The 144,179-nt window shown below is 32.4% G+C and overlaps 2 protein-coding genes across 3 annotated transcripts; one reads left to right on the top strand and one right to left on the bottom strand.

Moving 5' to 3' along the window:
* Positions 1–64,128: 64,128 nt before the first annotated feature.
* On the top strand, positions 64,129–131,471 carry LOC132951457 (mucin-17-like). Of its 2 annotated transcripts, none has more exons than XM_061023280.1 (12): positions 64,129–64,623; positions 89,154–89,188; positions 111,728–111,840; positions 118,919–118,978; positions 119,835–120,038; positions 120,116–120,237; positions 120,329–120,476; positions 120,584–120,862; positions 120,970–126,969; positions 127,096–129,238; positions 129,806–130,165; positions 130,603–131,471. In XM_061023280.1, the coding sequence occupies exons 3-12, from the start codon at positions 111,732–111,734 to the stop codon at positions 130,703–130,705; spliced, it is 9,528 nt and encodes a 3,175-aa protein (XP_060879263.1). In that variant the 5' UTR covers positions 64,129–64,623; positions 89,154–89,188; positions 111,728–111,731; the 3' UTR covers positions 130,706–131,471. The 2 variants fall into 2 exon arrangements, with proteins under 2 accessions (XP_060879263.1, XP_060879262.1); XM_061023279.1 differs by having other exon boundaries at positions 120,098–120,237.
* Positions 131,472–134,907: 3,436 nt separating this feature from the next.
* On the bottom strand, positions 134,908–138,405 carry LOC132950280 (mitochondrial Rho GTPase). Its single transcript, XM_061021639.1, has 14 exons — positions 138,230–138,405; positions 137,897–138,156; positions 137,613–137,824; positions 137,457–137,507; positions 137,288–137,389; positions 137,186–137,227; positions 136,955–137,123; positions 136,671–136,791; positions 136,420–136,609; positions 136,219–136,351; positions 136,010–136,143; positions 135,751–135,951; positions 135,502–135,695; positions 134,908–135,406 (listed from the first exon to the last, which is right to left on the bottom strand). Exons 2-14 carry the CDS (start codon positions 138,099–138,101, stop codon positions 135,250–135,252), a joined length of 1,911 nt encoding a protein of 636 aa, XP_060877622.1. The 5' UTR covers positions 138,102–138,156; positions 138,230–138,405; the 3' UTR covers positions 134,908–135,249.
* Positions 138,406–144,179: the final 5,774 nt, after the last annotated feature.

Raw genomic sequence — 144,179 nt, 5'->3', positions numbered from 1 at the left:
AATATTTTCTTCTCAGCTCTGAATTTGTTCTTCGTTCATACGTATTCTTCTACTCGTTTCTTTTGGGCCCATAGATTTTACGTAGGATTTCCCTTTCAAATGCCATTAGTCTTTTATTAATAAGTAATATAATACTTTTTCTTCTCCTTCTTCTTCATTTTCTCGAGCATTTACAGTCCTTGAAGGACTTTTGCCGCCTCTACTACATTCCTCCATCTATCTCCATCGTGTGCTATTGTTACTCTCTGCAGTGTGCACTTGTTTAAATCATCGTATGCTCTGTCTGCCTATCGCTGTCTAGGACTTTTCTCTTCCACAGCTTCCTTCGAAATTCCATTTGACCACCATTTTAATATAATACTAACACAAATAAGTAACCAGTCCTAATATAAAAAATGTCTTTGAAAAACATGTTATTATTTTTTCTTAAACCCACCCTCCCCCCACAATTCTTTCAAAGAAAATGTCGAAAACCCGCCATTGATACGGTCACCGATACGCGTATTATGTACCTACATCTTATAGATGATCGCGGAAAATTACTAGGTAGTTTGCCCGGCGATGACTAATGCGGCGCGTGCGACGGATTCAACGACTGATAATAATATAAAGTTCCGTCCGATTCGCGTTTCGTTCAACATAGAAATATCGAAACGACGTATTTTTATTATGTTTCCATCACCATTTTTCATTACAGCACCTATACCGCGGTATTAAAATACTATAATAATTGATATACCTATACCATACGCGGATTTAGATACCGTGAGTCACCTAGGTCGCCCCGCAGTGCACGTATTGTGCGAATCAGAATATTATGCGAAGACATCTTAGATGCGATGTGTTTATGTGGTGAGCAAACCTTGAACTCTGCGGCTGGATATCTGCGCGGTGTGCTCTTCGGGATTAACCTTATTCCCCGCTCACCCGTGCGGACACGCGTTATTGATAGTGTATATTATATGCTGTAATAATAATAATTATTATAATATTATATAGGCGTGCGTAAAACCCACCGCCGCCGCCGCCCGTAATGACGGATGTTTGTACTCGGAATACGCGCGAAGGATAATAACATTATAATATACGAAATGTGCACGTATGCATATAGTGTAATTAATATAATAATAATAATATATGATTATCGTATATTTTTTACGATCTCGGCCGCCAATATTCGTCTGAAATGACGCAATGGTAATATATACGTATACATTTGTGTGTTTATTCTCGTTATTATATATATATTATAATTAATATTATATTTTCCCAGATCGATTTGATTTCGCTGAAAAAATCGCACCGGCATTCCGCACCCGTGAATGGTATTCTCGTACGTCTCTCATAGTAGACACCTGTTAACCGAGATTAGAGGCGAACGTCATTATAGAAATTCCGGTTCGCGCGCTTTTCCGCTGCAGACTCACGTTCGATTTACCAGAATATTACAGATCGTCCCGATTAAAATAATACATGCCATGACCAAAGTGTTGGCATTACTCGGTATACATTTCACAGTTTCTTCAACGCCAATGAATGTCGCCAACGCAATCATTATAGGACAATGGTAACATACTAACATATTTTGCTGTAGAAACACCCTGTGCGTTATACACGACCTGAAGTCCACATCACTTATTCACGGAATGCGTCGATTAAAATATTATGCTGATCAAGGTTTAGGGGAGTCTGGAGAGGTCTCAGCGCATTTGCTTTATTTTGTTTTAGCTACCGCAGAATTAATTAATACAACCCACGTTTTATAAAATATTTTCAAAATGGATGGCAGTAAATACCCGATAAATACCCAACACATTTAACTACTAATCTAAGCACATTAGGTACTATATAAAAGTATAGGTACTATACTAACTTGTGATATAATATATTAAACGTCGCGGTCGTTATATAACATGGTATAATATCGTCGAAACGCTTCAATAAACAGCTATAAACTGCTAAAACCTCTAACTACGGCACATTAAATTTTTTTACATTTATTGATATTCGTTTGAGCTTCAGTTTGAATGCACAAAAATCGAAATCAAAATACAGTTTAAAAAATAAGAGTTTAAAAACATAAGATCGTAACTACAGGACCTCATACTGATGGGTCGCAATTTTTAATGAAAAATTAAATATTGTCTTATAAACGTGCGACACTGCTGCATTCTGCGGGTCACTGACGATGACGCAACGTTGTGTACGAAATTAAGTCTAATTAGTCTTAATTATATACAAAAATCTACAAACATAATATTTTTACAATATTATAACAATACGATGAACCCGTCACGACAAAAAACTCATAATGACAAGTTTTTACTATAACGAGTCATTAATTTCGGCGGTGCAAGCTCAAGCCGCATTATACCTAACCAACGGTAACCACGTTGGTACATAACCAAGGTATTGTGCGCATGTATTATGACCGTACACGCGCCTAATTAGTCGAAGGGAGTTCACAATAATAGTTCACATAGCGATTCGCACAAACGATATAAAAAATATGACCACGTGTAAAATGTGTAAAACATAAATAATAAACGCACGCGGCGTGTCCAATAAAATTTCAACTAAAGCGGAGTTGGGGGGGGGGGAGGCGATCTTTGTACCGAAATATATTATCACGAATCCTTATCATAAAATATTATATTTTTTATGTTAACGCGCAGCGTTTATTAACTACTAATTTTTGGTTTGTTTTATTTATATAGGTATGTTTTAAGATTTTGATGCAAATCTCTAAGTTTAATAATCATTATGTATTATTATTCCGTTTCGTCGAGTGGTTTTTGAACTTTTTTTTACATGTAAATTGCTCAATATTATACTAATATATGTGTAATATACCTATATAATATAATACGTAAATAGGTAAAGAGGAGTGATGTGTTAATATCCGACGAAATAATATATTAATAAGTTCAAAACTAAAAATCACATATCGAGTACCCAATATCATCAAATATTATTATCATACCATAGATATTATATTTGTATTAAAACGTAGAAGATTATAGTTGCTAATTTTAATTAAAAATCTCTTGACTGAATAATTACTAATTATTGTGAAATAGGTACTGAATGATATTATAAACAAACATTTTACTTACTCTCCTATATAGACAATATAGTTAACTTTTATATGGATAATAAACTTTATTATCGAGAAGACAATAGGATCATTAATTGAACGACGATAATACTGCTGGAAAAAAATAACAAGAGTTTAGCGTCTACACAGATAATGTAATTCATTCGAATAGCTGGTATAATATATGACTCAGGACTCAAAATCACCTATATATTAATAATCAATATGTATAGGTATAAAAATTCTGCACGACATTATTATTCTATTATAATATAGCCGTAACGCTTGTACCTACATTAATACAGTAATACTCTGTGTATTTGACTACGCCGCTGGTTCATTAACCTTTTTCAGGCGACGTGAACAAAAAAATTAGCACGGTGAATCATTTTTTTTCTGACAAATTTCACAAAAAAAAAAAACTATAGGGCATACAGATTAAGCGTACCTATACGTTTTGATATTTTGTACAGACGTGTTGGAATTTTTTAATGAATTTGTTATTCAAAATATTGTATTTGCGCTCGAAAATCACGTTCGACCGCTTCCTCAAATATGCCCACGTGAAAATAAATAATGCATATTAAAAAATAATACGAATCGTTCTATATATATATTTGTTTTATGTATAAACTTAGAAAAATCATAATCGTTGAGCACGCGCCCAGTGCTGCTGAGCGCTGAGTCGTTTTAAAAATACGATTTGTTTGCTCGTCAAGGAGATGTGGTTGAAATACAAATTCAACAAAAACAACGATAGTATTTTTAATTATACATTTATACATTATATAAAGATATATATATATATTGTATAAACTTACTACTTACAGCTGCAATCTGCATACTACTTATTTCAAACCGATAATACATAAATATCTAAATGAGGCGTATTAAATATTAATATAATAATATTATGCACAAGGCTTTACAACTAAGTAGTTAATAATTTCAAGTTATAAGTTAATTTAATTTTTTTTTATTTATCAACAGAACTTATAGTAGGTAGTTAGTTTTGTAATTATATACCTAACTTTTTAATTTATAACCACTAAGTACTTGGTAATATTTAATTAAATCTCAGTCATGTTGTAATAGTTACCCGTAAGTATAGATAACTCATGGAACTATAAGATTCATAATAACATGTCAAACTCTGACATATTTCTCATCCATGCAGACATGCAGTTAAGACATAGAAGACATTTAGTTATAACTTATAACACTCCAGACCTGAGACATTAGGGGCAAACGTTTTGAGTCTTCCCATTCCTTACACTAAGTCCCCAGCGTATATGTTGTATAGTTACGTCAAAAGTAATACATAAATAGCTCCACGATAATTTTATTTACATACACATCAGTACCTAACCTTGCGGTTTAAATCAATAGATTGCGATAATCGCGAGTTCCGCAAAATTTCGCATGCACGCGTGAAGGATTTAAAAACGAAAACAAATTAATGTTGTACGATGTTAATATAATATAAGATTCCTACATAATATATAATATAATATGTAAACCTAGAAATAATATTATATTATATTATTATAAGGCATGGACACGCGAAACGATGCACCGACCGTCGTTGATGTTTTCCTTGATCGGCATGCTGCGTTTTAAAAAATAAATAAAAAATACTCAAATAATAGGTTACGTGGTGGTGTATACACACACACATATATATATATATATGTTACAGCTTACAGGCAGCAGCTGCCTATATTATAGATACAAGTAACAACGATTAAAATATTATTATTTTTTAGTTCCACGCGCCGCGATCGTTGTGGATGAAAATAGAAGCACCGTACATAATAACATTGATTATAAATACTATAGTAGATACTAGTATTTTTTTATAATCAATGGTTCTATGTAATGATTTGTTATACCTATAGTACCTATATATTTTGTATTATATATTTTAATATATGCGTACGCGTGCCTATAATGACTCGGCTTGCCCCAGGTCTTATCGTCGTTTTTATTATTTGCTGTGATTTCTGAGTGGATCACCAAGCATGCTCACCCCCTTTTTTTCTTCAATAATAATGCAGTTATTCAAAATCAGATTTTTTGGAATATTTAAATACAGGTAACCTACTTTAAGACCATATTTTCAAATTCTTGAGATTTTTTGTACTACTTAAGGAATGTCCTGTGGGGATACAAACTTCTGTTTTTCAAATGAGATCGCTCCTTTTCAATTGTAAATTATACAGTGGATAATTTTTCTGAAAATGTTGAAGACTTGTAGTATCAGAAATCAATTCAAACAAGTAGTTTTTGAGTTATTTAACTTTGTGTTCTAAGGATAAAAGGTCCGTGGCAATGGGTTTATAAGATATGGGAACTATGGTGATATAACAATTTTTTTCATTAATTCTATCAATATTAATAAGTTATAAGATGGACGGAGTGGCCGAGTGGACTAAGGCGTCTGTTGCAATGCGCACCGTCGCCGGTTCGAACCTCGATCACGGGTGGCACTTCTCTCCGGGCAGACATCCGTCTGGAGAGAGAGGCCGCCATCCCACCGACCAGGCATGGCAGATACATACAGGTGCCAAAACCAAAAATGAGTAAACAAATCTACAGTACCCTCCCCCACAGTACCACAGTCAAAAATATAATTTTAATGAAAATGTAACATCAATTGTCCACTATACAGGGCGATTCACCAAGCATGTTCACGCAAATTTTTTCCTTTAACAATGAATTTATTCAAATTCTGATTTTTGGAATTCTTAGATATATTCAGACAATTTTTTCAATCTCTTGAATTAGTTTGTACTACTTTAGGAGTGTCCCGTGGCGATAAGATCTTCGTTTTCAAATGAGAATTTTTTTTACCGTAAATTTTTAGTGGATAATTTTTTTGAAAATGTTGATGTACCTAAATTCAAAATTCGAATGTGCAGTTTCTTAGTTATTGAAATGTTTGTACTTATGATAATAGTCCTTAAAGATAGTTTTATAAAAATATAAAATAGACGTAAAATTGGATTTAGAATTTATTATATTTGGGCCATTTTTTTTTTTTAATTTTTTTTTTTTTTAGGGTTTACGCTTCAACTACTAAGTTCATTATGATTGGTGAATCTCCCTGTATAGTGGACAATTTATGTTACATTTTCATTAAAATTATATTTTTGAAACATGATTTTGGATAACGTTAGTTTCAATTGATACAAATAGACACGTACTATATTACAGACATATACAGTATTTGATAACCGTAAGTTGTAAAACCGTTTCAATTTTTTTTTTTTGTATTGAACTAAAATTTTAGTATAGATATTTAAATTTGTTTAACTAATTTATTAAATAATGAAATATCAAAATTATTTATGATATAATAGGTAGGTATTAACCTACTCATACGTTAAATATTTTTTAAGGTAGGTATTAAATAAAATATCTATTTTTAAGGTTGTCAAATGTTTTAAGGTTATCATTAACAGTAGATGAGAATGTAGTCCCATTAAAATTCATTCATGAATAGCTAAATATGTAGACCTAACCAAATTGAATAAGTGTTGGTATAAGCAAACAATCGACCTTCAACGATATTTTACAACATATTGATACCTAATACTTAATAATTAGTAGATGTATTGAATAAATTTAACTTTAGAGTAATTACTAGGTAGCATTTAGTATTGAAACAAATAGAAAAACAATTATGAATGATTGATACAGGGTGGGGAAAATATGATATAGCTCCAGTTTCCTATACATCGTTCAATAAGATTATTTTTTTATTAAAAATCGACGCTCTTTGATTAGAATTAAACAGGTTTTGATAAGTATCTACAAATTACTATTACCAAAAAATTGTAATAAAATTTAAATATAAAATGATATGCAACACCATTTTAGCATCTTTATAATTAAAATATCAACAAAATCTTATGAGGTGCCTCAAATAATAGTAAGAATATTCTTACTCCTACGTTCAATTGTCAATGACTCTAATATTAAAATACATATAACAACACAAAATTGGATCTGCTGAACGCAAATTGGCTTTGTTGCGTGTGGATCGGAGAGAGAGAAAGAGAGATACAAATGACCCGATTACAACCTCTTTAGATATAATTTTTAAACAACAGATCAGGACCATCGATAAGATTATTTGTAAATCGATCTAATCACATTATACGTCGAACGTTTGGTTTAATAAAATATAATATAATATAATAACTTGTAGGTATTTTAGATATAAAAGCGGTATCGCACAATGTGGGTAACACTATATATAGGTATTAACATTATCATATTTGTAAAGTCATAATTTGTCTGAATAATAAAACAGAAGTATATTACATAATACGAAATAAATGTGTGGCACCTTCGCGTTATCAATCATAAAATAATATCCGAACGATGCACTCGCACACTATACTGCAGCTGTATGCAACGATGCACATTGCACACGGACACAATTATTATACGCGTCCGATGATCAGCGACCCATTGTCCCGCGTAGGCGCTATAATATTACTGTGCCTATTACATACAGGTAGGTGTACCGTGTGCGGTATTGTATAAAACACAATATCTGTGAACCGGTACGTGTATATAGGTACGCATAATATAATTGTATATATAATTATATCGTTTTTATTATTATTTTTTCCATCGTGCCCCGCGTGGTTTCTGATGACTCCCGGGCGCGAAGATCGCGGCTCGTCCGCTTCCAGTAATAATATATAATAATAATAATAATAATATTATATTATACGTGTGCGGCCGTTTCGCGCGGCCGACGCGAGATAGAAAAAAAAAATCGTCTAATATTACAATAATATAAATATTTCACGCGTAGGTATATACGAACGGCAAAACACGTTTACCGCGAGACTAACGACGTGTGCCGTGTAGGTATATATAATATAATATTATATACGAGCGTGGTTTGTATCTGCGTAAAATGAATTCGGTGTATGTAATATGTACGTCGGGGACGATGGCAGATTAGAGGTATACGCACGGAATTCGGCAAGGTCGTTTTGTATAATAATAATAATATTATATAGACAGTTATTATCATGCCATCGTGTGTGTAACTCTTTTCTAACACCGAACATCGTATCTACCTATATATAATATATATATATATGCTATTATAGTATATGCCCGTGGATCAATGCTGCAACGATCCAGAGTCGCCTGTAAGATTAATACATATATATACGTTGTAAGATGTACGCACGTATAATATATTACACGGGTACGAGAATTTCGTGAAAAAAAAATTCACGAAAATAATCAACGAAGCGCAGCAATCACGAACGGGACGTATAATATAATATTATAATATACACTCATGCTGCATCAGTGCATCAGAGACTGCACTTCGCGAGAATGCAAGTTTTGATTTTTGGAGTGGCCTTAGTAGTCTGCGTTGTTCTCAGTGTTTTTTCTGTATGATGTTCGGAGTGTTCAGATATAATAATATTATTATCACAATGGCCCACGGGGTTTTATTGTGTATATTCGAGTGTCGGATCACTTATGAACGAGCTTATTTACACTGCAAATCTATAAAAAAATAAAAGTACAGCGAAATCTATGCGGACAGCTACGACTAAAATCTGATCAGCAGGGCTAATTCACATATTATTAAATTGGAATCTGTGGGGAAGACTTAAATATTTCGAAAGATGCTAATACCTCTGTGTGTAACAAAATATACATAATATTATGATATTATTATTATTATCCTTCAGTAGTGTACAGTTTTCTTATTCTGAGATTGCACCCCACGAGAATGCAAGTTTGGATTTTTGGAGGGGGTTTGGTTGTTGTTTTTAGTGTTCTCGTACTATGCTCAGATATAATTATTATTATCGCACAATGTCCCGCGGGGTTTTATTGTGTACTCGTATGTTCTATAGTATCGCTGACTTCACAACGAGCTTCTTGACACTGCAAGTCTGTAAAAAAAAGCACAGTGAAATCTATACAGAAAACGACTATAAATTGATCAGCAGGTCTAATTATTCACATTGGAACCGGCGAGAAAGACTTAAATATTTTTAAGGATACTATAATACCTCTGTGTAGCTTACAAATTATTATTCCTTTAGCGTACAGTTTTCCTATAGTCGGCAGTGTCCGCGATGATGATAATCCACGTTACCATTTTACCGAAATAAACAGCAATACTATCGCCGTACTTGTGGGTATTAGAAAATATTGTAAAATAAAGTGGGTATACTCGTAATCAGCGTAAAAATTTGATATAATAAATATTATATAAATGAAAATGTATGAGTAAATGTGTGGTGATTTAAACTTTGAATCGAGCGTGAGGTTCTTTTATTACTGTCGTGCGATGTTTCTGATAACATAAAAATTACGTAATGTTATTATTAATTTACGTGCAAAATACAAATTACATCAATATCGATAAATTTCAACTAAAAATTCACCTTGAGTGTACATATTGAGGTAATCAACGCGTCAGTTTTGAGGAAGCTATTAATTTATATTCACATTGTCAGTCTACGTAAATTTCAAAAGTATCTGCACCGGGCACGATTATAGACATACACACACACACACAATATTATTGTATACCTACTAAATCTTACGTTATGTTTATTAATTTATTATACAACGCGCATCTCAATACTAATAACTACTTCTGTATAATATGTACATAATACATATTATATCTATATGTTAATTATACTATTAATGACTCTAAATTATGATTTGAGCGATACAATACGTCAATACTCATTGCATATTATGATTATATATACACATTGATGTGGGTATAATTGTTTGCTATTGTTTGCGAAATGAAAGTGACTTTAAGATTCAAAGTCGAGTCCTTCGGTTAAACAATTTTACTCTTGAATATGAAAAAAAAAACATATAATGTTTTATTGCGATTTTAGTACTGGCAATCATCTTCTCAACCATCATAAGCGCCCTGTCGATGCACACGTGTATTTTATATATCATATAGTTTATACGTATACAGAAACGGAAGTATAAATTAAATGTGCGACCAATGGATTATTATAAATAAATCATGTTTTTAGGAAATTTGCCTCGCGCGTATTTCTAGTGATACGAGTAAATGCCATCGCGTATTATAATTTATAATAATATATGCATAAACAACTACTATCCCTAGTTAGTCACCTTCGATTTCGATCTTAAATCATATGATGATCGGTAATTGGTAAACGAATAGGTGAACCCGTTAATATCGTACATCATGATGATGATATCGTATGAATGTACAGGTATAATACAGCTTATAATAATAATATATACTATGTCTATAAACATTATAATATATTACGTGTGAGAACTTATGCGGATGTATTTAAAAAAGGTTTAATTTAAAACTGGTTAAATTATAAAATGATTTATGGCAGTAAACAATATAATAATATTATAATACGAAATATACGATTCTAGGACGTTTAGTTTTGGTCGAAGCCATTTGGTCCTCGGAAAATAGGCAAATCTATAGTACCTATCTACCTAACCAAGCCAGTATAGTAGGTACCTGTATATATTTTGGTCCCCGATAAATACCGAGTACTGGAGTATTTATTTTCATATTTTATAATAGGAAAACATTTGTTATTTTATATATTATATTTTCAAATTTGTAAGGTTTACAACTATACACAATATCGTAATAAATCTATTAGTAAAAAAAAAATTAAAATGAAATACGAGAACATAGACAATGTATAATAATAAAATAGATGGAGTAGTAATAATTCACTAACTTATATATGCAATTATAGGTGCATAGAATGTCATCATTATCACTAATTCGTCACAAGTCTGTACGAGGGGATCCACCCCCCCCCCCCGTGCAGTGGACGTCCTTGTAGCATTCATAAATACCAAATGATCTCTTTTGCCGGGCGCAACATGCAGTATTTATAATCATACTTCAGCAGACATAGATCATTTCCGTGTGGGTTCAAAAATCTGCGATGACAAACGTGGGTGGCATCGAATTAGAGATAGGTATGTGGGACAGGAGTGTGTTGTAGTGGTAGGTTGAACACGAAAATACATTAAGTCACAATAGTGTCACATGCACGCATGTCGTAATTGAGATAGGTATCCTATATAACAGGGGTCACCAATGATGGCGGCCCGCGGTCCGCATCCGGACCGCAGACACGATTTTTACGGACCCTAATGGCTGCGTAATGATAAAATATATAATATAGTTTTTACATTACGTTTTTATAATAAAATGATGAATAAAAACATTATCCGATATTGTGAGTATGGTTATAATTAAAGACCGGATTTAATTGCATTAAAAACACTCAAAAATTGCATGATAAAATTGTATAATTGCACCAAAAATCCCATAAAAATTGCAAAATAAATTGCACTATAAAAATGCAAGTTGTATTTATATATGCATTAATTAATATTACATTAATTACATTTAATATTAATTTTACATTTTTGAATTAAAATTGATGATTAAATACATTTCTAAATTATTTTCATTAAAATTAAATCTTCTATTAGTTAAAATATGTTTGTACAACGAGAAACTACGTTCTACGTCAACACTCGTTATTGGTGCATATTTAAAACAATTTAATAAAGTAGGCGTTATATCTAAATTAACATTTGCTTTACCTGACATGACTTCATAGTAACACTTTAAAGTTTTATACCCTTCATTTTTTTCAATTACATACATACATTTTTCCTTAATTTTTTCCCCTTCTGGACCAGGAATATTTGTTAAAATATCTTCAATTTTTCTAAAAATATCCATACTTTTCAGTAGTTCACTATTAGATTCTTCCAAATTTTTGAGATTCGTGCATAACTCAGATAAGTGTAATTTTATGAATGCTAAACCACATTTGACTGCATTATCTTGTACAAGCAGTTTCAGCTTTTCGACACTTAAAGCATCATCTTTTAAACTTTCAATCACGTTTTTAAACTTTTCAAAATTATTTGCATAGAAAAGTTCAGCGTTTAACCATGTTCCCCATCTTGTAATAATAGGTTCGGGTGGTAAAGGTATACCCGGCATTTCTTTTCTGTATTTATTTATTCTCGATGGTGCTTTTAGGAAAGCTTTTTTTCCTAAAATAAACAAAATAAGTTACAAATGTATTTATAAAATTAGTTAAGAAATATTGATTTGTACATTTGATTACGTGAAATATACAAAATTGAAAAAAATTGCAAAAACATTAAAAATTGCAATAAATTGCAACATAAAATTAAACAGAAAGACAGTAATTAATACAAATCGTGTACATATTTGATCAGATTTGATTTATCTTAACTACAAAAAAAGTTGCAATATCAATTAAATCCGGTCTTTAGTTATAATATATATCATTTACGTGTCTCCTTCACCGAGCGTTACGTTGAAAGCCCATAGGTGCAAAAAATAATTCAGAGAAGTTGACTGATAGGTACGTTAGTAACGTTAGACGCTCGTTCCAAGTAGGTACGTTTTATTGCAATTTAGTAGTTATTAATTGTTAATGTATGAAAAAAATCATTGGGTATTTAAATGTGTTCTAGACCGTGGGAAGTTTGGTAAGTTTAAAAACGGACCCCTGTAGAAACTAGTTGGTGACCCCTGCTATATAACATGTCTATATGTGTATAATCTACCTAACTCGTATCAAGTAACGATGGTTCGAAAATAAAATAAGAGATACACACACGTACACTGCAGCACTAATACTCCAATATCAATAATTTATAACAATATATTTTGCAAGGGACACAATTTTTTTCAAAAATAATATAATATTAACATTATAATACATAAACAGAGTGTAACAGAAATATCTGATGAATAAAATATATTTTGTAATTGATACGCCAAATTAAAAAAAATATTATGAAAATTATATGAATAATAAATAAAATTAATATTTACTTATGTCTGAAAATTCCCAAAACTAATATAATGAAAAGAGTTAATGAGAATAAAATTAATTAACTCAATTAAACAATTTTTTTAAACTACTCAACTTACATAACCGTTTTAACATAAACATTTTTTTTTTTTAAATTGTAAAGTTCTATGAAAATATTTTAGGAACCTAAAATTCAATTTATTCTTAAATTAAAGGTTTACGTTCATCAGATACAAATTTTAATCTACGAAACCAAGGATCCAACGCACTCGAAATCGATTTGTAAACATATAATTTATTAATATTTAATATAATGCTGTATGTAATCGACTTAGATGATGATACCGAAATACGAATATATATTTTTAATTTAACTATACGGTTTGTTAATGATTGAATAGATAGTTTTGATTTCTAAACACATATTATTATTTTTCCTAGGTATAATGTAGGTAATGTATAAATGGTATATGCCGAGAGTCACTTTCGATAATACTATACACAGCAGTAACCCAGACGCTAAATTATTTATGTAAATACGCCCCGGTCACTGTGGTCTTGCCAGTTTCCGGAGCCGCTTTTCGCGAATTTTCAAGGTTGATTGTATATTATCCTACCGTGTATCTCTGATATATGTCTAATGAACGCAAACCGTTTAGATAGGTACTTCAATTATTGTATAATATGATTATTGATGCTCAACCGTCAGCAGTTGTACAGGTAGTACGACTAAATAGATGTTTTTCAAACATGAAAATATATCGAATATATCAAATTTATAATAATAATCTCTCTGCATATGGGTATTAAAAGTGATATCATAGTTTACCACCAAAAAAATCATCATCATAATATTATTATGTTTAAGTTCAATTTTTAATTTAAGGGGTTTTAAATAGGCATTTTTATTATAAAATAAGAATTTGACTGTAGTGCCTATTCCATATTTAAAATGTATGTGTTTAATGCGTTGTCAATGTCTTATATCGATACCAATTATTAATAGTGCGCGAGGAAGGGTATACATTATTATTTTTTAATACGACGTTTCGATTATATTAAATCCAATCAGAGTTAATTATCAGATTTGTTTTGTTTTTAAAAATGAAAATATTAGACACAGATTTTTGCATTTAATTATCTGAACATTTATTTTAATTTTGAGGGAAATAATTAAATTTAACTTTGGACGCATTCATAATATTCATTGCACTTTTGGCAATTGACACTGTTATCGGTCTCAACAAAATATTTTGAATTACCACGGTCGTCTGGAATGGCTCGACTGGGTTTTTTCTTGTTTAAATTACGACCTGCACTGAATAACAATAATAATATTATACTCTGATAATTTAACTTTCGTGTTCTGTTTTAGCGCAGACGTTCAAATGCATAATATTAATAATATTATATCAATATATACATTATACACTATACGCAATAATGAAGAATAAGTTGGTGTTAAATACAAAAAAATCTGTCTGTATAATATAATATGCGCAAAGGTACACGTCGTGTGAAATAATTCGTGTCGAAGACTGAAGTGATCGTAAAATATATAAATAAAACCGTCGCCGTACACGATAATACTATGTAAGCCACGCAATTGTATTGTAATAATAATAATATATGCGTTAGTTGTGAAAATAAAGTATAAGCTCATATTATATGAATTTCGCCATACGGAATAATGATAATTGATAACTGATAAGGGTGCGATATGGCGCTCGCACAATGAAATTTCACCAGGAAAATAGTCGACGAACTAATAGAATAATAAACTGAATATTATTTTCTAATATATTTTATATATCTTTCAGATTCCGTGTACAAAATTAATATTGATATTCGATAGTATAGGTATAATATTATGTATACCTACATAGTTTTCATAAATTTAGTCAAAAAATCCAATAAGTTGCTATACTTTATTTCAAATATTCAACATATGTATATAAGATATTATAGTGTCTATGTAGGAATAAATACCTTTTATTATAACATTTTTGTATCTATAGATCAGTGATTCCCAACCAACATATTATGGCCCACGCAGGTATTCGATATTACATGTGGCCCGTTACAAATTTCTACCTTAAAACGAAATATTCAAAAAAAAGTAAAATTATTACAAAATACAGTTTTTATTAATTTATGAATTCTTTTAAATATTCCAACAATACGATAATAATATTATTAGATTAAGATAGAGATTATTCGTACTTTTATACATTTTGGTGGACCAGCTCGAAGATAATTATTTATCAAAGTGGCGCTCCGAGAAAAAAGGTTAGACATTACTGCAGTATAGATGCTGAATCATAATTTGTAGACATGTACTATAGTGCGTTTGTACGTTTATCCAGTTGGTGTAAGTACCAATAATAACGTCATAAAAACTAGTTATTATGATGAAAACGGTGATTTGCTTAAAAATAAATAAATTCCTATTTTTTGATTTTTACGTAAATTAACGAAAAATTACGAAAAACCAGTCGGGTGGCACATGGCACTAATAAATCACAGTAATAATTGTGTTCACTTTGTGCGTGTATAATGTTGTTTTGCGATGGTGTCTAATGGTTATAATACCACATAAACACTATATATATTTACTTGTGCGATATATTATATCCGCAATACGTGGTTTTTCTTAATATAATTACCTACATGTATAAACAATAATATGTATGGATATACATTATACATTATATTTTACGTATAATATATAAGACGGTTAAGTAAACACGCCAAGATAATAGATATATATATATATAATATATTTATAAAGATATTATACGAAGCATCATATCCCACTGCAGCTGCAGTTATCTCCTTCCAGTAGGATACGTCGTCGTACATAATGCATATGATATGTACATAAGCGCTGTAGTAAAATCAACCATCACGACCGTCCCGGCTCTTGTTTATATACATAATATATAATAATATATTATACGTGGTCTGTGAAAGGTCGTCGAAAAAGAGGGAACAGATAGAGTGCCTTAGAATATATCTACCTATATACCTATATATAATATGCGTGTGTATACGCGTATATGCATCCCTCGCGGATGTTATTTTAAGTATAATATTACTTATGCCCTGCGCACGGCCTTTTATCTCCGCAGCAGAGTATATTATTATAATAATATAATGATAACATATATTTAAGTTTGACGTTTTAACGACGTACGCGTGCTATATACAAGTTACAACCATTATAATATTACACTGATGCAGTTATGTACGGTTGGTATATATCCGATACGGGCAATTTAGAAAACTGGACATTTTATAAAATGGCCGGACAATGTATGCGGAATGCCCGATGAAGAAATTATAATCTGTACAGTGTACACAAGTCACATGGCCAGGACATTTTATACAATGACCAAGACCATATATTATACCTGCAATACTCAGCAACAATGTAAACAGTTTTAAGTTATATTTCAATTAAAAAAAAAAAAAGATTAGTATTTAATATACTACCTATTTTTTAAATTAAATTATTATTGTTCACGGTTATCGTGAAAGGTCGTCGAAAAAGATTGAAGAGTCTAAGTCTTAGACCATCTATACTACCCCATACTAATATGAATAATATGCGTATTTGACGATGTACGAGTGCTATACAAGTTACAACCATTGTATTATACGCTACACGCCGCTGCAGTTATGTGCAGGTAGGTATCTATATATCAGTTACGGACAAAGTAGAGAACTGGACATTTTATTAAGTGGCCGGACTTAATAAATTAATATGTATTATACAGTGTCCGATGAAGAAGTTATCTGCACGTCATATGACCTGGTCATTTTATACAACGACCAAGACCTTATAGACAGTGGCAATAATTATAGTATAACAATCCATAAAATGCGTTCTCGGCTACTATATACTAATTACTATAGCAGCTACACCATAATTTAGGACTGAAGGTAAATCTCGATATGAATGGGGAGGTGTGTGAGGGTAAAATCTAACATACCGCCCATATATTTACATATTATAATAATATATACTTATTGTTTAACAATAATGCGAAATCATCGCCTAACAGACTTTTTAATTACACATCAATATAATATAATGAACGAACTTGTGCCTCTTTGACGACGAGTGCCCCTCCTCCTTCTGGATCTGCCACTGTTTTTGAAACATTAAATATATTATACTCTGTCGAGTGTTTGGAAGAAAAAATTGAAACGATTGTGCGCGTGCGTGTTAAATGAGCGAATAAAAGCGTGACTTGGTGAGTATATATTTTATGTGATATAAATTATTTCCGAGTCGCTGCGGTGGACAATAATTACTGAAAAACAAAACGAACTGTATATTCATTTTAACGTACATGTGTTATGACATCACAGTATAATATTATGTAAAGGGTTCGGGAGTCTGCAGTGCATTTGCCTTTATGTGCGTGTCGTTTTCGCGGATGACTGGAAACTCGGGACTCGTATGATGAAAGGGTCGACGACGGCTCGCTTGCGTGCATTACATTATTATTTATGATATTATACACGCCAGTGAAACACTATTTTTCAACGTCACATCGTGATGTGGCGATGCGAGGAAGATGTAATTATATTATTTTCCGTGCATACAGATGTGATATTATGTTTCTTACGACGCAAGGCTGTAATTAGAACAAATTTTCGGAGCCTCCCCCCACGGGGGGGGGGGGGGGGTGTATTGAGTAATATCATAGTACCTAGTGTATGAAAGAATTAAAAAAATTTTATATGCTTTAAAGCAGTTAAATAAATATATTTTTAAGCACCCATGCATATACAAAAAAGGTCACCTACATAAAAAAAACTAATTCCAACGATGAGGGTTCAGCTGGTTAGTTCTAGTTTCAACTGTTTTGACGAAAGGGGGTTGTGAAAACTAGTTTTAACGAATTTCGGGTTTTAACTGTAACATTATATATACAATAATATACATTTAAGATTTAACAAGTGTCAAGTTGACTGCCATGAGCATCATAAGAGGTGCTCACATGACTTTCCACTGTTGCCACAACAAAATATAAATTATATTTTTGGTTGCCACACTGATTTTGAGCAAGTTATTGGTTTATTTTATCACTGAGCATCAAGCAGAATGGTCAATCTATTAATTTAGAAATTAGTTGAGCATCAATGTGTGAGTCTCGTGGCCCGTGGAAACAATTTTTGTGAACTAAATATGATGCTCGCGGCAATGATGGTTAAAAGCCTGCTAAATTTCTTGTGGCAGTTAACTTGTTAACTGCGTACAATTTTATATTAGGTAGCTAAAGTTTGTCGTTTAAATTATGCTAACGAAATGATTATATGTTGTATGTTTTACAGAAATTATCAGGTTGCACTTGTGTAATAAATAATAATAATGTCTGTAAGATTTATCCGTGGGGGGGCCAACCTTGAAAAAAAGCTCACACTCCCCCGACCTCAAATAAAATCCCAACCACTTGATCGGAACTCAGACGGAACTATAATATGTAGGAAGTAGGTACACGAATACATCTTGTGTAGAAGGCTTTATATAATAGCATCATAATATTGTAGGTAGGTACCTACTACAACCGTACTGTTTTCTTCTATAATGTATGGGGCTACAATGTATGTGGATGCGTCCCGCCGTCACATACATTCAGAGATTTTCTATTTTCTCGGTAGTTTCGACATATAGGTTAAACGCTAAACATCAGTGGAATAGTAGAAACTGTGAAGCTCGAGTCACTCTATACATACTTATTAATTATTATAATATAAAATATTATAAATGGCATATAATAAGAACACCTGACAAATAAAAAAAAAATCGATACCAGTAAACATATGACTAAAATAATTATGAAAATTATATGGTAAGTTAAGTCTGAAAAAAAAAAAATTCAAAAAGTTATTGCGTTTCAATTTTCTACCAAAACTGTAGATATTTAAAAAATAAAATGGTTGACTTAAATAAACGTTTTTACCACCAACATTTTTCTTAAGATTAGATTTACGAATTTCAGGTTAATTTGAATTTTTTCAAAAAAAATTTAAGATAACTCAAAATCTTTGAAATAAAAACTGTTCTACTGTACTTGTAGCACAAGCGTCTATAGATTATTGAAAAATAAAAATGTCTAAATATTGATTAGAACAAAAGTATAATTTCATTAATTGTCAGGCCTTTCTGTTACACTTTGTAAGTACTCGCCTTAAAATATAGCAGGTACGGCGGTGAATGCATTATATTATATTATCGCGGAGCTAATATAATATAAACGAAATGTGCTTATTAAATTACAAAAACTATATTTTATTTTTCTTTAAAGCGTCGTGTCGTCGTCGTCGTCGTCAGTACAATGACGCAACGTGCGACCGATTGTCGTAGGACGGCGAGTCGGTATCATCGTCGTCGCAGTGTTTTATGGCCGAACCTCACATGCATAATATTAACAATATACATAATAATAATATAATAATATATGGGAGTTATATACATATAGTGTAATATATATTGTCGTCGCAATGCGTTTTTGGGCTCGTAATGCTCGCGTATACCGTTTGTTATTATTATTATTATTATTAATACACGTACACACATTACGCACTCTAAAAAATGTCACCCACGCCAGGTCATTTGCATATATCGTATAATATATTGTACATTTTGTACAGCACCTCCACCGCGCCCGACGAGAACGATCGCATTATCGTTTAAAAAAAAAAAAGTGTTATATATATATTATATTACTATGCAATAATAATATTATCATTGTGCTATATTATATACGTGTATAATACGCGCACTGATAGGCGGCCGGCCTTGCAGTCTGAGTCAAAGTCATTCGTTTTGTACTATTTTTTTTCGACTTTTCTTTTCGGATGACGTACCGTTTCACTTTTGCTCTCGTGCGAACGCGTGGCGTATTTTTTAATTTACGATTTTATTCTAAGCGTGTCTTATCTATTATAGGCCGTTATAATATAATAATAATATATTATGTGTAGGTATCGCGGTCAGTCTTGTAAAGTACTCGAGTAAAAGTATTTGAGGAAGAGTATTCAAGTATACTTTTTAAGTATACTCAAATACGTATATTAAATACCATTGGCAAAATGACTTGGACAAAGCATAATGTTTTAAATACTTTCCAAATTATCTGTATTTTAATTTTTAAATCGAATACCAATTTTAAAATACTTATTCTCTTAAGTTTATATATTTTTTATTTTTATTTTTATCGCGTAAAATAAAAATAAAAACTGAGAGTTTATAAAAATATATTTTTGTACTGTGAATTAAAACCAATTATAACCAATCGAAAATTCAAATACGTCCATAAAGAAAAGATATGAGTTACACCAAATGAATCGATGCAATTTAAAAGTGCTCTTATGGAATTAACGTTAAACATGCAATTCGGTTCAGTTGATTTATAAGGTAAAAAATGTATATGTGAAAAATTTAAAAGTATTTAGAAGTATCTATAAATAATATTTTAATTAAGGTATTTGTATTCAAATACATTTAAAAATAATTGTCTGTATCTATACTTGAATACTTAAATATCTATATTTAAAAAGTAAAGAATATAGATACAGATAATTACTTTTAAAATTATTTGAATACAAATACCTAATTTAAAACATTATTTATAGATACTTCTAAATACTTATAGATGTTTTACATATACATATTTTGTTTACGTTATATATCAACTGAACCGATTTGCATGTCTTACGTTAATTCCATAAGTGCACTTCTAAATTACATTGATTCAATTGGTGTAACTCATTTCTTTTCTTTAGCGACGTATTCGAATTTTCAATTGGTTATAACCAACGTATAATATTTACCTGTTTATAATAATTTGAGTATTTGAGTAGTTTATTTTTATATAACTTTTTATTCAACCAAAATAAAGTTATATTGTAATAATCAATACTAATCATGAAACATTATAAATATAATAGAGTTAATGACGTTATTATACGTGTAAAAACTTAATTTCGGAAAAAAATTACCAAGTATTTTGAATTTTAATTGTACGCCCACGGCATACAGGGTGTCCTCCATGATTGTCCTCGCGTACATACCCCGATACCCACCTACTACGTATATTTATATTATACTCCTCTACTATCGTCTCCTCCAACCTATAATTTAAACGTACACGAGTAATACTCTTTATAAGGACAATAATAATTCAATACGTTTAAAATGTTTTCAGCATATATAGGTATATATAAATTGGCTGTATCTCAGATATTATATCAATATGTCATGTAAGGCAAACAGTTTTTTATTTTTATACTTCAGTTAACCAAAATCAATTATTTAAAATGGCGTATCTATATCGATTTAGTTAACATCTGTTAAGATGATGATGATTTAAAAAAAAACATATTTTAAAAATATTATTATGGAAATAAATAACAGTACCTATATTATTAAGATTTAAATACAACCGCTGCACAGTGCACAGGCTGTATATTAAATTATTTTTTATATTTTTTTATCTCTATTCGGACTCTGCGTGACTATAATAATATTGTAACACCACTAGGTAGGTATATCTGCAAATGTCGTTTGGTATAATATAATAATGTTACCACTTACCGAATACCTATATGCAGTGATATTTCCAGGACATTATCGCGTTTGATACGTTTCACCACCGCCAATAAAATATTTTCGGCGGAAACTCGTTTTACGTTTTATACGTATACAACGTCATTAATATAATTTAAATAATATATAATATACCTAATTTTATAGTACGCGTGTGCACCCTTCAACTCGTTTCGATGAAACTCGCGCCTTTCCCCGTGCAGAGAAACGCAATTTAAAAATCGTTCGTTTAATATCGTTCTCAAATATTATAAAAATGTACACCGTGCGCGTATTATTCGTTTTATTTTTAATATTATTTTTAGTCGTCCGCTGTTACCCCAATATAAAACCGTATGGATATTATATTATACCTCTATTATAAGGTCGAGTAACGGAATATTTGTTTCTTTCTGTTTTATAATGTCTCAGTCACATTGCAGAATACCTCTCGTACACGGTTTATTGCCTAACACGGGTTTTTTTATCCTCTAGGACAATTATTTCGAACGACAACCGGTGGAATCTCGTCCTCGCAGTCTGCGCGTAATATCCTCGAAGTTTGTATTAGTTTTGACGACCCCTCGACCATCAGAACTCGAAGCCGCAGAACGGCCAAATCGTTAACCCAAATTACTAATTTCAAACGCGATGATATTCCAAAGCAAAAATATTTTATATTTATACCATTATAAAATCATATTTGAATATTATATCACACATATTATTATTATACGTGTAAACTGTATTCATAGAAATCGTGACAAAACGACGTTTGCGTTTTTTTAGTTGAATATGTTATTGTTTCCAGACGATATTTTATTTTGTAAATATGCATTCAAATGGTTTACGATTAATTTTATTATGATGGTGAAACATTTGCTTCTATTTGCGTACGTTATTTTAGTTATTACCATGATGGTCCATGATAAGGCTGGGATTTTACTTAACTATATGTAATTCCATGTCTTATTTTTGTTGTTTTTAAATCCAACTCTGTTGAAAGAAAATGTGTTTCGGTCTTCAGACCGAAGTTTGACCAAGTTTGGACAATTCTTATTTGAAATACTGTAATAAATTGTAGGATTACCTAAAAACTTAAATTCTAGTCATCATCGAATCAGTTTTTTTCTTGTAGATTCATGAATATTAGAAATGTTGTTTACTTTGCACTATATAGTTGACGCTGTAAAAAAAATCCATTTATATAGTTTTATTCAGAATATAGTTAAAACTATGCTACTAAAAATGTCCTTAAAAATAATTTATCGATAGCAACCGATATACTTATCCAATATATCTATGAAGTCTAAGGTCTAAAAAATACTTACAATTTCAGTACCTAGGTATAATGTTTATTGTACAGTCGAGTTTCGATAACTCAAACCGGGTCATAGAAAACCTTGATAACTCGAACAAGCACTTGAAAACCTTGGAGATAACTCGAATATTTTGTCTATCCTTTCAAGTGCTTATAAGTTAAGTGTGCTTATAAGCAAGTTAAGTGCTAAGTTATAATTGAGGAATATAAGTCAAAAAATACATAAATTGAATTTATTTTTATCGCCTTTGAGATTAACCTAAATGCCTAAACCATTAACACTTGTCTATACCAATAAGAAATTAAAAAAAAATTAAAATAATATTCATCAAAATTTTGGGTAGACGAAAAAAATCTTGGGTAACCTAAACTAACCTGATAAATACCCAAAATATTTACCTACCCATCAAGTAGTCACTTACTGAATTACCCATGGCATATAACTAGAATATAATATGTATTATAATTTATAACTTGTGCTCACTGGAATCTGAATATGTCTAAAAATTTAAATCTTAAATTAACCAAAATTAATATATTAATTTCATTTAAAGCTTTATTTTCATGGATATAATACAATGTATTTTACCATATTATTAATTTACTTGATTATACAATAATGAATTGAAATACTGCATATTTTGTCTACTTGTATAGTTATTATTATACACATTAAGTTGAAAGTTGTTGTGGTTTATTGTTATCCTTTTTGCGTTTTGTATTTTGTTATGCAAACTTTTATAATATTATAATAGAAAATAAAAATTACGATATAATTATTTATTGTATTAACTACTTATATAAGTAATAAAATTTTGGAAATTGTTCGCATTTTTAAAATGTTGCTATTAGTACTAGTACAATTATATTACTAGCTAAACAATGAACTGTTTTATTTTATCTTTTCTTTTTTCTCTTTCTTGAATTTATCATGCATTTTGTTTATTATATATACATACATTTTAGCGAAGATTGTATTACCCTCTATCTCTAACACAAGCTATTAGCTTAAAACAGATAAATAATCATGTAGAATATTTAAAATTAATTTTTTGCAAGTTATGGTGGTTAAAAAAATTAAAATAAATAAATTTATATCAAACAATTTATAATTAAAATATTAATATGTACGTACCAAATTTAAATAAAATTGTATAATATACTGGATATTTACCCATCCGGGTATTTATAAAAAGATTAGTCATAATACCTTGTGACAACCATATAATATTATGATTTATGTGTAATGTGTATAACATGATGTATTATCGTGATTTACCGTCGTAAACTCGTAACGCGTCGTTTTGAGAATTCAATTAATATCGCGGGGGGGAGCGTACCTATAAAAACTGTGTCCAAACAATCCGAACCGCATTTCAGTTGAAAATTTTTTTATTGTGCCTGCCTACTTGTATTTTAACCGACAAATATTTTAGCCGGCAATATTTTAGACAACAGCTAAAACACGTTTTGGCCAAGTTATTTTCCATTACATTTTTTATCGGTTAAAATATTTCCAGATAAAATATTGCCATCCAAGATATCAGCTGAAATATTTTCTGGTAAAATATTATTCGGTCTAAATATGTGTCAGTTAAAATACTGTCAGTGACATTTCAGTGGTAGTCAGCATAAAGTAACGCGTCTCGCATTAATATCAATATTATTAGGAATACCTATGTATTTTAATTATATCGATTCATAATATTCACGGGCACACACAGTGAAATTATTACAAAAATATTGAAGATCTGGTCACATTTAGGAAGATTATATGAATTATAGGTTATAAGTCAATAAAAACAGAAAATTTAAATCTCGCAAAGTATATAATATATAATAATATAGTATGTGTTATATTATATTTATATACTTACACCGATTAAATTGATTATTATATTATCCATGCGAATCGAAATAATTACAGAAATCGAGTTCTAAAATAAAGTGATCGTTATCCTACCAGACGACGAAGGTTGGTCTCCTATATCTCCAATTTTCATTATTATTATTATTATTATTATTATTATTATTATTAAACTCCATAAAAATGTAAGTACATACAATTAGTTTTTATAATTCGCAGATTGCCTTACACCTATCCGTTGGGTGCAACTGTATTATAATAGTCATATTATATACAGTTAAGCCGAGTCTGCAACATGTGTTCCTTCAATAAATAAGTCGTCGGAAAACGTGTTTGTGAATAATTTTCGTCCGTCCAATGTCCACATCGGTTTACGGGAACTCAAGTCATTTCTTCAGGTCCATTTCAATGACCCCCCACTTTCAAAATTTGAACGTGAAAAGAAAATTTCCCGCCAAATTAATTTTAATTAAAACTAACCTAACAAATTTTTGAATTTATCATGTATTAAAAAACAAAAAAACCCAAACAACTGTACCAACATTCCCAACTAATTATACGAATGGCGAAACCAATATAAAAATTAATTTATGTAGGTATTCTATGAAAAATATCTATTTCCATATTCAAATATTATTGAATAATTCAAAAAAGCTTCAAAATCAATATTTAATATTCAATATTTATAAAGGCAACTGCCTTTTAGAAAACCAAAAAAAATTTTGACAAAATTTAACTGTAGAAATACACATTACAAAGTACAAACTAAAATGCCCAGAATCTTAAACAAAAAAAAACCATTTAAAATATTTAGTTCATTAAAGAATGATTATTCATAGGGCACCAGGTTATCAATTTTCAAGTCAATACAAAATATTCAACTAGAGTTACATTACTAAATAAAAAAATTGAAGGAGGGTGTTGGCGCCTGCAGGCAAATGCATTTTAGAAAACAATTTGGATAAAATTTTACAGAAGAAAAATACATTTCAAAGTACAAACTAAAATAACCAGAATCTTAAACAGAAAAAACTATTTAAAATATTTAGTTCATTAAAGATAAGGATTATTCAAGGGTACCAGATTGTCAATATTTAAAATATTTGGCTAGAGGTTAAATAATAAAAAGAAAATTGAAGGAGGGTGTTGGCGCCCGCAGTCAAATGCATTTTTGGAAACCAAAAAAAAATTTTGAAAAAAATTAACTGTGAAATACACATTACAAAGTACAAACTAAAGTGCCCAGAATCTTAAACAGAAAAAACTATTTAAAATATTTAGTTCATTAAAGATAAGGATTATTCAAGAGGTACTAGATTGTCAATGTTTCAAATATTTGGCTAGAGGTTGAATCCTAAAAAAAAATTGAAGGAGGGTGTTGGCGCCCACAGGCAAATGCATTTTAGGAAACCAAAAAAAAATTTTGAAAAAATTTTATAGAAGAAAAATACATTTCAAAGTTCAAACTAAAATGCCCAGAATATGAAACAGAAAAAACTATTTAATATATTTATTTCATAAAACAAGGATTATTCAAGAGGTACCAGATTGTCAATGTTTAAAAAATTTGGCTAGAGTTTAAATCATAAAAAAAAATTGAAGGAGGGTGTTGGCGCCCGCAGGCAAATGCATTTTAGGAAACCAAAAACAAATTTTGAAAAAATTTAACCGTAGGAATACACATTACAAAGTACAAACTAAAATGCCCAGAATATGAAACAGAAAAAACTATTTAATATATTTATTTCATAAAACAAGGATTATTCAAGAGGTACCAGATTGTCAATGTTTAAAAAATTTGGCTAGAGTTTAAATCATAAAAAAAAATTGAAGGAGGGTGTTGGCGCCCGCAGGCAAATGCATTTTAGGAAACCAAAAAAAAATTTTGAAAAAATTTTATAGAAGAAAAATACATTTTAAAGTTCAAACTAAAATGCCCAGAATATGAAACAGGAAAAACTATTTAATATATTTATTTAATAAAACAAGGATTATTCAAGAGGTACCAGATTGTCAATGTTTAAAAAATTTGGCTAGAGTTTAAATCATAAAAAAAAATTGAAGGAGGGTGTTGGCGCCCGCAGGCAAATGCATTTTAGGAAACCAAAAACAAATTTTGAAAAAAATTAACTGTGTGAATACACATTACAAAGTACAAACTAAAATGCCCAGAATATGAAACAGAAAAAACTATTTAATATATTTATTTCATAAAACAAGGATTATTCAAAAGGTACCAGATTGTCAATGTTTAAAAAATTTGGCTAGAGTTTAAATCATAAAAAAAAATTGAAGGAGGGTGTTGGCGCCCGCAGGCAAATGCATTTTAGGAAACCAAAAAAAAATTTTGAAAAAATTTTATAGAAGAAAAATACATTTCAAAGTTCAAACTAAAATGCCCAGAATATGAAACAGAAAAAACTATTTAATATATTTATTTCATAAAACAAGGATTATTCAAGAGGTACCAGATTGTCAATGTTTAAAAAATTTGGCTAGAGTTTAAATCATAAAAAAAAATTGAAGGAGGGTGTTGGCGCCCGCAGGCAAATGCATTTTAGGAAACCAAAAACAAATTTTGAAAAAATTTAACCGTAGGAATACACATTACAAAGTACAAACTAAAATGCCCAGAATCTTAAACAGAAAAAACTATTTTAAATATTTATTTCATTAAACAAGGAATATTCAAGAGGTACTAGATTGTCAATGTTTAAAATATTTGGCTAGAGGTTGAATCCTAAAAAGAAAATTGAAGGGGGGTGTTGGCGCCCGCAGTCAAATGCATTTTAGGAAACCAAAAAAAAATTTTGAAAAAATTTAACTTTAGGAATACACATTACAAAGTACAAACTAGAATGCCCTGAATCTTAAACAAAAAATAAACTATTTAAAATATTTATTTCATTAAACAAGGATTATTCAAGAGGTACTAGATTGTCAATGTTTCAAATATTTGGCTAGAGGTTGAATCCTAAAAAAAAAATTGAAGGAGGGTGTTGGCGCCCACAGGCAAATGCATTTTAGGAAACCAAAAAAAAATTTTGAAAAAATTTTATAGAAGAAAAATACATTTCAAAGTTCAAACTAAAATGCCCAGAATATGAAACAGAAAAAACTATTTAAAATATTTATTTCATTAAACAAGGATTATTCAAGAGGTACTAGATTGTCAATGTTTAAAATATTTGGCTAGAGGTTGAATCCTAAAAAGAAAATTGAAGGGGGGTTGTGGCGCCCGCAGGCAAATGCATTTTAGGATACCAAAAACAAATTTTGAAAAAATTTTATACAAGAAAAATACATTTTAAAGTTCATACTAAAATGCCCAGAATATTAAACAGAAAAAACTATTTAAAATTTTTATTACATAAAACAAGGATTATTCAAAAGGTACTAGATTGTCAATGTTTAAAAAATTTGGATTAAATTATAATAATGCGAACAGTTATTATGATCAGAGGTGTATCACGGTAATATATGTATTAGAAAATGTATAAAAATGAATGTAAATTCTAAAGGACTCTACTATGTGATTGTAATTTATAAAGGACATAAAATGTTTAATTTAAAATAATATTGTGTTTGGTGGGTGTACAGTCAATATTAAATTACAAACTATAAAGTCTAAATGCAAATAAAAACATAGTCAGATATCTGTTTTAGTCTTTGTAAATATCTGCGGAAAAAAATTAGATTTAGTTCAATGTAAAAAAATGTGGAAAGGAAACGCTGAGAATTCTTTGACAATAGGATATTAAAAAACAAAACCATATATTAAATTAAAACTATTGATTTTATACATTTTCTATTTTTAAAAACTCATAAGTATTGAAAACCTTATAAAACCCTAATAAAATAATATTTTGTTATATTTTAAAATACATTATCTAATTTGTTGTGGTAAAAAAAATCATTATTTAATGTTGGCTGTATTTAAGTTTTTAATAACTATACTGGTACAACTCTTGCTGACAGTCATTAAGACCGTGTTAAAAACTATGATAATTAGTTAACATCTCTTTTCCTGCCCTATCCTAACCTAACCTAACCAAATTAATAATATTTAAATATTTTCTTTCATTGTTATGTTTACAATATCGAATACCTTGATAGTTAGTAGGAAAAGATCATCGCAAAGCTCACGACCAGTGATGATAATCGTCTATCATCACCATAGCTTCAACTAACCATAGGTTTACCTAACTAACTTTTTTACGACTTATTAGGACACGTTGAATAAAAATATCCTGATTTGCAGGTTGCTGAACTTAAGTGTTTGATTATCAAGTCGATCCTTTAACTGTTGACACCTTAATCCATGCTATGGATGAAGCCCATAGATAATGAATATATGGATAGTCCACGCCTATGTTAAATACATTTGAGGCCGCGTTCCCGCAGAAGGAAATTGAGGCTCCTTTATATTGATAGTCGATACTCGATATAGGTATACTTTATTTGGCCTCAATTGTTCCCCTCGAAGACCGCTGATAAGACCATTATGTTATATCTTTATTATCTATGATGGAGCTATACCCAGCTCACTCGTGTAAACAATTTGAAGCATATAAAAGCGATTTATCAGCATCTAGCCTCTCACAACACACACTTGGAGAGAACACATGCACATGAAAGGTTTTTTTTAAAACAACATTTTTAATGATTTTTTTAAAAATACCAGGATAATGTCGAGCATGGGAGCAACTTTATAACGTATTCAACTAATTTTATTTTGGACTTATTGAAACATGCTATGGAGGATGGTTCTTTTGGTCGTCCAGTGTCCACAAATGCATAATATGAATTTAAGACAAATTTGTAAATCAATGCACAGTCTCTCTATTGTACTAATATTTGTGATTTCATTAATTTTCAGTATTTTGTATTATTAGATTGGGAAAACATAAGACAATATAATTTACACAAGACTGTGGCTAACACAATCATACTTTGATAAAAGTATATGATATAAGTACCTTCTATATTTGAATTAATCGTTTTTTTTTCGGGTACTTTATTGGTGGACGGCACTTTAACTACCATACTTACTAACGACTAACTGAGGCAACCTTGAGGCATTTCCTTATAGGAAATTAATTAAATCCTCAAACATAACTCTTAATTCAAGAGTTTGTAACTAATACAATCATAATATAATATGAGTATAGTACATTTCGTTAAATTATTTTTTAATATTTACTGTTAGTGAAATATTAAGTTTGTATTTCTAATATAATATATATTATGATATTTATGGACGACGCTTGCACCATGGCCCCTCGATATAGTAATGTGGCGACCCGGCACATCTCTTTTAGATAAATGAGTAAATACTTAATCAAGTCTTCCTGCAATTTACTAAACATTTATATTTTGTAGATAATTTGAAGAAAAATTTAAAATTGAAGAGAGACTGTGTGAACTAACAAAATTTTTGGTATGAAATGTTTATTTGAACACCTGTTATAATGTATTATATTGAACTTAAGTTAAATTTTTAGAATCTACTATAGTAAACATTTGAACATTTATTACAATATATGTATATTATACATAGATTTCAAGTATGATTTTTTTTAGTTTTTTTTTTTAATGTTACCTACCTACTACAATACAAGACACTTTATTTTTATATTTTGAAGCAATATATGTTTTGGATTATTTAGATCTATATAAACTAAATTTCAGACCCATAGTTTAGTATTTAAAGTTTGTATGATCAAAGTCGTGGAACCAAATTTTATCAGACTCTACTAGAATGTTGTAGTTAAATTAAACTATAATAAGTATGTGGAATAACAGTACCTAACCTTCTATGATAATTTGTTATGAATATAATATTTTAAGTAATAGCTCAAATTTAGCACTTTTACGGTACTTAATACATTTTCCTAATATTTTAACAGAAATTATGGAGCTAAAAATATAGAAATACCTATATTATGTCACGGTCCATAGTTTATAGTTTTGTTTCATTTATAATACTAATGATTTTTAATATACTTTTTCATAAATTAATATTTATTACAGTTGGCTTTTATGATTTGTTTGAACTATTAGTACGTATTTTTTTTGGGAGATCTCTATTATTACAACACCGTTACCAATATGCGTTTTTTTTTTTGGTTAGTTAATAAAATTGCATGTTTTCATGATTTCTTCGTATTTATGCTTATTTTCTTAAAATGTTTTTATATTTTCGGTTCATCCGTTACCTACCTACATGCCTACCTACCAAGTGTGTAAATAAAGAATTTTTTTGTAAACCAATTTGAATTATAATTCATTAATTTAAAAAAAATTTAATAAAAACGTTTTCATTCAGTATTTTTTTGAATTTTAAGTGCATACATGCAGGCAAATATTTAACACTTTTTCGTTGCATTAAATTCACAGCCCTGCTAATTACTTTTACTTCCAATCATAATACCTACCACAGTTAATGTTAAATGTCAAATTGTCAACAATCAACTGCTTCTTCAACTCGATAACACTAAGAGGATGTCAGATTTTTAGCGCACCATTTATTTCTCTCTCTGACCCAATCATTTTAGTGTTTTCTTAATCGTACATTTGGTATGCTACGCGTGGGTCAAAGATGGAAAACAAATAGTGCGCTGACATCCCAACCGGCAACAAGTTTACACGAGTGAGCTGGGTATGGCTCCATCATAGATAATAAAGATTTAATTGTATTTAACATAGGCGTGGACTATCCATATCTTTATTATTAGGGCTCGGATTTATATGTAAATACATATTTTCTCTGCGACATGATAAACTAATTTCGGCAAGTGATAAATTTGTTTCACAAGATTTTTGATAAATATGACTATATATTATATCGACGAACTTTTGAATTCGAAAATTTTAAAGTGCATGTTATTATTATAACTGTAATCAAGATAATTAGATAACTAAATAAATAAATAATTTTTATTACATTTTATTTTATTATTAATTATTATAAACATTTTACTACAAAATCGGCGATCTTTTGAAATCGAAAATTTGAAAATGAATGTTATTAATTGTAATCAAAATATTAAGGTAAATATAAATTTTTTATTTCATTCTATTATACCTATAATTAATTATTATTATATTTTTTTTTTTTTTTTATAATACATATCTTGAATTCTTAGCAAATATTTATGTACATATTTTTGTTGTATAAATACATGCTTTGGTTATATAAATACATAAAAATCCGAGCCCTATTTATTATCTATGGGCTTCATCCATAGCATAGATTAAGGTGTCAGCAATCAAAGGATCAACTTGATAATCAAACACTTAAGTTCGGCAACCTGCAACTCAGGATCTTTTTATTCAAAGCGTCCTAATGAGTCATAAGAAGATTAGTTAGGTAAACCTATGGTTAGTTGAAGCCAAAGAGTCAATAGGGCCTTTGCAATTCAAGATATTTTCCTACGTATTCGGCAGTGTTAACATAACTATTCTACCTTTACACTTTTTCTTCCCCCGTCTCTCACAGCTATATACAGGTTCAGCCACTCTCATTCCACACCTCCATATGATCGGTATTCTGTCTATCCATCTTTTCTTCAGTCTTCTCGTCCGTCATTTCTCCCCTAAATTAACTTCTATATCCACTCTCACTATCTCTTATCATAAAGTGACCGAACCACCTAAACCTATTCTCTCTTGTTTTCACTACAATATGTACACTACCCTACACTACCCTTAATTATTTAATTTCTTATTCTATCCTCTTTTGTATCTTAACACCTTACTTATTATTCTCATATCTGCTACTCTCACTCCACTTACCTACCCTAACCTTACATTTCTTTTTCACCTTTCCCTTTCATACACCAAACATTCTGAAATCCTGTTGACCCATTTCTTTATCTTCGCCATATCACACACTTCCTAATTCCTATTCAATCAGTCTCTAGTTACCTACAAGTCATCGTACTTGATTATCGGTGAAAATATTTAAATATTATTGAGCGAATTCCCTACTCGAAAGAATTGCTAAAAAAAATATCATACCTCACCAATTTTCTAATTTTGAACACGACTTTATTGATAGCCCGAATAGTGTTATACCAGTATAGTTACAATACAAATATTGAAAATGTTCGGGCAATATATCCCCTGATCAATTAACTATAATAAAAAAAAAACCTACTGAGAAATAAGAAAATACATACCCCGTGACGGAATCAAAATCTGCTACGAAACTTAGTCTTCGAAACACTGAAACGTTCACACATTTCAATCTGCTTATGATATATTATTCCCAGTTTGAAAATGTTCACTGACGAATACCATTTCTGAAATAACACGCATCTTATGCAGTAAAATGTTCTACAATATTCTAATGGCCTATGCGTTACAGTCTACAGATATTATATAAACCTACCAATAAATACCTAATATTAATTTTTATTACACAGAGTTTGTATTTTTAAATGTTGTATTCAAGGATTTATTAGTTTTATTTTTATACCTAACAAAAATTACATTTATTCACAAGTCAGTTATCAACTAGAACTCGACTACGAGTAAGACAGCGTTTGGATTGTTCGGACTGGCGTATAATTTATTATTATTATACATTGCGCCTTTGGTAGGTTGTAGTAAACGTATATGCCTCTACGTTACATAGTTAACAGATTTTCCGCGACAATAAATATTTAATTCAAGTCTAAAAAGTAAATGTAATACCAAAATAATATAAAAATAAACTTACACATAAACATTGACTCTTCCAGTGAAACCTAGCTGTACTGCAGCACACGCTGTCGTCGAAGAAACAGCTATCTTCATCCGTCTACATCTCGCTAATTGAAACTTATCTAGTAGGTATACAATACTAGTATCTTTATGATCTGTAATATATTCTGGTGTTCGATGAAAAAGATTGAAATAATATAAAAATACATATTTTTTTGGTTTTGAATATGAAAGCTGTGAGATGATCGATATGAATTTTGTGAGAAATCTAGAGGCACTAGAAAACCGAGACGAATGTGTATTCGAATATAATTGAATGAAATATATTAAAAAATTGATTAACACAACAATCGCTTAAAAATTAATTTAATTCAAATAATGAGATGGACCTTATTAGATCATTTAAATTTTCCAGAACAAGCCCCCAGTTGTTGGTCGCATACCAATTTTAACCATATTTTAAACACAAGTTTATAGACATTCTATAATGCATTCTCCTGCCGGTGGCCCTGGACACTGTTGGGGAAATTATATTTCTTTAGTAATTAAATTACGATACGAATTATAAGTTACGTAGGTACTTGTCCAATACTCGACTACCAGAATTTAAATTAAAGAATGTGATATACCTAGGTAACCTATCGATCGATTCTAAAACAGAAACTTAACATAGGTACAAATAATATCACAATATCAAATAGTGAAATGTGAAAATTTGAAGAAAATGTCCTATAGGTATATCCCGTAAAACCCCCAAAATAAAACGTACGTTTGAGGTGTTCTTTTAAAACCCAAATGTTTAATGTCCGTATCCCGTATGCATAGAAAATGTATGTTTCACATTCAACGAAAACTAAAACTATCGTGACGGAACTGAATTACGAAGAACGTATAAAACAAAAATAATCGTCACCAAGTGATAGGTATAATCTGCTATGTACTTACAAATCATATAAAATAACATTAATAATTATGTATTTTCTTATTTTGTTAGGTAGGTATAAAAACCTACCTTCCTACTTATAAAAGCATTACCTAATCATTGATTTAAAATTTTAAAACTTATTCTACTATAACAATAAATTAACAGTTGTAGGCAAAGTATTATAATTTAAGGTATTTTTCATAATATCCTAATTTTTGTACACCTATAACAACTGGATTTTAAAAACTACTCTACGTCTAGCGGGTATATAAGTTTGTCTGACAATAAATATTTACATTAGGTCTACCGCGTCAACAGAGTAGTAGGACAAAACTTACGTAATTATTTATTCTTCCGGCGAAACGTGTTCCCTTCGAGTGTATAATATTGTATTGTGTCAGAGCTGTGCATCTCCGCCAAGGAAAATGCAGCGCACGTCTTCATATCTCCGATCCAAAAGTTCAGTCTGGAAGTATTGAGATTAATGACATTTATAAAAATAGGCACCTAGCTTAATAACCAGAATGGAACGAAATATGTGAGTACGTATTGTAATCGCTGTTCGTCTCAAATGATTGTCATTTGCCATAGATTATTTATAATTATAACCTCATCGTCCTAATCGTAGAAAATATATAGATGGTCCTAACCGTTGGATGATGGATATTTTTACATTATCTTCAATAAAACATATTTTATTTGTTTCTACTAGACGCAAATGCGGTAAATTGAATTCAAATTTATAATATAGATAACGGTTTTTTTACTTGGTAACCATTTATTTATTACTTGGTTTATAAACAAATTCTAATTGATATAAAATAGTAATTATATAAAAATAGTTTTATTGATCCCAATATTTAAAAATAATGTTTCAAATAAAATAATAAAACAAATTTAAGAAATACCTATTAATTAATATGTATTACCCAAATAACAAAATAACTAAATAAATTCGTGTTTTTTTTTAAACATTTTCACGTTTCCCCCCCCCTTACGAAATTGTGTCACTCTTTCTTAGAGTGGTGCGCCCCTTAAGAGCCCTTGAAATAGTTCATGTTAAAAAATCAGCCATATCCTCCCCCCCCCCACCCGTTGACAAAATCATTTGACTCATTTAGCTACTTTATGAATTAAGAACGATACATTGAACGTACAAAACTGTACCTACCTACATAATAGTTATCAACCTATTAACCCATCAATAATATTATATTTTTTATTGTGTACACTAATCGATTGGTACATACAAAAAAACGTTAAGTTATAAATAGGACGTGGATTTAAATGCATTAAAAATAAGAAAAATGCCTTAAAAATACGATTTAATGCACTTATATTACAAAGCTTAATAAAATGGCCAGAAAAATTAAAAGTCCAATTTAAACGAATATAAAATAGAATTTAGATAAGTGTATAGGTAGTGTATTCGTTATATTTTGAGTTTCATTATAGCACATCAGTCGATCAGATGCTATTTAATATTTAAAAATAAAAAAATTCGTCAGTAATTCCACATTGGCAAGTGTTGTTTTCTATAACTGAAGACTGAAATTATAGTATCGAACATAATGGGTACGTAAAAAAATAGAAATATAAGAAAAAAAATTACCTTTATTTAATTGTATTTAATTTTTTTCTAATAAGTTTTTATAAAATTGACTTTATCCCATATAATTAATGTTCTAATTTCATTTTTCAATTCGTTGATAATATATGAAACGAATTCTTTGCTTGGAAAGCAATGTTTTAGAAAATTCAGAAAATACAGTTTATATTTAAATATTATAAATAATAATTTCTGATGCATTGATGCTGAAGAGTGAGGGGGTGGACAATCAGCCGAACCGAAATCTAATGCTATCTTAGATATATCTTTGCTCAGAATCGTTTTTCGTTTGTTCGTTTTGTATTTTAATAATTTATACGTGGATATATTATTATTACTAATAATCATAGCTGTTGAACTTTTAGGGACATAATAGGTAACACATTCTTGTATGTAGTATTACACTATTTATATAGGTATATTTATATAATACGTATTTTATACATTTCTAGTCCGGAACTAAAATATGCGCCTACAACACTTGGATAGCACATTTTTCGTGACATTAAATATTTGTTTTAAGTCTTAAAAGTAAATTTAAGCCCCAAAAGAATATAAAAACAAACTTACTTTAATTATCGACTCCTTCGGCGGAATCCGTGACGTGTGTGAACTGCGACGCCCATGAGGAAACGCTCCAGAATACAGCTGGAACTTAGAATATTATGATTTATGAAAAATAAAATTATACGAAACACAGTAAATTTTTTGCTCATATCTTCTTTGCTTATTGAAATTTTAGAATGTTTAATCAACTGTGTCTTCTCCAACGACTTTGAGATTTGCCATAGAGTAAATAAATAAATGATAGATATTATACTAGGTACGTCAATATGATGAATCCACGGATATAATATAATGCAACTTTTTATATCAAAGAGTTCTGTGTTAAGGACCAATTTGTTCATTGAAATTTGATATGACAATAAACCTAAATAGTTTATAATTTTGAATTTGAATTATAATAATATGATATAGGTATTATTTAAATTATTATTTTCGTTTATCAATTTAATTATTGATTAAGGTGGTGAATAGATATCAGAAGCACAACAATATTTTTATAAGAGCATATTGTATTTTATGAATTATTAAATAAAAATGTGATTACTGGATTTTAGAGTTAACATAAAGCCATAAACGTATACAGTAAATTCATCAAATACTATAATACCAACTATATTTTTACAATGATGTGTGTTTTTTTTTTTTAAATATTTTTAATTATTTTTTCTTGTGGTCTGTATAAACGATAAGTATTCGTAATAAAGATTTAATTTTCATATATAATATTATATTATAGGAACTCAGTATGTAATCATATGTTTATTTTTAGTTTAATTTAATTGTAGGTATTTAGTATAAATTTTGTAAATGATGTACAAATGTATTTTTGGTGTTTTAAGGCTGCTGTAAGATCAATTTATGAGAATCCTTGCATTAAATTGTTAGGATTATTTGATATGAATAATTATTTTATTACATATAGGTTTATTACATATTGGTAAGTCGATCAGAAACTATATTTACACTGAATGTTAATTGTAAAAAGCTATTAAAAAATCTATTATTTGTATTTATTTGTTAATAATAATTAAGACTTAAATATTAGCAGTAATCTTGTTCCTTTCACAAAATGTTTTTTAATTATTTTTAATATAATTTACATTTATCCCAAAGTGATCTCTGAATAATCATTTAATGATGAATTTAATAGTTACATTCTCGGTTACATTAATTGGTTTATAAATTAAAATAAACTACAGTTTCCAGCTTCTACTACAACATTATTTTATGTTTTTAATTTTTTAAACGCAGTCTGCACCTTGTGTTGGTGATTTTACACGTAATATAATAAAATTGATACTAGTGATGAGTAGGTAAGTACCTTATTGTTTAATCAAATTATTTACACGATTATTAACTAAAAAAATATCTAAAATATATTGTATTATATAAAAATATAAAATATAAAGATTAATAACATTATATTGTTTTAAATACTTCGCGCAAACCTAAGGTGATACCCAGCGTATAGTATAACATGCAAAAAGGTGCGTATTAAACTTGGCGTGGTGAAACGAAGACGGTCTCGCGTATTTTATACATTGCGCTATTGGGATTAAACTTATAAATGCTTCTACGTCACCTAGTTAACAGATTGTCCTTGCAATAAATATTTAATTTAAGTCTAAAAAGTAAATGTAAAATAGTAGGTAATAATATGAAAACAGACTTACTCGTAAACATCTACTCTTCCGGTGAAACGTAGCTAGAGTGCCGCCATCGCCGAAGAAACAGCTATCTTCATCCATCTTTATCTAATCATCTCACTCCGATGAGCTGAAACTTGAAAGTATCGAAATATTTTATGAAAATAACCTGATCAAACGAAATTTGCGAATTAATAATAATTTATAATACAATAGTATTGCTGAAATTATTAGAATTGTTAACCGTCGCCGACGAATTTCGACAATTGGCGATTGCCATAGATATCATAAAATATATTATTTACTATGATAAATCAAAAAGAACTTATATAATATTATTATATAAGTACTCAGTATACCTATACGGTATATTCATAAATCGTATTTACAGAAATCTTTGTGATCTGCAATGCACCTATTCTGGTTTTCTATTTCAATTATAGTTCGCATGCTAAATTTAACTATACAAACTGGTCCGCAAGTTTATAGACATTCTGATACATTCTCCCGCCAGTGCCAATAGACACAGTGTTTGAGAAGTTATATTTTTTTGGTTAAAATATATTATCATATACAAATACGATAATAAACAAATAATAATAATTCAACTTAACCGGCTACGGTATTAATAATATTTAATAATATCAATATAAATATAGTATACAATATCGTAGGCTGACAAATCGTCTCCACTTAAAATCGTTTTTCGTATAGTATGATATTATATCATTGAATTCAAATTTAACACTATCCATAACAGTCACCCACTTGTAACCTACTGTTCAGCAGAGTCACTTCCAATTTTTTTTTTTAGATTCTGAGGGAAGCGATGAATGTATTGATTTTACAATGATGTGTGTTTTTTTTAAATTTTTTTTTGTGTCTGTCATCACCTTTTAGGACAGTAAAAGTGCTTGAATTTTCTTTAACAGTAACTTTTCTGATAGGAAAGTGAATCTAGTTGGTACTATGGGGGGTCAAAAGTGAAATTTTCCCAGTAGTTTTCAAAAGCGACGTGAAAAACAAAGGAAAAACGGGATTTTTTTATGCGAAGTCCGTTTTCGAGAAAATCGATTTTGGTTTTTGGTGCAACTCTAAAACAAATGACTGTAGGTACATTAAATTTCGACTGAATGCTTATATTAGCATTTTCTATACACAATAACATTTTCCAAAAATTTTGACTTATTTTGAGCTGTTTACGGACATTTTCAGTTTCCATTTTATTTTAGTTTTTTTTTCTATAAATAGCAATAAAATGTTATTTGTTGGTTAAAAAAGCTTGAAAATTTAATAGAAGGTTCCTAGGTTATTGTTTCAAAGGCAGATGAAAAAAATTAAAAATCTTTAGTCACGGTTTTTATTTATAAGCATTTAAAGTTCAACTATTGACAAAATACGGAAAAATCACGAAAATTATCAAATTATTTTGAGTTGAGAATTCATAAAAATTTTTCTTTTTCAATCTAAGATTCGAAAATGTAATACAAGATTATCCTTAAGTTTATCTACCTATATCAAAAAAAAAATGTCTACAAGAAAGTCAAATTAAATTTTTATGAACGTTTGAAATTCATATTTTTACAACATTTGATATTCACTCGATTTCTCATGTAACGATTTTCTTATTTTGTTGTAATTAAAAAACGTATGACTGTAGATACTTGAAAATTTCACTGAATGTTTATATTAGCATTTACTATACACGATAAAATTTTGAAAATAATTTGATTCTTTTTGAGCTGTTTACGGACATAGTCAGTTTTCAATTATTTTAGTTTTTTTTTCTATAAATATCAATAAAATTTTATTTGTTGGGTAAAAAAGCGTGAAATTTTAATATAAGGCTGCTGATATATTGTTCTAATAGCAGTTAAAAAATATTAAAAATACATAAGCTCAATTTTTATTTATAAGCATTTAAAGTTCAAATTTTGACAACATTTATCAAATTTATAATTTAATAATTATTTTGTAGTTAAAAATTTATAAAATGTTCAACTTTTGTAGCTAAGGATTAAAAATTTAAAACAAGGTTCCTCGTAAATATGTTATATATAAATTACTTTATTCACTATAATATCATCAAATATACTTGGTAATATCATAGGCTGACGGACCGTTTTCGCTCAGAATCGTTTTTCTTATACAATGATATTATATAATTGGATTCAAATTTAACACCATCCATTACAGTGACCCACTTGTAACCTACTGTACAGCAGAGCGACATCTACTTACCCACCTTTTTTTAATTGACCTCCCTTTTTATTTAATTCCTGATAAACGAGTTTTGGATAAGTGCCTACCTACTTAATAGGTACCTGTCCTACCTATATTAATTAAAAACTATTTTTAACACGACGTATTTACTTATTATTTTTGTCTTTTAGTTTATCTAATTTTGTATGATTAAATTATGTTTCCTTTATATCCAAATAATTTTTAAGTACCTACAAATAATGTGCGACGGGTGCTCACCAACGTGTTGACATCCACCAGATAACTTTGGTAAGTTTTCAAACTATACCGCTCATTCTTGCGGAATGCTAAAGAAAATTAATTTATTAGATAAATATTATACTATAACAATTTTTAAATATAGACGTTTTCAACTCTCACAGTTATGCAGATGGATGTCGACCGGTTTGGGAGCGATGTCTGATACGCCATTGTTCTAATGAATTCAAACATAAATAATATATTATTATAATATTTTTATATGTATATAGGTACGGTTAGGTATATTAAATTAATTAAGTAGGTACTATATTAATATAGTCTATTAATTATTTTTTTACTATGCTTTTATTGTATTAAAATATACACAATGACTTATAACTTACACTATTGGACCGGACATACAGCAACGTCGAGTTGAGGTACCTGTCCATAAACACATTTTCATCAGCAAAATATAATATAAAATATAAAGTAAAGAAATGCATATCGTGTTAATACCCCTCACTTTGTTTTTTGGATAGCGCTGGGAGTTTTTGTGCACAAACGATTGGACTTGGTGCACATTTCTGCACAAACGATGCACAAACGTGGTCAGAAGTTCAAATTTCGAAAGTGGGGGGGCCATTGAAATGGACCTGGTATGGAATCGCTGCGGACATTGTCCCAGACGCATTATTATACAATAAATGAATGTTTATAAGTATATACCTATAGGAAGTTGCAGCGATATCGGGGTATCGTGAATAAATTTTAATGTGTACAAATTGTTGGGCGTGTGCGCGTACTGCGGGAATACTACGTTTTTATTCTGTAATATTTATCGGCAATTCGTTCAACAACGATAACAGTAAGTTTTTATGTTATGGATTGGTTCTCGACGTTTACATGTACGAATAATGAATACAGTCCGAGTGTGTGTCTCACGACATTTTCACAACCGCAGTCCACAATATAGCTAACCATAATATATTATATTCATACGACGCCCCTAGATTTTACCGGTGTAGGTCCGAAACGTCTGAATTGATTTCCAGGTTGTTACGAAGGTTATATCCGAATCGGTTGCCAAGTTGTTAAGAAGGGCGAATGTAAGTTCCTACACGAGGGTAGCAGCAGGTACAAAAAATACATAAGTCAGTTCCTACATGATAGAAAAAGGCACATAATATGTTAGTTCCTATACGGCGGAAAAGGTTAAATAATATGTATATACGAATTTAAAAAAATAAATATATGATGATTAAAAAATATAATAAAAATCGTTATAGCGCATTTTCACAAATAAATATAATATAATATGATGATTAAAAAATATAATAAAAATATATACCAATTATAAGATTACCAAACCAAAATCAAGTTCTGTATCATTTTTATCCGTAATGATGATAATTCGTAAATATTGTGTACGTCAAAAAATATAGATAATACGATACTTCATCTTTCTCCCTACGTCGAGTCGGGGTACTACTATCATCTTGTCATATATTCCCGTAATTTCGTATACGTTTTGCTTTAAATTGAAGTATATTTGAATGTACATTAGTTAGCTATACCAGCGTATAAAGTTTCAATAACAAATTGAAATCATTATATATTCATATTATATTAATAATATATATAAATGAATGTAAACAGCTGGACCGATTTTGATGAAATTTGGTACAGAGATTATTATTATTAAAACGATACGCCTGTTGGTGCTGTGGAATAAATGAAAATATTTCAGATTATACAACGAATAAAATTAATTAGGAACTTACATAATAATATGTCCGTGTAGGAACTAACGTATGTAATTTTTTACCTGCTACTCTCGTGTAGGAAGTTACTATTCCCAGTTACGAAGGGTATATCCGAAATGGCGAATTGACCCAAAACGTGATCTGTTTGGGCGAATAAGTATGAGTAGGTTTATAGGTAAATTAATTTATATATTGTATAGTAATGTACATGGACAATTGAAAAGTAAAGCCACATACAAAATACATAATAAATAATTAGATAATAATGAAATCTTACTTTAAAAAAATATTGGTCCTAATAATATGTTTCTTAATTTTTTTTGGAAATTTTATTTTATTAATGTAAAATAGTCTAACAAATATTAATAGTTATAAATTCCATACTATTCATTTAATTTTTTTTAATTTATGTCCATTTCTGTTTTTATATATATATTTCTTTACTTTAAGTCTTATACTCTTATGATTCTGTTGTTTGTCCGTACTTAGTATAGTTTAATAAATATGTTTCAATTCAAAAGTCTTTATCTATTTACTATTTTTTTAGTTTTTAGTTTTTAAGGAAATGTACGTGAGTATTGAACATTTACTGATACCATTATAGTTTTTAATTTAGCCGCAAAAATATTTGCAGGTATGTAACGTGCTTTCATATTTTTTAGAAAATTATTAAAAAATCAATTTGTTGAAATGTTGATACACTTGCCCATCAAACGGTTTAAATCGAATAAATCCCTTGACTTAATATGCAGAACCAATTCGTGTCACAGGGTAAATGTCTATATTTTTGTCGGCACTTAGAGTCAGGACTAGGTCACTTGCTCACTAGAAAGATTATGGCGGTATTGCAAGTTGTCGTATGGTATGGTATGGGCGTAAGTCTTGGAGCTAAACAGTACACCTATAAGGTAAGCGTTTGTCGTTGACGAAAACAAAATGACGGAAATGTAGTATGAAAACCAACTATAGTTTAATGGATGGAAATACTTTTAATGAACCCTGTAACCCTGTAACCCTGTATGATACCGTTTTTATCAAATAAATAATTACTAATGAATGCTTAATAATAATTAATAATATATCATTTTTACGAAATGTACCTAATATAATTTTTTTATTATATGTATAGATTTTTATGACAAAATTATTTTGTTTTAATTTATGGATTTTTGTAGGTCTTTGTATCTAAACATAAGTGTTCAAATATTTTTTATAAGACGTATTTAGAATGCCGGACTTTCTTCTTATGACTTTTGTTCCTCGATTCCAATCCACATAAGTCCGGTGTATAGTAGGTATAATAATAATAATAATAATAATACTATGGTACATTTTCAAAATTTCTGAGCGGTTCATGTCATTATTATGAATTGTTCAGACATCGTGAGTTATAGGGAAGTCACGTACATTTGAGAAAATTTTGCATCGCATAATATAATTTATATTATTAAATTATTATTGTTCCTATCATATAATTAATAATAATTTTAAACGTCCCATAATATAATATATATTACAATTTATAATATCATTATTATATATTCATGTATACTTATATAGGTACTGTATTGTATCGGGACATAGATCGTTATAACAACAATACGATCAAAACAATATTATAAACCTATATATATACGTAGGTACGGTACCTATAAGTTATAACCTATACATTTCATATTATAATATTATTCAAACAAGCGAACGGGTGTATAATATCTTATGTACTACTATGCATACCTATACAGAGCGATTGGGAGTATTATAGTGTACCATAAAATAATTTCACGTTTTAGACGTGTTTAGACACTATCTATACTATATAGTCTACAGTGCCTATATAGACTATTATTATTTATTACTATTTATATTAGACTCTCTGGAAAACCTCAAATCCTCATTGCGCTTACACATAGAAAAAAAATCTATTGGTTGATATTTGTTTTTTTATCGTTGAAAATGTTATAAAAGTATTATTCTGTTTAAAATTACAAAACTAAATACGTAGGTACACGTCTATATTATATACTTGATTTATTTGATTTCTTTAATACGCATGCCCTTTAAAAATGAAAATTTTAACAATGCGTAATATTACGTATTCTTGTATATTATTATCTAAAATGTCAAAATAAATACTAATATATTTTGAGATAAAACTCACTCACTGTCAAACTAATCACTCTATATAATATGCAATTACGAATTACCGGTGTTTGGGATCGTTAAACATATTCTGATATTATAATATTTTTATGCTCATGTGTGTTATAAATAAAGGTTACATACCTATAATATATTATAATTGTCGTTTATAAAGTTTCTTAAATATATATTGTGTCCATTGAAACCATATTTTAAACGTCTGGCAGGATATCCTTGTAAATTTGATTTTTAATATAACATGTACCTATGGATAATTATTATAATATTATTTTCAAGACAATATACAAACTACGAACATCTATAATTAATTGTAAACTGGATAATTTTTATAACAGTTAACACTCATTATCTCGAAAAGTATAAACGTTTTAAAAAAAAATGTTCTTTTACATAACGTCGTTATAAAACTGAATTTTTAATTACAATTATTTTAACTACATTTTTAAAGTTGTTTAGGTACCACATTAATTGATTTAAATTTTATATTCCAAATCAGAATATTTTCTTAAGAATTTTGATACATTGTAAAAATATCAAATTTAATTTATTCATAAATAATTAGTTTTAATGACTTTTATAACTTTTTATAATTTATAAGTTATAAGTAGGTACCGTCTATATTAAGTTTAGATAAGTAGAGTAGTAAATTGACATTTGCGGGGTATTTTTATACATCAAAACGTTCAGAAAAATATTCTGCTTTGGAATATAAAATAAAAAATAGTGAACGTAGGTAAGCACTCTGCTGTATAGTAAGTGTCAAGTGTACCTCATCATTGCAATAATATGTTTTAAATTTGAATTCAAAGATAATTAATATTGCATATAAAAATCGATTCTCAGGTAAGACTATCAGGTCTATTAGTATACTTATTTATGTCACTATTAAAGTAATTTATTTTACTATAAGTAATAGTGGAATAGGTTTAATTAATAGTATTATTAAATTAAAACAAATAATAAGTAAAATCTTTATTCTATGTTTAGAGAAAACAGTAGTTTTAATTAAAACCACCTTATTTAGATTAGACAAGCATAAAGTATACCTACCCTCATTTATACTTTGGAATCGTTAAATTATCTGTTTGAAAATTATTTGTAACGTATATTTTATGATAATATTATGTACGTAGGTACCTCGTCGTTAAAAAAATATCTTGAATAAAATTCCGGCAGTGTACAATAGTATATACATATATCACACGTTTGAATGGTGAATGAAACATGATGGGGTTAATAATAATTAATATTATGATTGATGACTGTGTACTTACCACGCACCTCGGACTAAAATTTATATTATGATAAAGCACAATGAATATAAAATTTAAATTACCGTACGTGATCTGATTTCGTTTAAATTGAAACGCGAGTGTGTATATTGAACGATTCTAGTCTCGAGATTGAATTTCGCATTGAATAATATAATATTAATGATCGTCTACGATACGTCGATAATGAATCGCGCGAGTTTCTCATTATAAAATATGATTGTACATTAAAATATTATTATGTTTTTATACAGTTATTATAATACATAAAATATTATCTCTTTGTACATCGATAATTTCTTATAATAATATGTACATTGAAATGTGGTCAATAACGATTATTGTTGTAAAACGATCGGATGGGAAATTCAATTTTGGTTTTTTTTACTATAATAATAAAACACCTATAAGTACTTTTAGTACTTATTTTGCGTGTAGATTATTGTTAAACTTTAATACTGGTAAAGCAGCCCTGCTTGCATAATAAATGATCTAGAACCTTTGCACACATATTTATTATAATACTTATAAAATGTGTATGTTGTCGTTGTACGTATGGTTATATTTTTCATTAATTAATGATCATATTATATAGGTTGATAATAATAATCTGGAAGTCGAAAAAAACGTAAAAAAAGGTTTATTTCTTACAAAAAATGTTTTTATTGTACCTAACAACAGAAATATCAGCTTGATTTCTTTTTTTAAATAGTATCAATTTTTTTGTCTAGTGGATTATGGTAATAATTTTTTATTGAAAATGTTATTGGTTGAAAAAAATGGTAAATTATTTTATTAAAGTACTGCCCCCCAAATTTCAGTAAACTGATCAATATAGTTTTGTGAAAACAATTGAAAAGTAAAATGCATTCAATTTACTGCTATAGCTATATATATATATTTTAATATTCTTTTAATAGAACGATTTAATTCATATATTTCTATAAACTTGATAGAAAATCTAATGGATCGCACAAAAAAAGAAAAAGTAGAAATGACACTTTTTGAATGAGCGATCGATCTGTAGATGTTCGTCCACCGACCAGCATATAAGTGGAAGGAAATCCAGGAGCTCAAGCCTGAGGGGACTAGGATCCCAACAGTTTTAAATACAGGTCATAGACCCTGTCCATTACAACTATAAAGTCACTAAATATCTAATAATTGGCATAATTATAAAATGTATTTTCAATAACGATCATAATTTTAATATTAACCTTCGACAGTTTTCATCAGCAGTCATCCACGTCAGGCCGTCTCTGCAGTTACGATAAAGATACGTAATATTGTAATACTAATTACTATTTATTATTATTTTCAATAAGACAAATATTTGAGCCGATATTAAATTAGTTCTAAATACTACTAATTATATTACCTAGTTTAATGACTTAATAATTTCTGTTTGGAATAATATTTTTTAAATGTTCAAGAGTATAGGTATATAATATAATATATGGACATATAAATGTTTTTGTACTTTTTCAAATATTGCTTAAACTGCTAAGTGTATAAAACGTTATAAACTTGTCTTGTTGGAATTAACAATTGTAGCGAGCGAAACTAATACCTCTAAGACCTAGGTGCTATGAGCGTTATAAGCTCAGCCCCCCCTCCCACCAATAATTTCGTCAAATTTCCAATATTGTCGCCCAGGTCGACGTGGTTGCCACAGGTTTTAATCCATTTTTACAGGCTATTTATGCCTCGTTCGGTTAGCACGGTCATTTTGGAATAATTAATAAACGCGTTACAGCTGTTGTCATATAAAATATTGTACTCGTATAATGTATAATAATATGAAGGTACGTATATTGGTTCTGCGACTTCTGGTTTATAATTCGATGGTTAGATTACTGTGAAATTATATTAAATTGTAGCTTTAATCGACAAATCGGGATGCCTGAAGTAAAAATCTAAACAATAATATCATTATGACGGCGTGTACAATGTCAATGTGTCAATATGCATGTGCACAGAGGTACCAGCTGGTACCTATACGTATATGTAATAATATAGTAGTATGTAAATATTATATAATAACATATAGGTATGCGTGTCGCAATCGTGATCCGTGACCGATCGTTTACGATCATTCGCTGTTATATTGTCGATCACACCATAGTCCAAACAGATGCACTTAATATGTGCATTCTTCCGTTTTTATTATGTGCGAATACGATACCTATAACCAGCTCACCGCGCGACGGGTTGTGTCGTTTCCAGCCTTCCGCCGGGTCGCACGGATAATAATTAGCCTAAAGCATTCCACAGAACCTGTTTCAATCCTCGTATAATATAAGTATTATATATTTATATATAACGAGGATTATATGGCGAGCGAAAAGTGTTATTAAAAAATACGAAACGGCGCTGGCACGCCTTTTTTATGAGAGTATATAATGCGTAAGACGTATAGTTTTGCGTGGTTTATTGCGACTGCAAGAAAAGGCTGCAGCGATTTAAGCAATTTTTTTTTTTTTTACTATTTCGGTATTTGCGCCAACTCCGAGTGACGCATAATCATACTGCAGTCGTCTATGTGTATAGCTATAGCAGAGGTTTCCAACCTGCAGGGTGTCGCGAACTTGAATTGAGGATGCCATGAAATTATTTCAAATACATATAATACTGTACATATTTTTTCAAAATAAAAAAAAATTGAAATATGAAAGACATATGGTGTGTGTTTATAGTGTACCTAATTATTACTAATTACACAAATTACACTATTGCCCACTCAGTTAAATATCTGAGGGGGAAGTTCCCCCTCCGCCCTCCCACAGATTACACCTATGCCTACGGTGCCTCTGGATTTATAGGAAATACTTTGTGGAGCCGTGAGTAAAAAAAGGTTGGGAACCTCCGAGCTATAAGTAGGGTACCTATAGAATTGGACATTTTATTCTATTAAAGTTTTCTTCGATCTGCGAGTATAATATAATAGGTACCTAGCCATATTACACATAATATATTGGAGGTATGTTTTCCATTCCCGGTATATTATTAGTATGTATAATAAAATTACAGATATTTTATGCGAACGACTATTTGGTGTTGGGCGTTATTCGCGGACATAGTCCACTGCAGCACGATTTAACGCATACAATGTGTGCTCATAATAATATATTATATTATGTACGAGTAAAAGGTGCAGTGTGTGCATCAGAGAAAATACGGGTGAAACGAAATAGCTGCAGCGCTGCAGTGCAATTTGCATTTCGATTCCAACATTTGTCTCCCAGAGACAAACCTCGAGCATATAATATATTATTATAATTTGTGCGTGTATATATAATATATATTTTATAGTTAAATATTCAAATGGTGTGGTTCTATAATATTATGTAAAACCGATAGGTTTATAATATAAAACGTATTCCCCTCACCCTTTCCTCCATGAAGAACAATGCAAGCGTCTTGTGAATGAAATAGTTGTATGTATATAAATAAGCGTATACATACATAATAATATGTTTATTTCATTCGCAAATGTCGTGCCGTATAAAACGGAACTGATAAAATCGACCAAAGAACACAATTTTAAAACGCATAAATATAACAGCAACGGTTTTGAAAAAAAAAACATCAGTATAGCTGGTAACCTGCTGTTGGTATAATATCTATACAATTTGTTTCAAACTTTAGACTGCTAAGTTAATAATTTGCCATAATATGTATTATTATTTATTTGACAATATTATGTCCACCAAAATAGTTTAAGACTGCAACCCGATATTATAATGCCTAAATGATATTATTATATGCTGTGTTGCACAAAACAATTATTAATTTAATGGTACATTAAAATCTAATGGACCAGTCGTGTGCGACTAAATCTTGTTTAAGGGACCATTAGCTGTTCACCATATTGATTCATTAAATTTTTAATGATTGTCTGTGCAACCCGGGATTAGTAGGTATATTGAATGCATAATATTATGACAGCTACGGTATAGGGTGACCTGCTGCTACATTATAATCTCTACTTATATCATTCGTTTCGAGACTGCGAAGCTAATTTGTCATATTATTACCTATATATATTCGTCAACGCATACATACTAAAATAGTTTAAGATTGCAACCCGATATAATATATAGTCAGCAGTTCTTTCATGTATATGTTTTTTGTGTTTACTATTTTATGTATATTATGCATATATCCTTGGTTTGGTTTCAGTATTATAGCGGTATCATATTATTATGTAGGTATTCCATCACTATGTATAATGATCCCACTTCACATAAATCTTTATATAATATGACAAGAGTACAGATTTGTATATATATCTATAAAGTATCACAGTAATACAATATGCAGTAAAAATCGTGAAAATATGCAAAAAATTATTTTTAATACATGTAGTTAATAAATAATTATAGTATTGAAACATCTACATAATTAAATCGTTTATTTGACAATTATTCATTAATTAGGCATACAAATAATTAAAGATACATTTAACAACTTAATTAAATATTTAATGAGAAAAAACATTTTTTAGTAAAAATTGCTTGACAAGATGATTACGAATAAAAAAGTTCACTCTGTGTTAAAAACGATAAATTTATATTATAGTTTACTGAAAACGATGGGTGATTATATCGATCGAGAAATATGTGTATTATTAGAGATTTCTACTAGGCGAGATATTATTTTACACCTTAATTAGATTCTGAAAATAGTTCTTATTTATATCATTTAATTTCACTTCAATATGCAATAAATAGGCATAAAATGTAATTAAAATATTTAAAACAGTTATCGTTAGATTGAAACTGTAACGATTCGGAAAGGTTATTGAGAACAATCCAAAAATATAAATATACGTTTCAATATATAAATCTGTGGTCCAATAATTGTGACCATTGCAGGGACTCATGTGGGTTTATGACGATGGGTTATAATAACAATTAACATGTTTATAAACATAATATAGTGTACTCTCGGTACAAGCTCAGAGGGAAAAAAAATTCTACTTACTAAAAATTTCGAGTTATCAACATCTTAATGGGTTTTTGTTATTTGAAGGGGAATTTTATTTGTTCGAGATGTCGAGAATTTCGAGTTATCAAGGTTCGAGTTACCGAGAGTACACTGTATAATGTACTGTGGTCTGCAGCTTGTGTATAGATCAGGTCTTCACATTATTTTCATATTTTACAATTGTGCATTAATGCATTATTATTAAAATATATCCATCCTCGGCCCTAAAGCAGTCGAGCTGAGGGCTGACTAGATGAGTGCTGTCTAGCTGAGTGCTGACTAAGCTGAGTGCTGACTGTAGCTGAGTGCTGATTCTTTGGGGTGGTCCCGTTTTTCCTCAAAATGGGAAAACACGGTTTGCGTATTATACGCAACTATACGTTTGGAATGGACTTTTATTCACAAATATTATTTCTATAAATGGCATATTTTAATTACCTATATAATATTATTACACAATATTGAATATGAAATATTATATAAATAATATTGTATTATTCTATTTTTCAGTTTCTTGTTTACATTAATTCTCGTTATCAAGTGCTTAAGTTGGTTTTTCTTCTTATTTCTTTTTAAATTATTTGTGTTTTTGTTCTATAATTTATGTAGGTATTATTAGCATAATATACTTCAATATTATAACCATGTGTAATATTTGATGTTTGTTTAATCTAAATAGTGCTGTAAGAACTCCTGGAACCCCACACGAGTTTTCTCAGTGGGGCCCAAGTATTCTTGTATGAAATTAAAGTTAAATAAATAAAAACTATCTCTGTATGGATTACCAATTTACAGAAGATAAATATTATTACGATTCGTCACACTAATTCGACTGCGTAAACCACGTGCGATATTCGATAGAACTTTACGATGGCAGTCGACTTAAACGTTTGTTTATGTATTCACATAATATAAGTATTATGAGTCTAAACGATTAAACTAATATGAGTATTAATATAACTTGCACGTCACAAGCGGATATATAAAACGCAAAACCCAATTAACTTGTCAAATTTAAATGACGACCAATTCATCACGAACACGAGACACATAAGTTATATATTATTATTATACATACGCGGTAACTATAATCCTCGAGCGGTTTATCAGTAACTATATAAAAACGATAAAGGGTTAAGTACGTGGTACTTGGGGTGCAACGTATAATATACCCAATAATATATTATTATATTTTATTGATTTTTGTTGTTTTTTTTCTCTTTAAATACTAAAGTAAATATTATATTTTCCACTATTAATTATAGTAATACAATACAATTTAAATATTAGAATTTAATAAAAACTAACACCCCATATTAACCGAGAAAATGTCTCAAGATTGTGTTTTGGCATATTATAATATAGATACTACCTATACATTGTCTATGAACAATAATACATTTAACAATCAATAATTATTGTGTGTAAACGACTGTACCTGTTTTACAAATGTAAACTGAAAATAATGAACTGTTAGCATAATCTCATAATTTCTACTGAGAAGCAAAAATGCCATGTTTTAATTTTCGTGTGAATCAATTTCATTTTATTGAACAGATTGTAATTGTGATCTATGATGAAAAGATATTGACTGGCCGAACTGTAGGGAGATACCAATCATAAAAACATATTTTGTCATATATTTTGTTGGTATTTTAATTTCACAACATCGAAGATGGGTGGGTATCAAAATTGGTAAAATTAACCGGGTAAACTAAAAAGTGGTGAATTTATCTTTCAGTGTACAAATTAAAATAATTATAATAAATATATAAATATAAATATATATAAAAAATAAATATATTATATTAACAATCGAAATCACACAACATAATTATTTTAAAACTCTTGGTGATAAATTCCAATCATAATTATTATTAATAATTTTTAAATTTTTTTTTTATTTTTTAGACGATTTGTAAACTTTTCATAGTACGATTTTTAAAAACATGAATTCTTATTAATGTTAAATTCATTTTTACGTAATCTGTTCAAATATGCCACGAGTTGTGAGTTGTGACAACGGACTACGTTTTGGGGGAATGGGCGCCAACGGGCCAGGTCAGGTTAACACTTTGTCAACTCGAAGAATGTGTAAATAATATCTACTTAATAGCTGTTATAGTTATGGTACATAATAATAACAATAATAATAATTATTATTATTATTAAACGAAAATGTTTACTAAATAGCGACCGGTATAAACAGGAAACTATTGTGATATAGCTGCAACACATAAAATTCAAAGGTGTTCAGAAATTTAAAATACCTATATTTATAATATTTATTTTATGCATATTATATCGTACTATTTAGTCATTGTTAATTACAAATCAACCTCAAGTATATAATATAGTTACTACAATTATTTATTTTTATATTATTTAACTGTGTCAAACGATCCCGGGATATAAACGGCACTATGAGGACAACTATTAATCTGACACGTGGGTAGTACCTATTTAACATTTTTAAATGCATTTTCAATATTCCAATTTCCTGCAGCTATATTATGTATGCGCTTAGGATTTATTGACAGCGGCTACACAATTTTTTGATTTTTACCTATTATACATTCGTAAGAATTCGCAAAACAAATGGCGTTATTGCACTTATTTACAAACCCATCTCATCGCTCGCTCGGCGACAAGTTAAATATTCATTTCCGTATTTATATTATAATATTATCATACGATACGATACTTGAATATAATACTACACGCGTATTATTACTATATTATGGTTTTGAACATAATATATTTTGGTCGTTCACATATTATTATTATAATACCTATTTGCACGTTACACTCGAGCACAATCACGACAATAATAATATACACAACGGCGCAGCGTACATAGTCTCCCTATATTTTTCCACACCACGCGTTATATTTTATGGGGGACGATTGAGACGAGGCCGTTTTTCGCAAAACTTCGCCTAGAGTGGTATTTTCCTACGCCAATTCGTGTACACAATTCGTTTGCCCCCGGGACGAGGGTTGTTATTGCGCCTGCAATTCGATCGATTTTGTTTTCATAGAGTTTCGTCAAAACGCGTATCCTTCGATGTACCGACGACATGTAATTTAAGAGAGCAAACCAATGCCGCGCGTAGTATATGTACACGGCGACGACGACGACAATCGCGTTCAGTCCCCTTTTATTTTATGTTATTATTATTATTATTTGAACGTAGTGAATATCCGGTCGTCAAAAGCTGATAACCGGTGCAGTGGCGGGGATCAGACGAGATTCGTTTCCAGCAGAATAATAATATTGTCGTTGTCAAAACGGCCGGTTACGATATTATATTGTGTCTGTCGACGTCCTAACCAGTACAATAATTATATTATTTTTACTTACGGTGTGTACAGGGCGGTAAAATACCTACGATTGAGAACGGCATTTTTAGTAATACGATTGCAGAGAACGCTCGATTTTCTTTTTCCGACGTTGCCAAATTCAATAATTGTTATCGAACGATAATTTGAGATTTTTGAGATTAAAATTCTAATTGATACTCAATCAGCAACGATATGAAAACTACCTACGGTTGAACAGATTAAAAAAAAAAGAAACGCCTATAAAACAAAGAGTAAAAATAGTAAATACCAATTATAATTCATAATAATTATATTATGTGGAAAATAAAAATTCCAGTAGTTCATAAAAATATTTTAACTACAGAGTATGACGTTATACCGCCATAACTGATATTTTTGGTAACTCATCACATATTTGATATTTATTACGGTTTTTATATAAATCCATAATTATTATTTGCCTATTATACATGTATTATACATAATATAACCATGGAGATTATTGATTCCAAATTTATGTTGAACTTAATTACAAACTTTGTCTTTATTGATTTGGTTGCATGTTACCCTTATATTTTTATAAGATTATAATAAATTATTAACTTATGAATCTTTTTGAGAATATTAATTGTACTACATACTTTATTTCTATTAAATTATTATTATTTATATTCATTACTGAATCATTCTATAGTCAAATAAATAATATGGCATGTAAATTCGTTCTAAATTGTATTGGTTTTTTGAGTCAGCAGTAAGTATTCTTTGGTAATTTTAAGTGTTCTCAATCGTTCGGTCAAAAAAAGTAAAACTTTCTCAATCGCTCGATAACCGTACAAGGTGCGAACACCATTATTTTCTATTTCCAAAGTGCAGTATGATTATTAATATTTAAACGAAAAAACATTATGGAGCTATTTGCTGTATGAACAGAAATATCCGTACCGTAATACACGCATCATAATATGCATCTATAAAAAATAAACAGGTAATATAGTAATAATTCCGAGAGCTTTTTCTGCTTTTTCGGAAAATTGTTAAGCGCACTGATTCATCGTGTTGTCGATTTAATACTTATCGTTGTAACCAGTCATATGTAATTATATACTGCTGTTGTTGTTGTTGTTAATATGCGAGTATATTACTTAGTACCTACTTACTAGTAATGCGCCGGCAATTAATACATTATTACGGGAGATCAAAGCGATAATATGACAAAATGATGAGTAATAACTGTCCGAGATAAATGACAGTGACGCGTCTAAAATACTAACGTACGATATTGTGTTCAGCGTATATATATATAATAATAATATGATGGGTACAACCAGCCTACAGGCTACAGATAAGTACATAAAAATGCATCAACCATGAGTTTGTATCTATCTATAGAATGAAAAGGTTCTAAATCGTTTTTATGAAATTGTTCATGAGAGTTAATTTAAGGTTTGAGCTCAAATATTTTACTCCTTGTACAGCTGTTGTACTCCTGGAGTTCCAAAGCATAAATCAACTTGTATATTTTAATTCACAAAACTATATAATAATAATTTGGTGTGTTAGTTAGTATAAAAATTAATAAATTATAAATTGTTTAGTACGAAAACCTTTCATCCTACAATAAAATTAAAAGTTTTTAATTAAAACTTTCACATTTTTGGTTATTATTTTTTTTATTTAGTATTTTAGCGTTTCCTCTGCTTGAACCCGTAATAGAAATAAAACTATAATATTATCAATTATTGTGTACCATAATATTACCGTACAATAATATTGTACTTTGGTCGTGACTCGTGATTCATCGAATTAGAACCTTTTCATACTAACGTTTTGTTAGAAATTTGGTTCTATTAACTGAGCGTTTGGAATTTGATTATATTGTGTTTATTATTTATTTTTTGGTGATTTAGAGCCTTTTACTTTTATAACAATTGACAATAATTATCGTACAATCATGAGTGTTATATTATATATCTTAAAAGATGCGCCTTTGCATTCTAATACTATTTTGTTAAAAGGTGGCTTTTGAAAAGTATGCGAGTTAAAACCTTTTCATAATAGACTCACGTTGTAAGATTTTAATAGATAGCTTTTTTAAGGAAATAAAAAATTTTGAAATAAGGAGACTCTATTATACGTCATTTTGAATTTTTACTTTGTGGTGTTTGCTCTCTGCAGTCGCGTGGCTGAACGCCTGTAAGTGACACGTCGGATGATTTATCGTAAAAAAATGTACTAATATCCAACCCCCCCCTCCCTCTGAACTTTAATAGATCCCCTTCGGCCTTCACCGCTGATGTGACGTAGTAATTATACAAAAATAGTGCAGTTAGGGCTATACATAATAAACATTTTACAGATTACTGAATTCTTGTCTAATCCGTGTAAAAAATATATAATATTATAATCTATAGGTTAGGTTAGGTATAAATAACCATATAATAATATAAAGGTAATGTTTTTCCGACATTGTAACAAAATAAAAAATAAAATAGTTCTGAGTCAAGTACACGTTGCGTATACTTTAGATTGTGGACGGGAAACGGTTTGTCACGCTGCGCTTAGGGTTGCGGCTGATTAATGGCTAAGGTGCGCAGGAATTGGCATTCGCTAAAAACGGCGGCTGTGGGAGATCGGTTGGAACGGATTTAATAGGATCAAAGCGGCGAGCCTTAAACCAGGCGAGCGAAGACTTCACCGAAGTACCCTTAAACGGCCAGACGCGAGAGATGCAAATAATATAGAATTATATGCATCAAAGAATCTATCGGCCAAATGCGTCGGAAAAAGACAATAATATTATTATTATTCATAATACCATGTCCGGTTTGTGTGTTTGTGTGTGTGTGTGTGTGTGTGTGTGTGTGTGCGCGCGTACAATATGCTGTCGTGGGAACTTCCATGATAATATAATAATGTGATCATCGAGTGATATTATGTATTATACAGCGAAGAAAATTCAGTTGCCGACAAACGCGCGTATCTGCATATTATTATTATACATCTATATTTAGGTACTATTATATAACTATACACATTGAGCATAATATTTATTATTATTGTGATAAATACGACCACCTCGCGCGGCGTTAATTAAATAGGCACGGGTTTCGGTCCGAATGAATATAATAATATTATATCTACACGCAGCACCACGGAGAGATAATAATCAATAAGTAATGATTAACGATATTGTGAGTATGTATAGACAATTTATTATAGAATGGTTCATCTTTCGGACGTTCCGCGGCCGCAAATACGACAAAAGTTTTCAACTCTGTATTTCTTTCCATTAATTTATGTATTATTACTATTATTATTTTATATTAATATTATGGTTTTAATAATACTGTCATCGCGTATGATACTAATATTAGTATGTTTTATATGGGTAGATTTCGCAATCTGTATTGTTATAAATCCAATTTAGGATATTTTTATACCTATTATAGATATTATAGTCGTACGACGTAAATCCGTAAAACGCTTAAGCTCGATATAATATAAAAACTTTAACGTAAACATAAATTAGGGGTCCTTAATTTGAAATAATTTACTTAAAATTTTTCAATTAAAATATTTCAAAATTTCAAATTTCATTCTTGAAATATTTTAATGAAATTATGAAAAATATTTTTTTCTTTTAATTTATAGGTGTTCGGTTATATATATATATATGATCAGAAATGATTATTGATTACACACAGAAAATATTGATAATGAATGACTTATCAACCAAGGATAACGAATTACTATGTTAATGGTTATAAATTAGATATAGATGGTATTACCTATATTATAACGGTTAATTTATCACTTATCAATATTGGGTCCTTATTGGCTATTATTCAAATTGTTGAAATTCGATACAATAAACCAACTTTTAAAATGTTCTCTTGCTGTAAATTTATAAGTATACACTTTTTTTTCTAACGAACTTTTAAACTTATAAGCTTATAAACTTTAAAAAGGAATTTCATAACATTTAAAAAACCTATATAAATCATAATACGCACAGTGATTTGATTTAATCTGGTTAGAAAAACCGCTGTATAATCGCCACGTGTTTGTATCTATATGCACGCGAGTTTAAGACGGTTTCTGCAAGTAATGTACAAGTAATTAAATAGTATAGAATATCATTATAATTAAATTACGGTCTGTTTTATATTGATTAGTAGCCAGGGACAGTATATTATAACGTCATTCACGTCATGATAATGTACGTCATTCAGGATTTTATGACATAAAATTAATCTGTATGAGACATGAGTGATGCCCCCTTAACGCGATAATTGAATTTTCCATAATATACCTACCTACCTATGACTTATTGGATGTCGTTCATCTATCAATTTTTTCCAACAGAGACGCTGTACATAATACCATATCCTTTGCATACGGGTATTTTATAGTTTGAAATAAAATGTGCCATCATATCAGGCCGACGACGGCTGCGGTTTTCGACCACAGAAACGAATTTACGTGAAAAATTAAACGTCAAGACCGCCCGCGCGTGTACCAGTATTATAATATCTACAAACCATATAACTATTACCTATACAATATAAATATAATGTAATATGAACAAGCGGATTTACGATATTTCTGTTTTTGTATACGCTGCAGCTGCACGCTCGCATAGAAATATTATGATTATTATTGTCAGTCGCAGAATATTGTATATACGTATATCATGGACGTATATATATATAGTGCGTCATCCGACATTCGGAGAAGTAGGTACAAATTGCGTTTTCAAGGCCTAAACCCGTTCTTTTTTAAGTCATCGCTAAATAAATAACAATGTATTATATATTATATTATATTATAAATAATAAACACTGGAGCCGAGAGTCAGAAAAGAAATATAATATAATATATAGGTAGAATTGTTTGACGCGATGTATGAATAATCGTATATTGAATGGAGTCGGAAAAAATATACGAATGTATATTATATTTTATTTTATTATGCAGTCGTCGCATATTACACGGAGTGATCCATATTATGACACAAGTTTTCAAATTACGTTTTTGTAGATTTAAGTGCTTGTATTAAACATTCTAACAAAGAAATATCATTTTTAATCAGTATTGTTTTTAATTTTTTTTAAATAATACCTACATTTTTATCTCATAATCAAAATCATAATAATAATATATGACAATCGAATATTTGATACATTATGTATTCATTTTTATTTACATAAGCATTTAAAATATAGACAGTGATGGAGTAGTGCACCATATAATAGAATACATTTTGGCGAGGGGTATACCTTTCCATTTAATTCTACCCATACCAAAACTTCAAAATGTACCTATATCTGTTTATATATACCTAAATCCTATAAATCTGTAATTTATTATTTATATTACGTAAAATCGTGTCTAATCTCCGTTTTATCTTTTCTAAACAGTTGTAGTCTTGTATTATAATTATGTAAAACATATAAGTACTAAATATATATATTCAAACCATAAACTTTTTTTTTTTTTAAACACAAGAATTCACTTCAAAATAATGTACTGCTAAAAAGTAAAAATCAGTAAAAGTATCACCTGCATATTATCTCATGTATGTTATACACAAACTCATCGTAATAACAAAATCTATTAATGGATTCGACATGGATCGTATAAACCGTATAATTCCATATTAAAAGCAAAATAAATAATAATAATAATATGTAATTCACTAATTACGAAATATTGCCATAATATACTGCTGCAGCAGGTGCTATACTCGTATAATATGTACCACCGTATATTCGTGGGTTTTCTACAGCGGCGAGAGACTATGTAAAATAATAGTTTTTACGGTAAACACTAAACGCGTATATTATAAACGCTAAACGGCATAAGAAAAAATAAGTTTTGAAAAAAAAAAATCGTTTTCCCACAGTACAATATTATATTATTATATAATATTACGATGGCCGCGGCGTGGACGCAAATCCGTTATGGTGCGCGCGAGTTAATTTATTTAAGAGTGTGGTGTGTAAATAAATAGTATAATATGTATATGAAAAGGGTTTACACACTGTCCGGCGGCTATAGTGAGTGTATATTATATTATTTAATAATATTGTGTTTCACACGACGGTGGAAATGTGGAATATAATATAACGCACCTATCGTCTGATGTGTGCGCATCGCCGCGCGTGTATATACCTCTGTGTTGCAGGAAGACCAGCTGACTAATGAAATGGGTAAATTTTCTTCTAATCGATATTTTTGAAAATTTTTTTTTCAAATTCAAAAAGTATAAGCTTTGTTAATTTCTTGTTAAAATCTATATATATCTTAAAAAAGTTATTACTTTTCAAATTAATGAGTCTTACTTCAACAATTTGAACCTATTTAAAAATCACAAAAAACACGACTACACGACTTAAAACAATGTTTTTACAGTAAAAATTTGTCTAAAAACCAGATTTCCAAAATATTTTCAGTATTAAAAAATAAAAATAAAAAATATGTTGTGTAACGCAATTTTAAAATATTGATTAGAACTTGGATATTAGTTACATAATTTATTATAATATTTTATAATTAAAATATAATAAATAATTAAAGTTGTATACTTTATACTTCGGTGTACGCGAGTGATAATTCGGGTGTTTGTGAAATAATAATAATAGTATATTATATTTTTATAAAATTACGAAAAACGCTTCGAGAATATACCGCACGTGAAATACGCGAAATCAAACGATAACGGCGGGATGGTAAATAATTAATGGGACAATCGTGGGGAATTTTTCGACGGCTATCGATTTTTTTATTTCACACGACGGTGGATGAAGGACCTCATCTGTGGGTGCATCGACGCGTGGATATTATACGCAGGCCCGGATAGAACCAGCGAGTTACCGAGCTCAACTCGGAGGGCCGGACTATATTTTAGTAGAGGTTAAGTGTTGAACTTGATGTTGTTCTGATCCATTTTAACGGGTTTTGGGCCAGTAAAAAGGTCTATACAAGAATCGGAGGGCTGATATTTACCATGTACGGCATATGAATATATATCTGCGTATGCTCTATATTATGAATAATACTATGTGTGTATGTGTTACATTATATTATGCGGTCCACGTGAGAGATAAATCGGGTGTTTGTGAAACATATATTACATATTTTGTAAAATTAGGAAAAGGACGTCGAGACTACTGCGCGCAACAATATATAACGGGAAAGCCGCGGGACAACGAATTCAAAAGATTTAGGTATAGTCGGGATTCTGTCGATGGCTATATCAACATTAATTACTATACATTTGAATATATATGAATTTTTTTAATTCAAATGTTAAATTTTTTTTTTACCCTGAACGATTTGCAGGACAAGCTCATTTAACAATAGATTTCTGGAACTTATTGGCCGGTAGATATATTATAATATTTATAAAATGTCGAATAACGCATCGAGAATTATACCGTATGTGAATACGCGAAATCCTGCAACAAAAACGGGAATGGCGGGACAATAAATAGTTAAGGGATAGTCGAGGATTTTGTCGATGGCTATCGATTTGGTTTTGTTTCACACGACGGTGAAAATGTAGAACGTACGCCACGAACGTGCCTTCGCCTGTGTGTGTAGTGCATTGTGTATACTTACCTTTTTTTTATATATTTCCGACAAATTCAAAAGATATAGGTGATCGGGATTTTGTCAATGGTTGTCAATGGTAATTATTATGCACTAAATAAATATGAATTTTTTTAATTCAAGTATAACAAATGAGTTTGTCCAAATCTTGAGTAAAAAAATATTTAACTGCAGATTTTTTAAGGATTCTCGTACTTTTTGCACTTTATGGCCGGTAGGTATACTACAATATTTATATAAAATGTCGAATAACAACGCCACGTACAGTATACCACTGTTTTGTATACAATATATACATATTTATATGATATTATTATTAAGTGTTATTTACCAGGGCCGGTCATCAATTAAAATTTTTGAAGGGCCACATTAGGAATCTGGAGATTTTTCACAGGCCATCAACATTTCTGCAGATGTCGCTCCGGTAAAAAGTAAATATACCAATGAACGAAAATTATAATTTACAACACTAAAACGTATAATATTATCGGTTTTCCTTTTTTTTCTTATCTGCAGGTCGCCCATTTGGCACTATATTATTATACTATACGGTTTACGCGAGTCATAAATTGGGTGATCGTGAAGTACAGTCAAATCCTATATAGGTTAATACCAACTTTTTTAAACTCAAAACCGTGGCTTTCTCTTACTTTTTCCCGGTCCCTAGAATTTACAATTATTGTATTATCCTTGGATAACTCGAATTGTTTGGCCGGTCCCTTCAACTTCGAGTTAACCTAATCGATATTTATAAAATTACGAAGAAATCATCAAGAATACCGTGTGAATTATGCGAAATCAAACAAAAGGCATCGGAACAGTATAACAATATTAAGGGATGGTCGGGATTTTGTAAATGGCTATCAATAATAATTGAAATAATTATTATTTTTCTTTTATTACCTATAAGTAAACATTATCGAATCCGCATACCAAATCTTCAACTAAAAGAGTTGGTTTTCACTAAAATTATTTTGATTGACATTTTATACATAGATAATAATAATTAATATAGAGCGTAATAAAATATAGACAAACTATTAAATGATAATTTCTGTAAAATAATATAATGATACAATATGGTAGGTACTTTTTTTTTCAAACTTGTGAATAATTATAATATATTGCCGTCATTTTAATGAAAAATAATAAAACAGTAATCCACTGCTAATATTATGCTAATTTAATACGTTTTGAACGATTTATTGTTTCGGTACGATAATAATTTTACATCGTGGTACGTCCATGCAAATGAGGAGAGGAACAAAAGCGTCGCGAACGATAGGGAGTCGGACTCGTTGGCATCGAAACAAATAATAGCCATAGGTACACCGCACAAAAGCCTGTAGGCGACTAGCGAATCGTTTCGTCCGTTCGATTTCAAACGTTACAGGTTCTCGACCCACCGATTGTCACGTCCTTCTCGAACAGTAGGTATACCTATATGTATATATTATGAGATAGATACTTCTATTTGATACTTTGATTTTGTTTCATATATCGGACATAATAATAATACATCCATACGCCCGTCCACAACTTACTACAGACCGTCGTCTGCCGCATAAACTTTGAAACGCGCGAGCGTATCATGATATTATGATGACTATAGAATATTATTACGACTACTGCATCGCCGGAAATGCAACTAGCGCGCACACAACGACCGCCGGTGCAGTCGCAGCCGAATCAATACGATGCACCGCCGTCGTCGCTCGTAGTCTATATAATAATAATATGCGTTCGCTATCAGGTGCACGGTATGTATATAATGCACATAATATATATATATATAAAACGTATGTGCACCGTAGATTGCATCCGCTGCACCGTGTACCGTCAAGCAGACGAGAGAGCGCGTGGTGGCGAGGGGTCGTGCTTGCGTGTGGGGGGGAGGAGCGTCGAAAAACGGCACCTCTCGTTCCGCGGCCGCCGCTCCGCGAGCGTACGATATTGCGCAAGCCCCGGCGGCCACCCGTTTGCTACTATCGCTACCGCCGCCGCACGTCCGTCCACCGACCCACCGAAAGACGGACAACGCGCGTTCACCGCCGACACCGCCGCCGCCACCGCCGCCGATCTTGAACTTGAGTACTTCAGACAGAAGACCATCGGCGAAAAGTGTCTCTCTCACGGGGCGCGCGACGTTTCCCCCACCGCAGGCGCGCCGGGCGGTGCGCGCGTACACGTCCGCCACCGTGGCGGTAGGGGAAGAGGCGACGCACGAAGAACTGCTCCACGGCGGCGGCGGTGCCCATCATCATCATCGCCGTCTTCTTCGTCGTCGTCGTCGTAGTGGTCTCGTCGTCACCGTCAGTGGTCGTCGGTTCGTTGTCCCGTAACGCCGCCGCTTGCTGCCGGCTGATCACTGTGGTCCCAACACGCGCGCCGTACGCACACACGATCGTAACAATAATAATAATAATATTATATTATATTACTATTGTCGTCGTCGTCGTCGCGGTGTTATTCTATAATATTTAATATTATATTATATTATTATAATATATTGTTATTTTTTGCGACCAAATAATTACATTGCTGTCATTATTATTATTATTGTTGTTGTGGTCGTCGTTTCGATAACAAAATATCGTAACAAACTGTACAATATTATTGTCGCTGCCACCCGAGCGGCCGCCGTCCATTCGCGGCACTCACTCGCTGCACGGCTTGGGATGCGGCTTAATTGACCGTCGCAGACCATCATATTATATTGTACGCTAGAGACATCAATTATATTGCATACGCGTTGCAATCGCCGGAAAATCGGAAACGGCTGAGAAAAATCGTTTTGTGGAAGGTCAGTAAACAATTTTTTTTTTTTGTTAAATTAAGTTCCAGCTTACCTATACTTATATATTAAAACAAAACCTATCCAGCTATTTTATGCAAAAGTTTTTCCGTGTTTCCTCGAAAAAAATTCTACGCATAAAACATTAAACTAAATGAAATTTATTATAAAATATACTATAGAGAAATAATTATTAATTGTTCATAGGAAGAGATTTATTCTTATAAAAAATATTTATTTGAAAAATTGATTAATTACTAGGTATTCACATAGACAATCTAAGTACCTAAATAACGTTTAATTGAATATATTATTATATGTTTTTCTGATCTATTGATATTATTTGTAATTTATTAACGAATGCATATTTGCGACTTGGAAAGTTCTGTTCAACAAAAAAATCTATCGTCTTATTTTCCATTTTTTTTTTTTAGAAAGGCTTATACTTTAACTACTTAAACTTGTTATATTAAGAATATAGCATATAAAAAAATGTATTAAATTCTATTTGATTTAGTTATTAAACAGATTCCAGTACCTGTATTCTTAAGCCTTAATTCATCAATTATATTCGAAAAAATTCCTCCGAGATAATGTTTATAAAATGCATATCGAATCGTGTAAATAGACGTAAAAACGTTACGCAGCATTAGAATACTTTTTGAACAATGTACCGTTTGACAGATTTCATTTTCAAAAATTATAATAATAATAATAAATACGTTTATTCGTGATAAAAACAAACAAAAATTTATACGTAAAGGAACTTATCAACTGATAAAAAAATAAACGTTTATTATTAGTGCATAATTTTTAAGCCCAAATAGAATCAGCAAATCACTAAAAACTTCAGTAAAAATTAATCCTTAATCTCCCTGTCATGTTATTTATGTATATACAGAAAAACTTAAATACCTACGTGTTCGGATTACTTTATTTTGCAAACGATATAATTACTTATTTTAAACTGATGAAGATTATAACTAAGTACCTCTTTAGCCCTTTACATAATATTAAATATTTTTTCATATATGTATGATGTGCCAGAAAATAGAAAAATGCCTATAAAGTATAACTGTAAATGGCTTTTATAACAAATTGATTAACAATAAAAAAATCTTAAAATATGCATAATATGTTGTGTTATTACAATTATTCATAATATATGTTCAAAAAAACAAAAGAAATTGAAAATTTTACTTAAAATAGAGATTATGTTCTAAAGCTTATAAAACATCATCGAAAGTATACGAAAATTCTTTTTTTTTAGTTTATTGTAAAACATATTTTTCTTAACACAAAATTTTAATTAGGTACCTACCAATGAATTTAATTTTGAATCTTTTATTTTTCATCCTATGAAATTTTTTAATTTTATAAGTATTTTTTAGCCTTAATAATATGTCACTTTTTCATTTTCTGATACTTATTTTTTCGATATTTTTTTAACGACTTCCGTTGATTTAGACTTTTTACAAACATTTATGAACTTTTTTTTTATAAATGAAACTAGATTTTTATACATTTTATACTTTGATTTTTTAATGCATTTTTCAAGGTCTTTTAGTGCATTTTCTGGATTTATGGTGCAATTTTTATATTTTAAATGTATTTTTAAGGTTATTTAATATATTAATAACACTAAATATATAATATATTTTCATAGAATAGCTATACAACGAATTGATATTTTGTTTTAACTGTTTCTCATATTGGTTTAATATAATATGATAACATACCTAGTTAATAGTTTAATACATCTTACACATTTATTTAAATTGTGAATAATAAGAAAATGTAGGCATATAAATATAAAAATAATATATAATAAGATCTACAATATTTCATAATTTTATTGACTTTGTTCAAAGTTATAGGTCAATGAATAATTAATATAATATGTAGGTTCAGTTTTACGATTAATCGTATCTTAATCTATAACTTATCTAACCATATAACAATATATTAACTATATGACTACTGTTATTAAAAAAATTAATATCGTTAAAATTACGTTAAAACAATAATTATACGTAATTAAAATATTGAGAAAAAGTTTTGTGTCTTATACACGATATAAAAAAAACATTTCAATAATAGTTAATAATTAATAATACGGCAGAAATACATTTTACCCAGCTACTTTTACTTTAATTATTATAGACAGAAGGTTTAAGTATGGTTCTACATCAGTTTTAGATCTAAACCCACATCATGTCGCCACTACATAGTCAAAATAAGATGGTATCACATGAAATACAACGCATACAACCAAATTTTTTTCTTTGATGAAGACGATAGTAATTATCTTCGAATTAAATAATATTGCGTTTTACTAACTATTGTATTTTAAAGACCACTTTATTGTAATTATTTCAACAATATGGAATAGGTATATATAGGTACCTTGACACGAATGACGAATGTATCATAAAAATAAATAAAAAAATATACTAAAACACTGAATAAACAATTTTTACGTAGGTATACCGAGTGCACAAATATTTGATAAATTTAACGGTTCATTAAAACGTGATAATATTATAGACCGACCACGCGGATTGCTCTAAATATTATACGATACGTTCTAGGGATTGTATAAATTGTATAAAGATTCGGCGTTGAACCTCTAAAACGAACGACGACTGCAGTTGTAGCTGCAGTGCAACGTACGCGTGCATGGAAACTTTAATAGTTTATAAAATCGATCGATTTATGGGTAAATGAAAAAAAAAAAAAAATTAAAATTCACATGGCGTAGCAATTTGTAAGTGACAATATATAATATAACACACACACGCCAAAGATCGCACAGGAGACGTAATAGAGTCAACAGCCCTAGGCTATAATAATACGCGTGTATACTATCGAGTCTCGAAAGCGTTCACACTTTTGGTCGAATGCAAATAATATGTCTGGGGGGGGGGGAGGAAATGGTACATAATATTTTATAAATAGCGGCCAAGGTGAGACGAGTTTGTTAAGTATCCGGTGTTCAAAACCAGTTCTCATACATAATTTCCGAAGCACTTAATATAATCTTCCGTTATGTTTGGTCGACATTCCACCGACACTTGCAGCACACTACAAACATGTTTTTTTCTCCTCTAATCAATTATATTGATCGCGTCCCTCTCATTTTCCAGTAGCCCAAAAATCTCGGGTGACGCATGGTCGGGGATCAGCAGTCCAAACTCGGTTAATGAGTCGATGCCCCGCGATATAAAAACATATTCAGTAGGTCACTGTCTGAATATTATGAATTGTGACGGCCATCGGTTTAAACTAAGATATATCATTCAGAAATGACAAATCAAAATCACGACGGACAGCATCATATTATATTTGCATAGACCAAACATTCTAAACGCAAACCGATGAGTTTATATTACTGTTTACGACGTGTGTATAGTTGTCGGCGGGCAGACGAGCTGATTGGACATAATAATAATGTTATCGCTGTATCGTATCGTTTAGTTTGTTATTTAACTTTGAAGGGAACAATAAGAGTAGTCGACGCGTATTATAATAGCCGTGTAGGTACCTACGTTATTATTCTATAACATAAATTAAGTGACACGTCGAGAAGACTGGTTTATACTATATGGTGATGATAATTACAGGTCATGCTACTTATTTTATAACGGATGATTATCTCACGGTACAATCGTTATTTTAAGAAGATATTATTAAAATTATACGACGCTGTCATAAAACTTCTAGAAATTATTTACCTTTTAATTAACACTACTTGTCGTAAAATTAATTTAGAAATATCCTTCAAATAATTACACTATGTGGCTGAATCGCATCGTGTGGTCGGTCGATTGTGTACAATATAGCGATATATTGTGTATAGATATCTGCACCATGGCGGTGTTTTGTCGGAGAAAAACTACACGACACGTGTTGAAACTCTAGATTTTCTTGTTCTATAAGTGATTGTCATAAAGCTTGTAACTCTGTGACCCCCGAAATAACTTTATTTTTATTTTTTAATTCCCTTGACAAATTTCACGGACTATATCCACAGATATAATTAATATTGTTTTCAAATCGCTTTCAAGAGTAATAATTAATAATTGTTATCCGAACCTCTCAACAGTCAAATACAATAGGTAGAATACATATTATATAGGAATATTTAATTGTACTCCCAATTATGCAGTCCGAGTTCCGTTTCACCGCTGTTGATTACGAATCGCAACAAGTGGCGTTGATCTCAGGCCTCGCAATTCTGCCATTATTATATTATACAACTGCGGTATAATATATTATAATAATAAATAGGCAATAATATTATGTATTATAATTAATAGCATATGGGTACGAAAAAAAACCACACATCATTGTGTCGCACGATTTGAACGAAAATCTTGTTAATTTTCCGTTTCGTTCGATAATCCGGCAGTCGCTCACACCCCCCGACTGCAGGGGGATCGTTGGTCGTACGACGATACGTTACACGGTATAGCGTGTCCCCTCGAGTCGATGATTAATGGTGATCGCCCTTTGCAGCAGAGTATACCTATATATATATATATATATTGGCGAACTGCCGTCCCCCCATCCGTGACCTTTGGTGCGCTCGTGCGCGGTTAAAGGTCGTCAATATACATCCCCGTTTTAGTAGAATGGGTTCAAAATTGATTTGTCCGCCGGGTACTATTATTTTGTTGTCCCGAAATCTCGCTAATGACCGCGAAAAGGGGGCTTTCGATTTTCGAATCCCAATGCGCCCGTCCGAAATATATAATATATTATATTATTGTTGCACGTGTATAATAATATACGGTTCAACGATGTACATACACACTCGACCTTAACTTTGCAGTAAACGACCGACTACGCAGCGTTGTGCGCCGTGAGAATTGAACGCGCGTGTACAACAATCGTTTCGGTATAGGTGGTATGTGTTATATGTACATCCACCGCCGTATAGTCGTCGACCTGTCAGCTTTTCAAAATCCACTCGTCGTGTACGTATTATTATTATGTTATCGTGAATAAAAAAAAAAAAAAAATCATAATTTCCGCGTGCCTTCTGCCGGTCATTATTTGAATCGGTACATTACGATGCAAATTGATCGTCACTATACACACACACACACTCACAAAAATATACATAAGAAAACCCGAGCAGCGCAAATAATTTAGCAAATATCCGGCTTCATATACCCACATAAAGGTATAGACGTGATGGTTAGACGTGATTCACATTTTGCATTCATTAAACAGCTTAAATGCGTACCACCTATATACGGAGTGTATAGTTATATAGGATAACAATTGCAGTTATAACTTAAAAATGCTCTTTTTATCATCCGAATTTATTACTTCATAATATTATATATAGGTACCTATACGATCGAGTTTGTGAAAAACTTTTATGAAAACGTCATTTAAAAACGTTATTGCCTACGCAGCATTATATCTAACCTGTAGCTGCCCCTTCATCCACAAAGAATATAATTTAGGCCCGAAAAAAGCATCTAGTTTCGGCTCTCTCCGAAATGGATAAACTATGTTCTATTGATAAACTATTGTGCTCACAATTTTCTTAAGACTATGCCTTGTAATAAATGTCATATATTTTATTGATACGTTAATTTAAAAAAAAAAAAAACATCGAATGTAGTTCTATGATAATAAAACTCAAAACAATATGATAACCAGATAACATATAATCTGCTTAGAGGTACCCACATGCGGCTTGATATTTTTATATTCTTTTCTGAGAAAACAGTATCCGCAGTCCGGGCGATCAGTTTAAAATAATTCGTATGCTTAATATCTATATATCCTATAATATGAAAAAACGGCGAGGCCCCCCCACACGGGTTTGTAAACTGTGGTACTTAAATGCCCGACTCGAATTTCTGCCAAGTGGCAACCTGTCATTCGTTTTTATTCGGCGTTCTCCGCGGTGTCCCGGAATCGAACGGGAACACGTGAGATGATGATGACGACAAGTGTCGGTAAATGATAATCGGCCGCCGCCGCCGCCGCCGCCGCGTTCCATTCGAGGGCGAGGGAAACGCAAACACGGTAGGAAAAAAAACGCATATTACCTGCAGCACACGCACGATGGGTGTTATAATAATTATTATTATTATTTGTGTGTGCATATATCGACTGTGTACATATATATATATATATATATGGAAGCGTTCGGCGCGTTTGAAAGCGTATAATATTTGTTTTCGGCCGGGCAGGGCCGGGGAAGGAGAGCGACGATAACGATACACAGGATAGTATATTATACGCGCGAGACTATATTATTATTATTATTATTATTATTATTATTGTTGTTGTTGTTGTAATATACGACACTCTCGACGCGTCGACGGGTTCGTTGTCCATAAAACAAGCAATGATTTTACGATGACAATATTATATATCATATACACACGACCATGGTATATTATTATGCGCGCTGTGTGTTTTTTTCTTCCCGTTTTTATTTTTTTCTTTTTACGATCTCGTCGTGATGCAGTTTTTTCTTCTTATTCCTATAATGTAATATCCTATCCGAAACACCAAAGCGATATCATACTACACTCTGCCTACCACGATCGTTTGTGCCGGTCGGTCGGATCGTGGACTTAGAGACGTAAATTATTATAAGCAGTGTTATACATAGGTACTGTCCATTAAATCCATACGAGTACTGGGTTTTTCCCTAATATTATATAAGCTAACAACGGACCAGGCTTGGCTGAGATTTTTTTAACCTTAAAACGAATTTTTTAAATTCTGAATCGTTATAGGTATTTAAAAAAAATCGGTTTTTTAACAACGTTCTATATTGTATCCAATTAATATTGTCATAAATAAAAACGATTGACTAATTGATTATTTTCATATAATATTTTTTGTTTGGTTAAAAAAATAGTTATTGTCGAATATTGTTCCGAGCAAACGATATAATATAGACACACGCACTATCCCTAATAATTTATTGTGGTGCTGTGGGCCGGACACGCATGGAGCACGACCATCATATTATAATATAGCAATAACGATTCGTCTTAACTGTTATAAATTTATTATAATACATATATATTATAAGTAATATTATTATTATTATTATTATTATCGTCTTTTTCTCGACCGTCATCGACGTTGTTCCGCACCGCATATATATATTCGCACTTGCACTGCAGACGTCTAAAATTTTTCGATCGTGTATTTTATAATATATCTCCAGTGAACACATTGAACAGAACTGTCTGTGTAACTATACTATCGTCGTCCCGTATCTATGCTATAGGAAGCGGATGATGAATAATACGCGACGAGACACGATCAGCCTCGCTCGTTTCGCGCGTACGGTCACGACTTTGGTATACCCAGGTATAAGACTCGCGTCTAAAATACTATAGTACCTGTAATAATAAAATACATATAATATATGCGCGTACATGCGCGTCTCCGAAAATATTAATAATTACACACTGCCATTATTAGTCATTAATGACATTACACCGCGGTGGCCGGGCAGGGCTGACGTAATCCCACGAAAATATAAGTTTTTATCGGCGTTTTATCGTTATCATCGGCATTATTATTATTTATTATTTTACTGCGCAGTGCGGTTTTGAATGTCGTACATTACAGCACCAGCTGCAACCTCGACGGCCATGTAGCGTACTTCACCCCAAAATCGCCAAATTTTCCAAAAAAGACTTAACGGTGGCCCGCAGGCTTTACTGAAGCCGAATGTGTCATCCAGCTCAGCCATATCGTATATAAATGTATGTTATACAGTTCAACATAGTTATATATCACGGTCTGAACGACCGATATTTTACTGCTAGGACAACTAGGGGATTTTTTTTGATCACTCTACTGTGATTTTCTTTCTTTGTATAATTATGTGTTTTTTACAACATTTTTTTTTTTAGAATTTTAAGAATAATTACAATATAAAAGTTTACCTAGGTTATACTGTATGGTTTATACTTTGGTGTATAATATGTTTATAAGTTATAAAATAACAATAAATAATAATTCAAATTATGTAAAAAGAATATTATTTATACCCGCTACCTACGTGTCGTTACAACATATTTATATTTTATACATAATATATTATATCAAAATTCACAAGTTTATCTCGGCCGTCAGAGTGCGGGTATACGAGTTTTTCTTTTTCCCCGTGAAATTATTATTCGAGTCGTGTCTTCGCGAAAACTGTGTGTGCGTATATGCGGTCGGACGGCGAAAATGGCTGACCGAGCGAACGAGTAAAAAACTGGTTGTCTCCACGATGAGCCGTCACCGCGTGGGCAACCGGTCTGCGCGGAACACGCGTGCACCGTTATCGATCGACCGCAGACCCTTCGTCACAGGACCGCTCTGACACTCGCGAATTACGCGAATATTCCGCAAATACAAATAATTATATCATTGTATTATATCGTATCATTACCGTGTCTCAGTCTAACCGGAAACCAATTTCAACGATTTGAACTGCACTGCAGCAGCACGAGCAGAAAAACATTTGGCCGCGGTTCTCCGCGAGATTCGTTTAGGAAAAAATACGATCTTCCGTCCTCGTTTCTCCAAAACCCTATACTACGGTTTCAAGTTTCGTTTCACGTCATCATATCAGTGTTTATAGTATTTACAATAACGGTATAATATATGGTTGGTTTCGCATCGAATTTTGGTCGCGCTGCACTTCGACATTAAATACATCGAAAAAGCATAGTACACGTCTTTATCTGCGAGCGGCGTGCTGGTGCAGAAACCTGCACCGCCGCTAACCACTTATACCTACGCGTTGCAGGATATACCATTACGGCATTACATATATTACACTACACGCGGCCGTGTTGTAGGTATACGAATATCGGCGAAATTGACGAAATCTCGGGCACGCGGCGGCGGCGGCGGCTGCTCATGTATTATATACACGTTGTTGGAAACAATACGAATAATGCATTGTATTGCATTGTACGAGTGTATATTATTATCGACACGTTATTACTGTAGGACGAGATGACGTCTTAGCCGCGGCGATGTGACACCCATACGTCCGTCTGGCCCGGTGCAGTAATCGGATATGGCTATATTATCATCCGAAGCGTATTTATATATTATACATGTACGCGGACACGCCGTCTGTGAACCAGTTTTGACGATATTATTTGGTCGCGGTGCGATGCATTTCAAACGAAAACTCACGCACGCGCGTTTGGTCGTCCCCGTTTCTCGGACAAATTGAAGATTTGCGGACGAAAAAATTTCGTGAAAAAAAAAAATGTCAGCGTGCGCGTCCCGCCGAGAGACGACTATAATATTATATTATATATAGTACGTACGGCCCGTACAACTATTATTATTACGCCGATTGTAGACCGCGGTCTTCTGCTGCAACAGACGATCCGATCGAGGTTTCGCGGATTCCATCTTCACACGATGTCGTCTGATTCGCGACGAATATCATATACCGCGGTATACGTAAAAGGTCCTCCGCGGACCATGTATATTATACCTAATGGTCGTATAGGATATCTTCGCCGTGGTCCTCGTGTAACTATATCGATGATACAATATAATAAAATGCGTGCTCGCGCCACGCGTGGTTCGCGGATGTATAATAATATATTATGATAATAAACAGTATATCGTCGGCACCGATCGCGGCTCATAATATATTATTATTATAATATTAACATAATTGTAATAATTGTGTCGTGTCAGTGGGTCACCGCCGCCGCCGCGATGATGTGGGAACATAATGGATATAATATAATATATTATTCTCATATATATTGGTCTATCTATATAATATAATAATCCGATCACACGGCTGCGGACGATATATATATATATATATATATATATATAATATACACATATGTATACATAGTTGTGGGAGCCCCCGTTGACGTCTACATCGAGGCCCGCCGACCAGACGTGCGGTGGATACGATATATGACTATGATGATGTGCGTATAATGTTTTATTATATAGAGATGTATTGTATGTATATGACTGTGTGCAAAACGTCATTATAATAATATATATAATCGCCGTTGCAGCATGCGCTTGCAGAATATCGATTGACCCGTCGCGCGTAAAAAATATATATACATGTAGGTAGTCATATTACTATAATATACTTACTGGGAAAGTGGGAACTGAGATACTTTATGTTATATTGTATATCGTATAATAATATAATATTATAATGAATAACAACGACTTAGAGACCGTGAATATCAATGCAATGACCCGGCGACGAACGGATATACTGTATCTAACGACCTATATAAACTGCAACGAATTAACTGCAATTAATCAATACTATGCATAATTAATATCAAAAGTCTAAATGCATATAAGTATAAACCGATTAAAATATCGGTCATTCTTATAAACTTAAATTTAGGTACCTATACTTAGAAATATCAGTTAAACGGGTTTAGTATTTTTTCAAGCGATTGATATTATTATGAAGGAGGCGGGAAAAGATAGCTATGAATTATACAATTATTCGTGCTCGCTCATACTTCAAATTATCGATATTACCAATAACTATTGCATTCCCAATATTGAGTGGGGGTAGAATACTCGAAACTTGAGCTTTAATATGCAATAAACTAAATAATATTAAATAGACAAATAGTATAAATAATAATTAATAAATATACCAAGCAACTGTATACAATAGATCATTAAAATAATGTCTTGCAGAAATGGATTAAAAAAATACTAATAGTTTATATGCAACGCGGCATATAGTTAATAATATAATTTTCCATTATTCTATCAACTAACTGGACAGCTCTTATGAGCGCCTTTGAAATTTTATTTCAGGTATTGGAAAGTTTTTCATTTCAAGTTTCATTCAATCGAGTCGATATATATTCAGTTCGAGAATCTTTTCAAATTTACATTAAAAGTTTCAATTGAAAACTGTTGTAACTTTTAAACTTACATAATAATATGTTGTATCTTGCTAGATGATCGATAGAAACTATCTGATGGTGAGATTTTTGTCGAGCTATGTGACTCATGTGCGAATAGGTGCAATTTCGGGGAGGCCTAAATTATCGCGGGAGACGGCGGCGGCGTCGTAAGAATATTATTTATTACGCGAGTGTGCCTGCAAACCAGTAGTAATCCGAGATGGTGCTCGACGAATTTTCCCGTTAGTCCGAGACGCGTACTCCGGTTTCGTCGGTCGTTATCATTTAACTACACGAAACCGCCGTATTATAAATAAATTTAACATTATAATAATAATATGTGCGCTTTTTTACATTAGCTTTTTTCTGTCTCTCTCTTTCTCTCAAACACACAATAAGTCTCACGAGAATCGTAAAATACTCGTTTCCGGTAGCTATACAGGTACATAATAATATATTATAACCAGATTCGCAGTATTTTTCAAGATCAACAATGAAAAATTTAAATATTCTCTACAATATTACGTAGTCCATCATTGTCAGTTTGAGTATTTCATCCCCTCACGTTAAAGAGTTTTTAAAACTTCAAATTGTATAGGTACACAATTTATTACAGTATATAATAGGTAACGGTAAAACATATTATTACGTGCAAAGGTAGGTACTATAATAATATTATATATAGAACGCGTGCTATTAAAAAAACATTGATACTGGTTTTATCTCAACCAATAAAGTAATAAAAATACACTCAAATTATCGTAAATTCAATTTTATTTCAACGTTTTAATTTTGCAAATTTCTTCGAAAAAAACTGAAAAAATAAATGTACGTTATTCTTTGACTTTTATCAAATAACTATTATAGTAATATTACTATCGTTTTATTTTTCTCTTTTTTAATGCATGAAATAATAAAATATTACTACATCACCATCTACTGCTATTTATGTCAAAAAGGAACATTTAAACTACTTCGAAAATTAGAACTATATAGTATACCTATAGGTACGTACTTGAGTACCTACTGCATGCAGGACGTATCGTGCTAAAAACAACTGGTCTCATGATTGAAATTCAGCCAAAAATCGTTATATTTACTACAACCGGTTTAAACATTTTCAACATTTATTTCTTTGAACCGTGTAGGCGCAACTAACATTTCCAACTACACGACTAACTTATGTTTTTTCCCATTATATAATATACACATTTACAACATAAAATATGTATTGGTAGAAAATTTTTAAATCTTTCAATAATTTGCACTGTAACACGCGTTTGCCGTGCAAAGACAACATTGTATTTTAATCGATTTCGATTTATGTGACGGGATTTTAAATCGGTTCCGACCAACGCTAAAATAATAAAATATGGTAATTGAACCGTCTTCGTGTATACGCGAGACATTTGAACCTATTTGACAAATAAACACGATAATACATTTAAATTTGCTACTATATATGGTAGTCTTTTAAGTTTTTTTTTTTTAAATAATTTTTAAACAACAACTTATTAGGTACATTCTTAATTTCATGACCCAAAAAAATTGTTCTAAAGGGATTTTGATGTACAAAAATCTAGTCGTGGTCTAGTAGGTAAAGTTTATTAATAACAAACGAATCAAAGTAACTAAAAATTTAATTAGCCGTTACATTTTAAAATAATTACAGCACGTCATAATATTGTGGTACTCAATGTTGGTGTACATATTTCGTGATTTAATCGTCGGGTTGAGCGCATATTAATGTGTTTTCGAAACTCATAATATTCGTCCTTATAAAATATAAGCGCAGCGGTCTACAGTATATTATTTATAATATTATAATATCTATTATAATTTCGTACATCGCCTTAAGACAGTTGTTGTAGTTGTATCCACTAATAGGACGGAGTACATAATATTATATAGCGTTCGTCTGCGTTCGATTTACATAGAAATAATAACAATAATAATGCAACTTAGGAGGACGTTATATTATTATTATTATAGTAGCCGCGTGTTGTTGGATTGTCATTATCATTAACCATTGCCAAAAGGAAACTATATTATACCACTATACAGGTATATGATATAAACAGGTTTCGTATACACGCCGCCGTCGACTGCAGTGCTTTTCGGTGTGGCTGGTAGCTATTTGATTTTGTTGTTACTCGGCAAGTATACATAATATAATAATTTGCAAAAATATGTGCTCCATCGTATTCCTCAAAACCAGTGTAGACGTGTAGTACACTGTACACCTATTCATTCTGATGAGTTAACGCGGTTATGTAATAATTTTTTAATTTTATTTCTACAAATATCGTACGTATATTAAATGTTGTACAGAAACTCGCGCGTTTTTCGCAATTGGATTGCTACCGTGACGATACGTCATAATTTATACAAAATTTTCCGACGTTATAATATCGAATAATATATTTTATTTCGGTCCTGAAATCTACATAGGTAGGAAATAGGAATACGATTTTAAGTTCTCCTCATTAGCGCTACTTAAATAATATAATATTCAAGGCTGAGTTTTGTCGATTTTATGATGTTATTATAATTTATAATATAATATAATACAAGACGTTTGTCTGTTATTTATAATGACTATAATTGTGCGCATGTAGATTGTCCACAATAATAATTATATTGTACTAACGTTTAGATTTCATATTGTGTGTGCTGTGTAGTATAGAACAATATTTTATAATAATCACATCATATTCACTTTGCCATTATAATTATTATAAAGTTGGAACATTGTTTCCAACACGACCGATAACCGCGTATATAGTAGGTATCCAGTAGGACATTGCTCAACAATTGAATAATTGGTATATACTAACACTATATACACCAATGTTGTGAACGAATATACACTAACTCTGGATAAAGGTTTATGCAATATATTATTATAATAATAAAGTAACAATAAACGCGTTTGCGGTTTCAGTGACGCAGGAAATAAATTTACTATTATAAATTACTGTTATAAGTACTGCACTAAAATCGTTTTTAATTGGAATAAATTCAAATTCAAATTCAATTTTTTTTAATAAATTATTAAACACATTGTGTCGACAAAATCATAATATTATAATATGAATAACATCTTCGGCGAAAACTATCATAAAAAAAATCATTTTTCGGTTTGCGATCAAAATCAATGATCTTTCACCTGAATCCCCAGCTAGTACGCACCCTCCCTCGCGCAGAGCTATATTATATTATACACGATTATACGACGAATGGGCATCGCGGGTTTTAACCGAGATGTAGTTCTAGGGGTCTTATAGAATCCGCACAACGACCGCAAACACAATGTGCGGATGTGTGAGTTCTGCAGAAGTGAGAGAGAGTGGGGGGATGGGGGGGGGGATAGAATGAGAAAAAAAATCGCATACGAATGATAATGGTCGTGTGATATAATTTTAATGAAGAAGACAGCTCGCAATTATATTTGTTGTTATTTGAACCATTGTTGTTCGTGTCTGCGCGCGCGCGCTCGAGTGTTAGTGTGTGTCGGAGACGAAGGCGATGGATAAAAAGAATCCGGCAGTAGTAGGTATAGTGTTTTTTTGTGTGTCTCTCTCGTGCGTGCACGCTGTATGACGAGCGATTCAAATAATATAAATATATTATATATTATATACCGAAAACCCAGGGGTCCCGGAGGCCCTCTCTGGCCGTCTCTCTCTCACTCTTTCGGTTTTTGCGTACATATATACATCTATATTACACGTCGCACAAGGTCAGTGACCATACATTTTATTCGCCACGTCTAGAGACCGGGCGAATATAATAAAATTGTGTGCATCGCCGTCGCACAGGGCGGGAGACGAAACGATACTGCAGATACGATACATAGGTAGTATTGTATACCTACATAATATGAGTTGTATACCTGATTCATCTTAATAATAGATAATAATAACGAAATAAAATTGTTTTACCTTCCCGCACTGCAGAAAAATTTCCTCGTCCAGAGCCGTGCAAAGGGGGTTGCAATATGAGTGTTAAATTGAAAAATGGCCGATTTTTAATAATTTGAGTTTTATGTAATGTAATGATATTATGTAATTTATTTAATGTAATAAATGTTTTAAAGAAAATATATTTTATGCATTTATTTAACATATATCACGACGGTCGACATAAGAGTAGAAAGAAATCATTAATGCTACACTTCTAAAAACTTTTTATGCCCTTTTAAAACTCTTTAGTGTTTAATATATAATATAAATATAGGTGTTAAAGTATTTTCCATTTTTATACGCTCACCCATTATAAGACTTATATCGTGTGGCTATTTAAACTTTCGTGATTTTCTTCAGTATTATATGCCTTTTTTAATTTTTCAATCCGTATAATGTGTAGAACATAAACGTGCCATATTTATATAATATTTTACTTTTTCATCACCACGTTTTATTTATTTATTTTCGTTTTCGTTTTTTCTTTGCTGCAGCTGTCTATTCAATTTCAAACTCTACAATAGCTATTGTAGATTTTGAATGAAACATATATATTGTATTATAGCGGTATATAAAACATTCCTTGATAACATATAATATAATAATATAATGTATTAATTCGATGTCCTAGTATTTATTTTCAGCATTTCAAGAGAAAAATAATTATTTATATGATTGAAAAACGTATTTGATCGATTGACCATAGTAAAATTTGAATACCTACGTTAAACCTGTATATAATATGTGTAGTGCATATATCTAAATCGAAATATTTAGGGTGTTCAAGAATTTAAAATTACCACGGTTACCAACAGAGGATACTTGGTTATTCTAATTTAATATAGGTTAAAACATTTCGTGACCATACAAAATGTCTAAGGGCTTGTTTGGGACGGCATTCGCGATTTCCTTATAAGTTATTCATTTAATGTATATTTGTGAAATTAAATTAAATTAATTATATTATTAATCAAACAGAAAATCACAATCATATTATATTATCATAAAGCTCGCAATATCAATGTAATATACGGGGGCGTATTCGACCATCAGTGATACAACTGGATATAGTTTGAACTACTTTAAAGGCGTATAAGACGTAATAATTTAACTATAGAAATGACATTATCGTCGAAACCCTCAAAATATCACATAACCGCCAACGTATTCGTTCTAGTTCTGTGCTTCGTTCATGGGCAAACTGCTAGGTTATATACAGTATTAATATACAAATATTATGTTAACACATCATAATATTATATAGATACACGTCGAGTGAACCAACAGATTATAATACAAGTATACAACATAATGATAATAATATGTTAATATAAAATATTGATACGTTTTGCGTTTATATTTCGAGAGTAAAAATCAAACGAGAATTAAGAAAATCATTAGATCGCTGCGTCGTATTTAATAATTGTTAAGTACGTTTTTTTATCCTCATTACCCATACACAGGTATATATAGGTAATTGTTTACTATTTTTTTTTTCGCAATCATTTGTACTCGCAGAGTCATCTCCGTAGTATATGTACACAATATAAGCTTACCACGCATTGTAAGCATGCCACTCGCGAGCTGTTACCGTAATTATTATTGCCGCCGCCGACGCCACCAACTGACGATAGTGCGAGATACGAATGAAATAAAAGGGAGATGACTATAAATACGTGTCCGAACACGATTTCACGAACACAGAACGGTTAAGTGCAGGCACATGTGCACAACAAGCCGTTCACACCGAACACCTAACCCGTGATTATATTATTTTATGAACAACGCATATACCTAGGTATATGTGAATCGTCGAGATTTCGTGTACCACACTTTTGCCGAGGCAAAACCGATTATCTCGAAGAAATATTTAAGCGATAAATAGAAACAACGCGCAAATCAAATTATATTTGTTTACCCCGGAAGCGGTCTCGTGCAGCTAATTATGGCATCACACCTTCCGAGCTTGTCGGTCGACATAATATCATTATTGTGATGTTATTATTATATTATTTATTTAATATATTTTATACAATATAATATGTCTAAGATGATAATATTTAATATTTCACTATATCGATCGGTTTCAGAATTTGTATAGTCGATCTTTATAATAATAATATATAGGTACTTCGACCGTCCTGTAACTGCACGTAATGTTCTAAAATAGTCGAACGATTTGTCGATTTCATTAAGTCTTTGTTACAAAATATTTTCTATTCTAAAATATCGTATCGATAAATCTCATGGAGTCATACACCTCTGTGTCATGTATAGTAAGTATATACGAGTATACGACTATGATACGTGCAATAATAAAATATGAAAACCAATTTTCACAGGGAAAAAAACACTTAGACATTAAGGCGGCTGCTTTTGACATCGAAGATCGTTAGTTTGCACAATCCCGCAACAGGTCTCCCGGTTTTTATAGAATATTATTCGTACGAATCGCGTTTGCGTTGCACATGAATTCGTTTTTTGTTCACCGACCAAAAGTCTGTATACGTAATTTTTTTCGTGTAAAATTGATCGTAACTAATCGTTAAACTGCACACAATAATAATAATAATAATATTAATGTGATATATAATATTATATATAAATATGGATCGACAGACGGTTGCGGTGTGAGGTCGAAGGCCTCCGCGAAGACGGCGGCTGCGAAAATCGTACGAGGAGTTTTTTTCGTCCCCGCGATGCAATCCGCACGCGTTATTAAACCATAATACGAGTATTATCATCGTTATTACCTTATAATAAACTGTTGCACCAGAAAACCTTGAATTGGCCACCGGCCTTTGGCGGAATCGTCGGACTCGGCCGAATAGAAAACAATATTATATCGCCACCGATTACGATAATAATAATATATATGTACGATAATATCAACATATTATAATATGATAATATTATCGAGTAAATATTATCGCGAATTGCACGCGTATCGTATGACGTACCTACGTATTTACGAGTGTAGGCACGCGATTTATTTTATTTTCATCAAAATGTCCGGTCAATAACCGGATCGTGATATGATTTGTATTACCTACCCACATCGCGTTTTGGGCCCCCACCGTATATCGTCCGATGGGTGACGCGTGCGTAGTGCAGATGTGAATGGGTACGCGTGTGATCGCGGTAGTGAAACGACTACGACTACGATGACCCGGTCGCCGAGACGGACGGTCGCGCTCAATGGGTCAAGGAGGTTCGAGACGTGAATTCGTAAATCGTCCTAGGAATCCGAACGGCGCGGTGTGGGCTGGCGTGCGCGCTCCCGAAGTCGTGTCGTATCGCGGGTTTCTCATAATATTATCATTATATATATCGTACGTTGTATTATAGATATCCGACGACGACACATCCGTCTATCGTAGGCGAAGAATGACAATTTATTATTGTTTCGTCATATTCACTCGATTTCTATTTTCTCCGCGCGGTCGTGTCGCCCGCGACCTACCGGCTGCGTGTGCACAATTTATATAGGTACCTATATTATACCTACCCATATAATACAATATCGGCGATTTGGCTGGAGACTTTGACGAACTACCTCTATCACCGCGCTTGTTGAAAACAATACAATATAACGATACGATGTACGCCTCATTACGATGATAATAATAATATAACCGACGGCCGCCGTCCCGTCGGGACACCCGCAGCAGCAGACGAGAGAATCCGGGAATTTTATCGGATATACCACCTATATTATAATGTATATTATTCGAAAACAACGAAATGATATGACGCGGCTGCTGCAGTGTCCTATAGAAATCATTGAAACAATAGTCTATTCGCACAAACTTGTCAGATCGGGTCATCTCCGCGGCATCTGACGCCGCAAACAAATGTTATTATATTATTATATATATTAGTTATACCGCAACCGCAGTATGATGCGTGTACAATTATATTGTCGTTCAATGGTTTTTTTAAATTTGAATTATTTTCCAATTAAAAATGAATCATAACATACATTAGCGCCATCGATATAATATAAGCTTCTCGTGATCATAATTTAATGTACCATACAGCGACATGTCTATGCGACACGTATATTATATCGTGGGTAGTCTTAATTTTACTTCTAAACGATAGGAACTAATAAAATCGTAATAAGTAGTAATGTACTGTATACTCGTATACGCAACGGTTAACCAATATATAAATATACCTATTATAATATTTAAGTTGTAGCGAATTCAAAAAACACAAACAAACTTGTTTCTACCATTATCTATAAACACATTATTTTATGTGATATAATATAATTATGTTATTGGTACTTAGTTGGTATAGCGTATGATTTGATTTTTTTGACATAAATGGTAATCGCGTGCTGCAGCAGTTGATGAGATAAGCAGTGCGCCTCTTCTTATTGTGAAACACATCGTAAACAATGGTTCGCCGCCGTATGACCTTAATGCGTCTCCGCGTCAACACTACATACCTAGCCACTTAGGTATAGTATACCTACATAAATGAGGTATATACCGTTTGCTAAATCGCGTGCGTATGGCGTGTAAATATATTTATGATGACGAGCGGATAAGTATAAGTACCTATAATATATATATATAGCTATATATGTATTGAACACCGCACAATCACGGCTGTGTGCCCGCGGGTGTATAGTGCATAGACAGTGGTGAAATTTTTTTTCCATTCAATCCGAAATCACGAGTAATCCAGCTGGACAGACTAGAAACAATTCAAAACCCCGACTGCGAGAGACGACGACGACGTATCTATTAGCAGAGGAGAATGACTGACCGCGGGCGGATAATTATTGTAAAATTCGCATACATACGTCGTGTACTATTTTATTATAATTTTATATACATAATATCACCTGCGGAGCTCACAACCAGAACCGGACACGGTGACATTTGTCTGAAAGGCGGCCAAAAATTCCTGCGCGTTAACAATAATAATATGTGCGTACCGCGACCCGAGCCAATTGACGCGATGGATCGCACGGTGTATGTATATTGTACATTTTGTACCCATTTACGTGAAATACACCTCTTACGGGGTGCGCGGGGTGACGTGCAGTGTCGACGAGCTTTCCAAAAGTGTTGGCCAGAAACGTTCGATTGTGCTGCGTGAAAATATCCCGAAGACTCTGATGCGACACACAATTTTATATCAACAACGCAATGACCACCACCGATCAATGTAGAACGATTTTTGTTCTATATATTATAATATAATATGTTTATTGCTTATGTATACTATAAAAGTACAATCTTTGGGCTTCTTGTGTGAATTCCTGTTACTTTAGCTGCACCTCATTGCTGAAGCTGCAGCTGTTCGTCTTTAAATAGTGCATTTTTATTGTTGTAACGTCGAGTGGATGTAAATACGAAATTCTTGCATCACAAACATTGCATTTTAGTATCACTCAGTATATATGACGAATAACGTGTTGCTACACATATTTGCAAAAGTTTTGGGTAAACCCGTTCGTTGGAGTAAAAGGCGTTGTCCGCATATGTTTGTGATTTCGTATCAGTTCTACCGAAATACTGTAGAATATGTGGCTGATCGAAGTTCTATTCCGATGAAAGTTACAGAAGGCATATTATGTTGTCAATATGGACTAAAAATAGTAGAGGCCATATAGACTACAGGATCCTTGGAAAACTCCGGTCGAGATGTTTCGTAGTGATGATTTAGTGTTAGTTACCTTGACTGTAAAATTGCTATCATTTAGGACGGACTCCACTAATTTGACTATGTGGACTTGTAGTAGTTTTTAAAGTATAATATGCTTTTGTGGCACATACTTTATCAAACGCCTTTTCGAAGTCATGGAGAACGACTGCAGTTATTTCTTTCCTGGTATATTTGTAGGGAAGTAAACATATTGTTTTGACTTTTGGTCGGATTTGAGGAGCAACGTACAATGTGAGTAACAGAATTGCAAATGATTTTGCCGCATTGTATTAACCTGCTCAATCAAACTAACGCTCAGAATATTTATCATTATACCTACAAGCGTGTTTATCGATCGGCAGAGATCGCTGCAGTATAATGAAGAATTATCGAATGATATAGTAGTTCAACTGCTAAACTATTGTCGAAACACTTAACGTGACGTAGGTAACTCTCTATAAACTTGCACTTTGAAATTAATAAAAAACGAACGGGTTTTAATAATAATATTTCGGTCGTCATTACACTCATATTATATCGTTTAATAGGACTCGATGAGGATATAGCGTAGTACGGTAGCCGCGGACTCGTGTAGTGTAATTATTATAAATACATAAGCTGATATAATAATATGTGTGCGTGCGCATAGTCATTGATTGGTGCGCGCAGGTACAAAACATTTAAACATATACCTAAATACTATTAGTTATTGGAACGGTTTGGTATATATTGTCGTCGTCGTCATTATAAAATATAATATTTCTAAAAGTACTTATTTAATATTTCATATTTTTGCTATAATATTATTCGGTTTGGCGTAGGCAACTTACTACTACCTATATATATTATATTATTTTAAACGTTTCTCGGAAACGAAAATAATAAGCGCTGTTGCCTGTTTGGCATATTTACTCGGCGGTACACGCGAATAATACGGGTGTCGCCACGTGTAAGAATCTATGATATTATAACATAATATAAGTTCTTATAGATATAGACACAAACAAATTAAGAAATATGGATAAATTTAATTATTATTATTATTATTTTTTACGATTATAATGAGCACAACTCGAGGCGGCCAGCACGCAACCGAGATAGGTATTATACGCGTGTAAAAACAATAATATTTCAGTATGTTATGTACTTATGTATATTGTATAATGGTATATATTATTATGATATTATATTACGATGACGAATAACTATTATATCGCGGTATAAACACTCCGGTTTACGATCGGCCGCTAAACAGCACTCAGCAGTGACACAAATGAATTTCGTGCCCACAATCTAAATTATAATTATAGTCGGGCGGGATTATTATTCGGTATATAATATAAATATATATATAAACTACATACCGCGGCAGTATATTATAATATAGGCAGGTAGGTAGTATAATATTATAATATTATATTATAAATTGTAAATTTTGATTTGAAAAAGTAAACTACCTAGGTACATGAACAAATCCGATTGTATCATTATTATTATCATCATCGTTTTAGCAACAATAATAATTGTCTGTTGGTACTTCCCGGACACGCGTAAACGGCAGGACGATGGACTCCATTCTCGCGAGATAATAATATAGTGTCTGCGATTCGTGTAATATAATATTTTTGTATTATAATGTATATATAGTGACGACGTTTTGAAGGGCGCTTATGCTGTAAGTACGCAAATCGTAAAACGCTGTCTCGCCGCGATTTCCATCATCGGGTGTGACCCCCCGTACCCGGCGACCTTAACCTCCGCGAACACCATAATCCCATTTCGACGATGGGTAATAATAATACGGTGGTAACATGATTCCTTCTTCTTCTTGTTGTTTTTACGACTCGCGACGCACGAAAATAATAAGAATCGAAGCGGAATTGAAAAAAAATCCGGACTGAAGATGAAAATAAAAAATAAAAATGTCCACCCGAAGGTCTTCCGGTTTTAATCTTAAATTATCGAAAAATAATAAACATTTCGCTAAACGACCGCCAACTTAGTGTATTATAGCTGGCACATACAACGACGCGTAGTTTGGTCAAACAAGTTTACATATTATAGTATGCTATATTATATTTATGTACAGGTACAAGATGCCTCTAAATTTTTTTTTGCGAATATAAATTTAAAAAACTAAAATTTTTACTTTTTTCACGATAAAACGAGCAACGCAAATCTTAAAATTTAAGCAGGATTAGGGATGCAATTTTGTTCAAAACCCTAACAGAATAATATAATAACGGTGGAGAAACAGATGACTTTAAACTTTTATAAAAATCATATTATATATATTATATATATCGCGTCGCTTAGCCTTGGTGCACATACCGTGGTATAATATTATAATAATGTCGTCGTCGGAAACCGTCCTCACTCGTTACGTATGCAAAACGGGTGATTATATTATTATTATTATTATTATTCGACAGGTACATACGTCATACGAAAATAATAGTCGTCGATACGACAATAATGATGATGGTGATAATAGCGTATTACAGGTACCTATACGATTTTATAATAAATAAACTCGTTGGCCGACAGCCAGTCCGTCTCGCCCGATATATTATACCTACTCATGTATATAGTATAATAATATATTGTATTATTATTTTATCGAAGTCGTGGTAATAAGTATAACGAACTATTTATCACGATATATATCATCATTATTCTTCCGTTCGCTTGTCGTTTACGAGCCGTATTATTATATTAATGCGCACAAGTCGCACATTCGTTATAGAATGTGAAATTACTAATTACCATAATATCTATACTCTATAGTATATTAAGCGATATTGCTGATATTTGTATGGATTAAATCGACAGTAGTCGTCCAAGAATAAAAAATATAATATGCAACACTTAAAAATTATAATAGGTGTAATTTACGCGGATACAATATATCATACTGCAATATATTATACTTACTATACTACCTATAATATATAGGTACGTATATACACGTTAATTTGTTATTGGGCTTTTATAGTCATCCGCGGCACGACGTTAGGTTAGACCACCCCTGATCTGTAATTTACTCGTTTATGACTGCGCATCCCAGTCGGATTTATCGTAGAAAAAATTGCGCGACAACGATGAATGAAAATAAGCGAATTAATTTACACATGGGCGCCGCCAATATACGTCGACAAAATCCGAAACGTCATGACAATCTCATTAAGAGACGTCGCGTAGGTATACCCATCGTCATCAATATTGTGTAGTCATATGTCAGTGCGTCTCGTCGATTAACCATCAGAGTGGTTGCAATGATAATATATAGGTACCACGTTTTCACTAGAAATATCACGATAAATCTCACAAACACCGTCGCGCAACGTCTGCGTACTGTAGTAATGAATAATGATTATAATATTTAATAATATTACACGACATCCTGGCTCGGACGATTATTATTATTATTATTAAATACTTAAATACCATGTTGAAACAGCTGCAATAATAAGACAATCGCGGTATACCGCCATGATGATGATGATTATTATTATTGTTATTTACTATTACGGTAGAAACGGCGCTGCCGTGTAATCGTTGCAAACCGGAACGACAATTTGATACCGTCTACATTATAATATTATATCGTGCACAAGCTTTGAAAGTAATAGAAAGAAAATCAAAATCATAAAACGCAAACATATTAATAATTATCGATGCGCGTATGTAGTAGTAGGTAGTTTCGATATATTATATTAATAATAATTATCGTTACCGATTTATACGCGTGACGTTATGAAAATAATAATATAAGTATAGGTAGGTAGGTATAATATTATCTTTTTGGAATATAATTATAATATGTTATTATATCGTTAAACGTTTTTTGCTTAAATCTTAAATATATTTTTTATTTATTTTTTAAAAAGAATGTGTTTTATGAAATCAATAATATTATTCTATACTATGTTTTTATTATTATTATTATCATCATCGTTTTAAAGGTGTGCATTTTTGTTTGTTTCAGAATACCGGAAGTGCGTTTATACAAAAGTTGTTTCGGTAAGTCACGTATTAATGTATAATATGATAACAATATAATATATTATAATAATATAAATCTAACGCGGTAAAATAATGAACTGTGGTTCTCTTTACATACGCTGTGTACCTACCTATTTAGAAGTGTATTGAGTGTACCACCCGTATGCGCTGTAACACGTATAATATGACATTATTATATTAGGTATAGTGTTTGATGTCGCGAAAACTGTGTCAAATGACTGGCCCGGTAGGTATACCAGCTCATTATATTTGGGCCGAACAGATCGATTTTTCCGTATTCCCTATACACCTATATAATAATATTTTTTTGTCACGCGGGTCCACATGCTGCATCCGACCATCGAGATCGGCGGCGGTACATAATATATACAATAATATTGTTATAATATAGCCCCCGACGCGTCTTTAATACGATAAACATAATATAATAATAGGTATAATGACACACGGGTATTATTAATATAAGGTATTATCAACGAGAGAGTGTGGGCCACATTAAACTTGTGAAATTATCGGCGCGGTGGCGGGTTGTTGAACCTGACTCGCGAGCTAGAAGTCTTCTTCTTCTTCTTCTCCCGCAACTCTGCCGCAGCACACTCGCACACATTGTATGCCACCGCCGCCGCAGCAGCCAATGTGCACAAAGCGTTTGTTCGCGATTATTACAATAGAGTACCGTAATGGCAATATATTATTATATTATATTATATATAGGTGATTATATCAAATACGCTTAAACTCGTTACTCGTGTTACTTATTATATTATATTATATTAACCCGTTGCGGCAGAGGAGAAGCTTTCCGCACGTTCAAACAGTTCAGTCCGCGATGGTCATGAAAAACTTCCTCCCCTCTGGGGGGTGGTCGTTGAAGTCTCCGCATCCTCTATACGTTTGGCCTTACTAACGCCCATGTCAATACTCCATCAGTCTGTACTGAATATATAATATATATATAGGGACGTATTAATGTACTATTCACGTACGAGCGTATTTTCATCTTCTGTAATATTATTATACTTACGATTTTCATATTCGTATTATTTTTATCATACGAACCTATTCATCTCCTTGCGCGTAATAACACCACCACATCTCCTACCAGCCACCGGTATCTCCGTAAACACTGCCAATCAATCGTACGACGCACATGTATATTTTATATCATTTATAATTATATATTATAATTTCTCCCCGCTTCCGATGATATTTATAATAATATATACTATATACTTATACTTATATGATAGTTACATATTATATAGGTACTGCGTATTGCGCGTTATTATACATTATTGTATACTTGAACGAGTCTGACGATGACGTGTACGATCGTGATTTTCCTTTTGGTTTTTTCGCGAATCTTTGACGTGTATAATACTGCTGCAATATTTTATATATCACATTCGTGTGCATATTATGTATATACGTAAATAACTCTAGCAAGTTCTGAATCGAACAATAAGAAATGACGGACTCGAGACGTTTATTATTATTATTGTTATTATTATTATTATTATTATTATTAGGGAATTAATGAGCCCGAGCGCGTGTTTGAATATACCTACGTATATATTGTAATTCTTTCGAAAATAACATAATATACACGCGCGCATAAACAATATCATGTTATTATATTTACAAAAACACATATGTATATGCGTACAAACATTTTTCTGACTACCGGTAATGCAATTGAATCGTCGCTGTGGCAAGGTTATAAGCTGTGTACAATGGTAAAAATATAAATGTATATTACATCAAATTGTACTCGTTTGCGACGACAAACAACGTTACCTAATTGATTCGTCAGGACTCGAAAAGTATATAAGTATAGTAACTGCCTATATACTGCAGGATAATATACGATATAACTTAGATAGGTCCCGTTCGAGCAGCTTTTTTGGCTGAAATGTAAAAAGTAAGAGCGATTTCCATAAACGCATATCCTATGACAATATTGTATGCCTTTTCCTTGATAACATTCGGTCGTCCTGCGTAAATTGCAATTTTCTCCCCCAGGCGTGTCTCACACCTAAGTACATGAGTACACGACTGCACAACACACAGGAATGATTACGCATTTATAGCCGTCAGCAAAAACGTTTTAATAAGGTCGAGAACGATGTGTTTTCGTTTTGAAATTGTGTAATATTTAGACATAATGTTTGGACGAAAACAAACTCATATAGCCTACTCTCATTTCTCGCGTATAATATCGGTATATATAAAATAAGTATTTAATATTTATATTATATTTTATATATGACAAACATAATATAGGTGGTTTTCTCGAGTGATATAATAGTATATAACAGTCCTTACAAATAACACACACATTTTCGAGTTACCGTGGTATAAAAAAAATATATTTATAAATAATAAAATGAGGCTAATTGTAACTATTTAAAAAAAAATTATGATAATTCAACAGCGATTTCGTTGAACTGTTGTACTGCACTTGCCTATGCAGTATTATTTTACGTACGCGCATATTAAATAGTCGATATTGGGGAATTCTTGTTACTACATCGTACGTGAACATTCGTGGAAAACAGACTTGTGCAAATTCAGAAACCCCAATCGCGAACGAGGTCGGCCCCGGTCGCCTGACGGGAAATGATACAGGTCGCTCGAGGACATTGGTGTGGGAGTCTGCTGCGGCAGATCGCGGTTGACCGTGGTCGCGGTGTGGTCGCCCCGGGGTGACCGTATACCATGCACAAAAAATTCGCAATAACGGTATAAACACGCCGTCGCATAAAAAACCTGCCTATATATTTTATTATAATATAATATAGGTGATTTGAGCAGTCCGGACCGCATGACGCTGCACGGTCACGGGATTCCCCGGGTCTCGTGAGGTTTTTCCGTCTGCAGACACGTTACAGAAATATAGAACTAGTCGAAAATAATAATATAATTATATAAGTACCCACAAGTGGTTTATTTCACTGATCTATTTTTATATAATATTACAAAAAAAAATATGAAATTGTATTATTTTAGTAGTATCTATATATTATACACCTTGTAAAAATCAACTTGAGAAATGCCGTGTAGCCTGCAGTAGTTTAACTTTAACAGATCTTCCTATACGTTAATAATATGATATACCTATTATTATACCTACCTAATAATAGTTAATAGCACAATATTATTGGCAGTTCTGGTGCGCGACTGCAATACACGCGCGTCGTATATTATAATATATTATATCCACCGCTGCTGCTGCAATTGCATTTTTTCTGTCGCCCACAGCAGCGTTAGACGATTATTATAATAGGGACGAATTATACAGCATATATTATACCTAATTATATGATATTAATTAATAATACATACAATGATCTAATGTAATATAATATTAACAATAATAACGACTGACACGCACGATGGACATGAAGACGCACAGTTTCGAAAAGAGAGAGAGAAAGACAAAAAAATCGTGTCACAGATTTGCCGACTTGTCGGTATAGAGGACGAATATTGATTTTTGTATTTTATATGGGTAATATAACGCTCGGGATCGTCGTGGCCAAATTATGATTTCACGTGACGTCGTGCCCATTAGCCACCGCCTTATACGGGAATACCTCGAAACTAACATTATTTTTTGAATTTAGAAACTCTCGTTTTTTGTATACATACCGGAGCTCAATAGTAAGCGATGAGACGGGTACGTTAACGCCATATGAAAATAGTGGAAACACCTCGCGGTCGTCGAGTAATTTTTTTCAAAATTTTCTCGCGTTTCCACTACGACATGCGGTCTGCAATCAGACGCGAGGTATACATAATATTTATACTCGGGGAGGCCACTGCATGCCACGCGACAGCTATCGAGATAAGCCGTCTTTATAATAGAGGACGTGTGCACCTATTATATAGGCGGGTTAGAATTCTGAATTTTAGACCATTATGCGGATCGTGGTCTAGACTCTAGAGAATATATAGGTGACCAGGTTTACGCGTTATTATTTCTGTATAATATAACAACTATACGCCACTCGTTATTGTTTGCACAGATTTGCCGACCTGTCGCGGTATAGAGAACGAATATTGATTTTTGTATTGTACAATATAAATATTTTAACGCACGGGACCGCCGTGGCACAGATTATGATTTCACGTAACGTCGTACCCATTAGCCGCCGCCACCGCCTTATACGGGAATACGCGACACTATAACATTATTTTTCGAATTTAGAAACTCTCGTTTTTTGTATACATACCGGAGCTCGATAGTGTGATGAGACAGGTACGCGCGAACGTCGAGTAATTTTTTTACATTTTCTCGCTTTTCCATACTGCATGCCGCAGACAATTAGTGAGTCGAGAAGGTCGCGATAGCTAGTGAGATAAGCCGTCTCTGTAGAGGACGTTTAATATGTTACCTAGGTAGGTTATACGATCTTGAATGCCGGACTAGGCGGATTGTGGTCGAGAGAATATAGGTGACCAGGTATACGCGTTATTAGGATCTTATTATACATTATATAACTACGCCACTCGTTATTGTTTGCTGCTGCTGCTGCTGCAATAAAGTCATGTCCGGTGGATTTCCTTGACGTGATAAAGAATTTAATAATCACCGCGCATTAGAAACGTATATGAAACGCATATTATATTATATTATTATTGTTAGAGGTCGTCAGAACTAATTAATTTGGCCTAGTATACATATTTTTTTATATTTAGGTACACTGCACAGCAACCCATCCCACGGCGCGGTGATTGCCCGGGCAAATCGATAGTAGCTTTCCGAGAAATTTATTTTTATAAGCTTACACAATATACAATATATAATAATAATAATTATTATTATACCCACTTTTCTATATTTTAACGTGCGTGGCGCAATGTTGTTATTCCTTTATATAAATAAAAACGTAAAAATAATAATTACTATCGAATATTATTTATTAATTATTATTATTTGATTTGTGGTCGTAGGAGGTAGTACCTATGTTGGCTATATTAGTATATAATGTATACGAGTATATTGCATGTTTTAACTCTTAAATCGGTTGTCAGATATTAGGACATCAATCATCATGGCTATTTACATATCCATAAGGTGATAATTGAAAAATACATAATAACTATATCTTCTTTTTATTTATTAAGTTTTTTCCGATTAACATAAAACAGGTAAATATTAACTCGAATCACTCCATAAACCCTTATAATATAATAATTCATGAAATATTACCTATAATATGCTCAGTGTACCACAATTGAATATATTGTGTATGTTTAAAAAAAATATGTTAATTATTAACTTAACGTTCTTAACCCTAATTTAATAAGTTCCGCAAGTTATTTTATTTTTCATTAAATTCCCACAAACTTTCCCGCAACCTTCTATTTAACACCCGTCACCTCTTTATATGACTAACACGCGAGTACGATCGTTCAGATTTGAACTATATATTTTTTCGATTACCAGTTTACATTATTTTTTCCAAGTCACGGGAAAACATGCGTATAAGACGCGTTAACCGCGGTTTCCTGCAATTCGTTCGAAATTGTATAATAACAATAATATACAGCGACGATATATATATAGCGACTGTAAAAGCCCGCGGTTTTCATCTTTGGCTGCGCACGCGGTGTCACTGCAATATTCTGCACCGACGTCGCTGACACCGCTAAAATACGTATTTATTTATTTTTATACGTGTATTAATCATAATCTCCGACGGAAAACCCGTACAAGGAATTACGTATTAGCAGGTATAATATGCACTGCAGATGCTTACAGTCTATATGTATATGATTGCGAATTCGAAACGATGATAGTACCTACCTATTATTATAGAAAATAACCTCTTCTTCATATTATACGCGTTCCCTCGCCGCGGACCCCCGTCCGACATGAGTGTTGTGCGTTATCGTCCGCGTCGCGTTTTATCGGACACCTGTATCTGATTCTCCGATATATATTCTCACGGACGGGAAAAAGCACGCGGTGCCCGATACGTGCCGCGCATACGTGTGAAACCGTAATATATTATGCATATATAGGTACGTCATATAGGTATACGCTGCAGGAGGAGAGCATACCTAAACAGAAAAATCGGTACGATATTTTATTTGTATATATCTTATTAAATACGCCGTCGAACGTCGCGATATATAGGAACGGTTTTAACATTCAGACGGCGCGCGCGATCGTCGTCCATTCATCCATCGCGTACTTCATATAATATACATTACACATTATATACCTATAAAGCCCATACGCATACACACACATAATGCAATGCGTATACGTCGACGACCCTCTACTCTCATCCAGCCTGCACCGCTACGTCAATCGTCTGGACGCGACGAGAAAAAAGACGTTTCGGTATTATATTATTCTTCGGCTGCAGTGGCGCTTCGATCGATCCATCCCCTATAACCACCATTCCATCACTCCCACCGACGGCCGACCTACCCCCTGTAGATTGTAACGCCATTCCTATAAATAATATTATATTCCTATATAGGAATGGCGTTACAATCTGCAGGGGGTAGGTCGGCCACAGCAAATGAATACAAATGTATATGGTTTGCTGTGGAAAGTCGATTTCGTTAGTCAGAATAAATAATATAAAAATTGTAAGACCAATTATCTGTTGCTAAAAAATGTAATTTGAAATTTTCAAACATTATTAATTGTAAGATTATAATAGCATCATATTAAACAGGGTGTAACAGATATAACTGACTAATGTTGACTATAATTATTACACCCTGTATACTATGATATAATTTGTATCCAGAGGTTATATATTTTATTCTTAAATTTTGAGTTCTGTATATAGTTATATCCTCCTGCAGCTGATCCTCCTGTTCGTCGCAAGCTCGTCATCGAAAAAAAATCTATCAATTTTGTTTCGTCTCGGCGGACGGAAATTAAGTTTATTATATTTGCACATCTCTGTGTCATCCGACGGTCATATTATATTATTATATTATATACACTCATATTATCATCAACACAACAGTCGTGATCCGAACGTCCTATACAATTTATTAGGTATAATAATAGCGGTCGCGGTCGTCGTCACCGTTAATGTGTATAATATTTAATATATAATATGAATCGATCGGTCAATGTAAACAATTATTCACGATTTTAATTGTTTCTTTCGTCTGAAAATCGTTGTTGGTATAATATCCCGTTTAATTGTGTGTCACATCTGCAGCAGCGTGTCTCTCGTAGTTATTTTATAGTCGCGGATAACGTCATCCACGCGCACGATTTCAATATTATTTCTTTGGCCGCACTTGTACAGCAACAAACGTGTAGTTCGATTTTTTTCGGTTCGATAGAGAAAATAAGTGTCTATTGTTATAATAATAATATGATATTGTAAAATATATATACTCGTGTGATTTTCGTCCTTAGTGGGCAATATGTTACATTGATAATTTTAAGCAATTATTGGTTTTTTTATTCTTTCAATATTCGATGTCATCGTGTATTTTATAATATTTATTTTAATTGTAAAAATATGAAAAGAATAAAGATAATAATATAAATACCTATATACCTCGGTAAAAATAATTATATAACGCGTGTAGTTAAACGAGGAGCAAATTATTGTTTAAAATACATGATTTCCGTTGATCTCGGTGGCGATACCTATATGTATTATGTATATTATAATATATAACACCTATGTTTTAATTTTTTTTTTAAATTTAAACCTTACAAAACACATAGTTTGAAATACGTCATTGAAGTAAAAAAAAATGGTCAAGTCGCGCATGATAATAATATTTATCAATGACCACAGATCTCCTTTACACTAACTCGCGTAACCACTTTGTCAGCAATCTTTTTCGATCGTATATTATTATAATATCGACAAATGATTATTATTGTTATATAACCATTAACCGCAGCAACGGTACATTTTATCACCGTGTATTTAATTTCACCGCAGTTATATATATACACACACGTATGTATATCGTTGAGCGTAAATCCAACCGGTAATTATATTATTTATTATTTAAACGAGGAACTTTGCAGCGCATAAAGACATCAATTACCGTTGTAAGCGTTCATGTTTTGTATTGTACGTAAATCAGTTGTAATGTATGTTTTTTTTATGAACGCATGACTCCACAAAATGCGTTCCTATATATAATATATATATATATATATATATATATTATTATGTATACTTAATACAGGTATATAAAATGTATACACTCGAGCATAATATATTAATATATAATATTATGTCGAAACATCAATTATAAACCGAATATAAAAAAATTGTAATAATAAACATGAAAGTACCGTTTTTTCTCGTGTATTATAGTTTTAAACGAAAAACTCTATATAATATTATATACCCCAACGTCATAGTATATACTACGATAAATTATACGGTTTTATTTATAAATAAAACAAAATCATGCAACAGTTCAGTACATATAATATTAAATTAACTATAGCTTATACATAATATTATTAAGTATTATATCATTATGAATTGTCGCTACTGAATTTTTTTTCTTTTGAACTTTTATTCGTTTCATCTTCTATTCGCGTAATGACGTTGACTTGTACAGTTATACTGTACAATAATAGGTATAATTCCGTCCCGTTCGGAGTGGCGTGTAACATAGGGTCTAAATGTTGCTCAGGGTGCAAGGTGGGTATACATAGAAAGAAAATAGTACATTTTATCGGTACGTATAATAATATTATGAGAGGTAGGTTACCCAAAATTATTTGGGCAACACCGATTTTTTGATACAAGCTACGGTACCGGGATATTTGATAAGACTATACGGGCGAAGGACTGTTGCACGTTTTCGTACCACGGTATATTATAATAATAATTGCAGCTTCAGTAGTTGTTTACCATAATATTATATTATGGAAGATACCAAAGTAAAATGAATAACACAGACAAATTATTGACGCTGCAGCAACACCATCGGAGACTTTAACGGCCGTCGAAATCGCGGTTGAGTCGTAGTCGCACTGCTGCAACGTATAAAATGTATATTTTTCAGTATGCCAGCGAATAATAGCGATGCGATCGTACATTCATACTATTAATATTGCTCTATCCGCCCATCGCGATCGGCGCATTTCTCGCGTGGTGACAATTCGCATCTATATACGGAATTTTTTTTTCATTTTGGTTCTTTTTATATTGTATAATATTATACATTATATTACATAGGTATACAGCAACACACTGCAGATATATACGCACGCGTGGAGAGGCGATCGCGCGGCCGACTGGGATAACCAGTTCTTCTGGGAAACTGGTCGCGGCACTCGGGTATTTTTGCGCATTGTCCTGCGAGTATATAATAATAATAATAAAAGTAATATGTATAAAGCTAGGAGACGGAATGGAAAAAAAAGATTTTTTAAAAACGACCGGTTTATTCACAAGATTTACGCGGTGGTGAGTTATCATCATTATTATTATTACAGTTGTTACTATTATTATAATTAGGTACTGTTGTTGTACCTGCGTGTAGTGTAAATTATAAACTAAAAATATATAATAATATATGCATTTCTCGCATATTTTTTCGAATCTTATGCAGCATCTCTGGAGTAATAGATTCGACGATGGGTTCTCATTTCGGCGACGAAAAACCATTTTACAGAGACAACGATCGTCAAAAAAATACCTATAATATACCTATAAAATATAGGTTTAACGATTAGGAGACGTTACATAGGTATACATGTATAATATATTAATATCTATAGATATATCCTATTAATTACATTTTGCTCGTCAATAAACAATGACGTGCGAAATAAAAATATTAGCGCCACATCCTGGTTTTTTTGTTTTGATTTCATATGTACGATATCACATCTGAACCTTTATAATATATACTCAATACTCAGTATATTACGACTAAAGACATATTGTACTATGTATGACAATTTATTGTAGGTGACAAGGTGTTAGACTTTGATGGACGGTTATTAATATTTGCACATTGAATTAAAATTGTATTCAATATAATATTTATTATAAACAAAAATAATAAACTGAATTATTCCGTTTTCTAAAAAAAAAAAAAAATCGAAATACCCACCACAGCTAGGATGTAATACACGATATTATGGGTGGCCCTAAATATCTTATTTTTAGTATTTTATTTGTTACACATATTTGTGTAGATTAAAATTAATAAACAGGAGAACCTATGTAAAACTGTTTGTAAAAGCAAGTCTACTGTAAACTAATCGAATGTTTTCACGAAATATATATTTTATATACCTATACCTATATCTAGTGTCAATTAAAATCACGATATATTATTACGTACGCGGCTGAAGCATAATGCAGAAGTAAATATATAATATTACAATCAATTTTAAACAATGTGTATATATATATATTTAACTAACATACGCGTGTATCGATAAACAATGAACAAATCGTAATTACCATTTATTTATCTCCACTGATCGGTAGGTAATAAATTAAAACTTAGGGAATATAGGTACCGCAGCTATTCGGTTGCCATGTGCATATATATATATATATATACTACCAACAGCGATGGTGGTTGGTGCTTATCTCGGAAATCACCTAACGTCACGTAGGTATAGTAGCTACCCATAATAATATAACATGCGTACAAATGGCCACAATACCATAATATAAAATAACATTATTTAATTTAAAAACAAAAAAAAAAACGGTCGGAACTGTATATACATTTATATAGGTACAAAAATCTGTTTTAAATTTTAATCAAATCCACCCGAGGGCGCAATAACATTGTGCAGTCGGTCTTCTTGGATGTACGAAAATTGTTTAATTATAGGATTTTCTTGTGTCTGCACTCTATACATAGGTACCTATATGGCTATATATATATATTTTTGTATATATTATTATAATATTGTGTGTAATGCGTATCGTCGAAAGAGTACGAGTACGACGGTGGCCCGTGAGGAAGGCGTGATTGGGGTGGGTGGAGGAGGTGTGAGAATTTCGAGAAACGATCCGACTGTAATTAATTAATATTTAATAACATACGAATTTTAAGCGGCGTCGGCGGCGGCCGATCGATCATCCGGAGGACCCGACGGCGTTTGGCACACGAGAGAATATTTTTTATTTGGTTTTTTTGTTTTTTTTTATTATTTTCTTAATACACGGACACGTGTGGCCTGCAAACTCGAATTTCTTGTTAATATAACATTACATTATATATATATATAACGTACTGCACGAGTATGATTCGCTCTAGGCCCAACGATGCGCGTCGCTTACACTTTTACACGATGTCAGGTATGAGATACACTTATCATACATAATATTATTATAAACATGACGTGCAGCGACCGAGGAAAAGAGCAATATCCTATATAGTATTGAATTAATTTTCCGCTTCCTCCGCGGTCGACAAACTATATTTTATATATTTCTAACATAATATTATATTGTACGAATATGACGTGCTCGTAGGAATCTCCGCGAGATTACGCAGCTCGAAAAAAACCCGAATCCCGATCGCGACTCCCGTGATAAATAATACATTAAACGCAATATAATATACCTAATATACATCTTATATAAAATTCCGATGTATTTTATGCATTTATATTTTATATTATGTATGCATGATCGTGCCTGATGGTCGTCGTATACTATGTACGTATGTCATTACATATAATATATTATATAGGTATATAATGGTATATTATAGACTATATAGTACCCAAGTATAAAACCATAACTCGGGAGTTTTGCAGTAGACTACCTGTTGCATATGCGCGTATGTAGGATCACCGAGATCTACGCCTTCCAGTCCAGGGTCGGGCAGACGTCTTCACGTACGTCGGTGGGGTCACTGGCCATCTGGCGTCCCGCGATGTATAAATAGGTACGCCAGAAACTATATTGTACTCGCATATATTTTGTTCATCGCCACCCTTCTACATCATCATGATAGGACGACGAGTACAGCGGCTAGTAAAGCTGTGTACGAGTATCAGAGTATCGGCTAGTATCGGAGTATATAATATATATTATAATATTAAACTCGTATTATAATTTATAGGTTAGGTTAGGTTTAAAAGGTTCTTTTTCCTTCTCCACTCTTATTTATAGAAAGAAATTAAACGCGAACAACTCACTCGCTCGACCGGAATCGACGAGGACAGGTTTTTCGTCACTCCCAAGAATGTGTATGGGGTCTAAAAAAATAAAATAAAAAATTCCGAATTCTCATACACATCGTCGTAATATACCGAGCTGCAGGCTGCATCCGAGATGTCTCTGCTGCATAATAATATAAATATATAATACGTATACGTTTAGAGAATTATTGGCGACGCGAATTTTCAAATCGCATCGGTCGTTCGCGTCGTAATTATTCTGCAGGTATATAATATAATAATAATAATATGATCAGTCCGACGACCGTCGTTCAAATCGCAAATCCAGCAGTAGTCGGAATTTTTTTTCCTCTCTCTTCGTTTTGCCGACCGCCTCGCGGCAAACGATGTATCGTCGGAAAAACAATGAAATGTTTTTTTTCGTCGTCTCCGCAATTATCATAAGCACAATATCGCTGCAGTATTGTACCGCTCTACCTGTATACAATAATATATTTTATACATAATATAATATACCTACCTAACGATATATAGACGACGTGTGCGTCACGTCGACGCGACAGCCACAAATCAATATAACGTGACCGTACGGCAATATATAGTGACGGATTGTCGAACCTACCTATACCTATAATATATTATTATTATATCACACATAAATAATTGTGCGTATAATATAAATTATATTATAGGATAGGTACGCGTGCGATGCCGACGATATCGTCGCGGTAACAAATTACTTCGGGACTGCGGACGTCAATCGACGAGAATCGTTCGCATAATAATAAAACCGTATATTATACAATATACTTTGCAATAGTATTATTATTATTATACATGTACGTACTACGTACCTATACATTCGTACGCAGCCCGTAATGAAAAAACAATACACCGCGATTGTGTACAATATATTTTTTATGCGTATGTATACCGACTAGGTATATATTTATTCATTTCGTCGACTCGCGAATCCGCATACCTACATATTATTATCATATAATATATTCGGACGTTTAAGTATAATATATACTTATTAGGTGTACGCATATACGAGGAGGACCCATGCGTACCGTAGATACCTAAATTATATCCGCCAAGTAACGCGAATTAAACGTTTTGTACTTGAATCTCTCGCTATCGTCGAATTGACGTTTATAAGTTGAGCAGCATATACCACGCTATTATGTACAATAACATAATGCTTCGAGTCCTTGGACCCCCGCCGGGGAATGAAAAATTAATTTTTATTTTTTAATCTCGTCGTGGAAGAGTAGGAGTCGTTACATCCGCGGCGATGTATGGTAATATTATCATCTATACAATAATAATAATAATGATAATAACAATACGTATAAAACACGCCTCCCGTCCGATTCCCGAAATGCTGGAAGTTTGAGGTTCTTTCCCCTGTTAAAACGATTCACGAATTATCGCGTATGCATTGTATAATTATTAATTATGTGATTATTATATATTTGTATATAATATGTATGAAATAAAAAGCTATACATTGAAATAATGTGCAGTGACGTTTTTCGTACACACAGGTGTATATTTAGATTTTAGGTAGCTAATAGCTACATTAGATCTTCGTCCATCGGATTGATTAGAACGTGATTTGTCAAACCCCGTTCGCTGCGTTATTATAACATTGCTCTTTACATCCTCCATTGGTTTGATGTGTGTGTTCACCGCGCTTTACACACCTATATTATTATAAATAAATCATAGGCACGCGATAATGTATATATTGATAGCATGTCGTTTCATAAACGAAAACATAAATAAAAAATGTCAGATCGTACTGAAATGCGCATCGCATAGCCGCATAGGTACTTGATAATAATGTAATTATGTAATGAATACGAAAACGATGGAGGGCATTGTTTACCAGCCAAATAGGTAGGTTGATACGACTAAATACCTGCGGGGCTGCGGTCGACTGATGTGTGACGGACGTTAAGTCTGCGGCGAGACGAGCGGACGGCCGGTAATCGTTTTCGCGTGAAATCCGAAATATAATATACAAATATTATCTAGGAATGTGTAAGTACGCCGCTCGTGCCCATATCCGCGGACAGGACTTGACCGAACCGTCGTGTTGTATTCGTACATAATATTATGGTATGCCGGCTGCATTCCACCTGCACCGCCTGAAAATAATCGACCAAGTGCTCTTTTAAAATATAACATTATGCGCCTATAATATACACGTGACGGAACTCCGGCAATACGGAAAATCGATTACGGCGCTTCACCGGGTTTAAAATAAGGTCTTGCCTAACCATTACGGTCCTGCTGCAGCCGCATGCGTATAATATTATAATAAAGAAGGAGACGAGAATGACGGCGAAGATTTAGTTTGGATTTAGATGATGATGATGATGACGACGATAAATAAAGGCACAAAAAAAACCCAATAGAAAGATATGACGTATAGAGTAGCAGGACTCTGCTCGCGTCTTCGCATTTCCTTCTGGACCGTCCAAGGACGTTGACAGCAGCATCGGTCGCACGCGCGCGACCACTGAATTTCGTTTTCGTCTTCGCGGTCTTCGCTTCTGCACGCGCTCTACTGCACGTACCGCCCCGCTCTTATATAATAAATAATAATATATTATATTATTATAAATTATAATATTATATAGATAGGTATACACGTGTTTTTTTTTTACACATATATACCGATCAGTTACGCAACCCGAACCCGCGACCACCGTGGTACGTCGGACGATATAAGTAAGAAAAATTATTTTGGTCGTTTTTTTTAAACTCTTGTGTTATAACGAAATGTCTTTATTGCATACCAGTCGATACGCGTGTTTGCGTGTATATCACGGTGGGTAGGTATATAATATATGGCCGTTGACTTGCGCGCAGGAATATCATTAAAAATCGGTTCGGTTTGTCGGTCTCGACACTATTTGAACTCCCGCGTGTAATGATAATAGTAATAACATGATCTCGTGCAAAAACAAACAAAAAAAAAAAAAAAAAATGAAAAATGAAAATGGAGAAAAAAATAAGAGTTAAGCGATGCGGAACAAACGCTGACGATTGGTGCTCGTGTCCATGGGAAAAAAAAAATACACAATACCGCTTATAAACGTACACGCGGCAGACCACTGTTTCTATATGCACACACACTTAAATGTACATATATATACCATTATTATTATATATGTTTTAATATACCGTGCGGATTGGGTCACTGCACTTGTGCGGCGGCGGGACAACGGAAGATATCTGCACATCCTCATATAAGGAAACCCGACACCGTCGTATGGTGTTTTTTTTCTTCTCGATCCACCCCGAGGAATTTTCTCCCCCCCCCTCCCACACGTGCAGTCGTACAGTTGTACCTAGAATAGTATATAATAATATGTATTTTATGTTTGTCGTGTACATCATTTTTATCGCTTTTTAATCGATATACTATTTTCGTTTACGGCGCTGCAGAGTTTACGTTGCCACACGAACAGTCTCGAATACGCGTTGTATTATACCTACTCACATTATTATATTCACACGATTCGCGGTGTTTACTCGCGAAAATTCCCGTGGGGCGGCTCTCTCTAGTTGTCTGAGTTCACCGGAGTATAAAATAATATATTAAAATATAATTGTCATCAACAAATTTTGATTTAGGTTGTTTTCGTTTCCACGACATGTCGACCATTATGTAATAATTTCTTTCAGACCTTGAAAAGTTCATTTAAAATATGAAGTAGTTCACATAAGCATGAAATAATCAAGTTTGAACTAAGTTCATGAACTCGTTCGTTGTCGTAAAAAATGTACTCGTTATGGGTGGATAGGCCATTTTTTATCTACTATGACAACTTAAGAAGGACTCCACACCGAAAAAAGCATGTCGCTTTGTCGCAAATCGTATTGTATTTAAATGTAATACTGACTATAATATATAATATTATATAAACACAAACTAATTTCATAAAATCAAAAATTTATTCATTATTTTAAAATAATAACATAATATTACCGAAGTCGATTAACGATTGTTTTCCTGTTGACATATTATAACCCCTCTATAATGTAGATACATAACATTAGTAAAATTTATGGGTAATAATTCAGACATTCGAAATATATAGTACAACAACAACAAAATATAATGCACATCACCCCTCGCGGCCGTGCCACCGGCCATCACAGTTGTTGATGTCGTAGTGGTGCGACGTCGAGGCGGGCCAACAAGAAATTTAGTATATTATGCTATAGTTAAGAATAATAATATCATCTATTACGTTTATTTGTGAATATATAATAATAATACATAATACATACATAATATTCATCTGTGATCAGTCAAACTAGGTACGAAAAAGGTCCCATTGCCAAAATGCATCCATGGAATAATCAGGCCCACGAATAATACCATTGTCTGGTTCAAGTTAAACTGAAGTTATTCTCGAGTATAAAATAAATCGTTCTGTTTGCAACAAACGGTTGGTATTACGTCATTGCAGTCGCTCACTCGGAGATCCGATATATTTTGCACGGTTTTCCGCAAGAAACTTATGGCGGCGTTTAATGCATATTTTCAACTTTACGAAAAAAAAAACCTAAACAGTAGATATACCTACTATAATAATATAATATAATACATGTGTGAATACCGCGCTTCATAAGTACATACACAGACACACACACACACACACACACACACACACACACACCGAAACACATTAAATATTACCATTTAACGTATATTATTATTATCTCATACGATCATCACATGGTTTCAGCGTTTTTAGTGTATTGACTATGTGCTTATGTGTATAATATATACGTGGAACACGTTTCTCTATATATAGATAACTGGTACTATATTAAAATGTGTGGTATATGTGTGTAATATTAAACTCTCGAGTAGAACGCGCGTTTATCTACAAAAAAAAAAAAATAAGCGTTTTGGCCAAAACGAAAATCGTTAATTTATTTTTGTTATTTTTTTTTGCGCTGGACGAATTTACGACGACAGCACAATGATTCGTATATGCATTATAATTTATAATACAATATTTTATACGAAAATCGTACGATCTAAGATATAGTAATATAATGTTTAATATATTATACTATATGTTATAATGCATTATGTAAATATGGAAATCAAATTTGGCGCGCGTGCCATCAGCCACATATTACAGTAAAGCAATATAGGTACAACACTTATACACTATACACAATATTATAATATTATAATACCGCACACGTAGGAGGAGTTTCTCGGTCTCTCTCCGTCACTCGCTCTGCAGTATGTCCGCCCGATAGGTAATGACTCTCGACGCATAAAACAATACACGATAACCGTAATATTATTATGTGTGCAACACTCTCGGACCTAATAATATTGCTCGTGTATTAAGTATAATCATTATCATTAGTTATGATACGTGTAATACGTGGAAACGTGTTATATTATATTAATATGCCGCATCCTTGCGCATGCCTTTTAGTGCGCAAATCCATTATTTGATATTTACGTCGATCACTCTCTCGGTCCTCGGATATAATAAAAAAAAAAATCCCAACCGCCGACGACGTGACGCAGACATCTGCAGCGCTCTAAGCATATACCGTAAACCTGTACGATACCCATTACCCGGTACTCACCGTATATTATACATAATAATACCATCGTGTGATCCATGATTCAAAACGTACTTTATCGTCGTCGCCGAGAGATGGCCTGAGCACGAGACCACCGAGATGAACCGTTGGAATAACGGGACGAATATGTCGAGAGGAAAAAAAATTAAAGCCCGCACGACGTACGTTTTCTTTCGAGTTTCGATCGAAAATTTGTCGAATAACCGCCAAAGGCAATAAATAACATAATATCATAATATATTATCACGTTTTCGTGAGTTACGAGTCAGCTGCGATGTACATATACGGCGACGTATAGCGATTGTTCCCTCCCTCTACTCGAACCTTTTTTTTCTGAATCGATTTATACATTTACATCGAAAAACAAACACAGAATTCTGTTGCAAGAAGATGTTCCTTTTTGAATTCTCCAATCGTGATTATTTTAGAAATCACCGTGAAGTAAAAACATCGTGGACGATACTAAGGTCTATTTGTCATTTTAACAAAAAGTTAACCTTATTGACGGGTTTGAAAACATGTCGATCTCCTCTTACACTCCTCTCATTTTTAACGGTCGCGACTTTAGTTGACAACGACTCTTTGGTTGTTAAACAGTGATCAAAAAGAGACGCGTTAGAACAAATTTAGTTTTGTTTTTCGTGAACACGAATTATATATGTTATTCGGATGGTCGCCTGCCGCCGAGACGACGACCTTGCCGGTCGGCCTACGGACGGCGCCTATTGAACGAGGTGTGTGTATATATATATACATGCGGTGCGGATAGAAAAACGAAAGCAGAATCAATTGTCCTCCCGTAAACGGACGGTCGTCGTAACTCAGACGTAGAAAAAAAATATATATATCATAAAATAAAAAAAACCATCGTGTACCGCCAACGACGAGTGGGTTGAGCGCCGAAAACAAGTGTTCTCGATATATATTACGACGGCGGCGACTAAACAGGTGGTTTTTTAATACATTATTTTGTTATACGCGTATATACATACATAACATATGGATGCTTAGGTACCCACGCACGCGTGCCCATCTCAACGTACGCGCGTTTATATAGATAATACATAATATAAAATACGCTATTTACGACACATCTAACCTAATAAGTAGATATTATTATAAAAATATGTTTCTATTTATAGTACTGAAATATCTACGATGTGATGTTCTTAACAGCTATCGTTATTTTGTGCCTCGTGGGCATCGCAGCATCCAGTCTCGACATGTCTGGCGATGGGGATACGTTTTGGGGATAACCACGAAAATATAGGTGCACGCCCTAAACGGCCGCGACGTCGTAATATACATTATACGCCTACATGAAATGATTTACATAATATTCGAGTTATATCATCAGCTGACAGCTATATAGCTATATATAATATAGCTTACCTACCACCTATGTCGTTTCCCGTGTGTGCCTAAGTCACACCGATGACGGATAATCTTGAATAATCCTGGATGAAGCTTCCGAAAACTCCTTCAGTTATATCAATATTGCTAAAAGATGCCAAAATTCGGATTAACAATAGAAAACAGTAGTTTTAAAATATCCGGAAAAACGATAAAATGATGATGAATATGATTGACTCGACGCGCTATAATCATAAAAATCATAATCATAGAATTGTATGCTTTTGAAAAAAATTGGTCGTAAACTCGTAAAATGTATGGGTTCATAGCCATCGGGTACGTCGTACGTGCGTATTATAATAATATTGCGAGCGAAGGAATTATAAATATGAAAAATAGTATCGTCTCGTTCGAAATACTGTTTACTACTACAACAGTGCTTGTACAATAGTGAATATTACGTTTTATGTATAATGACTAATGAGTAATGACGTAATACGCATATTATTATTATTATTATTACAATATTATTATATACCTACATATAATTTCAAATCGGATTGCAAACGGTGCATTATTATAACACATAGTACAATATACGACGGCGGCGACGACGAAGTTCCATTTCGGTTCCGGTAAGACAAATATTATAGCAAACGCAATACGCATTATACCTACGTCCTCACGGTTTACGATATATAATAATATAATCACCGTCCATCTCGTGCAGTCGTGCACCTATACATAATGTCTACTTATAATGCTTATAAACGCTCGCAAAAAACGATGCACGAACCGAGGACACGCGCAATTACGTTTGAATTGAAAATTTTAAGACGGATTTCCACGCACACACGAACATCCAATTTTCTGCTTCTTCCGCTATCGTCAATAAAATATTCAATATTGTTATTATTTTTAGTTATTATAGCGTCGCCGTCGTCGTCATTGCCTTCGTGTTTATGTATGGGCATGCAGCGATGTGATATGCAACTACAATAATTATAAACAACACATGTGATGTCGAGAGTTTAAGGACCTCGGTTTTTCTCGAATCATTAAAAGTAGAAAAAATAGTAATAATAATAAACGGACGCTGTACTACGTTACTCATATAATATTAAAATGAATAATATGCAAAAGGATACGTTATTTTTCTCTATTTAAAAAAAAAATATAACGATATAAATAATATTATGATCGTGTACGGGCGAGCGCGGTACCAATATTATACTATATATTAATTTTTTTTTATGTTTCGCCTCCGGACGGCGATGTATTCACGGTTCACTACCGCGGTTTACGCTTACCTACCATGTTATAACGAGAATAATATCGTACCTATTGCATAATATTATTATTATTATATTGTAACAGACCGTTACCGATTGAATCATCATCATTATATTACTCTTCCGTCGTGCCCAACGGCGGCCGACCGAGGGTCCAGACAGCCCTAGCGGGTCTTTTCGCGAATTCAAAATATTATTTATTACGTCCGCCTATGTACCTATGTGTGCTGCGACCCGTCGGTCAAAATATAACGTACCAATTAACCTACATTATAATATACTATATATCAATTTTAGCCTTAGAGAACCAAATTTAAAAAAAATAATAAATTCAATACAAAACTGCTAAGTCGAAGATGGCGATGTTCAACAGTCCCGGAATACAGTCTCGCATAAGCACATGATTACAATAATCACGTATGTAAACGTTTACATTTAGGCACTCGTAATTCGTACTATATACATTTGCAATTATTTAACTTCCAGGCTATTTAAACATTCCGGTTGAAATTAATTAATATAACACAGAAGTAGGATATTACAATTTCGTAAATACTCAGTACAGTACTATATACAGTACATTCTTTCCTCTTAGAAAAAATGTTTATAATAATAAAATTATATTATAATATTTTCTGTTTAGTACAATAGTACGATTATACTCCACAGATATGGTTGAATCGTAGGTTTATTTTTAATATTACATTTTACACAAAAACTATATATTAATACGTATCATAATTTATTTATTTAAAAAAAAAGAAGAGTGATGAAGAGTGTTAACTGATAAAGTAGTGCAATATAATACAATATTATCTCTTTAACAAATTCGACTAATGTGTACATAAGCAGCAGTAGTGTCAAAATCGTTACCAAAGTACAACAATATTATTTTATGTCATCCGTATTATTCAACCGCAGTTTGAATATCATTTTTAGCTAAATTTGTTTTCTGCCAAGTGTCTACCTGTCCGAGTCAACAAATATGTGTCTCTACTGGCAGACTTTTCGATAATTGATTTACACACTCTTCATACATTAGTCTAATTATTTATGAAGCTAACTATTTTGGGAATAATAATACACTGAGAATTGTTGGAAATGTTGGATTAGACGAGGAAATTGGTCGGTATTTAACGGGGGCTCGACTTTTTAGTTTTTACTATCGTTTCGCTCCGATCAAACGATTAACGAATCATATTCACTTACCTAATAGTTAATGTAGCATAAATATATTATTATAAATAATAATAATACCAATGTGACGCGATAGTCCCATTAATAATCACTATAATTCACTATAATTATTTTCGCTCATACATCGTCATCGTCGCAGCCGCCGTATATTATGTCCAATACATAAGTGATATATTGTATTATTAATAAATAATATAAAAATAGATATAAACGGCCGTTAAACCCGCGGTGACTGGTTACTGGTTAGTCCGGTGTGTCCGCGAGATGTAGTACACATAATTTAATACCTATATATAGATGTAGGTATGTATACTTACCCCTGCTTACATGCCCGCCATACTTGCGACCAGGCTTATAGTTTCACACACACACACCTGCTGCAGAGAGCAGAGTCTCATACGGTCATGGCAGTCCGATGCTGAAGCCGTCTCAACAACCTATAATAATAATAATAATAATAATAATAATAATAATAATGTAACGGTATAGCCGGTAACCCGCGCCGATAGAAAAGCACACCGCGTGTATAGGTAACTAGGTAAGAGGTATATCATTAATCATTATTTATAAATCACGACCGCGAAAATCGTAGTACAATCTACATAATATTATACGATACAATATTATAACAAAACCTCGAGAAATGTCTTTGCGCGTGCGCATTCCGCGGTCCACCCCGAGGGGACGTGCACAACGTTATTATCATCGTCGTCGTCGTCGTCATCATCGCGAGCTTGCATGCATAATTTAATATATTATTATAACGCGAATGCGATCGAAAATAGCACACATTAATACCGTATTGTCGATCATAATATCGCCCCGTAACCGGTTTCGACCTCGGCGTCGATACTGCACTGCAGTTGTACATGATTCCGTTTTTTATTTAAAATGTTTTTTTTTTTAAATTTTACCGTTTTTTTTTTCCAGGCCGATGCAACTAGACATGGCTCTGGGGAGTGCTGCTCCCACGAGCTTCCAACACCGCTGCGGGGTGACTGCGGCTCTCATATTGGTCGTCTGCGTGTCACTAACAAAGTCTGGTGAGTACCCGCACTTAGTGTGGTTTATATTATATATTATATTATACATATATTTATTACGGCTCCTGTATTGCGTGTCTAAAAAATGTGTTGTATAGGTACAGATTTAAATTTTTTTCCCATCACTATAACAACTGAAACTACAAAGGATAGTAAACAATTGAAAGCTTTTTTTCTTCACGATCTATATAGTATAATGTACGCAATAGTGATTGTTTGCACAAATCTGTTCAAAAACCCACCCGCACACAAATATCACGGAAAACCCATTTATTTTAACATGTATTTTTTATCTCTGCAGCATACGTGTTATAAAAAAATAAATAATAAAATACCAACCGTTTGTCCAAAGTTTTTTGTTTTTGAATGAGTTACTAAAATAATAATATATATATTATTAATAGGTATACCCAATGAGCATAGGTTTAATATTATGTTTATTCATGCATTGTATATGATTGTATATATATATATATATATATATATATATAATATGTATACGCGGATTGAATTGCGCACAAAACCCTGTTCATCCCGATATTGTTATTATTATTATTGTTGTTGTTCTAAACTATCGGATAAAGATTAATGTATTATGTAAATATTAAAATATGACATGACGTACTTACTTCGTCGACCGTTCGCACCCATCACAAGCACAACGATTGGTTGAAATTACTCGACACGTCTATAACCCATAATATGGTTGTGCACATATAAGTACCTATATTATACATAATATGATAAAATACACGAATTGTTTATTCTCGTATCCATACGGTATAATAATAATATACTCACTGCAGAGGTCTAGCCGACCAGGCGGCTCGCTCGTACCTACTTTGTTGTCAGCCCGCGACGGACATAAATTATATTATTTATGACTCGTTTATCGACGAGCGCGCGCCCGCCGCGGCCAAAGGCATTGTCGTCCGTTCGCACGGTCGTTTCGAAAAACAAACTCATCGGACGTCGCGTCAAATCAAAATCTCTCCGCTGTCGGTCCCCCGACCGTGTGCCGCGATGAATTATTCAGCGCGCCAACGACTTTGCCATTTATATAATATAATATCGACGGCGGCGGTGAATACCTGCAGCAGCAGCTGTGGCTGTGGCGAATGAGATTTAGCATTCAATCGCTTTGGCGGCGAAATGTGCGCTACAAGTTCGCCGCAAAGACGGACGCATAACATTAAAAACGACCGTCGTCGTGCGACGCAGACCGAAGGAGAGTAAAGGTCACACGAGTTTTGCATTTTACACGGTCGTCGCATTGTGCAGCGTGTAAACCGCCGCCCCGTTACGGTGATGCGATTAAGGGGGTGCGCGGGGGTGTCAGGGCGGGGGCGGAGGCTCAAAGTTTCCGCATCTCTCGTATACTCTAGGTATTATTTTACTTTTATGGTCCGGCTTGGCTGCCGCCGACGCCCGCCGCCCATTGTTTCGCTCGCGGTTGTCGTTGGATAATATAAGTACTACATAATATATTATATTATTGTATTATTATATAAACCCTTTTCGTATAAAGTGATAAAATAAATGTATATAGTATGAAATATTTCACTTTCGCCGCCGTTCTGGGGGATGAGTGCAGCCTATTCGCTGAGCGAGTCCTAAAGGACAATAGCACTCGGCCGGGAGTGAGTAAAGTAGTGGACTAAAACGACAGTCGGGTTATGTGGTACCCACCTTATTTATATACAATATACATATTATATGGTATAGTATATATAATCACAAATTATAATATAATTGTGCAGCAACAACGCAGATCCGCTGTAAAAATATTTACCGGTATACCAATAATTACCAGCCCTACAAGCAGTTATATACCACTTAATGTTCTTGTTATTACTCTGTCGTGCTCCAGCTATTTATTTATAATAAGTCTGAGCCGATTTCAACTAGTTATATAATAAATATGTAGCTTCTGAATTCAATCTCTGCAGTAATCACTGTATTATACAGGCATTGAGTATTTGATCGACCGAGTTGAAACATCATTACATTCATTCACCGACGTAGATATTATTATATCCATGTTATGTCGTGATGATGTCGCGTATACGACGACGGAATAATTGTGGACGAAAATACTGCGGTGGCGGCACGACACACAAAACACTTTCGTCTTTATTATACATGATAATAATAATAATAATAATAATAATGATGATAATAACATATTTTACGAGACATCGGTCGGTGTGAAGGACAGGCGATTACGTTGCCGCTGCAACTGCACACAATGCGGTCGTCCATTAGTTGCACCGAAGACCCGCGGGGCACAATAATCGGACATCCATGAACTTGGCCGTAAAACGACGTTTCACGCAGAGTTCACGATTCTCGCGTAATCGGTGCGCTCTGCCGACCCTCGATCATCACCACACCGGTGCAGCAGGGCACACCGCGTTCGTGCACGTTTCACATCACGCGTAGGCACATTATAAAAATGTAATCTACGACGCAGCACAATTATAATGGATACGCATTCAAAAAAATATCAAATCCCGCGATCGCAAGCGGCCGTTTTCGTGCGATCCCGTTTGAGACGAAAACAGACAAACCTATAAACGAATATTCGCATCTAGGTACATCGTCCGACGGCAGTTCGGATTATTATGGTATTGTACAGCGGGCGGACGACCGGAAAAACTAACCGCTTGCAGTCCTATATATAGCTGCAGGTTTCTACGAATAGAATAAATCACACACAGCCATAATTATTATTAATATCAATATAACTACTGTGAGAGCGGGCGAATAATGTCGAATGCAACAACGCCCAAAACGGCCGAACGAAAATATTTCGTAAAAACCACTGTATACACACGCGCATATTATGACATGATGACTTAAACTTATAGAGGTACCCATAATACACGACGTGTTTATATTATATACTTATGTATCATAATACGATTTAGAATCTGTGATTTTGCGCAGAGTATGCGGCGTATTATTATTATTATTATTATTATAATATGCTCGTGTTACGAAATGATCACACCGGCCGTCTCGTTTCCGCGGGGCGTTTCGCGTGTCTATATAATATAATATTGTAATATTATAACTGTTCAGACGTCCGCAAATGATTACACTAATATAGAGGTAATAATAACGAGTGAGTGCGACGGAGTCAAAATAATAATGTATGACCCGAATTGTTATTATAACATTTCGGAGGGAAAAATGGGTGGACGATAGTGCCGAAAAGCACATTATATTAAATAGTACAGCTTGTGCGCGTATATTATAATGCCGTGAGAAAATCCGCCGCGGACGGAAGTGTGGCCCGTGGTGGACCGTTATCATCGCACACATTATTATGCTATTACAAACGCGTTTCCAGAATAATTTCGCTAATGTAAACGCGCCGGCGGACAGCGACTACGGAGTCGGGGCGACGATGGGCGTCGAAAAGCATGCGTACAGCTGATCATATCGTCGTCTCGGGATAACGGGTCGCCGTGTGAGTTGTCCGCGGATATAACTATATACCTATAAGTACCTGTTGAGCGGCGGCGGCGATGTTATAATATAATTTTGATGATGCGCTGTTGACCGACCAGAGTTGTTGTGGACACGTCAACTGCTGCAGGTACATAAAACGCGATGAACCACGTCCTGACGAAGACGACGCAAAAAACAATACAAATAATGTTATTGTCAAAACGGGATATTGACGCACACGGCTCAGTATATCGTTATAGTAATATTGTATACCCGCTCAGTAAATAATAACCACCAATGCTGTGAGTTTGATGCACTAAACTGTCTAAAATGTGCGCAAATAACTGTTAAATAATATTATGCATGCACTTGGGCTTATACGTTAACAGTTATAGAAAAGTATACAGCAATTTTAAGGTTCTAAGACGTGCTATATTATAACATCCAAAATCGATTTATACAGAAATTGTTAATTATTAACAAAATAATATTTTAAAATTACTATTCTTTGTTAAAATAAAAATCAAATTGTTATTGAGATCGACGTTCATATGAAAATAATAAACCCGGAAGAAGTAATAGCAATGTTGTAAGGTTATAACCAAAAAGGAAACTCTATAAATTATTACAACATGAAATATGGGAAATATCAAATATGTTTAAGTAATATTAAATGTTGTGCAAAAAAAATAATGCACTCAGCCCCACTGTATATTATGATAATGATGCTGACACGGTTTTAAGAGTTTCCGAAACAGAGCTAAAAATCTAAACTCATGTATATTCCTATTTCCTAGGAATTTACGACATATGTGTTGTGTTATTTAGTGCGGACGGGACGTTATAATGTTTTATAAATATTACATGATTGTACAAAATTATGTGTTCCTAATGTAGCTATAACAGTAGTATATTGAAAAAGATTAAATATATTTTTTAGAGTTTAAAAATGAATAATATAGTAATATAGTATATATAAACGAGCTTAGGGGCTCAATTAGGGGCAGCAAAATATAATTTCTAGTGCCTATAGCCGTAAAAACGATAAATCCGTCATGTGTAGTTCCTATTGGTAATGATATACCGCGAATCTAATATATATATATATATATTCTCTATGTATAGTGTACCTATATCGGTTTATATTATATTATAATATTATATTGCATAGCACCGTCCGTTCGTTTCGGTCGAGTCTTGTGTATAATAAATTACGTATACCAAGTTCATTAACGCTTATATTTAAAGCTTAACGTCTCGGTCGGGACGAAAAAAAAACTCACGCCTCATTCGTGCGCGTCAACGTCTCGAGGAATTTGTGCGTTCTCTCCGCCATAGTATCGTGTCTCGGAACCGTCAATTACCGCGGTCGTCGTATCCCATCTGCACCACTACCTCTATGATTAGGTATAGGTGGTATAGCGGCAGTTATCGCGTGTGCGTATGCGCGTATCGGGAAATGCAAAATTCCGCCGCAGCTGCAACACGACGCGTCGAGCCCATAACATTATTATAGACTGCACCGATTTTCTCTCTCTCTCTCTCTCTCTCCCATTTTTCGTTTCTATCGTTATTATAATCATATTATTATCGTTATTATTAGGTATTCGTCTCTATTTCGAGACAACCGGTTCCGCGCCATTATACGGTGCGTACATTAATAGATAATAATATACGTGGTATTTTGAAGAAAAAAAATGTTTATCGCCGGTAAACTTCCGATATAGTATTATATAGCCGCTGATGACCGTATGTCTTATATCACGGGACGGCCATGGCGGTGCGAGTGGTGCCGTTAAACCTCGTTCGACCAGTGTCGTACAGGTATAATATAATGATACCTTCACGTGTAAGTACGTGGAAACTCCACGCGATTGTCCCACATCTGGCCGCGTGATCGGTCGATCGATCACCTCGAAAAATAAGCACGGTGCAGGTATATGGTTATACGCGTATTAGAGAGACCCTATATTAAACGCGCATGTAAACCGTCCGAAGATCATAATATACGCTCGGCGACGGATATCCCGATCATAGGAGGAATCCGTGTGAGATTAAACCTGCTACGGACCTATCGTCGGTATGTACTATATACCGTCCGTGCTTGCAAGATCAGTTGGTTCGATCGAATTCCATTTCCCATAAATTATAATATATTATATATTATTATATAGGTAGTTGCAGCGATCATTGTCGCAACTCGAACTCGTCGTATAGAATATACACCATATAATATATAACCATAATGGTATATAAAGGGTATGTATATACCTACAGTAAACATACGTAGTGATGTGATTTGGAATATGATATAGCGGTACCTATAAAATTGTATTATACACTGCAGTGTATGATATTATGTTCTACTTGAGAGGGTGGGGGGGGAGGGGAGGGGAGGGGATTGTTGGCGAGAAATAACTATTTTTTCGTTTAAATTGTTCCAAGTTTTGTTAAATTTTAAATTTAATTTTAGAAATATACACTTGTACTTACATTTTTAACTATTACCTGTATTATATTAGAAGTGGTAATGTTTTAAAAAAATATTATGTTTTTATGAAATTCTGATATTAAATTTAAAAAAATTATAATTTATAATCTTTACACTATATGACGTATATTTAACTAATCAAACTAATCTGTTAATTAATAAATAAGCTTATTGGTTCGTTATATTAATAATTATGAAATTTTAATTAATCATAATAAATTTAAGTAGTATTTAATAACTATCGATTATAAAATGGTGTTCAATTAAAAAAATTTAGATTTGAGACCTACTTTCAGAAACTTCAAAGTTAAGTTCACTAAAAAAAACCATTGATTATAGGTGAATGTTTGTATTTGTATTTTAACGTGATTTTTTGCAACCAGTTATCATTTTCCGAAAATTGTTGGTATTATACAAACAAAAAATTAAATATCGTATAAAATAGGGTGTTCTGTAATTAGCATAGGGAATTGGCAATTGGAAAAAACAATTCAAACGAGCAACTACAACTACTGTCAAATCCTCCAGGTACATATTTCCTGCGAGGTATACCTGCAGATACCCGCAATAGTCTATACCTACCATATTATAATATCTATCATCACGTTTATACCGTTTACTGCCACGACATATTATACGACCTGCGTCTCCACTAGCACACACGCTCGTTAATTCTATATCCCACAACTCTAAAACAGAGAAATAAAAAAATCGTCCGCACAGATAGGTAGGATTATTATTATGGACACGGTGTCTGGGGAACCATTGTTGTGTGCGGGGCGTGCGAAAACGAGATCGCGTTTAACGGTATAAACGATTATTATTATTATTGTTGTTTTTGTTTTTGTTGTCTGTTGTTGATATATTGTATCGCTGACCATCATTGTTTTTCAATAAAGGTATACGCACTATAGCGTTGTAGTTATATTATTATGATTGCATACTCACGCGGTATAGACGTTATCGTCGACAAATGTATTTATTTTTTTTACCTATACAGGTATCTACTTTATTACTACAACATTATTAGGCATGACCCTGGTTTAATGGTATTTTTTCCCACACATCATAAGAAGAACACCACATGATCCAAACCGATATAATAAAGAAAACGATTTTCTTGTGTTTCAGCTCCGACGACTTACGATGAAATCGAAGCAAAACGGACAGACCTGGCGGACTATTTTAATGGTAAGAACCTTATTTTTTATCGAATATCATTCTGTTACAAGCGTAGGGATTTTTTTTTTCACGGCGGAAACGAATTTCTAACAAGCAAGTAGCAACAACACGAGTTTGAAAAAAAAAACTCAAATAACATGTGTAAATAATATTAGACATGTTTCTTCACTGACGGTTCAATATTTAAAACTACTTCAAGAAAAAATTTTATTTTATTAGTGTGTTACATCATAGGTTTTTTAATTTTTCGTAGTTCTATTACGTTTGATACGCACTATACAGACAATTTATTATTTTACATCAAAGTTTATGGAGGCAACATCGCAATTTGTAATACGAAATGATATATTTTAAATATATTAAAATAAGAAAGTTTAATATACTCAGAAGAAGGCTGATCGGTTATGCAAAACACCTACACCGGTGTCAACGATAATACGTTGCTGCGTTTTTTCAAACATTTGTTCAAAATAAAAATATATAGACAGATTCTTTTATTTAATAAAAGTACAGTATGTGTAAACTCAAAATTCAAGTGCAATTCTATCAATACATTGACCACCTACAAATAATTTTTTTAATAACAGTAATTGTAAATGGTTTTACGTTGATTTGGATACATGCAGAATAATAAGATACAATGTAAATAGTTAATAATTTATAGTTATTACTTATTATACGAGTATCTATAAAGTATAAATAGTAATAATTCATATATAACTGTATCTCGTATTGGACAACGTTTTTCAAGAAACGTATACACATAGTTTTAATTAAATCTTGAATAAGCTTTTATTATATTTAACAATAGGTACAACACACATGTGCACAACTTTATCGATTATAACATGTTTTTTCCGTCTAGACCCAAATGGCTGTTACTATAACTATCAACACTACGAAGAAGGTGACCGCATAGTAACCAACGAACCATGTTTAAACTGTACTTGCCACAATCGAATGCTGATGTGCTACCTGAGAGTGTGTCCGTTTTCAAAAGCAATTGGACAAGACTGCACGGTACAGAAATCACCGGATCAATGTTGTCCTACCATATCTTGCCCGGAAGGTATGTTATTAAATATAAAAATAAAACTCTGTAAATTCGTACATCAATAAGCCACCCAGTTGGTTCGGATGTTACAGTGCCAGTACACCTGTTGACCAGTTCAACTACGCCGACACCGACGACAACAACTGAAATTGGATGGCACGACAACTACGGGTGCATGATGGACGAAAACGAATTCTTTCCTGATGGGGCACAGGTGAGTCTGGAAACGATCATCGTTTCGTTGTCACGTCCTATCAAAAAAATCTGATTATAATATATTTGCCTTTATCCACGTTTGTATATAGGTTCCTCCCAATCCAAAAAAACCTTGTGAACTTTGTTACTGTATCAGAAACCGAACAGCTTGCATCATGCAAGAGTGTACGTTGCATGTGGAAGGCTGTCGACCGGTATACCATGAAGGCGTTTGCTGTCCTGTTCGATACGATTGTGGTGAGTTATTAGTAGTACTTAAGAAACTCACTTTATAGTATACTATATACATCTCACACTATGTTGCCTTAACAGTAATATTAATCGTATCTCAAACGTTTGTATAGATTATGAAAGTGAAAAATCTACTACGTCGACACCACAAATCACTGGTGGACTAGTCTTTTCCACTACTTCCGCGCCGTTCGATTGCCGAGTTAACGAGGAAACTTACCGAGACGGAGAGTCTATTGCTATGGTCTCAGAAAAACCTTGCGAACATTGCTATTGTATGAGAGGTGATATTGTGTGTGCAGTTCAAGACTGCGGTGAACCACTCAGAGGAAAAGACTGCACACCAGAAACACCACCAGCTGGTCAATGTTGCCCAACTTCGTATCAATGTGGTATGTGATACATATATATTTATTTACAATATTTGTACGTTTAAAAAAAAATGTTCAGAAAAATCTCAGTGTATTAACCTTGAGCGTGTTTTATTATTATTTTACAGCAAATGAAACGAACAGTTCATATGACACATCGACACTACAACCAATGTCGCTAAGTGATTCAGACGAAAACGAAGCAGAAAAATTCCCATTAAATGAAGATGTATACAATAAACTGGGAGAGAACCAACCTTCAAGTGAACAAGACGACGGGAATGATGTGGAGTCTGATGATACTACAGCAGCTTCTCCAGCCAATCATAATGCAGCAGGGGAAACAAATATATTACCAAATAGTGATGGTGCAAATAAATTAAACGAAGCAAACAAGCAAGAAACTGCGAGTGCTGCACCAAATTTAATAAATCAGGAAAACTCTGTTGGTACAGAATCTGGACAAGCTAATTTTGATAGTACCGACAAACCCGATGAGCCAACATCAATCGACGAAACACGACCGATAAAGTTACCATCATCTGATCCTTCATCAAATGAAAACGATATTCCTTCTACTACTCAAACGGTTTCCAATAAAAATGATGACGTTAAGGTTGACCAAGAAAATAATAGTAACGAAATCCCAGATAATGACTCAATTCAAGACGGTATTACGTCCAATTTACCAGTTGCATCGACGGAAAATTCTGTAGAAAGCGGAACACAGAGTTATAATGTCCAAGATAAACCTCAAGAAGATATAACTACTGAAAATATTGCTGCATTCGAAAAAGAGCCAATTACATCAAATGATAATGAACAAACACCAGAAAAACAATCGGACACTAAACCACAAACTGAAACAGCATCCAATGAAAATGAAAATCCTCCTAAAATAGAAAATCAAGACAGTGCTCATTCAGAAATTGTATCCCCAACGGAAATCCCTAAAGTAGTAAACGAACCCACTGAACAAAATAAACCAATAACGGACAGTACATTGGGAGCTGAAAATCAACCAGAATCTGATAAGACACCACTAGAACAAATAAATCAAGACAGTCCTCAGCTAGAGAACGTATCTCCAACCGATGTCCCTAAAGTAGAAAATGATCCTACTGAACAAAATAACCCAGTTGTGGACAGTACTTCGGGAGCTGAAAACCAACCAGAATCAGATAACACAGTTGTAGAACAAAATAACCCGGATAGCCCTCAGTCAGAGAATGCATCTCCAACTGAAATTCCAAAGGTAGTAAACGAACCTACTGAACAAAACAAACCAGCCGTAGACAGTAGTACAAGTGCTGAAAACCAACCGCAATCTGAAAAGACACCAGCAGAACAAATAAATCAAGATAGTCCTCAGTTAGAAAATGTATCTCCAACTGATGTCCCTAAAGTTGAAAACGAACCGACTGAACAAAATAAACCAATAGAGGACAGTACTTCAGGAAATGAATACCAACCAGAATCTGATAAGACACCAGCAGAAAAAATAAATCAAGACAGTCCCCAGTCAGAGAATGTATCTCCAACTGAAATTCCCAAGGTAGTAAACGAACCCACTGAACACAATAAACCAGTAGTGGACGGTACTTCAGGAGGACAAAATCAACCGGAAACGGATAAGACATCAGAAGAACAAATAAATCAAGACAGTCCTCAGTTGGAGAACATATCTCCAACCGATGTCCCAAAAGTTGAAAACAAACCGACTGAACAAAATAAACCAGCTGTGGACAGTACTTCGGGAGCTTCAAACCAACCAGAATCTGATAACACAGCAGTAGAACAAAATAACCAGGATGGCCCCCAGTCAGAGAATTTATCATCAACTGAAATTCCAAAGGTAGTGAACGAAGCCAACGAACAAAATAAACCAGTTGTGGACAGTTCTTCGGGAGCTGAAAACCAACCAGAATCTGATAACACAACTGTAGAGCAAAATAACCCGGATAGCCCTCAGTCAGAGAATTCATCTCCAACTGAAATTCCAAAAGTAATAAACGAACCTACTGAACAAAACAAACCATCCGTGGACAGTAGTACAAGTTCTGAAAACCAACAAGAATCTAATAAGACACCAGCAGAACAAATAAATCAAGACGGTCCTCAGTCAGAGAACGTATCTCCAACTGATGTCCCTAAAGTTGAAAACGAACCTACTGAACAAAACAAACCATCCGTGGACAGTAGTACAAGTGCTGAAAACCAACAAGAATCTGATAAGATATCAGCAGAACAAATAAATCAAGACAGTCCTCAGTCAGAGAACGTATCTCCAACTGATGTCCCTAAAGTTGAAAACGTACCAACTGAACAAAATACACCAGTTGTGGACAATACTTCAGGAGCTTCAAACCAACCAGAATCAGATAACACAGTTGTAGAACAAAATAACCCGGATAGCCCTCAGTCAGAGAATTTATCACCAACTGAAATTCCAAAGGTAGTGAACGAACCTACCGAACAAAACAAACCAGTAGTGGATAGTAGTATGGGCACTGAAAACCAACCAGAATCTGATAACACAGCTGTAGAACAAAATAACCCGGATAGCCCTCAGTCAGAGAATTTATCACCAACTGAAATTCCAAAGGTAGTAAACGAACCTACTGAACAAATAAAACCAGCAGTGGACAGTACTTCGGGAGCTGAAAACCAATCAGAATCTGATAACACAGCTGTAGAACAAAATAACCCGGATAGCCCTCAGTCAGAGAATTCGTCTCCAACTGAAATTCCAAAGGTAGTAAACGAACCTACTGAACAAAACAAACCAGCCGTGGACAGTAGTACAAGTGCTGAAAACCAACCAGAAACTGATAAGACACCAGCAGAACAAATAAATCAAGACAGTCCTCAGTCAGAGAACGTATCTCCAACTGATATCCCTAAAGTTGAAAACGTACCGACTGAACAAAATACACCAGTTGTGGACAATACTTCGGGAGCTTCAAACCAACCAGAATCTGATAACACAGCTGTAGAACAAAATAACCCGGATAGCTCTCAGTCAGAGAATTCATCTCCAACTGAAATTCCAAAGGAAGTAAACGAACCTACTGAACAAAACAAACCAGCTGTGGACAGTAGTACAAGTGCTGAAAACCAACAAGAATCTGATAAGACACCAGCAGAACAAATAAATCAAGACAGTCCTCAGTCAGAGAGCGTATCTCCAACTGAAATTCCAAAGGTAGTAAACGAACCTACTGAACAGAACAAACCAGTCGTGGACAGTAGTACAAGTGCTGAAAACCAACAAGAATCTGATAAGACATCAGCAGAACAAATAAATCAAGACAGTCCTCAGTCAGAGAACGTATCTCCAACTGATGTCCCTAAAGTTGAAAACGTACCAACTGAACAAAATACACCAGTTGTGGACAATACTTCGGGAGCTTCAAACCAACCAGAATCTGATAACACAGCTGTAGAACAAAATAACCCGGATAGCCCTCAGTCAGAGAATTTATCACCAACTGAAATTCCAAAGGTAGTGAACGAACCTACCGAACAAAACAAACCAGTAGTGGATAGTAGTATGGGCACTGAAAACCAACCAGAATCTGATAAAATACCAGTAGAACAAATAAATCAAGATAGTCTTGAGACAGAGAATGTATCTCCAACTGAAATTCCCAAGGTAGTAAACGAACCTACTGAACAAAACAAACCAGTAATGGACAGTACTTCAGGGCAACAAAATCCATCGGAATCTGATAAGACAACAGTAGAACAAATAAATCTAGATAGTCCTCAGTCAGAGAACGTATCTCCAACAGATGTCCCTAAAGTAGAAAATGAACCCATCGAGCAAAATAAACCAGCAGTGGACAGTACATCAGGAGGACAAAATCAACCAGAATCAGATAAAACCCCTGTAGAACAAAATAATCAAGGTAGTCCACAATCCGAAAATACATATTCAACTGAAATTCCATCCAAACCTTATAATAAACAACCTGAAAATATAGTACCAGAAAATAGTCATATTCAACCAGATTCACCAGTGGCTTCAGAAAATGATGCTGCAACCGAACAGCCAAACGAAGATAATAATATATTTATCGTGTCACCAACATCACCACCACTGTTCTCAGATAATCAAGTTAAAGGTGAAGAGCCTACTTCAATATCCAATGAAAACAATACCAGTGATAAATATTCGTCGACAGAAAAGAATGAAGACAAGACTGTTGAAGTCCTAAATCCATCAGCTGATGACAAACTATCGTTTACTGATACCACCGACAAAGCCAACATATTACCAGCAAGTCACACTGAAACAGTAACAGAAGGCCAAAACTTGGTACCACAAGTAAATGATGAAAATAATGAAAATGCAATAAACATTAAGCCAGTGGATAACAAAGTTAACAGTGATATAGTAACAGAAAGTCCGGTTAATTCTAATGAAAATGTACCTGTCGTTGCTGAACATAACGATAACAAATTAGGATCGAACAACCCGGTGAGTTTGGAACCAGCTGTTACGCCAATTACTGGAATAAACTATGATGTAAACACGGAAGTAATAAATCACGATGTATCGGCAAATGATCCTTCGTCCCATGAAAATCAACCAGTTGACGAACAATCAGGAGAAGAGGACGAAAGCCCTCCTAATGCAGATTCGGTAGACCACCAAATCACACTTCAAACTGAAACTCCAACTGAATTGGATGCGTCGACAAATAAATATCTATCGTCTGCTGATGAACACGCAAATGACGTTACCACTTATTCACCACAACTGCAAATAGCTGATAATAATATTCCTGTACAACCTCAAGCTATTAATCCTAGTGAACCAATAACGACACAAGACGAAACAAAAACACCAAACGACTTGTCGTCAAACGGTTCACCCGATCAATCTTCCAATAGTTATGTACCAACTGAAATAAATGGAGTACAAAATTCTGAAGCACCAACTGAATCACCTGTATTGTATGATAGTAATGGTGAACAATCTATTTCCACGCAAGCCCCAGCACAAAACAATGAATATGAAAACGTCACTCCTCACGAACAATCACAAGACGAGAATGTTAACGAGATTGTAGATCAAACAGCAGTGTACCCAGATTCTCCCTCAGATGATAAAAATAATTTGGTTACGAGCACTGCACCAAATCTTAATAATGTTGACAATGTTACTCCTTCTTCGGATAAAATAGAAATTGGTTTAAATTCACAAATATCCGATGAAAAACCAATTAAAGATACAATTGGAGACGTTTCAGTCGGAAGCGCAACTATTCAAACGATATCAGGAAGTGAAGATAATGCAGACAATTTAATGACGACAAATAGCTATGCTGATGTAGTGCCATCTACAGATACACCTACAAGTCATATTGTTGAAAACGGTTCACCAGTAAATCCATCGAATGTTGTTGAAACGAATGTAAACAATGATCGACCTGAAAATGTTGTACCACAGCTAAGCTCTAATGAAGCATCAACTCAGTACAGCGCGGGTGATGAGTCAACGAATAGCCCTATTCAAGAATCTCCGAATATGAATATTATCAATGATGTGGAGGCGAGTACCAATGTACCATATAAGCTAGAAGGTCCTAATGAAATAAATCAAGATTCAAATACTGAGTCTGAATTATATGCAACTCAGTCACCTACAGAAAATAATATACTAAACGCCAATCCGATTGTTGATGGAAAACCGTCCGAAAGTCCACAGAATGCTGATAAGCCATTCGTATCGAAAACGCCCGATTACGTTATAGATATAACAACATCAGGTTATAGTGAATCATCGAATGTCCCGGAATCCATCATAACGAACGAACCAGTTGATTCTGTAAATGAAGTAACCACATCTAATGTTGATAAAAATAGTGATGTAGTAACAGAACAATACGAAAACGTACAACCAGGAGTACCAGGAGAGGGGAGCTGTTTGATAGATTTTGTGACTTATGCACACAAAGCTGAAGTTCCAAAATCTAACCCGTGTCATGAAAAATGCGAGTGCTTAAATAGTATAGTCACGTGTACTTCTGTAAACTGCCCACCTGCACCACCACAACATAGAAATTGTATACCTTTACACCCAGGAAACGAATCGTGGTGTTGCCCAACATATATGTGTGGTAAGTAATTATATAAAAATTAATGGTGTTTAAATAGATAAATTTTTTTTTACTTATTTTGAGTACTTATCTGAATGATACGATGTAGTTATAAATAAAATGTATCTTATCATTTTTATTTTACAGAAGGAGGCATAGAAGGAATGTTGTTTGACAGTCATAATCAACTTGGCTCTCCTCAATTAATATCCACTGTGGTATTAGAAGATAAGCCTGGTGAAGTAAATGATGAAAAGACGCATAGTGATGAAGATATTTCAAGCACGTCTAATCCTCAAACTTCACAAGAATACAACACTTTAGCACCATCACAATTGGATTTGAACTCTAATATAAATTCTGAAGATAGTGTCGGTGTGACCGAAGTTTCAGCAAATACTGAAGTCCCATATAAACCTATTGAAGATGTTGTATCTACAGATGGTGAAAGCGATGCACCAGTAACTGCTGTTAACCTTGAAACAATAGATAACACAAAACCTGTAAGTAGTGATCCGTCATTGGAAAATGAAAAACCAGCCGATAGTGATAAACCGGAAGAAAACAATAAACCAACTGTAAGTGATCAACTAACAGAAAATAATAAACCAACTGAAATTAATCAAGCAATTGAAAACCAAAAACCAATCGAAAATTCTGAAGCTGATTCTACAACGACTTTTTACGTAACCGATGACCAATCAATAACGAACAAACCAGAAACAATAAATAATATCGAAGAACAGAATTTATTAGTCAACACGGTCAACGAATCCCAAGACCAAGTACCATCAACCCAAGTGCCAGAGAACTATGAACCTTCAGTAACAAATGTAATTCCTGCTAGTGATCAAAATCAGCCAGAACAAAACTCTGAATCCGATGTATCGATTTCTGTCACTACATACAAGCCCAGTGGTTCTGTTTTAGATCAGCAACAAGTGGATACTGATAACAAAGCTAGCGAAGGGGTCAATAATCCACCAATCAATGAAGATTCCAACCAAAAACCCGCCAATGAAGTTATGGATTTGCCCGTGAATGAAGTTAATCCAGTAGAAGTAGGAACTCAAATGCCCACGGTTGTAGCAGACGAAAAACCTATGGTTTCCGATAATAACGTTGGTGGTTTGAGACCAACAAGTATCGACGACATAATTTCGTCGGTTTACTTAGTCAAGGACGCGGTTAAAAACTCGTTAGAAACTTCATCAAAACCTACTGAAACCTTAGACCAACAGCCTGGATTATTCGAAGACGACAATCAACCAACAATCGTGCCGGATAATACTCCACAGTATCAATACGATAACGAATCTCCGACCACTACAAGCAGTGTAAATGGTGCGCCAGAATCACAACAAACAGATGCAGTAAACGAAATTTCACCAGAAATTCCAACAGCTACGACGGAATCAAACATTTCGCCATCGTCCGAAAACGTTGCGGATGGAGTGGCGGGAGCTACCCAAATTCCAAACATTTTGCCACAGTCCGAAGTAAATTCCGCCGACCAAGAGGTATCGACCGATTTACCATCCAACCGTCCTGGAGTTGAAACGGTAGTCGACGATAATAAAACTCCGTTAGAATCTCCGACTACGCAACGATTGCCGAGTTCCGGTGAGCAAGACTTGACGAACGACAACGGACCGGAAACTCCTAGCGATCCAATTCTGCCACATGGTCAAAACGCCGCCGAACCAAATACCAATTCACCAACACCGGAATTACCTGTGGTGGTCGACGACAACAAGACGCCCGAGAACAGTTCACCGTCGTCCGAACAACATGAGGTGCATGTGGACGATACAGCGGTAGTAGACAAGCCAGTCGCGGAAGGGAAACCAGATGACGTGAATAGTCAGAATACGCCTGATTCAGATGTGCCAGCGGAAGTCCCGTCACAAGTAGCGGTGACCGGTCGGCCAGAAGCCAGTACTCCAGACAACAATGATAATAGGTTCAGCGATCCGAGTAGCTCATCTTTCCGTCCTCCTGTCCAAGGAGGAAACGTCAACAACCACTACAATGGACATCCTCGACCGGAAACCAGTGGTGCTGTGCACATACCTCTTGACACGGAAACACCTGCATTCAACCCTTCCACAAACGCTCCTCTTGCGACTTACCCTAAGAAGCCTTCGTACACGCCAATCCCTCAATCGACATGGACTCAAAAACCATTCCACCAAGAGTCTACATCCGAAGCGACTTTACAACCAGATCAAGGTTTCCCGGACGAGTACGAAGATGAAAACGAAGCATCTTACGGGTCAGGCACATGCAGGTGAGTGATGAATTTTGATTTCCTTATTATTGGATTTGGGTTAGCGGAATATTTGAGAATCACCATTTAATGACGTGTCATATGATATGAACGTTTTTACTGTGAATAAAATACATCATTGCATAGTGTCGGGTTTAGAAGGAGCGTTTATAATTTATTATAATCATTATTTAAACCTCACTTTTTACTATACTAACTTAAATTTTCAAACCATTATTTTTTCTAGTTTATATAGATACCATTAATTTATTAGTATTTAATTATTTCTACTTTCTGAGACAGTTCCATCTTAATTTTTGTTGTTGTTCGTTGACATTTTGTTAGTAATTACTTTTCTTTGTTAATTTTTTTGTTTAAATATTTGATAAGTCCTATAAAATCAATTCTTGGTATCAACATCTGACGTTTATAAGATAGAGAATATGGTAAAAAGAAATAAATATTAGGGTGTGAAAATTATCCTGAATGCGTTTTCAAATTAAGCGCACTGATTGGTATTGACTTTTAAACGAGCTACAATATATTTATAATATATACTAATGACATTTAAAAAAATTATTGTAACAGATATGGTGGCAAGATATACGTGTCTGCCCAGCAAGTGCCCAGGGACGATCCATGTGATTTCTGTTTCTGTTTCCGAGGTGATATAATTTGCCTGCAACAGAGCTGCCCGCCGCCCATATTCGGGTGTTACCAAGAGAACATACAAGGTTTCTGCTGTCCACGTTACGAGTGTCCGGTGGCCCAAGCCACGTCCGTCAACGTGACCACGTCTACCACTTCAACCACGACCGTAGTGCCACCACATTTCTTCGCCAACGCCTACCGAGGGGCGGCCAGGCGTACCGGATGTCTTATCCACGGACACGCTTACCGAGTGGGCGAAGACGTGGGAATCGCTTCTGGTCCTTGTCTCGAGTGCATGTGAGTACCTATATCTAAATACAGACAGGTCAACTTGTTTTCACCGTCTCGGCGTGTGCTAAAGTTTATTGAAGTTTTCTTCTAAATAATATAATAATACCTATGTAACTGTTAGCAGACAGGTCTAAATAAATGTTCAAAAATATTAAATACTATTTCTTCTCGTTCTGAAAAAATTATTATTAACTACCAATATCTTTTTGCCTTAGAAAGTTTCAAAAACTATGCTTTTAAATATTTTTAAAAAAAAGTATACATATAGGTACTAGGTACCTCTATGTATTATTAAGTCATGAAATAAATATCAATGGCCATAATATTATAAACTTCAGTTTATATTTATGAAATTATTGTCGAGAAAACTTAAAATCAAAATAATATTAGACTACTTACTCGTTGGTGTGAATATACTATAACTATGATTTTCGGTATTGCAGATGCGGTGCCGATGGCAAGATGAAATGCGATCCTAAGCCTTGCAGTCCAGAGCCTTTGCTCAGAAAAATGATGGCCGAAGCGATCGACCAAAAGAGGAGGTGAATAAGAAGAAAATAAACGTTCAACGACATAGTGCCAAATACCACAGTTAACGAGCAACGAGAACCAAAAGTAGACGACCGTCAATTTTTTTTATTTTACCTTTTTTACTTTTTTTCTCATTATTAACCACATCGAGCGAAATGTCCACTTTCGCGGCATTACGTTGCTCAATACATAAATACCATCATTATTACGACGAAAAAAACAAAAGACAAACATGGTATGCCATCGTGAAAACATTGGAGACTGGTTCTAATGAGTATTTTATATTTATTACTTTTAGTTTATTAAAAAAAAAAATAGGTTAGTTATTTATTGTAGTAAGACACTTTTAGAAACAACGTTAATTGTTTACATCAATTTTTTTTCCAAGCGATTTTATACAACTGAATTAAATTTAATTTAACGATACGATTAGAAATTTAGAAAACATAACTACGTATATATATATATAGGTAATATAAATAATAATATAATTGCATGCGTAACAGTAAGCGATACACGCCACATTGCTACAAAAAATTACATTTTTATACAACTTTTATACTCTTTTTTTGTATTTAAAAATCTAACCGTCCAGACACAATAAATACCGAATTTTTTTCTAAAATTTATTTTATATCGTATATAATACCCATCGCATCGCTGCCATTCACTCGTATTTTTTTAAGAACTATGTACGAAATTATCCACCCAATTATATTATATTTCGTTTTAACCAAGCCCAATCCAGTGCTCATGCTTTCCAAGATGAAATGCAACGAAATTTTTTATTATTATTATTATTATTATTGTTATTGTAACGTCGGATTTTTATCTGAGTAGTTTAACAGGCAGAAGTCAATATATCTACTCAACTGTACTGTGTGCATGCATCACAAAAATATTTTGAAAACTATAAATAATTTTGAAAAACTTCAAGTTTACGAATGCTTTGCACAAACACGAAGCAATTTTGTTTTCGAAATTACTTCTGCCTCTCGAACACACAGATAAACATGCTGCACGGATAACATGTAAATATTATAAATTGTTCATAAGTTTAGATAATATAAATTATTATACTTATAAGATAAGTATATGATTAACAATTAATATTATAACTAGGCCAAAAAAATTGTCTACTTAATATAATTAATGAATGTATTTCAAATAATGTTTTGCCAATAAACTAGGTACCTACCTATATAATATTATGTGAGCAAATATATTATCATGTTTAGATCATATTATTATATACATTTTTTTTAAAAATTATTATTTACTAGGTACTGTTTAAATTTAATAATGTACTTTTATACATAGCATATTGTGTGTTTTATTGTGAATAATTTTTTTTACTGACATTTTTGTGATACAAGATTATAATATTAATATTACCTACAAAATGTATTATTTTCTTTAAAAAAAAAATATATTTCTAACGCCTTATACTTTGTTTAAATGATAATGTACCTACTGCTGCAGCAAGTCGCAACTGATATATTAGAGAAAATCTTATTATAATTTTAACTTATAAACGTCATTCTACATTAATTTGTCTCGTTTGTGATTGGCCTAATTCGTGTATATATAAGGGCATACGGCATTCATTTAGACATACCTAAATGTGGTCTCAAATTAAAATTTTTAAGTTTATGGCCTTAGGGGTAGGTATATCAGTGTCATTCGATTAGACGCTTTCCGCGTTCATCCGCCAGCCGGTCTTGCTAACGGGCAGGCATGAATAATAATTGTTATTATTGTAAAGTTCAGGCGACATGTAGTTTGCTACCACAACGACCACCACCATCAATAGCCAATCCGATATAATATGATATAATATTACTAATAATTGGCGGCAATCAGTTATTTAAGTCAAAACATACCAATATTTTGTCCATTTATACTGATCGACTTCGTAATGCGATAATACATTTGAAAACTGATTTGAATTTGTCATTATGTCGACTTGAGATCAATCTGTCCACTTTTCCCAATTGCAACCCCCCAATTCTTATAAATTTGGTTTGAATATTTTACAATTTAGGAGATTTCAAACGTCGATTATTCGGTATTAAAATCAGAATTTTAAAATGTGGACTGATCGATCTCGAGTAGACATTATTGCGAATTCAGATTAGTTTTCTGGAATATTACAGCATTATTAGGTCGATCTGGACATAAAATACATTTACGATTGAACATAAATTGTTTATCGTTCACGCGAGTAACGTTGAGGCTATGACTCGTACATATACACCTATAATACATGTACGGGTGCGCTTAGGTATTTCTTTTACACTAGTCACACACACTAATGATCACTTACTACGAGCAATACATACGATACATGCAATCTGAAAATTGCCTCTATTTAACTCCTTAAAAACTGTCCACCACCAAACCTTAGCGTTGAGGGTATTGCGAACTGACAATTATTTCAATCAAAATGTACCAATATTTTGTCAATCATACCGATGAACATGAACCTGATAGACTTCTGAAAACTGATTTTAATTCTTTAACATGTCTACTTAAGATCGAGCCACTTTTAGATTCTGAGTGGAGCGATGAATGTATTTTGATTTACAATGATGTGTTTTTTAAAATTTTTTTTATTATTTGTGTCTGTCATCACCTTTTAGGACAGTAAATGCTTAGATTTTCTTCAACAGCACTTTTTCTTATAGGAAAGAGAATCTAATTGATACTTTGGGGGGTCAAAAGGAAAAATTTCCCAGCAGTTTTCTAAAGCATCGGGAATAACAAAAGAATAATTGAGGAAAAACTGGAAATTTTACGTAAAATAGGTTTTTGACAAAATAGATTTTGGTTTTTACTTTTTATTGTAACTTTAAAAAAAATTACCTTCGATAAAAGAAATTTTGATTGAATGGTTATATTAGCATTTTCTATACAACGTAACATTTACAAAATATTTTGACTTGTTTGAGCTGTTTACAGACATTTTCAGTTTCCAATTTTTTTGTATAAATGTCAATAAAATTGTATTTGTTGGGTAAAAAAGCTTGAAAATATAATACAAGTCTTAATATATTGTTACAAAGGCACATTTTGAAAAATATAAAAACAATTTTTTTTATAAGCATTTAAAGTTTGAATTTGGACAAAATACGTAAAAATCACGAAAATGTACAAATTATTTTGAATTAAAAATTCATAAAAATGTTTCTTTTTTAATCTAAGATTTTAAAATTTAATACAATATTCCCCATAAGTTTTTCTACTTTTATCAATAACAAAAAATGTCTACCAGGAGGTCAAATTCGATTTTTATAAGCGTTTGAAGTTCAAATTTTCTCCGTCTCCACTCAGAATCATTTTTTGTATACAATGATATCATTATATCATTGAATTCAAATTTAACACTATCCATTACAGTGACCAACTTGTAGCCTACTGTAGTGCAGCAGAAGTGCAGAACCACACCCTCAAGCCAACTTTTTTTTTCTTGGTTAATTTGAAAAAATACTAGGTATTTTTACAGTTAACCCCCAAACTAAAAACTAGATTAAATTTCTACTAGAAACCACCACAAAAATAGAATTTCAAACATTTTTACCACCCCAAAAAGTGACGACAGACAGAAAAAAACACACACATCATTATAAAATCAATACAGTTTTCAATTCGCTAAGAATTTATAATGTTAGCATATTGTACTATAATAGGAATAATATTTAACTTAAAACGACTAATTTTTTTTTCATTTTGAACCAACTCATTATTTTATGACAATATTACGTTAGATTTGTTAATTTTATTACATTAAAAGCAACTAGCTTATATGAAAAAAAAAATAATACTTGCAAAATCCAGTGATTGACCATATCAGATTGTGGTAATTCAGTAACCAGAACATAATATTGACAATTATAGTACATAAAATAATACATGTTCAGTTGTACTACTAAAAGAATAATTTTGTGGTTTCTTATGATTTGATAACAATCAAGTTGTTATATGTTTAATGTTGCTACCTAAATTATTATTAAAATAATATTTTATTTTATTTTCAATCAATATATATAACTCATCCTAGTTGATATTAATAAAGTAATAACTATTAAAACATAATTATATATAATATTTATGAACAAAATTGAAAATTGTTTTATGTATAATAAAATGGATAAAAATGAGTTGGATGAGGGCATGTAGTACTACAATATTGTAAACAAAAAATGAAATAAAGATAATGACATTATAATCATATTCTATTTAAAAACAATCAAAATCTAATTAATAAAACATATAAGCTTGTATAAGGTAATCATAATAATAGGTTAACGTTTCTACACATGGAAATATTATAATCTTTTAAATATTTATGAAGTCAAAACATTGGTATCTGATGATACCCAAATGTATACATAAATATTTATCGATATTTGATTTTCATAATAAATACAATCAATACAAATATAACACTATGTAGTAGTAATTCGATAATTTAAAAAAATAGAAGAAAGATCAAAATATTGTTGTTTGGAATAAAATAAATCTAAAAACAACAACATTATTGTACTAGTTTACAGGTCTTAACTCAGCAGATCCTTTTTCGATTTCACTAGACATTTACCAACCAAAACGCCACACAGAGCTACCATGGCCACACCAATGCCTGTTTTCCAGATGAATAAAATTGATTCTCGTAAACTTGGTATAATACTAGACTGATTTGGACTGTATTTATGTCTGAAAATAATAAAAATTCAATAACACTTTAATATTGAACCCTTCCAAAGCTAGTAAATATTCTAATTCAAAAGTATAATTATAATATTACTTACGGAAGGGACGCCATTGTCGCTAAATTTGAGTACAGTTTTTTTCCTTCATTGGAATTTATAAATATGTACGGTGATGATAATCTGTTTTGTTTGCAAAATTGATCTGGTTGTAATATGTAGTCTTGTTTCATTAAGGGCCTACCTTTGTCATTTGCTACAATCAGAACTGGAATGTTTCTGCTCTGATAATATTTCTGCCAATAAAAATTATGGTTAAATTATGCAAACAGATTTATTAATTAAACTTACCAAATATACATGTGCGCTATATTCAAATGAACAACTCTGCGAAGAATCGAATACTAGACATACCACATCACATTTAATGTCTTTTTTAGTCAAATGATTTTCACTAATTGGCTTAATTTCTTTTAGAACCAAATATTTGTCTTGGCCATACACTTGAACACGATTAACTGATGTTATATCCTCAGCGTCTTCAAAGCAATTCTAAAATATTTTCAAAAAAATCATATTTGTCTACATCAAACATAATATTTTAATTTACATCAATTTTTGCAGTTTTGACATGTCTTTTACATATTGTTGACTTGCCACTCCCCTTGCTTCCGATCACGTGGCAAATATATACAGATCGCTGAGACTGTTTCTTCTGTAAATCAATTTGCTTACTCCTAGTAACTGCAAAAAAATCAAAAATAATAATAATTAATTAATTTAGCTTCATGTTGTATTTAATTTGTATTTATATCTCACCTTGAATTCCTGATAGTTGGTTTTCTGGTTTCATGCTATAACCTAGCATGGCTAGGTATGCTAATGTAGTATCGGCTTCAACCAGCGTACAGTAAGACCAAAAAGACAGCCATCCTTGTGAAGTAATCCATCCCTAATGGAATTATATTAAAATTATATTAATAAAAAAGTAAATGGTTGAATTTTAAAAATATTAATTACTTTATGATTTGTATTATATATGCATTTTCTTAAAAGTTGTGGGTCTTCTGTGCACATAGAAAATAATGATTTCAACTCAACTGGGCTCAAGCAGTCATCTTTATCTTTATCATGTGTCTCAAATAAGTGTGACAAAAAGTGTTCACCTTTGTGAGATAACTCTATGGTACAATATTTATCAATTTTTAAACTACAAAACAAATATGGTATTAACATAATTATATGAATGTGGTTGAATATGTGTAGTATACTTAGGATGAAGATAGCTGTATGAAAAATTTAAATCGTCATTGTACCCAAATTTTCTTATTACAGTCCAAGTAGTTTGTGATTTTCCTTTTAATATAAACAACATGTGCAGGAACAAAAACCCTAGATTTTTTTAAATTGTTAAATTATAAAGTATTAGTAAAATATAATAATATTTTCATGAAAACCTGTTAGATATTTTTAAAATTATCTTATACAATAAATAAATTATGTATTATACTTTTATCCAATATTTATATTGATACTTATTATATTTATCAAATACCTTCTAGAGTGACACAGTTTGATGGTGAAATCCCACGTTCACAATTCATGTTAATAATAGTTTTGATGCCATTCAGTTGTTGTAAAGGCAAATGACAATCAAAACAATGTCGCTGGAAATTATTTAGTTCTTCGTCATTAAGCAGTCCATCATTATCTACGTCGCAGATCTATAACACATTGCTTTAAATAAGAAATATTCAACAATTTTATAATGATATTTCTGGTTTACTTTGAATATACGACATAGAGCTCTTTTACACTTTTCAGTAAGCTGAAACAATAATATATATAATATATTAACAAATATTTACTTAGTTAATTAACAATTTACAATTTTATCCTCAACAGAATATAATGGAGCTGTGGGATGTAGAATTGCTGTCTGGGCATAACAGAACATTTCACTTATATTCATCAACATTTTTGCTGAACACTAAAATACACATACAGGATTAAATTTAAATAAATTTAAAACAACTCATACAACTTATAATATTTACTTGAACATAGGTTTCTATTTCAGGATATTCATATAAAACATCTTCGACAAGCTTTAAAATAAAAATAAATAAATAAAATAAATGCATAGGTCTATAATAAAGTTAATATAATAACTAATAAGGTAGAATATTTCTCACGAATAATTATAAACTTACATGCATTGAAATGCTATTGATGAGATCGCTTTTATTTCCCACCAATATAACAGGGTGAAATATATCACTGTTTAGCTGACAGTCCCTTAATAATGGCATCCATTTATCTTTAATGTTTTGTCGGCTAGAATCGTCCACCACAGAAAATACCAGGCAAATGACATCTGCATTCCGTATCTGTTCACATAATTCTTCATTATCTTGTTCATTCTCTAAAATTATATGTCCAAAACATTAGCCATAATATTATATAAGTGATCTTTATAAATGAAATGAACACCTACCGTGGTAATCGATAATATCTGTAGGCACCAATTCAGGGGTAACTTCAGCAGGAATCGTTATTGTTTCAGCCCTCCCGGGCACTTCATCCAAAAATTCTTCATTGACCAGGGACAATATGATCGATGTCTTACCAACGTCCCTGTCGCCGACTAATAAAATACGTACCGATCGTCCGGCTTGTTTTGGTCCCATTTCGGAAGACATATTTAACTGAACATCGATCGTTGAACAGTGTATTTACACACTTGCACAGATTAAACTATGAGATAAAAAAATCGTTAATCGGTGGTTTTAACAGATACAATAAAAGTTATTTTTATTAAGTAGCTCACTCAATATTTAGAACATTTTATTCTCGTACGATGATGGTGTTCTTTCGATAATTAAATCTATGAGACAATAATAACTGGTAGAAACATAGAAGAAATTCTAAAACATTGTTTCTACATCATTTTTCTATCCTGTCTGTTGTTTCGGTCATTCGCCATTCGGTAATGGGTGATCGAAAGACGAAAACAGTAATCAGTAATATTCAGTATTTCGTACTGATAACGGAACACTGATAAAACTACAGATAATAATCATGTTTGAAGAAGGATAAAACTTTTCGGAACAAAAATTCCCGTTTTTCCCGGTGCTTTTGAAAACTACTGGGAATTTTTACTTTTAACCCCCCAAAGTACCAACTAGATTCAGATCAGAAAAGATACTGTTGAAGAAAATCTAAGCATTTTTACTGTCCTAAAAGGCGATGACAGACACAAAAAAAAAACACACACCATTGTAAAATCGTTCCACTCAGAATCTAAAATTATAGAATAATATTAAATATACATTAATATATATAATTCCTCATACTTATATTATTATTTCATTTTTATAACACCTGGTCTTTTCAAAATATTTCTAAAATTGAGTTATTCTCTAGGCACAGTTTTTAGAACCTAGAGACATTAATATTATGATTTTAGAATGTTTAGTATTTAAAGGACCATTATTACATTTTTAATTTTCCTGCTTATGATATTTCTAGGTTGATATTAATATCCAAAGTGTATATACAGACTATTCAAATTTAAATTAAATCATGCAATAAACTCATTGAAATATCGAAAGAGAGAGTACAATACTCTAATAGCACTATTACATAAAATTTTGACAACATTCAATAATACGGTTCACAATTTGTCGACAAGAAATATTTGAAAAGACTGTAAGCATATACAATGTATGGTACATTTGTACGTACCTACTTAAGATTTGATACTCACTTAGTTAAATTCTCACTAAATTAAAAACTGTCAAAATGAGAAATTTTTTAAACCTACATGAGAAAATTCTATATTTATATTTATATTATTTTTTTATATTCTATTTCAAAAGTATCTAAATTAAGTTAATTTTTGTCCGAAGAATAATGCAAATTTTTGAATGGGTTTTTGCTTTGATGTATCATTTTAATTTTCGTCGGTAATTTTCTTGAGCGTATAGAAAAACTATCTAATAAACCATATTATGTGTCTGGAATTTTTTATTTTTGCAAATTAACACATTTTAACTGTACTTTCAGTTTCTATATTTTATAATAGATCAATAACCTATAGTCCATATAGGTTACCTAAATTACATTTTTTAAATTTAAATCCTGGTAGTCGAGTTTTGGAAAATACATAGGTAGGTAACTTATAATTCATATTGTAATTTAATCACCAAAGAAATATAACATCCCTAACTCTGTGTCTAGGAGCACAGGCAGGGTAATGCATTAGAAGAATAGAATGTCTATAAACTTGTGGACTAGTTTGTATATGGTTAAATTTGGCATGCGAACAACAACTGAAATAGAAAACCAGAATAGGTACCTACTCCGTACTCGTACATTGTAGATCACAAAGATTTTTGTAAAAGAACATACGATTTATCAATAAACCGTATAGGTAGGTATATCATCTATGGCAATCGTCAATTGTTGACATTTCTAATAAACAATTCTAATAATTTCAGTGAACAAAAAAAGTAATAAGCCATCAATATAGACAGACAGTTCGTTAAGCCGTATACTTTATATGTACGTTTTAACACAAACTCGCACATTCCGTTATGATTAGGTTATTTTCATAAAATATTTAGATACTTTCAAATGTTTAGTTCGGAGTGAGATGCAGATGGATGAAGAATGAAGATAGCTGTTTCTTCTGCGGCGACAACTCTAGCTAGGTTTCATCGGAAAAGTTGATTTTTACGCGTAAGTTCATTTTCATATTATTAATAATCTGAGCGCACGCTAGTGCGCCAGGCCAAGTTCCCAGCAATGCCAGTGTATCTTTAGACGAACCAATTCACCCAGTTTTTCTAACCAATATATCTCTGTTTCCTCTTAAGATAAACTTTTGAAATTTCAAAAACAGATTAATCTAGAGTAGCTTAGGACGCCGTAAGAAAATGAGCCCTTAATTTTAAAAATGGGAGGATTTCAAAAATTGCAATATTGTTACTGACTCACTGACTCACTCATCATCAAAATTATAAGAAACTTCCCGTATAGGTAGAAACGTGAAATTTGGCACAAAGGTAGGTTTTACAGTGTAACTAAAGGGAAAAATCTAAAATTTTTTTTTTTCAAAATTAATGTCGCTTTAGAGAGTGTATTTCTAAACGTATGAAGTGGCGCGCTTATAGCACGCATAAACGTTAATTGTTTGTAGTTAACTTGTATATATATTTATAAGACATAATAATTTATTTTATTCAAATACAAAATATAATTTTAATAATATTCGTCGGTGTGCGAACGATAATTTTACGTGATAACGTCATAAGAAAACATTGATGAAAAATTGCATACTCTTATGAATTGAATGGAATTATTCTCACTGAATTATCATTATTTTATATAATACAAAGAAGTTACCGAAATAGCCACGACCATATCGTAATCGCGATGCATCGTGTTTGTGTGGTTTGTCAGATGTTGGCAACTCAACATTCTAGTGTGGTCAAGCATAGTACGTGGCCCTCTCCAGGGTGACAAGCCTCCAGGGAGTTCACTTAATTAATTTTGATCCCTGTCAGGTAAAAGCCAAGGATAGTGCCATTGTTGAATATAACCGTCTAAGAACTTTGTATAGGCCAGACTTAAGAGGATGTCACTAATTCACTATGTCAGCGCACTATTGGTTTTCTCTCTCTGGCCCACGCGCAACATAGACAAAACGCATTTGTGCGGAACCGTTTTTTCTATGTTTTTAAGTAATCTTAGAGTAAAATCACCCATTATAAAAAGATAGAGAATAATATTTTTGAGAGGCTTAGCCCCCCAAAAGCCCACCAAGCCCCCCCCCCCCAAACCTTCTTGCAAACATAACAATTTCATAGTTTCATTTCATGTGTTATATTCTTAAAAAACAAGAAATATAACACATAATAATTTTTTATACTATACATTTGTTTGTATAATATTTTACATAATATTTTATACGAAAATTAATTATAAGTTGGAACACTCCGAACACTGTCCTATAGTGATTTGTTTTATCGTCCGTCGAATGAAACAAAATATATAAAATTATATCAAATTATTGGTCAATCATATGATGGGGCCAGTGTTATGGCTAGAAAATTTAATGGTGTACAAGCTAAAATCCAAAACAAATATTCTTGCGCAGTTTATTTACTCATTGTATGGGCGTATGGCCCACCGTGTTAATTTGGTTGTTGTCGATATGTGCAAATTTGTGAAAGTAAGTGTAAAAGAAGTATTGTAAAATTTAGTAAAATAGAATTATAATTTAATATGTTACATATTTTTAATTATTATTTAAGGAAACTAAATGTCTATTCAATACATTAGATAGTTTATATGTTCATTTTTCTTATCCCACAAAAAATCAACGAATCATCGACATGCAAAAAAAGTTGGGGCTCAAAATTAAAACAATTGGTAGAATGAGCGATATTGTTGCTAGAAATTGCATAAATAAAATCAACAACGATTTTAACATTGACGATTTGAAAACAACAATAAAAAAAGAAATTTTTCCAAATATTTACAAAATGTTACAAGTAGCACTTACTTTACCAGTCAGCTCTGCAACATGTCAGCGATCTTTTTCGGCTATGCGAAGAATAAAGACGTGGGTAAGAACTTCTATGCATCAAGAACGCTTTACAAACCTTTCTATTCTTCACATAGAGAAGGATGTAACAAAAAATACCTATTGATATTGAATGTATTTTAAACGAATTTCCAAATCCTCAAGGATGATGGTTTTAAAATAAAGCATTTATTGTAATAAGATATATTCAACAAGACTGTTATTTTATAGTATTTTTTTTCCTTAAATAGTACCTATACTATATTATTATATATGTTATAAAATATTTATATTATTAAATTTCAAGTATAAAAAAAAAATAATTGGACAATAATTTTATATTTCTGTTCAGTTGTTCAGTAAAATTTATGAGAAAAATCGTAGCCCCCCCAACTTTTTCAATGGATTTCCGCCTATGTACGTAGGTAGCTTTTTGCATATAATATACGCCTGGTATCACGTTATGTTTGCGCGAAGTAGTTAAAACAATATAATATTATTAATCTTTATATTTCATATAGGTACCTACATAAATACGGTCTAAATAAAGTCTTAATTAATAATTATTATATTAACAAATAAATACAAATAATAGATATTTTAATAGCTTTTGAACTTATAATACCTGTAAAAATTAACTGCGTTTTTAATAATCTTATAGATTTTTTGGTTACAGTATGAACTATTTGTGAGAATTCTTGTTTTAAATATTCAATCCTTAGCAATAAAAGTTGAACATTTTATAAATTTTTAACTACTTAAGTAGTTTGTAAATTTTCAATTTCATAAATTTGTTAAAAATCGTGCCGATGGATTTTTATTGTGTCTCAACTGCTATTATAACTACTTATGATGAAACTTGTATCACGTTTTCATATAATAGGTAAACAAAGACATTTTTGTATGAATAACTGACTACAAAATATTTTGCAAATTGTCAAGATTATGATGAATTTTGAAGAAATTTGAAATTTAAATGCATATAAAAAAACCGTGCCTATGTATTTCTTATATTTTTTAATTGCTATTATATCAACTTACGAGGAACTTTGTATTATGTTTAAGCTTTTTGACTCAACGAATACAATTTTATTGATATTTATAGAATACAGAGCTAAAAACATTTCATAATTCAAATGTCTATAAATCATTGTATACGAAAAACGATTCTAAGTAGAAACAATTTTTCAGTCTAGGATATTGTATAATATATTTATATTGATATTATTAAATATTAATACCGTAGCCGGTTAAGTTGAATTATTATTATTTGTTTATTATCATATTTGTATATGATAAGATATTTTAGACGTTTGAACTTTCAATTATTATTCAATAATATTTTTAAAATAGGCATAACACGAACTAAAATTGTTCTTCTTCGTTTAAATATCTAATTTCGTCCAATTTGAGTATAAAATAACTTTGTTTAAGAAAAATTGTGTTTTAAATTTTTTGGTTAGAGAATAACCTACTTACGTGGAACTTTGTTTTCAATTCCAAACCTTAGCTATAAAAGTTGAAAAATCATTTTTTAATTTTCAATTTCATAAATTGTTCCTATCTATTTTTAAAATTTTCAACTGCTATTGTAATAATATATCAGGAGCCTTGTATTAAATATTCATGCTTTTTGACCCAACAACTAAAATCTTATTGACAATTATAGAAAAAAAAACTAAAAAAAATGGAAACTGAAAATGCCCACAAACAGCTAAAATTAGTCAAAATATTTTGGTGGTGTACAGAAAATGCTTATATAAACATTCAAGGAAAATTGCATGTACCTATCTACGGTAATTTGTCCTAGAGTTATACCAAAAACGATTTTGTTAAAAACCAATTTTGCGTAAAATTTATACTTTGGCTGCAATTGGTAATTTCACTCAATGCTAATTGCCAATCGAATATACCTAAATGTACCTATATTAAAGTACACTTGGCAATTTGTATATATACTATATACAATACATAAATAGGTACAATATGTACATTATATGTATTATATAAATATATAATACATTAATAGTTAATATCTATGTTTATTAGCTGATAACATTAGTTAATCATTATATAAATACATTACTCAATAATTAAACTATTTATTAGTCCTTTCCAAAAATATAAATTTAAAGTTAAGTTTAAGTTAAAATTAGTTAGAATTGTTAAATATACCTACAGATATAAT

Source organism: Metopolophium dirhodum, chromosome 8, assembly GCF_019925205.1.
Source record: "Metopolophium dirhodum isolate CAU chromosome 8, ASM1992520v1, whole genome shotgun sequence".
In the NCBI taxonomy this organism is placed as follows: Eukaryota; Metazoa; Arthropoda; class Insecta; order Hemiptera; family Aphididae; genus Metopolophium; species Metopolophium dirhodum.
Note: the sequence above shows the minus strand (reverse complement) of the source record. Positions and strands in the feature narration are given on the sequence as shown.

What these genes read in the sequence shown, in the direction of transcription:
- LOC132951457 (XM_061023279.1), top strand. Translation starts at nt 111,732, where the DNA reads ATGCAACTAGACATGGCTCTGGGGAGTGCTGCTCCCACGAGCTTCCAA. An exon ending in CCTGGCGGACTATTTTAATG is followed by an intron (nt 118,979 to 119,834) that starts GTAAGAACCTTA and finishes TTTTCCGTCTAG; the next exon opens with ACCCAAATGGCTGTTACTAT. An exon ending in CCCAACTTCGTATCAATGTG is followed by an intron (nt 120,863 to 120,969) that starts GTATGTGATACA and finishes ATTATTTTACAG; the next exon opens with CAAATGAAACGAACAGTTCA.
- LOC132950280 (XM_061021639.1), bottom strand. Translation starts at nt 138,101, where the DNA reads ATGTCTTCCGAAATGGGACCAAAACAAGCCGGACGATCGGTACGTATT. An exon ending in TACAGCTATCTTCATCCTAA is followed by an intron (nt 136,610 to 136,670) that starts GTATACTACACA and finishes TTTGTTTTGTAG; the next exon opens with TTTAAAAATTGATAAATATT. An exon ending in TCAAAACTGCAAAAATTGAT is followed by an intron (nt 135,952 to 136,009) that starts GTAAATTAAAAT and finishes AAAATATTTTAG; the next exon opens with AATTGCTTTGAAGACGCTGA.